Here is a 121,896-nt window from a genome sequence, read left to right on the forward strand (position 1 = left end):
GTTAATGAGATTCAGAACATCATTGGGTCCATGGGTCTTAGAATGATACTGAATGTGGCATCTGTCAGGGACAGCAAGAAAACTGCAGGACATCTTCAATCTCTGAGGAAGCAGAGTACCAAGAGCCTCCCTGAGGCCATGGGAGGGGAAATTCTGCAAGAGGGTAGCAGGCCAGGTTAGCTGGTTCTTAATGGTCAGACAGAGGAGACGTACTCACCTTAGCAGGGAACCAAGCCCAGAAAGAAGGGAGTGTTGCCCAATGTTATTCCTGTTGTAGTTTGCACTTGCAATGCTTCCAAAGGCTCATGTTGAAGGACTGGTCCCCAGTGCAATGTGTTCACAGTGATTGGATCATGAGGGCTATGACCTTATTAATGGACTAATCCATTCAGGGTCTATTGAATGTGGTGGAAACTGTAGCATGAAGCCTCCTTAAGGGAAGTAGGTCATAACAGGCATGCCCTTAAGGGTGTATTTTGTCCCTGGTCCCTTGCTCTCATCTCTCTGCTTCTCTGACCTCCATGAGGTGAGCAGCTGTCCTCCACCACAACCTTCCACCATGACATACTGCCTTACCACAAGCCCACAGTGACTATGGACTTCATGAAATCTCAGAAACCATGAGCCAAAAGAAGCCTTTCCTCCTTTAAGTTGATTTCCTCAGGTATTTTGTCACAGCAACAGAAAGCTGACAAACACACCCTACTAATAGTTCTTCACTATTGGTAAGTCAGAATAAATATCACTGAATACTTTGTGCCAGGCTGTGTACTAAGCAATTTATAGCTCACAAATTCTTCATGCCAACTTTGTTAGGTAGTCTATCAGTTAGAGTTTTGTTTGGCTGCATATATACAGTTTAACTTAATAGGGTTCTTCTTCTTCTTCTTCTTCTTCTTCTTCTTCTTCTTCTTCTTCTTCTTCTTCTTCTTCTTCTTCTTCTTCTTCTTCTTCTTGCTTTCCTCCTCTTCTTCCTCCTCCTTCTTTTCTCTCTCTCTCTCTCACTCTGTTATAACAAGGGACTCAGGGCTGATGGACAATGCCTTCTATGTGCAGCCACTCCAAGAATAATGCTTCTCAATCCTACCTGCATGTTGGCTCTACTGCTGGGACTGTATCTGATTCCAGGCAGGGAGGAAGCTGAAGAGCAAAAGCATGTGCCAGTGGAATCTGTCTCCAGTGGGACAGCCCTACCCAATGACATCTGCTTACAGTTCATTGGCCAGAGCTGGGTCACTTGCCACTCTATTGGAGTCTTGGAAATGAATGTCTCTGATGGAAATATTCCTGTGTTGAACAAAAGTACTGCTAGAAGGAAGAAAGACAGCACTGCTACTGGACAGAAAACTAGCAGCATTTTCAGAGGATGACATTAAGATTCCCATTTTAGGATGAGGAAATTGAGGCTGAGAGGCTAGCATAACTAGAAACTAGTGGAGGTGAGATTTGAACCCAGCCACCTGGCTCCAGGCTCTTTGTGCCCTATCACTACAGTAGGAGTTAGCTGTGGTGAGTGCTATGCCCTCATTATGTCACTGCCATTGGTAGTGACATTCTACATACCTGGAAATGGATATGAGAAGGATATTCTGCCCCCTCTTTTGCAAGACCAATAAAGAATGTTCTTCTACCAATTTCTGTCTTGTAGGTTAGTAAGCAAACTGAATGATACCATATATCCTAAGAAGTTGCATAAAAATTTACTGGAATAAGCATGGGCTTTGCTTACATATCATGCCATTTGCTTAACAAATGCCTAGTTTCCCCTGCCTCTGGAATTAGAAACAGGATTTCAACTATAGCTTGTGCACAAGACAACGCATATCATAGTTTCTAACCAGGCTGTGACAATAGCCTGAACTCTGGGTTTAGGACCAGGCCTCTGTGTTAACTACACACATCATGCGTGCTCTTTCGGTCCTGACGGGGGCTGTTTCCTAATACAGAGTAACACAATTTGTAGGCTTTCCAGCTAGTGTTTAAATATATGTGGTGGAATGAGTGAAAGAAAAAATACCAGCTCCATTTCCTTTCTTCTCAGAAAAGACATCAGAACTGAGATCCTATAAACTATCCTCTCAGTGAGAGCTCTGAGTTTCATGAGAGTAGATCAAAGTAGGCACCAAACCTGTTCCTCCAGTTTCCAGGGCCACTGAGTTGGCACAGGGACATCGTGGGCTCAATTCCAGTTCCTTGTCTTGATCTAAGACCATGCCTCCTTGGTGATAATAATGCCAAATCCACGTGTACTTTAAAAGTCACACATCTTTTGTCATCCCCAGACTCTAGGGGTGTGCAGGTGCCTCTGCTACTCTTTTTATTAAGACATCATGCAGGCTCAGGGTGCAGAGGTATTTGAAGATCGTGAATAAGCAGGTGTGGGTATGTAGTGTTCAAGAAAATACAAAAATTATCTTTTTTAATCAAAGAACTATTATGCTTTATAGATTCATGTAATTAGATAAGCATGAGTACAAATATAAGTGACTCTGAAGATAATTAACAAATTATCAGAAAATTCTAATCTCATTCTTTTTTGTTTTTTTTTTTTTTTGCTTCAGCTTACAATGTTGGTGTTTACAGTCCTCAAATTAGCCAAATAGGTAGAAAATTTCCATTAATATAGTTAGTGTCTGCTAAGTAGAAAAGTTAAAGTCAAATTTCCAGGTTTCCTTTCATCTTTTGAACAGGCTATATGGGAAAACTTTGCAGACACTTCTTGTCTCTGGTTTGGTTTGTTTGGATATTTTTGGCTAGAAACACTTGCATTTGTTTGTATGTTTACAGAGTACTTTAATTTCACCCTGAGTGAACTTGACATTTCACTTTTAATATAAATAAATTGCAAATAAAGCAGTAGTTGTTTAACACTGTGGCAACCAGAGTAGCTAGATACAAGAACAGAGCCTAGAAGCTTCCAAACGAGCCTGGTTTTGTTGGCATGACAACCTCCCAGTGGTAGAACAGAGCTCAAATGGTTTAAGTACAATGGTGTTTCATTACCCCATTCATTGCCTCAGTTGGGGTTCACAGAAATAGTAACCAAACCTTTTTGACATCTTGGCTTTGATAAATGAGTTCATGCTAGAAGCCCCAATGTTCTTGGTTCTGACCATTACTTGACAATGACTTTTGAGCCCTTCCCTTTCTCCTCCACTTCAGGACCTGTGAACATATTACCTGTGTACCTTTGTGAAAATAACTTTTTTGAGACTTTTTTCCTCATCTGTGAAACGTCGATACTATTTCTCTGGCAGAGCTGTTATGAAGAGAAAATGAGTTGTGAATGTGTTTTGCACAGTGACTAGAGTATAGCATATGCCCAATAAATGTGAATACCTTTCCCTGTGTTTTGTCCTTGCTCCAAGGTTGACATCATAGACATGTGACCTGTGGAAACAGAGTTTCATGCTTCAAAGGGATTAGCTTGTGGATTCATGCTCTGTTGTCGTTCCCTTGAAATTCTTAATATTTTTGGAACCAAGAGCTCACATTCTTATTTTGCACTGGGCCCTCTAATTTATGTAGTGATTCTACCTATCTTTCTTTCATTTACAAACTTTTTGGGTCAATTGAATGTTCTCTTGGGTGTCTAGATGAGTCCATCCAGTCAGTTGCCCACAAGGGATTCTGATTGTTGGAGTGGTCCCAGTGGCTGAACTCCATTTCCATAGCTTTTGATCTAGACCTTAAGAACTTCCTAATAATGTCATCACCATGCTTCTTCTGGCTAAGAAGCTCCTGAATTGGTCAAAAAGTACCTTTGAATAATTAAAACTTTTCTTAAAAGCACGATTGGCCACAACTTCCAGTTGGTCCACCACAGATGGTTTTTGCTTCCCTCTTTTCCCCACCAAGGAAAAAGTCAGGTTTTGTGAGATCTGAACCTAGATAATTTGAAAGCCCTTATTAAAAAAGAGGCACATTACAAACATACCACTAACTGAGGTTTTAAAGTCATGTGTTACTGTATTTTGTATTCAGGAAAAAAGTTCCAGCAGCTCCCAAGGCCCGACATTTCCAGTGTTATCTGTGGCACTCATTAGGTTAGGACCCACCATATCTAATAGGTGTCCAACAAATGCTCATTTATTTCATTAAATACAAGCTAGCACTTCTGAATATTTCTATCAGATGTAACTGTTTATATCCCCAACCAAATGATAAATTTTTCAACAGTAAAACCTTGGAAATACAACTGCTATTTCTCTAACTTCTCGTAGCATTATGCTATTTCTTTCACAGAGGCTCAGTAAATGGTAGTTGATATGTCTATACCATGCTCCCATGCTATGTGCCAGGACATAAAACCAGATAAGTTATTTTATTGAGGGTTGTCAAACTGATACTCTGCCTTCTTGTTAATTCCTAAATGGAAGGGAACTTACCTATCACTTGGTGACAGCTTCAACTTACTGACAAAGAAGCAGCCCAGAGAAGCTAAAATTTTATAAAGCAGAAAAGTGAAAAAAAAAAACTTTTTAAAGCAGTATTATATCTGGACTAGGATTCAGGATGCTCAAATTGGGGTCTAGTGGTTATTCTACTACAGAATGCTAAGTGTATAACTAAGGAATAAAAAAAAGAAATAAACAGATATTAGATATGACTTGCTTATGTTATAGAAAATTTAATGAGATTCTTGAGCTCTGAAAAGTATTCTTATTTCATCAGTAAAAGCAAGGTAATGATTCTAAGACTAATGCTAGATTAAGATTAATTTGCCTTGTAAAGATTCCATTGTGTTGAAATAGGGAGGCAATGTGCAGAATTAGAGTGGTCATATTTCATAGGTACAATGTTTGTGATTTATGATACTATCCCATTATTTTTCATAGGCCATAATTCATCTCAAAGTTTTAATTTAGGATTATGGTATCTTTCTAAAAGAAAAAGTCAGCATTTTTTCTAAGACCAAGAAGTAGTTAATATAGATTGCTTAATTATAAAGATGGCCTTTAATCTCTATTTATCCTTTTATCCTGATTTTGGTAAATATTAAAAATTCTGTATTATGAAAAATAAACCCCAGTTCAAGATATAGGAAGTCTCTTACAAAAAGCATCAAATACTCCATATTTGTGTAGATGACCCAGGCTGACTACACAGTTAAGAGAATTCCCTGCTACTGGGAGAATGGACACCCTAAAGGATGTGTAAATACTATTAAGGTCCTGGAAGAATAATGTCCCACAATTCTTTGGGAAGGTCTGTTCTCCCTGCTTACACTGAGCAGGTGGCCAAGCCAGGGGGTTATTAGCTCTGGCTGCACAGTAGTATTCTCATTTAAAAAAATATGTCACCCAGGTCCCATCCCAGGCCAATTCAGTATGAATTCTGAATATCTGTATTTTAAACGTCTTTAAAATAGTAAATGTCACATAGTTGTGAACCTGTAGCATGAGTGATTCTTCTACCAAGATGGAGCCTCTTGGTCCCCACCCCTGCCCCAGTGAGAGAAGAAGCGAGTGGTGCATGGGAAGGTGGTTCTACAAGGTCCTGCTTGTTGCCTCCAATACTGAGCTGAGATGTGGGGTAGAGAACAGAGGGTTTCAGGTGTGTGCCTGCAAGACAGACTAGGTTTTGTTCTGTTCTGTGTTTGTCTTCCTGCCAAAGATGTGGGAAGAGAATAAAGGCCTCTTCTATCTCCTGCAGCAGGGAGGCACTGCTGACACTGGGCTGGGTATTGTTTGTTGTGGGACTGTCCTGTGCATTGTAAGTCATTTAGCAGCATATCTGCCTTCTAACTCTTAGATTCCAGGAATACTCTTCAAGTTGTGACAACAACAAATGTGTCCAGACTTTGTCAAATGTCTCCTGGACCCAAGGTCAGGAGTTACCTGTGGATGAGAACCATTGTCATGGAAGTAAGAGAGTTCAGTGGTGACCAGGAGGCCATGGGTTTTGTGAGTGAAGAGGGCAAGGAGGCTGTGCTGGGGAGGATATGGTGGATTTGGGTCCAGGCAGAAGTCACAATTCTAAATGTAGTTGCTGTGCCTGTGACCCAGCAGAGGATGGTAGGCAAGACCTTAGCTGGCCAGTCTAGGGCTCTGGATGGAGAAGCCATACCAGGCAGCTGGGAGGCAGATAGCAGTTGTAGATCCTCCATGAAGAAGAAAGATGTGAACCACTTTGCCCAAGGCTGGCAGAGACTAACTTAGGAGGCAGTGAGAGGGTGGGGAGGACATCTGACTGCCATTTTTGAATGGTTAAAGATATGGGGAAGAGATGAGATGGTTCTAACCACCTGGACTGCTGAGGACAGCTAATGAGAGGTGCAGTTTAGTTTAAAGGGGTGGGATGTTAAGTCAATGGGAGGAAAGAAGAGCAGGCTTTTCTTCCCTCCAAGAGAAGATTTATTTAACACTATCATTAATGTTTCATTAGTCATAGGCAGTAAAGTGAGACCTTAAAAGTTGTACCTCACTTCCTTCCACTCTTATAATCTACTTTGTTTATCTATTACACTTTCCCTCCTTAGACAAGAGGAAAGGGAAGTGAGAAAGGACGAGAGGAGAATTTCCAAAGCCTGTGAGATTAGTCCTGACTCCACAATTTAAATTACATTATTCTATCTGTTAGGCCTGGAAAGGACCCATGTTTTACCTGGGCTTTTTCATGACATTCTCCCACAGAATGACACTGATTAGGTCTACAACAAAAAGTGAACAGATTTTGGCAAAACAATAGATTATACAGTATTTTAAAACCATATGCACAATAGATTCTTTTTTAAAATGCTGAAATACTTTCCAGAGTTGGTAACCATAATTCACTGCTTTTCCTTTCTTAAGAATCATAAACTTTAAAGCTGAGAGTGATGTCACATGTAATTTGATCCATCAAACATCTATCTTAATAAAAACTGTGAACTATGAGAATGTCGCATGACCCAATTCCAACTTTCAAAGTGAATCTGACTAATATGAAGAATATTAAATAGTGCTAAATCCTCAAAGCAAGAAAAATTCCATAGGCTTCCTGCTACCCCAGCTGACATGTGTCATTGCCATTGGGTCACTACTCTTACAGTAGACTAGGAAATGTACTGTTTACTCAGCATTGTTGAGTGTTTCAATGGAAATAACCAATTGCCACTTGGAAAATTTGTTGAAATGTGTTCACAGAACCCTACACCTAGGTTTAACTGGTGGTATTTCAGGTCTCATATGAGGTTACAGGCAGGCTGCTTTTAGAGCAGCTTGGCTTTCAAGTACCTTTTTTTTAAGGTCATGGAAGCCAAAGGTTGGAAAAGCAAACAGAAAAAAATTTTCTTCAGCTTAGAGATAAGCAGGAAACCTAAAGAACATGTTCTTAACAATGAGACCTCAGTAGTAATACTGAATAGAAATTCAACCAAGTGAAATTCAACAGAAGCCCAGGCAGACATCCAAGACACTCTGGGTGAGTGGCAATCTCTCTCTCTTTCTCTTTCCTCTCTCCTGCCTTCTTTCCCTCATCTGTGCATTGGGGATATGAGCAGTGAAGCTTATATCTCTATGAAAGTGTGATGTCATTTGCATGTATCTTTAAAAATATTTACAAATGCATAGATCTTTTCTGATAGAAGCATCATTCAGGAACTAGAGATATAATTAATGCATAGTCCCATATTTTGAGTGGTGGGCTGAAAAGTAGCATGTGTATCAACATAATCACCTCCAAATTGTGATTCCAAGTTTGTGATACCTGTCACAAATTACATAGGAATGTAATTCCTAATACATATGGTCCTATGTACTAAACCTTCAGACAATGCTGATTCTACCAGTGGCTTGAAATGAAATTTTAGGAAAGCTACTGATCCTCTCTTGAGATTGCATTCTTTATCTGTTGAGAGGAGAGGGGGAAGTAGGTCATTTTTTTTCCTGAGGCCTCTAGCTTACACATTTGATGGTCAACAGGAGTCAGCACACATGGCTGACTCCTCTCAAATAAGGCTCTCTATTCTGCTAGAAGTAAGAACATACAGGAAAAAAAACTTTCTATTGGGCCAGGAAAGGCTATGAGTGAGTGTGGGTATGTGAATATGTCTGTGTGAGGGGAGGTGACAAACTGAGACACAGATAAAGAAAGAAAGATACCAAGAGAAACAGAAAGTTGTGAGTAGAGGTGGGAGCTTAGGAAAACTAATAGTGAATGTCAAAGCCCCTGTTCCAAGAAGAATCCCTGGTTAGTTTAGGGGAAAAAATAGACCCCATAAAAATCCAGCCACCAGCCCTGCTCTGATCTGTGCAGGTCCAGATATACAGAGAGCATTGTGGACCCCATTCTTAGACAAGGATGTGAGGCACTTGGAGGCCATGAGCTCTGGTTTTCAGGTGGGACCCTGAAATGGAAGACCATCATTGCACTTTCATCAAAAATATCCCAGTAAGTGCACGGTTACTCAAAGAATGAGCATTTGAACTTAAAAATTTGGATAAATGGTAAATAATCAAAGGAAAGCACCAAAAAGTTCATAATATATGATCTCATGTCTATATATTTTATTTAAAAAGATGTTTGCCCATGTGCAGGTCATTTCTGAAATACTAAGAGTTTGGGAAGTATAATGGTGTGGATGAAAAAAGTGAAGGAAGAAAGACACTCTTTACTATAGCATGTGGGAAAAAAGTGTCACATGACACTGAGGATACTAATATATTCTCCAACATACATGAGCTGTGTGCTTTACATGGTCTGTGAACCACTTCCCAAACTCTAAGTCATGGGGATGCCCTGGGTTGTCTGTAAACCAGGCTTCCTCTGTGAGAGAAAGTGCCCCTTGATGCACTTGATTGGGGATGCAGTGGAACAGACATGATCTTAGAGCTTGGCCCATACCTGAAGAGCAGCACTGACCACAGAGAATGGCAACCTCCACAAAGCATGGAAATAATACCCACTTTGTAGCTTGCTTTGAGGATGAATCATATAATAGAAACTATAGCTTTTATTACTATTTTTAAATCATAGGAGCTGGCACTACATATAATTTTATTTGTGCCCCTATCCATTGTTTCATAATAGATCAACATAGAAACTAATATTGATTGATGGATTTCAAAACCACTTACATAGAGCTTCCACATGCCAGGCATTCTTCTAAATCCTACATAAACAGTGATCCATTTAGTTGTTTAAAAACCCTAGGAGGTGGGTACTATGGTTATCACTCCCATTTACAGATGAGAAATCTAAGGCATAGACAGGTCAAGTCATTTGCCCCGAGTCACAATGGCAGTAAAGGGTAAAGCCAGGATTCTGGTTCATGCATTGAGTGCAGTGCTTGCCTTAATCCCTATATGGGTGCTACCTCTGCAAAACTAGAAATATAACCCAATAGCTTTAAAACAGTCAGCTCTCTATAGGGGAATGTGTTAGATATCCAAGTTAGAAATCCTGCCTGCCCTGTCTCCTGTCTACAGGTCTAAAAGTTGAATAGAAACTAGTTTATTCACTTTTTTCTGGAAAGAAACAGTGAACACTCAGCTTCAGCAGCTACAGAAAAGACTTCTCAGGGTCTCTGAGCACAGAGCTCAGACTCTGGGTTCTCACATTCACATCTCTGCAGCCCCAAAGCAAATAGGAAGCGTTAAATTGTTCTTGTACTCGGTGAACGTGTTGAGTGCCCCACTATGTGCTCGATACTTCTATAGCCCAGGAGATAAGAGTGTACACGACTAGCACCTGTCCTCAGGAAGCCTGGAGTAGTGTGACTGGAGATCACGAGGACATCATCAGGAAGAGAGAAGCAGCAACAGGATCACAGGAGGGTGATGTCAAGTGAGAGATGTGATTCATCATGGGGCAGGCCAGTTCAAAGTCGAGTCTGACCACAGGACTGAAAAGAACATCCTGCAAGACTTAACAGTCTTTGTACAATAAACCTGAAGTTCGGTCCCTGCAGGTATTAGAATACCATGGAGTTTCCCTTCCGAGGTTCAGTCAGCCATTAGTCTATTGTGAACGATGGAGACCAATAGTGCCCCCACCCCTGTGCCTGAGTTAGCCTTCTCTGCGGTCACATATGGCCCTGGGCCTGGACACATCTCCACCTCTGCCTCTTGCACATGTGTTGCAGGAATCTGCATGACAATCTTTCTCTGCCCTAGGGTAGGGAGCTAGGCATCAAACCAGATCAAACAGGTTTCTGCTGCAAGACCTCCCTACACTGTGAATAGGCTACTTTCCCCAGACATATTTGACTATAGGTTCTCCTTTGAGAAATACCGTTCCATAACTCATAATTATTGAAATACCTTCCAATAACTCATAGAACTAGTATTCAAAGGAACACAGTTGTAGGAAGCACTGCTCTGGCTGCCAGGTGCCAAGGAGAGAGAAATCATGGACCCTACCCATGAGGAGTTCAGAATTCAGTGAAGAGATCAAAACCTAAATAAGGCATTCCAGTTGAGTCCATGAGTGCAAGGTGAGAGGTATGTACAAGGGTGTTTTGAAGGATTCATCCACCCAGATGAAGGGCAGTCAGGTGGTGGGCACACAGATACTGAGGCATGGAGTTATGACATGCTGTGGTCTGTTGTGGCGCTACCTGTTGGTTGTAGCTGAATCATAAGGCACTGCGAGAAAAGTTCTGCAAACAAGCCCAAGCAGAGGGGGAGGAAGACGAACCTAAAAGGAGGTTGTGTGTCAGCATTTTGTTTACATTGCATCTGTCTATAGGCAATAAGAAGTCAACGAACCATGGAGTGAGATCCTCAGCTTTCCACTTCAGAAAGACAATGCTAGAATAACATGGAGGACTGCCTGGGAGGCTGTAAAACTAGACATAAGGCCCTGGGTTCTTACATTCATATCTCTGCAGCCTCAAGGCAAATAGGACGCATCAAATTGTTCTTGTACTCAGTGAATGTGTTGAGTGCCCCACTATGTGCTCAGTACTTCTATAGCCCAGGAGGTAAGAGTGTACACGACTAGCACCTGTCCTCAGGAAGCCTGGAGTAGTGTGACTGGAGATCATGAGGACATCATCAGGAAGAGAGAAGCAGCAACAGGATCACAGGAGGGTGATGTCAAGTGAGTTGAGAGATGTGATTCATCATGGGGCAGGCCATGTGAGAGATGAGAGATAGCCAAGAAATTGGGAATGGAGAAGGAAGGGGTGAATAAATTCACAGATGATAAGAGGCAAAACTGACTTACAGAGGGAGGAAGCTAGATGATGCAGAGAAGACTCCGTGGTTTGGTTTCTGGTTTGGATGAGAAGATGGAAGATGTCATTATCCAGAAAAGAGAACACTGCAGGATGGAGTCAGTGTGGAAAAGAGCCTAGCTTTTGTTTGGGGCATGGTGACTTTTTCGTTCATGGGATCTGTAGATGCACTTACAGATCTGGAGTTCAGGCTGGGGATACAAATTTGGAAACTGTCAGCCTAAAAATAGCACCTCAAGACTAGGAAATGGATGTGACCAGCCAATAAAATGGAAAAGGAAGGGCAAAGAGTGAGTCAGGTGCAGAACCCTAGAGAACAAATCTCAACTGGACCCAGAGGAAGGAGCTCCACTGGAAGGATTTGGCAGAGCCCCAAAGAATTACAGCCTGGAAATCAGTGTATAGATATTGTCCCTAGCTCTATAAGAAGTGCACTGACCCAGGGAAGAATTGTGTTGTGGTCAGAACCAGGGGCCAGGAGAGAAATCTCTAAATGACAGCAGACATGCCTGCACCCAGCACCTCTCTTTCCTCTTGGTTCCAGTCCTTCACATCTGTGTTCTGCCTGGCTGGACCCTTGTCTTAGCTCAAGGTGCTCTAACGAAACACCAAAGGGAAGGGTATAGCTCAGTAGTAGAGTGCTTGCCTAACATGTGCTGGGCTCTGGATTTAATCCTCAGCACAGCATTAAAAAAAAAAAAGTCACCATTGTCTGGGTGGCTTAAACAACAAACATTTTATTCCTTACAGTTCTGGGGGCTGGAAGTCCAAGGTCAAGGCACTGGCAGACTGGTCTCTGGTGAGAGCTCCCTCTCATAGAGAGCAGTGTTCTTGCTGTGTCTCCACATGACAGAGAGAGGAAGCAAGCTCTCTCAGGATTCCCAAAGACACGAAACCCATTCATGTGGGCTCCTTCCTCAGGATCTCATCTAATCCTAGTATCCTCTCGAAGCCCCCTTCCCTTCCTTGGGCCATCATATTAGAGGCAGAGTTTCAACATAAGAATTGAGGGAGTGGGCAGAAGCATTCGGAGGTCAACTTCTCCCCTGTGTCCCCATTCTACCTCTGTTCTTGTCTATGCTACCAACTAATGCTTGCTTCTAGTATCAACCCAGGCTGCCAGCTACTTTGTTCAAGAGTAGCCTGACGCACAGCCAACCTCGCCAGTCCCAAAGAACCAGGAAAGACCTTGGGCTTAGGTCTGGGTTTGGACTAGAAGTGACCAAGTGATCATATATCAAGTGGTCAAGAGAAGTGGTAGAGTTCAAAACAATAGCACAACACAGACCTTAGAAGTAAAGGATGAGAAGGCAACAGGAAAGTTCTTTCCAGAAGTTCAATAATGGAAGACAATTAATACTTAATTAAAACGTGAAGCACTTCCTATATATATTTGTTTCCTAAATTGTCCCAAGCACCATGATGCCTATAATCTAATGGAGAGAAGCTACACATTATGTAGTAGCTGAAAATACACAGCACTATGGAATTGCTCAGCATTTTCCAACTCAATGTTTTTGTCTCTAATTTCATCCAGTTCCAAAGACCACCTATGGTCCTACCCACTAACGCTGACTTCCAAGCTGTGCCCCAAGTCTGGACCTGCCCTCCCAGCTCCAAACCCACAGTTCTACTTGCACACCAGGGGCTTCCATCTCAACAGTCACCAGACCCTGTGGATTCTGTAGCTGAGCCAGTGGCCCTTTTAATACTGGTGCCAGAAAACTTCCAGTCAAATGAGTGCCACCTTACCACAAATGCTGACTTTAGCTCTAGGTCTTTAAGACAATGGTTTCTGAACTGTGTTTCCTATCTATGCTTCTCCATAGCTGGGATTACAGACACAAACCACCAAGCCCAGCTTGTTTGTTGAGATGGAAGTGCCACTGGAGAAAGGGAGTGAATATCCATTCTAATCAAGGTCAATATTGCTTTGTTTTCACTATCATGTCCCTAGGGAGTCTTTTCAGACATTTTTTCTTAATTGTTCTCCCCATGAATTTTCTTTCTGCAGTGCTGGGAATGGAACCCAGGACCTCACAAATGATAGGCAAGGCTCTGTCACCAAGCTACCTCCTCAGCCCAGCCCCCCCCCTCATGAAATCCTAATACCATAGAAATGTGATCTATGGATTTATATACAGTTTCACTTTATACATAAAATAAATAAGGTTTTTCTCACTCCCATTGCCTCATCTAAGAACCAGTTTTTACCTTCAGGGAAGAGGGGGATGATGCGACAACATGGCAGCCCAATCTCTCCCCACCCCCCAAGTCCCCAGCTTGTCACACACCAGTGTCCTAACTGGATTCCCTCTCTATCCAAGTGTAGAGGGCTCTGCTATGGCACTCGGGTCAGAAGAGGTCTTTGTTGGGTGAGGCTTCCTGGGCACCACAGGACAGCAAGCAGCATCCCTGGTCTCTACCCTCCAACGCCAGCAGCACCTTCTCACCGAATCTCCAGATATCAGTAGGGTCCCCTGATAGGAGAACTGCTACTTTAGTCCTTTAGTCACTCATTTTACTCCTCCTACAAAGTCATATTTGCAATTCCAGCAACTCGGTTTTCATCCCAGGAGAGATGGAGCCTGTGCGCTGGAAGGAAGCTAGGAAGGGACAGCCCTTGACCCTGGCTTTGTAATCCTCTCACCCCTCAAGTGACTTCTGAGTCTACTCTTTATGCAACACTGAAGTCTCCATCCCCAGCCTCCTGGTCCTGAGTTGATAATCTCATTAGGACTAATCCTGTTTACAGCCATTCTCTTGGCAGAACAATCTTGTCAGGACCCGGGCTCTTTCCTCACTACCCACAGTTCTCCTTGCTCCATTGTTTCTGGGGACCTTGGCCTGGCAGCATCTAAGTTTTCATTGATAGGGTTTATCCTGTTTATGGGGAGTCTGCAGCAGGGCCTCATCCAATCCTTCCATCCCTTCCTTGAATCAATGACTCCCTTTGATCTGAGCAAGGCAAAATAGTGTTTATCAAAAGCCGGGCTTCCTCTAGCTGATGATGGGGACATCCTGTCCCAGAAAGCTCCCCAAAATAACACTTTCTAAATTTCAGAATATGTTCATAAGCATTTTGCTTGCACGGTATCTCTCACAGCAAGCAAAGGAAGGGGCTGGTTTTAGTTTTTGAAGCCCAAGGTAACACAACATTGTTACTGCCAAACAGAAAAGAAGGATAGGGTGATGATAATATAAACAATTGGAACCAGAACAATACACAAGATTAACGCTGGCCAGGTGAAATCCCCTTTGGTATTATCGATTTAAAACTAGAGTTATCTAACAAGGTGAATAAAAGGTCAGGGGCATTAGTCATCTGACTAACAGGGTGGTGGAAGCTACTTCAATTGTGTGGTTGAGTGAGAAGTGGGATTTTATACACCCTGAGTTCTCAAATTTGCCAGGTAAAGAGAAATTCTCTATGGCAAGTGCTTCTTATAGTGTGGTCCCTGCTTCAACAGCATCACCTGAGAATGTGTTAGAAATGTAAATTCTTAGGCCCCACCCTGTATATTGAACTGGAAATTTTGGAGGTGGGGCCTAGGAATCTGTGTGCTGAGGCACTCCACACCTTGAGAACCACTGATAGATAGGCAACCCTAATCTGCAAACCAACATACAGAAGCATTATTCAGGAACTAGGTTAAATACAGATTCTTAAGCCCCATCCTTTAAGGCACAGATTTGCTTGGTCTCTGTGGACCTGGGTGGACCTGGGGCAGCCTGCATGGTTAATAAGAATCCCAGGATGAATAGGATGCAGGTGGTCCAAGGACCAAGCTTAGGGAAGCACTGTTCTTTTCCAAAAGGAGTGGCAGAAATTTTCCACACTGCTTCAGGGCTTGTCTGGAGACTCCCTTCAGGCTGAGAATGAGCCAGTATCAGTATCACAGTTCAACTCCCTTCCCAGTTGTTCCATGAAGCAGGCTGCTAAGATTACCTATAGTGGCAGGTGGTTCTTTTCAGGATTACTCTAATACTAGAAGGTTAGTGTGGCCCCATGCATTCCTTTCACTCTGACATCTGAAGCACATTGCTAACTCCTGACCTGGGTTGGGCTCACACCACTGGCCTGGAAGCAAAGGCTCTTTATCCCATTACCAGTTCCTTGAACCACAATTCAAGATTCAGCTTGGTTTTCCCAGGAGTTTTGTTTTGCATAGCTGATGCATTCCAGTCATTGCTGGGATGTGTTTCCCTTCTCCTCTTTCCCTCCAGCCCCTGGACTGGCCTGTATATATAGCCTCCCAATGTGCACTTCCTCAAATCCTAGCCTTCTCTCCCAGAACCTGACTCCCCTGCAAGATCCCAGCGCCTCTCTGCACAGAACCACACTTGCCAAGACCACCAGCAACTCTGACCCCAGCTCAGACAGGGAGCTGCCACCCCACAGATATGGCCTTCTAGGTACAGTATTGCTGGGATTTGCTCCCTTCCTTCCTGGCTTGGTGACACGGTCAGTTTGGGCTTCTTTCTACCTTTACTGTAATGCCACTTCTGAGGGTATCTCAGGGCTCCCATCTTGGCTTTTTAGTCTTTGTCTTATAGAGCAGTATTCTTCATGTGGTGTACATATTCCAGCCAACTTTTCTCTACTTGGTCCCTGGTACCCTACAGAGATTGCCTCCTTGGCTTCCAAACATGATAACCACAACAGCTCTGGTTTGGAGACTCACAGTAGAAATGGATGGGGTCCCAGCAGGGCCCCTGTGTGCAGTAAAGGTAGGGGACAAGTAGGAAAGAAAATCCAGCATACACTCTGTTCACCAAGCTGACACTGTGCTGTGGACACCTGGCGAAAGGTACACTATGTATTTTTTTTTAATGAGAAATAGTTATATAAACACGTACAATTGTATTGTTATCAGCTGACATGAGATTATAGCATTTTGTTGTCATGTCATTGTTTGTACAAATTGAAAACTCTTAGAGGGCCTGAAAACATTTGATGGGAAATAGTTAAGCCAGTCTCCTTTTCATTTGTAATAACTGAATTTGGTTCTTAAAGTAGTTTTAGGAAACTGAGCAGAAGGTACAAAGAGGTCCATAAAGCCCTATCCACCCCTTCCTCCCCACCCCCAGGTTCCCTACTATTAACAACTGCATCACTGTTACGTGTTTGTTACAATGAATGAGTCAGTATGAATAGATTGTTAGAACTAATGACCACAGGACACATAAGGTTCACTCTGTGTGGTAACTTCTGTGAGTTTTGAAAAATGTGTGATGCTATATGTGCACCATTACTGTGTCATACAGAAGAGTTTCAGTGTCCTAATTCCCTTGCATTCCATCTACTCATCCCTTCCTCACTCCTGTCTCCTCCCTGGGCCCTGGCAACCATTGATCTTTCTACTGTCTCCATTGTTTTGTGGAAGTTACACTGTTTTTTGTGAAAAGGAATATCTACCATACAAAACCGCAAGGATGCTTTTGCCCAGAGAAGCAACAGTTTTCACAGTTTGCACAAAGATTATCCCAGCTAGCCAAGGTCTTGAGTCCAAGCTCCAACCCAATTCAAGATCTTGCTCTGACCACTCCAGTACTTCTTCTCTCTGTTGTTTCCCCTTGTCTGGTATAGCCTTTTCTGTCTAACTCTGTTGGGGCTGCTGCAACAAAAATATCATAGACTAGATGGCTTAAACAATAATTATTCATTTCTTACAGTTCTGGAGGTGAGGAAGTGTATGGTCAAAGTACCAGGAAATGTTTGGTAAAGGCGTGTTTCCTGATTCTTAGTGTCAGCTCATAGAAAAAAGGGAAAGGGAACTCCCTTGGGTCTCTTTTGCAGACACCAATCCGTTCATGAGGGCTCCCCCTTCATGACCTAACCACCTCCCAAAGCCCCACCTTCTAATCCCAGCACATAGCAGGTTAGGTATGATTTGGGGAGGACAAAAACATTCAGACCATAGCAATTGCCTTATGCTCCCCTCTGGTCTATAAACTGATGCCTCTTCTATATGAACTTTCTCCAGTGGTGAAAATGTGTCACTTTTGTGCAGTTCAGCACAGAAGTTCTATTTCGCTTTAATACCTTAAATTTAAATAGCCCCATGTGACAAGTGGTTATTATATTGGATAGCACAAGTTTAAGGTTTTTCCTATGCCAGATCCACCACTGTGATAGAATTCACAAACTCTCCCCCATCCTCATATTCGACAGCCTCCCCGACCCCTCAAATTTTCCCTGTTTGGATTCCTTCTGGCCCCGCTGCAGAAATAGTCACCTCACATTTATTACCATCAAATAGGCACATATGTGCCCGTTTCATATGTGTTAATGAGTCTTGTAAAATTTCTTTAATTATGAAGCTATTCAGTGTTGCTTGTCTAAACCTATTTATCTGCTTCTGTTGCAAGTTTTCTGTTCAAAACTCTATACTCCTAGCAAACCGAGTAGAGTTACATAATTAATGCTTTGTTTGGCAATAAGGGCAAGGTGAAGGTTAGTAGGCTGCTGCATGCCATTTTAGATCACTGGGGAACCACACTAAAGATAAAGAGTGGAGGAGAGAAGAAACAATATGATCCAAAGAAACTAACAGTTTAAATCCAAGATTCAGCATGGAACAGAGTGAAGGTGACTGGAGTTAGTTCTAAGCATATCTGTGCCACCAAAATATGGCCATGACATTGATCATGTCACTTAATTTCTCAGAGACACAGCACTCTACTTTATAGAATGCAAAGTTTTGACCAGATACACTAATTTTAAGTATCTTCTGAATTGAAATTCTCCTTGGGTCAAAGGTAGTCTTAGGAATAAATACCCAGGGAAGTTGAAATGCACTTTTGTCACACAGAATATTTCACATACACCCACACCCACTACACCCTTCCCCCACCTAGCAGTGTTTGTGATGAACACACCAACTTTCCTGAGAATCAGACCAAAACAGTATTTTAAGAAGCAACAACACTTGGTTTAGCGTGAGTCATTGCTCCTGACACTGGTGGCCACATGGACCACAAGTTTGTGAACAGTCTGTAGGGTGTCTTCAAAACATCAGCACAAACCTTTTATTTCCAGTGCTTAGAACAAAAATAAACATAGTTGGTAAGCCAAATTCTACATTCCACAAAGCAGAGGAAAAGTTAAAGCATAATCCCAGGGCTGGTGGAGTGGCTCAAGTGGTAGAGTGCCTGACTAGCAAGCAAAAGGCCCTGAGTTCAAACCCCAGTACCACACAAAAAAAAGCATAACCCCAGGTCCACAGCCCAAGTGTGGACTCTCCAGTCAGTAATCTCATGCCATCATACCCCTGAGTGGTCAGCCTGGCTCTGTTATATAAGCAACAGGAAATCTGGGCATATAAAAAAGTGTGAGTTGTGCTGAAGCAAAATTAGTGTTCTGGAACTCTTAATGTGCACATAATTGCCACTTAGGCTTCCAAGCTAAATGACTGCTAATGGCAACAAAAATGTTAATGCCCCAGAGTGAAATAATTGGTTCATAATTTGGGAGGGTCTGAGCAGATTGTCCTCAGCCAACTTCCTAAAAAAAGTTTTCCTCTCTCTCCCTAAAACTTGTTTCTGCTCTCTTTGTATAATATCAGAGCAGGGTTACTGTGATGATGAAATGGAACTCGGGCAGGTGCCAAATACTGTCACTGTGCTGCACACCTTCCTTCAGAGTCCTCGGCACCATTACAGTTAAACATCTGTTTCTGTCACCAGTGGCTACTGTCTCTTTTCGTGAAATTGCATGTTCCACAACGACAGGAACTGTGTCCATTTTGTTCAGCATCTCATGCCTTTGTCCTCACAGTGCCTGGAATGTGGTAGGGAGTCAACTAAACCCTTTTGAATGAAATATGTAAGCCATTTGGGGTCAAATCTCAGGGTTTGAATCCCATATAACTCTCCTGACTATGCCTTAGTTTCCTCTTCTGTAAAAGGATGATAGTAATGATATCTACCTGGTTGAATGCTTGTGAGAATTGAGATAAAGTTTGCAAAGAGCTTAGAACAGTGTCTGGTACATAGAGAAGGTTCAATAAATATCAATGAATTTTGATATGGTGGTAGTGGTATTGGTGGAGACACAGTAAACACTTCATAATGATAGTTCTCATTACTTACAATCATTATTGTAAAAGGTTTTGGCAAAGTATCAATTGTGTGGATATCCTCAGTCATGTTTAACAGGAGTACTACTTTACCTTTGTATAGTATGCAAGGCACAGAGAACAGACACTGCATGTCTAAGAAGATATCTAAATCATGTCCACACTGGTACATGGGTCCTTAGAGCCCAAGAAAAATTTACAAGCTATTTTTCTACCTCTCCATTTTCATTGTTTGTTACCTCCTAGTACTTCCCCTTCATGTCTCCGTGGTCTTCTGAATATTTGGCCAATTGACCCTGAAAGTCCCCAGCCTGCAAGTCATCCTCCGGGACAGGATCCCCTCTAGTTATCCTGGTCAAAGGATGCAATCTGCTCATGTATGCAAGTCATTTTTGATGCAAAGTGAATGGTTAAAGCCTATCTTTCTATTGGGGACAGGAAGAGGAAACAATAGAAAAAGACTTGAGGCAAATTCTGGATCCTGAATTTACTAAGACACCTCTGGTACATTACTTGATGAACTGCATCTCCAAAGCATGGTCAGTTAGAGGGGAAATCATCAGTGTAGGGCCTACCTTCTAGACCTGTGAGAAAGGACCTTATTCCAATTAAGAGAGTTTCTAAACTATGAAAAGTAAAGATTTTACCTCCAAAACTCTATACATTCCAGGTTTCCAAACTGTTATAGAAGATTTAGCTAAGGGATGAGTTATTTCTTGCCTGAAGATACAATGGAAAGAAGAAGGTCTCTCTCTCTCTCTCTCTCTCTCTCTCTCTCTCTCTCACACACACACACTTTCTTTTTTCTTTGACTTCTGACCTCTTCATAGTCCTACTCTCATTTGTGAATTAAATTTTAATAATGCTGTAATTCCATTTCAGTATTTTCCATATACTGTTATTTAATGGAATAAGGTTATTAAATCTTATCCTTAACCCCTGTCCATTTTTAAAAATTTAATGATACCAGATTTGAATTCTATAGTATTTGCCAGAATACATTTTTGCCTGTTGAGATTGAATAATTTGTCATTTATTCAAGAACCAACAATTATTGATTTTTTTATTTTGGTGGTACTGGGGTTTGAACTCAGGGCCTCATGATTGCCAGACAGGTGCTCTACCACTCAAGCCACTACACCAGCCCTAGGGTGAATTATTTTTAACAAGCAAAATTACTTTGATCCATGCAGTTCCTTTTTATAGTTAAGGAATACTTACTGTAATATTCATAGTTCTTTGAAGTATAATGCTGTGCATTACTATTTCTTGTTTAAACATGATCTAATGAGATTAATAGTTAACTTGTTAAAAAAAGTTAGCATGACACTTACAGAAGGCAGTAGCCCAAAAAACATAATTTCAAACAATGACATCAGTATCATAGAGTCTCAATGTTAAAGGAAAATATATGCATAATTTGCTTCATTCTATTCTACTGGGTAGAATGTATAAATACTTCACTGACTATAGATAGATAATATTGGGAAAAAAGAGTGAAGAGGTTAGAGAATTTCATAAAGCTTTCTAGAGCAAACCTCACTCTAAAGAAAAATTTTCAAATTTTCAAGTTGAGGTCTCAATATTCTACTTTTATCCTGCGGGAGCCATTTCTATCTTGAGCATTGAAAGGACAAGATCTGGGAGGTGTGTGCTTAATCTATGGGGATCTAAAACCTTTGTAAAAGGCAAGTATAGCTTCTGTATTTTGTAAATATTTTATGCCTTATTTGTTTGAGCAGAATTGAATATCCTAATAATAAATCAAACCAGATGTAGCATTTATCACAAAAAGGAAGAAAACTGGGATGTAATTAGAATTAAAAATGTATTTCCTTTCTCTGTAGCAATTTAAGAACACAGTGTTCTTAAATTAATCCCATTTCCTTCAAGCCCTTTGCCCTTCCTTTGTCCCCTTCTCCCTTTCCTCTTTCTAAGAGCCCACATCTGACTACAGTGAACCTGCTTAGCTGTGCCGCCCTGGTCCTAGCTCTAGGCTGGACTCTTGAAATGCCCACCTAACAGGGGTACAGGCACATGTGCTTTGGGATGGTCCTTTGAGGGATTGGCTAGTGAGAAGGTGCCTGACTGTAATGAAGCTGGTCAGATTAGCAGATGGTGGAGGTTTATGGAGTCAAGTTTGAGGGTTTCAAATTCCAGCCTGTAAGTGATTTAATTTCTCCAAATTTGGGTTTAAATCTATCATCCTTCTCCTTGTTTATCTCCACTCCACACACTTAGAGCCACCTCCATTTTAACAGCTTTGCATTGCCTTTAAGATAAAATCAAAGCAGAGTCCATGGGCTGTCCCCACCTATCACACCAGCCTTATCTCTCACTGGTTCTCTTAACTCCAACAATAGTGGACTTTTTTCCAGTCCCTCAGAAGAGCCACCTGATGCCTTGCTGTCTGGAAGCATCTTGTTCCTTTGCCTGCAACAGTTTTCACTGCCAGCACCAGTGCCACCTCCTCCTTGCCTTAACGACACTTATTCTAGGCTTAGCATTGTTTTCCCAGTGAGGTTTTTCCTCCCATCCCTGTCTAGGTTAGGGCAGTTATATGCTCCTTGGTTTCCCTTTGTTTCACACTCATAGCATTTCAATGTCTCTTCCCCCCATCAGACTCTGTGAGAAATCAGTGTCTGTGCAGAGGGCTGGACTGAAGGGCACGAGATATACTTTTTTTCATAAGTATATTCCCAGAATCTAGCCTCTGACTGCTCCTGAAACTCACTAAATGTTATGTGAGGGCCTCACTATTAGCAGACTAATAGCTAACCTCATAGTCTGGTGAAGACAAAAAGAGATGATATATGTACAGTGCTTAGTGCAACTGTTGGCCATAGTAAATATCTTAGTGAATGGTAGCTGCTGTTAGTAACACAAATATTTAAGTAATAAATTTATTTGAATTCTAAATTTTGGGAGGACACATTTTTAAGTGGGAGAGGTAATGGAAGGTGAACAAGCTAGTGTTTTGTACTATTGAATAATACTATTTGAATTTTGATGTAGAAGGAAATAAAACAATTCGGCAAGCCTGAAATTGGAGCTAAGATAGAGGAAGGCTTTCATGTGATGTATCTCGTATAATCTAATTGCACATTTGCAGGGACCTGGCTGGGGTCTGGCAATGCTCCAGGTATGCGTATCCAAACCAGGCCCATCAATCAAGATGTTACCAGTTTGGAAGATTTTTGTTGTTTCTCTTTTTAAACAGAAACATGAGCTATGACTATAGGAACCTGAATGTTAGCACTTGGAAAATGATGACAGTGAATATCATCTAAAAACAGTAAAGGATAATCATGGAATTCACATGAAAGTCTTCTGTCTGAGTGTTCTCCCTGAGTAATCAAGGTGAATGCTGTACCTACAGCTTGAATTCCAAAATAGGATTTTTATATTAAGAACCAGGTTATGCAAACTTTGGTGTAATAGAGTTATATCTTCTCTCATTAAAATATTCTAAATAAATATAAGATTCCCTTTTTAACTGAATTGGTCATTTAAATTACAAACTTTGCTGAAAAATCTAACATAGGCAGGGTAGTTGGTAATGATTTTTAGAACTGGAAGAAACTTCATGAATCAAAGGAATGAAATCATAGTGTTGATATGTCGTGTGTCAGGACAGATAGTTTAAAATGGAGGACTTGAATTCCATTTTCTGAAGTTGGCCCAAAATTGCATGAGAAGTGGAAAATGAGAGGACACTTGAAAAATGGCAGGAAAACATGAATGCTTTCTACCTCCTCCAAACTATTGTCCCTTTACCTCTAGTAGCTCAAGAATCTGGCTTTCCTCTGAGAATCCTTGATTCAGCTTTCATCAGCAGGTTTGGTATTTCAGTTAGGGATGTTTGGCTGCAAGTAACAGAAAACCCAAACAGCAGTGACTTCAGCAAATAGGGGATTATTTTTTACTCATTTCAGAAAGCAACAGTTAGGTGTTTGCTGGCATTGTTTATAGATCATGACACCATGAGGGACTTGGTTATTCTTTTTGCTGTGTACTCCAATGTGCCTGATGTTCCAAAATGTTTGCTTGTAGTTCCCATCTGCTTTGAAAGAAGGAAGAAAGAGGTAATCCCTACTTCTTTGAACAGGAAATCAAAAGCTTATACAGAACCCCCAGTCAATTATCTACTTAAGTTACAATGGCTGACAAAGCACATATTTGGCTAGATAAGGGTTTAGTGAGGAAAAGGGGAAGTGGATATTGGGTAGGTAGCTAACAGTGGTGCTAAGCCTGGCTTAGCTGCTTCCTACTGTTTTGACTGTAGGTGGAAAGTAGAGAAGGGGATTGACTTAGCTGGGGGAACTCAGTCATACTCTCTTGGTAGGAAGTAGATAAATAAGAAAAGATTTAACAGGCCATTTCTGGTAGTGTCCAAATCTGTCATACCCTAGCTAACAAGAGAACTCACTTATAATCTCTTGGTATTAACTTAGATTTTACAAATCATGATGCTATATTCAAATAATGTAGATAGACATTTTGAACCTAACTCAGTTAATTTCCACATGAAAGATGAGAGTGGACAACCATTCCCAATGGTTCAAATGTGTCTCTGTATGACTGTATCTTTATATTTTGGAATATCCAGGCCTTCCTGATGGCCAGGTTGGCATTAATCCTTTTTGCCAAGTTGGAAAGCGATGTGAAAATTCCCATCCCATTCCATTTACAGAAGCCACCACAGCATTTCTTCTGCCCATAATGGGAAGCACATGGAGATCACTGGACATTGGGAGTCCTTCTATGCTCAAATTATGCTTCTTAAGCAAGGGCTATGATAAAGCAACCTCCAAACATGACCCTGGCAAAAGACAGTAGCCTTGCTTATCCTGGCCCTGTTCCTGATGCAATCCAGGGCTCTGGGAAGATTTACTTTAATTACAACCTCTCTTGCCCTCTTTCTCTCTCTCTGACACTCCTGATCTCTTACATAACATGTAGTACAGTTACCAACTGAAAAATTCCTTCTTGAGCTAATTAAATGGATGCAATTTGCACTTGGTTTCTTTTCTTTTAGAAGATATGGTTAAATTAGCAGGTGGAACTGTTTTTAGGAAGCACTATAACAGATTCTCTTTGTTTAATTTTTGAATCTGAGTGAAGCTTTTAGTTTTTTGTAACAGTGATAATAAAAAGACTACAGTATCTTCTAATTTTTCTTTAGCCATACAATAATTTATGAAGAGTGTTTCTTTTTAAGGCATTTCTTCTTTTTTTAAAAATAAATTTTACTATGTACATTTGAGGTTTGAAACACGATGTTATGAGTTACATATAGATGGTAAAATGGCTACTACAGTGAAATTAACATATCCATCATGGCTACTTGTATGTGTGTATATGTGTGTGAGAGAGAGAGACAAACAGAAAGACAAAGAGTACCTCAAATCTACTTCTTCAACAAAAAACCATAATAAGATGTTATTCATTAACTATAATGCTCATGTATATGTTAGATCTCCAGACTTACTAATCCTACATATTTGCTACTTCGTTCCTTTTGACCTATCTTTCCCCCTTTCCTTCTTGCTTCTTCCCTACCCCATCCTTATTAATAACTATTTTATTCTCTGTATATTTGACTTTTCTCCCCCATCCCATTCCACATATATGGGAATAGTTTTCCTTCTTGTCTGGCCTATTTCACTTCGCATAATGTCCTCCAAGTCCATCAGTGTCAAGGTAAATGGCAGAATCTCCTTTTTTAAGGCTGAATAATGTTTATATATCGTATTTGCTGTATCCATGTGTCTACCAGTGGACATGTTGGTTGTTCCTATATGTTGACAACTGTGAATAATACTGCAGTGAACACAGGAGTGAAGATCTCTTCATAAGGTGGTGATACCATCTCTTTTAGGCATATGCCCAGAAGACAGATGGCTGGATGATATGATAGTTCTATTTTCATTTTATTTAGGAATCTCCATACTACTTCTCATAATGACAGTACCAATCAACATTGCCTATAACAGTGCACAACTGTTCCTTTCTTTCTTTCATACCATTGGCAGTATTTGTTATCACAAATGAATATGAGGTAATACGATGCTTTTAATTTGCATTTCCCTGATGATTAGTATAATATTGAACATCTTTTCACATACTTGATCATCTTCTTTGGAGAAATGTCTGCTCAGGTCATTTGCCCATAATTTTCTTTTTTTTTTTTGGTTGGACTGGGGTTTTAACTCAGGGTTTCATATTTGTCAAGCAGGCCCTCTACCACTTGAGCCACATCTCCAGTGCATTTTGCTCTGGTTATTTTGGAAATGGGGTCTTATGAACTATTAGCACAGGCTGGTCTAGAACCGTGATCCTCCGGATCTCAGCTTCCCCCAGAAGCTAAGATTACAGGCATGATCCATCGGAGCCCAGCTCCATTGCCCAACTTTTAATGGAGTTATTTGTTTTTCAGTTATTGTGTTGTGAGAGTTCTTTATAAATTTTGGATATTAACTCATCAGATATGCAAATATTCTGTTCATAGGTTGCCTTTTCATTTTTTTCCTTTGTTATGCACAAACTTTTTAGTTTAATATAATTCCATTTATTTGTTTTATAGCCTGAACTTTTGGTGTGAGCATTTTTTTTCCCTAAAAATTCTAATAAGTCTTCATGAAAATTGATTCAATTCCAAAATGTCTTCATAGAGCTTATATATGAAAGTTAAAATCCACAAATGGATTAATATTGTAAACACTCCATTCTCCATGAATCATGAAAATATTAGCATATATTAGACAATCAGATTAAAAAGGTTTAAATTATAACATATTACTGACCATGAAATTTATAAATTGTAAATTTTGCCTTCACTTCAATTGCAGCTCAATGTAACAAGCATTAATTGAGCACCTTACGTATGTATGAGGCAATCTTCTCTGAGTAAAAAGAGGGCTTAGATTCCAAAGTGCCTGATCTCAAAGGCACTTTCCATTGAGAGGAAACAGACACATAACAAATACAGGTGATCCTCTACTTACAATGGGGTTATGTCCTGATAAACCCAGAGTAAGCTGAAAATATTGCAGGTTGATATGCACTTACTAGATCTACCTCTCAGGCATCATAGCTTAGCAACATAGTACACTGCAGAGTGTCAGTTATTTACTTTTGTGATGGAGTGCCTAGCTGGAGTTGTGATTTCAGCTCACTGCCAACTGCCCTGCCTTGTGACAGAATCATACTGCATATCCCTTGTCTGGGAAAAAAGCAAAATTCAAAATTTAGAGTACGGTTTCTTTTTGACCATCTATCATTCTTGCACCATCATAAAGTTGAAAGATCATTAGTGAAACCATTGTAATTCTGGGATTGTCCTTAATCACAATGTGATACAATTAAACAAGATAAAAACGTTACAGGAGAGGATGCCACTTTGTGGAAGGGGCTGTCAGTGAGAGGTCAAAAGGAAGATGATTTTTTAAATTTTAAATTTAAAAAAAGAAGATGATGCCTGATAAAAAGCTTTTCTGGCTTGGAGGGCTGCTGAGGAAGCAGCAGGAGGGCATTCTGAGTAGAAGGAAAACAGTACAAGTTTCAGTAAAAAGGCAGGGAAGGAGTGATAAAAACCTGAATGAATACATTTCCAGGGAGGAGCTGCTGAAGATGAATTTACAACACCTTGAAGGTAAAACTCAACACCTGAGCAATTTGATTTAGTATTTTCCAAAAGGGTTTTCTAAGATGGGATTTACTGATAGTCCATCAAGATTGTTAGTCTTTTCATAAATCCCCTGACTTGAAGCAAAGTTTTAACAAACACTGTGTGGGCATAATCTACTTTCATTTGAATAGTATATCTATTTATAGCCCAAAGCTATATGCATAAACAATATCTTTCCATGGCATTTGCTCTTGGTACATAGCAACAGATTGAGGGCAAAATAAGAAAATGACATAAGTACTAGCTGTGTTTGGAGAATAAAAAAACTGGTTTCCTCACCAGTCCTCACATCTGCTTTCTGTTCAAATGGAGTTACTTGGTCACCTATTTCTGCTTATACAGAAAAGAGTTCCCAACTCTGCCTGACAAATGGCCAAGTAACAAGCTGCACTGCCTTATTCATTCATTCTGTCAACATGTTCTGAGATGCTTGGAATTGGAAAAGGGAACCAAGAAGTGATCCTTACCCACAAGGGAGATGTAAACAGATACTCTTAGTAGAGTGTGATAAGCACTTTATTAGAAGTGGGGCCAGAACTCTGAGCAAATGCAAAGAACAGAACTAACTCTGCTGGCAATAGGAAAACCTTTTAAAGGAGGTGATAACAAGGTTTTGGAAGTTTGAAGAATGGGGAGGAGGAACATGTGATGGCATTTCAAATATAGGGAACTGCAAAGGATTATATTATTGTTGCTACTTATTTGTTCCTATATAAACCTACTATTGATACGTTTATATTTTACTGCCCCATTTAAGATCAGGCTTGGACATGTGACTTGCTTAGGCCAATAAAGTGTTAATAGAAGTATTTTTTGTCACTTCTGAGAAAAATCTTTAAGATCTATAATGACATTCCAATGTTACTCTTTTCCCTTTGCCATGGGAGAAAACTATTTCCAGAAAGAAGCTATTCAGCTTTGCTCCCATAGTAAGATTCTTAGAGTAGAAAGAAGCCAACCTAAAGTTACTTGTAATGCAAGTAAGAAATGAGCCTGTGTTGTTGAAAACCACTAAGACACAGGGACAACTGTTATAGCAGCATATACCCGAGGGACACTGACTAACACAGATGTAGTAAATGAAAAGGCACAAAGCCAGGAGAGGGCAGAGTGTCTGAGGAATGAGGAGAAATTGTTTGTGGTCCAAAGGGTAGACTCAGGTTTAGAGAACAGACAGCCAGACGTAAGCCAGAAAAGTAGCTTGGGAACAGACTTTTGAAGGGTCTTAAGTATCCTGCTAAAAAACTGGAACTTTACTTTTTTAATGGTAGAAGCAGAAGCTAAGAAGTATGATAGGGTTTGTTTCTTTGGAAGATGATTCTAATGGGAGAGGAGAAAAAGTGCCAGCAAAATAGCTAAAAAGTTGTTTTAATATTAGTAAGTACCATTAATTGTACAAGGATTATGAGCCATGTACAGGCATTTCACATATTTATCAACAACAACAATATTTACCAATAACCCTATGAGGTTCCCGTTTTTTTTCTGGCAGTACTATGGTTTGAGCTCAGAGCCTTTGTTAGGCAAATGCTCTACCACTTGAGCCATACCTCCAGCTCTTTTAGATTTAGGTTATTTTTCAAATAAGATCTCACTCTTTGCCAGGGTCCAGCCTCATCTGGGGTCCTCCTACCTAAGGCAGGTCTCCAACATAACTGGGATCACAACATGCCACCATGCCTGGGTTATTGATTGAGATGGGGTCTTGTTAATGTGTTGCCTGGGGTGGTCTTGAACTATGTTCCTCCTGATCTCCACCTCCTGAGTAGCTAGGATTACAGATGTGAATCAACATACTTGGTCCCCATAATGGTTCCTTTTTTAATAGATGAGGAAAATGAGGCACAGAGAGGCTGACTAAACTGGCTAGGCCACAGCATAGGAAGAGGAAGAGGCAGAACTCCCAAGCAGACTGGGTACCAGAATTTGTACCTGTCACCACCACAATACATTTGGAACCCAAGCAAATTTTTATCAGCACCTGGACACAAGGGTGGGTAGAGATAGGGAAGAAAGTCACAGGTCTCATATTTCTGAAGTTACACAGGCTGAGTGTGGGCATGAGTCGGAACTTTAGGGGTTCTAGAAGTGGAGGACCCAAAGATAATGCTCCACTCTTTTACCTGTGCCTCAGAATAGGTGGTAAAACTGTTAATGGAAACAGAATGCTTGAAGAAGAGCATGATCAGGGAGGAAAATGAAGAGTTGTGTTTGGGAGACATTAATTTTGAGGGAGAGATGAGACACCTAGTGGAACCAGGTGTCTGAAGCTGGTCCTGAAGCTCAGAAGTAATGTAGGTGGAGACAGATCCAGGCAGGGAGGAAGGACTGAGAGTGGATTAATTCACTGTGGCAGATGTAGAGAATAACGTGAGTGTCAGGACTGAAATTGAAGAGACCCCATTATTTAAGGAGTAGATCTGGGATGAAAAGCTGGGGAGACTTTGACTGAGAGGAAATGATAAAGGAGAAGAAAGCATCAGAGAAGAGAGGATGGATTTTGAAGATCTTCCCTACTAGAGACTTGAAACTGGAAAAATCAGAAGGCAATCCCAGCCACTGTGTCAGCTCTAGTTAGAGTGACTCTGAGGGAAAAAAGCCTCCACCTACACTGCAGCAGAAATGCTGTCCATCATTAGCACCTAGTGTGTGTGTGTGGAGGGTGGGGGAGAGAAGGACACACTGGGTGGAGACAGAAGAAAGCAGAAAATGAGATTTTCCAATGATGTTGAGCACAGATGGGAGTACTCTGTGCCTATTTGTAACTATAGAACTGCTTATGATCTTTTAAAATCATAGGTTCCCATAAATGGGGAAAAAAAGGTGCATTGCTTTAATTTACAGGAAGTGCCTAATTCCAAACATGGTAATGAAAAGGATTTAAAAGTAAAATCTTTTCTGGAACACTCTCCTACCTGGAAGAACGAGCTTTTTAGATTTACCTTTTATGAGTGCTCCATTAACACTATTAAATTTCAACAGCCTGTAACTACTTAGAATAATATTAAAGATATTTGCATAGATTCCCCAGGCTTGTTAGGATACTTATTAGACTACTGGAATTTATTTTTACAAATCAATAGCTCAAAACTACACAGAGTTTATTATGAAATATCTTCCTGGGAACATCCCACATATATGCTTGATAGTAGGAGAAAATGTTATTTTGTCTATAACACATGTGACCTCTTGACTATGGCAACTCAAAATGTTGGAGTATGTTGAGATGGTATTTGAAAATATTCCATGGAAATGAATCTTGAAAACATGAGGTTAAACAATCTCAATTTTCTTTTCTCTATTGCAGGACTAAGAGCCTTTATGTTGGCTTCATAATAGCTCTAGAGATAGGAATAGTGGATACCACATTCTAAAGTTTTCTGACCATAGATTCCCCTCTTTTTTCAAGAACACTTGACCTACTTTATCAAATGTTTTATGTGGTCGATTATAATTCTGTTCAAAATGATTTCTGCTTCTCCCTGAAGTTTCTTTGTCAGTAGTTTTATTATACTTCCTACTCCACTGAACACAGGAGTGGTCATCTGCCCTGCTTTGGCCAATGTAACATGGCTGTAATTAACATGTCACTTGCAAGCAGACTCTTCAAGAGCCAGCTGTTGTCCATCTATTCTTTTTACCTTTCATTTTAAGTCTCATTATGTCCCAGAGGTTTTTTTTTTTCTGGTATCTGGAGTGTTCTATGATAAAAATGTAAATGCCTAAGAAATAAACAGGGCTGTAGGTGTGGCTCAAATGGTAGAGCACCTACCTAGTAAGCATGAGGCCCTTAGGTCAAACCCAAGTACTATCCCCCCCAAAAAAGATAAATAAAATAAATATTTGAAACCATAAGCCATTAATATTTTGAGTCAGTTGTTATCATAGCAAACTTAGCCAACACTGGCTAACACATAGCACTTCTAAATCACCTGAACCTTTACCACTCTTCACAGGTGCACTCATTCTGTTTCAATCTTCTAAATGATGAAATGTTCTTAGAATTTTCCTTTGGGTTAGGACAGTCACACTTGATGGTGAACTAAAAAAAGAGAAAGATATATGAAACATGATTTAAGTCAGTGATGCTTAAACTCTTATGTACCTAGAAGATACCTGGAATTTTGATAAACATGGATATTCCAAGACCCAATTCCCAGACTGTGATTCGATATATCTGGAGAGGGTCCAAGGTATGTGAATCTTCAACCAGGTATTACCAATCAATAGAGATACTACAAATGCAGGTGATCTATTAACCATACCTTAGGAAATGTTGCTTTAGAGCCACATATTTTATTAATAGTCATATAATAACATGCATCTAAATAAATGTCATTTCAATATAAGGAGGGTCCTCTTTTGAATCATCAGAGGCATGTATGAAATGAACTTCATTACATTTTTGTATTCAGTATTTTAGTGTAAAATATTTTATGTACAAAACGGTACTGCCATGCTTGAATGCCTAGCTTATAAAAAAAAAAGCCTGGCTTTAAGCGGTCTTTAGCTCTTTCCAAAAATCAGTCTGTTTTAAAAAAAGATTCTACTACTAATGAAGATCAAGGTCTACTCGGTGGCAAGAACCAAATGCAAACTTTTCCCTGTATCAACTGTTTACTTTTCAATCCGTATTTGTTTTGGTGCCAGAACTAAAATGTCCATGGTATTTAAGAAAATGAAGTTGAACTCCTGGATGATCGTTTGGGACAAATTAGGAGATAAGATCTACCTGTTGGAGGTGGATGGAATCTATAAGTAAGCAGGGCAAGAATGATGCAAGTTCTCATGGGAGAAACACCAGGCAGGCAGGGCACTCCCTGAAGAAGCTGGAGACAGTTAAAAAGGCAGTACAGGCAAGTGGTTTGTGCCAGGGAGACTTGACAAGGTGTGATCAGTGGAAATCCTGGCAACCAGGTAGGAAATGACCAACGGGATAGGGAGCAGGGTGGCAGGCAGAGTAAAGATTAGATTAGATACTCACAAGATGGCTTCAAGCATCTGCTTCTTTCCATCTTCTAGTTCTGCTTTCTTCCATGTTGGTTACATTCCTTGACAACTCTCCAATAAGGAGCGAATGGCGACCACTAATTTGGCAATCCCCAAACAGGGTCTTATTGGTCTGGCTTGGATCAAGAGTAATCTTGACCTAATCACTGGGGTCAGAGATGTTCTATTTGACCAGGTTTGGACCATGTGCCCTCTCTGGAGACAGAGATGTGAACTACAAAGGCTCCTCAAAAGGAAATTAAGGCACTATTGATAGCAGAAAGGGGATACCATGGTTTGGATGTGCCCTCCAAGAGTTCATGTGTTAGAAACTTAATCTCTAAATTCATATGTTAATGGTATATGGAGGTGAGGCCTTTGGGAATTACGATTTGATGAAGTCATGAAGATATGGCCATTGTTACTCATGGCTTTATAACAGAAGAGAGAGCCAAGCCAGCATGATTGCTCTGTCTCACTATGTGATTCATAATTCCTACATTATCATGTAGCAAGAATGTCCTCACTAGAAGTCAACCAAATGCTGGTGCCATGCTCTTGGATTTCCAGTCTCCTGAACTGCTCAACAAATAAACCTCGATTCTTTGTAAATTATCTGGTCATGGGTATTTTGTTACAGCAACAGAAAATGGACTAAGATAAGGGCTAACAGGGAAAAGTCACTCAGGTATCCCCATTGCTGACTTGACATTTTTTCTGCACTTGATCTTAGCCAAAAGGCCGAGAAGCGATTGACATTTTTTCTGGATCAGCAATCTGACATAGAAGAAAGCTCACATGAGGGATTTTTTTTTCTAAAGGAAATTTTCTCTAAAATCAATACAACAATTTTGTTCCAAAACATTCAAAGCAAGAAAATGATCTCTATTCCTTTTTGAGAAAATATCAGAGAGGAATTCAATTATTATAGACTGCAGTTAGGTCTAATTGCAGTCATAGCAACCCATATTTGCTACTTCAGGGTTGTTAATAAAATTTTTCCAACAGATTTGTTGAACCTACATACCTATTAACCTTGCTTTAAATCTGTAATTATTTGGTTTGTATGGAAGCCAGATTCTCTGTAGTTGCATAAAGGTTAAGGAGAAAAAAATACTGGCAAGTTCTTGTCCCTTTAAGCCAATTATTAAAGGTCAGCACCAGAGCCATTTGCTACCAAGAGTTCTCAAAACATCACTGAGAGGCAGCTCAGTCTTTATTGACTTGTGACTTTAAACCAAGATGCTCCACATCAAGTCTCTTTAGAGAAAAAGGTTTTTAATTCTGTGTGGCTGTCTATTTATAGTGCATATTTTACTTATTATCCTGGAACAATTTGGGGGTAAGAAAGTTTGTAAGTAAAGTTATTTCTCTGTTGACCAATTCCTTTTGTCTGAAGAAAACTTCCTCTGCTGGCTGACCTGGGTAGGATTAGTCTCCTAGTATTTTCACTTTGGTATGGTACCTTGTACACAGCAAGTTTTCAATAATTGTTCATTAATTAATGGGTCAGCACAGAATCAACATGTTTTGTATTATGCTATAATTCCCTGAAGCACTGTGGAGTCATTCCTGAGACAACTTAGAGCCCTGCCAAGACATAGATATTTGGGTACTTTACCAGCAACTTGGGAAATTCCAAAAATAATACTTCAAAAGTGGCTTCTTTTTTGAAAATGTTTTTACTTTTTAACAGACACATAATAACTGTAAAAAATAATGGGATAGTGTGATAATTCTATACATGTTTACAATGTCTTCTATTAAAAATGGACAAATTATCTGAGCAAACATTTCTCAAAAAGTTCAACAAGCATATGAAAAAGTCCTTGACATCAGTAATCATCAGAGAAATGCAGATAAAAACCACAGTAAGATATCATCTCACCCAGTTAGGATGGCTACCATCAAAAAACAAAAAATAATGTTGGTTAGAATGCAGAGAAAGGGGAACTCCTATCTACTATAATGGGAATAAATCAGTAGAGCCATGGAAACAGCGTCATTTCTTTTTTTTTTAATCAAAACATAGCTACTTTGTCAATGCTCAAACTATAGAGCATAACTGAAGTTAAGAAGATCATTAAACTCTATCTAGTTAGGTTTGGTTGACAGCTTTGGCACTGAAGTTTCAACATCTGACTGTCCAGAGAAATAACTCTGATGCATATGATCCATACACACCTTGCATGATTATGTCACTCCAGCAATCTCTGCCCGTTCTCATTTCACATTTCATCCTCTGCAGGTTTGATACGGTAACATGTACATTTATCATTGCAGATCATTGTAGAAAATGTTACAGAGCCAACCAGGAAGCCAGACCCTTCTTCTTGCCCCCTTTAGCCTAGTGGTCATCTAGAGGTGATAAATCACTGTCATCCTGCATAGCACTGAGGAAACTAAAGGTTCAAGGACACAGAGGGCCCATCTCTGTCAGCCTCTTTTTTTTGTTGTTAACTACTTCAAGTCCGAATTGGAAGAAAGAAAGAGGAGAGAGTTGGTTGGATACAATAGACAGATGCCTAGAAACTAAATCATAGTAATCTTTGCAACTGGTATCTTTGAATACCTTAGTCTTTTCATGATATTCTTATAATCTTGAATATCTGTTTATGTCATCAGCATCAGTTCAAATCACTGATTCCTCCGAGTCTGATAAAAGGTCTTCAGTTTTATCTCAAATACACCATGGTTTTAATAAATGGTTTTGCTTATGTGAGTACTTGGGGATTGTGTTTATAGATCTATTTCTAGTTAAAATTTTAATTTTCAGAGTATTTGCTTTACTAAATTTCACAAGTTTGTACTTTAGATGTATCTGAATTTTGGCCCAACACCTCCCACCCAATAGGCACCCAAGTAAACCTGAGGGAGAAATAGTTATGGAGTTGATTATTTGATCTTTTTTTCATCACAGGCAACTAACTATTGTATCCAGATAAGTCTCTGCCAATACTATTGTGGTAGTTGCCAAAGAAACTGTCTAATGTAACCTTAACACATTGAAAATGATGACCAACCTGGAATCCCAGCTTTCTTTCACTGGTGGCTCTTGCAGCATGTTGACTCCTGGCATTTACAGTTGTTTGCTTAGTGAATAGTCTCATGTTTCTATGGCTCTATGCTGGCTCACATGACAGTCAAGTGGAAGCAAGAAAATTCAAGTAAGCCTTTCAAGATACGCTTGCCACAATTTCAGGTTTCTTAGTAGATGAACAGATAAAAGGGAGATATAATCTCTCTTACTTTTTTCCCAAGGTTTTCAAGAAAGAAGCTGGGGAGGTGGGCAGGACATGTTAGAGCTGGAGACCAGGCTGGCTCCTGTCTTTGAGGAGGTGGTGGGTGGGTGATGGTACTTCTGGTAGGAAAGGAGGCATGAGGATGGTGTGCATCCCAGTGGGAGTGGGGAGAGGAAGCAGAGAATCATGGTGCTGGATAGTCTGGGACAGGGAAGTGGGATTCCAGACAGGCAGCATGCATGGGAAGATTAGACAAAGTATGAGCAGGTAAATGTCCTGGCAGATAGGTTGAGCATGTCCACAGAGTGGTGGAAAGGAGTAAGGTAGCCAGATTCAAGAGTGTAGTCACAGCTCATCTGGTACTAAGGAAAAGACCATTATCTTGTGGGTAGAGCTGACAAAGAGAGCACTAAGACAGAAGTAGCCCAGAGATGAAATCCTGAAACAATCCAATTACCACAGTGGGTTGGGTCATAGAGGAGAGAGGAAAGGGGCGCTAGTTTCATCAACTGCCTTCTGCATGCCTGCCAGACAATGAACCGGACTATAGAACTTATTCATTCATTTGTTCAACAAGTCTTCAATGAGCACTTGTTATGTGCCAGGCACTGTTCTTGGCACTGCAGATGCAGAAGGGAAAGAACAAAATCACTGCTCCCTATGATCTTGCATTCTCACAGGGGACCTGCACAACAAAATAAGTAAACTTTATACTAAATTAGAGGGCAGTTAAGAGTTCTTGAAAAAAACTAAGAACAGTAGATGGACAGGAAGTCTGGAGAATTAAAATGTTTAATAGGGCACCAAGGAAGGATTCACTAAGAAGGTGACAGTTAGGCAAATTCTTGAAGAGGTAAGGAAGGGAGCCATGCAGATATTGGAAGGATAAATTCTCAGGCAGAGGAAGTAGTAGGTGCAGAAGTGCCTGTGTGTGTATAAAGAATAGCAAGGAGGCAAGCACACCTGGATCTGAACAGGCAAAGGGTGGACTAAGAGATGAGAGAGGAAGCAGGTTAGGGATGGAGTGAAGAAATCATCTAAGCTCTCTTAGGCCAGTGGTTCTCAACAAGGACCCATTTGCTCCCAATGGGGACATTTGGCAATGTCTGGAGACATTTTTTGTAGTTACAATTAAGGCTGTTGGTGCTTCTGGCATCCAGTGGGTAGAGACCAGGAATGCACAAGACAGCACCATACAACCAAAACTTCTCCAGCTCCAGATGTCAACAGTGCCAAGATCTGAGAAACTCGAGTGGTTGAGAATTTTGTTCTTACCCAAGGAAAACTGAAAGGCATGGTTGGGTTTCAACTAAAGAAAGAAATCATCCAAGTTACAGTTTTAAACAAGATGGTTCTGGGTATTATTGCTCATACACTGCAGGGGAGCAAGGTGGGAACTGAGAGAAGTCAACAGATTATTGTAGTAATCGACAAGAGATGATGGTGAGTTAGACTAACAGGAGGGCCTTTGATGTTCCTGGTTTTAAATTTGGTTCTTTTATCCCTAACGTAGAGATGAGGAAAGAGACTCAGAGGGAATCTTAACCAGGTCACATAGTTGATCAAACCATGGCGTTAGGATGTGAACTCAGGTGTGTGACTTCAGAGGTGTACTCTTCCCATAGCTTACGATACCCTTCCCCCTTCACCTTCCTCTATGCCTCCCTGTCCATCAAAATGAAACAGTAACATAGATATAAACCCAGCCCAGAAAGATAAAAAGAATGGCCTTAACAAAGTTTCTTTTGAGACCTACCACTCTGAGTATCTGAGCTAAACTGACTTGAGATTAAACCTCCCCAAGTTATCCAAATCAATCTTTTAAATTTATCCTAAAGACAGGATTGACTCAGAATGTAGAACAAGGATAAGCCTGCTGGTTGAGGTCATAATATCCTGGAAAGAATAGAGAAGATCTGCAAGCAACATGGAGTCTGCCACATTTTCTGGATCAGTACACTGCAAAAATATATGTCTGCTAATGTGTGCCCCAAACCACAGCATACTTAGGTGGTTACCCATGGGCTGAGCAGAGCCAACAGAGGACCTCTGACAGTCCAAAAAGCCCTGTATCCCTTACATTTGTCATGCTTTAGAATTAAACAATTCTAAGTGGACTCTTAACTTGTATAGGAAACGTCCATTAGGACAAAGAGTAGATGGTCATCATATTGGACAATGAAGTTAGATTTCAAACTGATCTCTTTAGATGAAGTATAGTTGGCTTCCATGTCCATGGGTTCCACATCTCTGAATTTAATCAATTGCTGATAGAAAATTTTTTAATTGTGTCTGTACTGAATGTGTATAGACTTTTTTCTGGTCATTTTTCCCTAAACAATGCAGTACAACAACTACTTCCACACTCTTTACACTGTATTAGGTATTGTAAGCAATGTAGGGGTATATTTAAAGTATACAGGTTATATCCAAATTCGATGTCATTTTATATAAAAGATATGAGTTCTAAGACTTTAGTATCTTCAGGAGATCCTGGAACCAAGGCCTCTTGAGTACCAAGGAGTGACTTGATATCTATGAGTAGAATCCCTGGGCTGTCTTGACAGCATAAAAAGTAGCATATTGTTGCTAACAATGAAATAACAGGTATAGATATAATAGTGTAACTGGAGTCCTAGCCAGAGACCCAACTCTGGGGTTCCAACATATCAGATCTGCCCATTCTCCCCCATATACCAGTTAAAGAGAGGAGAAGTGGTAAAGGTTGAAGAAAAGAAACATTAAATGCACCAGCCACATATAGGAAGAGGGAGAGTAAGCATTTCAACCCATCTTCAGGATGCTAACATGAGGTTTAGGTTTAAGTAGAGAAAGAAAGGGCTGGTGGAGTGGTTCCAGTGATAAAGCGCCTCCCTTAGCAGGCACAAGGTCCCGAACTCAAACCATAGTATAGAAAGAGAAAAAAAAAGATAACTGAGGTGGGGAGCTGAGAGGTGTGTGCATAATGAGGCTGTCCCAGGTAAAATGTAACTTGGTTGACCATTATCTCAGTTCTGGTCTTGTAGGGGAGAAATTGCTTTCACTGCTATCACTGTCATCACTTGAGGGGAGCACTCTGGCCCCTGTGAGATGGCTACTCCTACTCCAGGGTACAGCCTCATCATTATAGGTAATCGTCCTCATTTGAGGGGTGATCTGTCCTGTGAGGCTCTGTTGTTCCTCAGGGGTAGTTTCCATCTCTTGTCATAAAGGTGTTATCTCTTATGGGCAGGTCAGTCTTGTTGTTCCAGGTATCCAAGATAACTGAAGGAGAAAGAGACTCAGAGCAGAAGAGACAGATGCAAAATGGAGGTAGAAATGTCAGGTTTTTATTTTGCTTTTAATTAACTTGTGGCCCAAATGAGGAGTCAGTGCCTTTTAGCAAAATCAGTTTCTAAGTACTTGTTATAATAGGGAAAGTTTGGATAGGTTCAAGAATAACAGAAAGAGTACAGAGCACTGGATAAAAAAAGGCCATGATTGTGAGGGCAAGTAGAGTTTAAGTGAAGGAGAACAACAGTGTGTGTAGACAGGTATGTAACTTGCAGAAACCAAGTTGACAGCTTTGGTGGGGGTAGTAAAAGGCTAAGAGCACTAAAAACTTGAGTTTGAATCTTGCAATGCCAAATATGACTATATGACTGGGATGTGTCACTTGACCACTCAAAGCCATGACTTTCCATTACAGGAAATACAGGTTGTTAAGCAGGTTAAATTCATTCATTCAACAACTATGGATGGAATACGTACCTATGTGCAGGGCACTGGGGATTCAGTGGTAAATAAAAAAGAAGGGTCCTTGTCCTCCTTGATTTGACTGACAAGGAACACAGTAAACAAGGATTATTTGATTACAAATACTGTAAGTGCAATGATAGAATCTAATCAGTCTGGGGGATCTGGGAGGATTCTCTAGAGCCAAGTAGATGCAAGCCAGGCCAAGAGCGGTGGGTAAGAAATTCCAGGCAAATGAAACAGTTTGAGGGAATTCTGAGGAGGGAAGGAGCTTGGAATGTGTGAGGAAAGAGACAGTAAGTGCGACTGAAATAGTGTGCAAAGGGAAGAGACCAGATGGCAGGGGTGGGCAGTGCCTCTAAATAATGGTTTTCCCTTAATTACTTTTTAAGCATTTTAAATTGGAGGGCTGAGGCATGTAGTGGAAATGGTGGCAAAAAATCAAGTAAGTGCAAAAATATTGTTTGATTTGTGAAATTCCATGTCAATATTCATCCATACTTTCATTCGCATTCATCCATTGTGGGTGGAGGGACAACCAAATGAGTCTGGTAATGTCTGAAATTATTTCCATGTCAATAACCACGGAATAGATAAAGGCATCAATAGTGTTTTACAAGCTTCATGCAACTTGGAAAAATCTCTGCTTAACCTTATTTAAATCCCTTCACTCCGATATTAGGATATAGCTCTTTAACCAGGTCTCTGTCCTAAGAATAGTAAAGTAGTATTTGTTAAGTGCTTACCATGCATCAAATTCTATTTTAAACAATTTGCGATGGGTGTATTCTCTTACGTAATCCTCATCACAGCAATCCAGGTAGATAGGGTTTATTATTCTCCCCATTTTATTGATGGGAAATAGGAACTGAAGAGCCTGCTGATGGCCTGGCTTTCCATCACCCAGTTTGTAAGCACAGAGTCAGAATCTGTACTCACACACTAATTCCAGATCACAAGCTCTTAGTGACTATTCTTCCAAAAAGAGGTCACAGTCAACAACACAAACATCTGGCTGGTTTGATTACTCCAGTTCTCATTTTAACTTAATAAATTGGCATTGTACGTTCCACATTAATCTCTTGCGAGTTGACTAGTATGACTCGATTCTCTAGGGCGCCATTCCCTTCTAGTGAACTCATAAGGTTGAGCTTCCAAACATGTGAATCCAGCTGTGGATCAAGGACTAGACTACAGGACAGTGACAGGAGTGGAGATTAGGAAGGGAGCAGAGGCCAAATCTTACAGGTCTTGTAGACTAGGTAAGTATTTTCAGATTGTTCCTTACTGCAGAGGAAAGGGATATAAACTCATTTCAGGCCTGCCTGGAAAGAGCAATATAGAGAGCTATTTTAATAGTGGTTTTCAAGTAAAGATTCTTTATATAGATGGTTTTGAGTCACTTTTCTCCATAATAATATAAAAAGGTAAGGTGGGATTAAACTACAGCAGGAAAAAAACCTGTATTAGATAAAAAGCAATACCTAAGTGAACTATAGAGACTTACAGAATTGACCTTGTTTCATGGGCAATGCTCTGAAAACAATGGGTTCTACAGGTAAGTTACTTTGACTTAGGTCAAATACCCTGTCTTCCTCTCAGAGATTCATAATGCCTATCAGTGTATTAAAGGCTCAGCAGAGGAAGCACAGGAACCTCTTTAGTGTTCTCTAAATCTAAAAATTTCCAAATTTATCTCACCATGGAACTTTTTTCCAATGAACATTTACTGACATCCACAGAAACATGATAACATTTACATTAATGTTATATTATAACATGATACTGGGCTACAAAATGTATCATGTTTGATCCTAGATTTTGTAGAACTCAGTTCATAGTGAAAAGGAGAGAAAGAGAAGGAGACTAAGCATATTATTTATTTTTAGAGACTTGTTCTGTATCGTGTAATTGCTTATGTATATAGTAACTTGGTTCTGAAACTGATCATTGATTTTGTGACAAACAGTAGTTAATCTTTACTTTTTGAAGATCAAATTCCTACCCTGAACTCATGTTCTCAAGTTGTTTGAACTTGGATAAGCCAGTAGATACACAATCTACAGATGTGCCATTCACAGAACAGTAGGGCTTATCCATTTAAAAAGTTTCTAATTTCTAGTTCAGTGCTTGATAAAAAAGACATCTCACAAATATCTTTTGAATAAATGAATAAATATATAACTGAATGAATAATTATAATAATTTGTCTTCATGAGAAAAGGTAATTATGAGAATAGTAGGTATTGTGCCAAATCTAAGATAATTTTTAAGTAAAACAGTAAGTCTTAGAAATAAACAAGATTTCTTTTTTTGTTGTTGTTCTGTGGAGATTTAGCAAGTTAGATCTATTTTTGTCTGAATTATACATACCAAAGAAAATCACATCTCTTGGCAAAAACTGGGTAATGTTATTGAGTAACTTTGTCCCTTAAGAACTTGGGTAAGTTTGTGTGAATTAGGCAAGCCACTTAATCTTGTTTTCTTGTCTCCTGGACTAAGTACTCTCTAAGGTTGCTTTCAGTTTGTAAGTGTCTGTGAATCTATTCATTTGTAAATATGATTCTTTGTGCTTTTAAAAAATTTTCCACATTGGAAAAGTGCATAATTTTCATTATAAAACCAGGTCTGTGTCCAAACTGAAAGTGCCCTAGGAAAGAACAGAATTCCAGAATATTTTGCAAGAATATCCTCACTCATTAAAGGAATGCTCCTGAGAGGAAAACAAGAGCTTTTTGAATAGATTCCCTACACAGCAGTTGAGAAAGAGCCCTTCATTGAGGATGTGACTCTCGGCAATAGCTGCACTCATGCTTATGACTATGGATCACTGTGGGCACTGATGACACAGGCAGTACCTTTAGTAATCTCTAGGGATTGTTATGAGCCAATACTTACATATGCTTGGCACTTACACATGCTCTACTTAGACTAATACATTTAATCCTGAGTACAACCCTATGAACTAGCTATTATTATCATCATTTTAGAGATGGGCAAGTTGAAGTATAATGTGTTTAATTTGCTCACGGTTGTGGATCTATTCTGCAGTCAGCCAAATATGAACCCAGATTGTTTGGGTCCAGAATTCTTCCTCTTAACCACTCTGCTATACTGTCACCTCAGGGTATCATCTGGTCTTTGGCAAAAGCTGTGATAGACCAAGGCAACCAACATATTGGGAGACTGCTATGCTAAATGCAGTTAGGGACTGAGAGAGATAAAATAACAAGAGCCTTATTGCTGCTCTTATCCACCTAACAATCTGCAAGTCACTCTGGGAAGAATGAAATAAGAGACTCCAGGAAAAGAGGATTTTTTTTTTTTCATTTTGAGGTAATGTCTCACTATATAGACCAGGCTGGGCTTGAACTTGCGATCCACCTGCCTCTGCCTCTTCAGTACTGGTGTTACTGGTATGTGCCACCATGCCTGGCTAAGAATAGGATTTTGATAGTTAAAGAAGGAAGAAAACATTTCAGGTTCAAGCAACAGTGTGAATTTTTGTGTGTGCTAAAAAGCCTTGTCTGCCCAGACTGTAAGACAGGCAGTAGAGACAGGATATTTGCCTAGTAGAAGTTTCTGAATGCTGTACAATAGTACAGAATTCTGTGATATTCTGTAGGCAATAAGGAGCCATTTGAGTTTTACTTTGGGACATAGCTCTAGAGATTGCACAGTGGGCTGTAGTCTAAGCAGAAGGAATAAGAAATTAAACCCAAATTCATTGACAAATGCAAAAACAGTGGTGTGGTAGATGTGATGATATGGTGCCCAGACCTCCCCTTCCAGAATAAAGGTCTTACTGTCCAAACCTCTGGGAATGCTGCCAACAGAGATCCCTCAGCCATCAGCTCCTCCACCCAAGGCCATGCCCTCTTCCTGGGAGAGTAACATCCAATGGGAGACCACTGTTGGGGGAATGAAGAGCTCCGCCTCTCATCACAGCCCATGACAACTCTAAAGGATCAGCTGTGGAACTCCCTCCCGTTGCAGGTGAACTCCCTTCTCTGCCCAGTCCTGCCTCTTTTCCTTTCTTTCCAGTGCTACATTTGGTGATTTCACCTTGATAGCTTGAAATTAGCCACACAGTAAGATTGTTTACACTATGGAAATTGGCAAATGTTACAGATCAAGGATATTTTCCTTTGGAGAACTGGTTGTTAAACATTTGCCAGCATATCACTGGTCACATGACCATGTCTATAGCCAGGGAATGGGAGACAGATCACCAGAGTTCAGGGACTAATAATATGAATGGGGTGGCTCTCAGGACCACCAGGATATTAAGAGAAGGGAAGTGGCTTCTCATGTATTATTATTTTACATTGTCATATAACATCATATTATACTATAATTGAAGATCCACTGTAAACTCAGGTTCTTAAAAGTTCACAACTTATAAAATGGTGTTTGGTTTAACTCAGTGTTACCCAGTCTTCTTTGATTAGGGAACCACTTTATCATAAAACTGTGATTAACTTCCGTGTACCTTTGGAAAAATAGTGAACCAGAATGTAGTGATAGGAAAGAAAGGAACTAAGGACATATAAACTATTAATATGCAGATTTCTTGCTACATAGCCATAGGGAAGACTTTCCTGTTTCCCTCTCCCTTGAGTAGCAATAAAAAAATACCTAGAATGAAGAGAATATTTATCTTAAACCAACTGATATGTCTGTAAATTTTACTTTAACTTTACCTATTGAAAAGGGTTTAAAATCAAAGGAACAATAAATTTACTGTATCTTTTAGGCTAAATATTATATGCTAATTTATAATACTTTTATGAGCTGTAATTAACCTTGGGTCATTGAGAAATCAAATGTTCCGGCATTAAGCATTTAAGTTTAAGAGTTTATTGCTGATAGGAACAAAAAATGAAAGACAGTGGCAGAAAACAGTAACTTTAAAGAATGTTCTTACTTTTTTCTTTCCTGGCAATTCAGGTTATAAAGTACTTTTTTTTTTCCAGCCTTGTAACTAAGCTGCTTTTATTTTAAAATTTTCTAGTATTACAAATTAATTGTACAAAGAAGTTTCGTTGTGATATTTACATCAATGCATATAATGTACTCTGATAAAATTCATCACATCTATATTTTTCTTTCTTAACTCCTCTTTAATAAAATACATTCTGCTCGTGGGTATTTGCGGTGCTGGGGATCGAAGCCAGGGCCCTGAGCAGGCTAGGAGAGCACTCTACCACTGAGCTATATCCAGCCCTGCTGACACTTTGAAAGGGTCTTGTAAGTTTCACAGGAGTCAGGCCTTTGTCTTGTTCACTGTTGTATCCTTAGCATTGTATATAGTAAGTACTCAATGAGGTTCTGAATACTGAATTTTAAAAATCTAATAATGATGGCAGAGGCGTACTAAAATCTCCTATGCGTCCTCATGTATGTCATTATTCATTATTATTATCATCGCCTGTCCATCACACCTTTCCTCGTGTAGGAACTGACCTTCCTGTCACAATTATGCATCCACTTGAGACCTTCTATTCCTTTGATCTATCCTTCCTCCCTTTTCTGTCAAAATTAGGGTTGCATTTCTATCACTTGCAGGAAAGGAATCCCCACTGAACAAGCTTCATTGATATGGCTATGGCATTGATATGAAACTATATACTAATACATACACAGATATGTTTTATTCTTTAACTGAAATTGTTTATTTTGAAAGATGAACAAAAGTATTGAAAATTCAGTAGTCACCATCTGAAAATAATTCTAGTAGAGGAATTCCAACAAATTCCTCTACTACTAAATTTCTCTGTGCAAAATAAAGATATTGTAAGGCATTAGCAAAAAGAACATGATCTAGATCTAGTGGAAGTGTCTGGGGGTGCTCCTGGCAGTTGGGAATTTTGAATATAAAGACACTTGCAATGTGAAGAAAAGAGGAACCCACCAGAGGTGAATGGCAGTGTGAGAACCCAATCATGGGTTTCAATGTAGAGGGGACAGCCTGGGGAAGGGCAGGAGGTGGGGCAGGCCCTACTGAAAAGCAATACAGAATTCAAATGTGTCACATTTGCATTAAATGAGTCATCTATTTCAATGAGCAATAAAATCTGAAACAGATACTACAATAGAGTTAGATTCATCTCACTAGAGACAAAAGCAAAGAGAAAATTGGACAGAGTATTTCCCCTTTAGGCTGTGAACATTTTCACACAGCACAGTCAAAACCCAACTATGTCAAAGCATCACTTGCAGAGGTAACTCACTGTAGGGAGAGCATGGTGAAACTACTTAAGCTGGAAGTGTGAGGAGAAAGGTAGTGGCCAGCCCTGACCATGAGACACAAGCATTAGAGGTGGGGGTTTGGGGGACAGAATGTGACAGCTTGAATGACACTGTTGTCAATGGCTGCATAGTCTTGGCAAGTTACTTAGGCTCTTTGCCTCATTTGTAAATGGAGATGATAACCCTGTCCAACAAATCATAGGGTTGTAGGGTGGGTGGGATGAGTTGGTACATAGTACCCAGCATGTTGTAAAGTACTCAAAAAATGTTCATTGTTGTTATCTAGTGACTGTACTCACTAAAAGTCTGAGCTCTACTTTTAGCTAATGTCTTTTAAGTTATTATAGGTTATAATGACTTTGGAGTTAGATTGGTGCATGTAAACCTTTGTAACTTTACTTCTTTGAGCTTTGGTCTCATTTTCTGTAAAAAGAGACTAGCATCTAGAACAAAAAAGAAACTGCCCATGTTAATAAACAATTAACATTCATCTCCCAACCTGAAGGTCATCTAAACAACTACGTTTTTCTTCAGATAGGGCCCGCCTGAGTGGGTAGAACGGGGCCCTCTGCTCACTCACGTTTTGATTGGATATTACTTTGATTTAGGTCATGTCAAGATCTTTGTCAGCAATTTAAGCATAAGTTTCTGTGATAAACAAAATATACCCACAGTTTCTTGGGCATATCACAGAAAAGAAATTCCAAGCTGCAGACTTTCCCTTTGAGAGCCATGTCTTCAGTTACCTTATGTTCCAGTGGGGAAACCAGCTACACAAATGTCCCTGTTTACCAGAGCTGTCATAGTGATGGCCACTTTTGTTTTCCGATAAGAGACCCAGGCTGTGTACCAGATTAGGTACCTGAAGGAAACCCTGGGGACATGACTGTTGTTTAAATTAATTACTTAACTCACTCCTTATTTTTCAGCTACTCAGTGTTTCAGGCACCTTGAATCATGCCTGTTGGCAAATGTGTATACAATGAAAATTCTTTTGTCAAAAACTAGAAACAAAAACCCACTCTCTGTAGTTTCAGGTTTTTAAAGTTTTGTACAGCGTACTGAAGACTGTGGATTAAGTGCATTAGTTAGAATAATATACTCAAAGATTTAAGGAATTTGGACCTGAATTTGAACTACCCCACTACCTCTGGCTGGACTTTAGCTCAATCCCATAATCTTTTGGCTTCTTGCTCCATCTGCATGAGATGCCTCTGGCAACACGCTGAGTGCAGTAGTTGTAGGAATAAATTAAATAATGGGTTTAGCATCACCATTAAGGATGGAGTAAATGGCTCTTTTGTGGGATCCATTAGCTCAATTGAGAATATGAGCACAGGATTCTGAGTCTGTGACAGAGGTAAGAAATAAGGTAGTATCCATTTTAATACTGTGCTTTGCACTGAAATGACTCAGGGCAACAGATAAAGAATATGAGGGAAAAAAGAGAAAATGGGCACAGAGGAGAGAACTTGGTAAGTCAAAAGGAAGATAGAAGAGGCACGTGGAGGGAAGACATAAGCTAAAAAGTAAGATGTGGTTGGAGACAGAGGCAGAAAAGAAGAAGGGAAGAGGCAAAAGAAGGTTCCTGAGTGAGAGGAACAGCGAGTATGAGAAATGAAGATTCCAATTAGAAAAGAACTCATCAGGACTGAGTGGGAAGTACTGGGAGCAGGGCAGATCAGAGGGGATGGAGGCAGAAAGTCAAGGTTCACTCCAGAAGGAGATAGTTTGTGAGAGCTGTCTCCTCCCTCCTTTTAGTGGCCGTCTCCATGCTTCTGGTCCTCCTGATGATCCCCAACCCTAGGCTTGTGGCCCAGGAAGTTTAGCTTTGACAGCTGGAGGCATTTAACCTTCCATGGGGTAAAAGAAATTTAAGGAAATTCTTGAAAGTGACAAGTCTCCAAGACCCAGGGGGTGACTGCAAACAATACAAAGAAAACAGAGGCTGTTTGATAGGTATCTCAGTGATACCCACTTTCCCCTTATAGTCCTCTAAGCTTTGATAGGTATCTCAGTGATACCCACTTTCCCCTTATAGTCCTCTAAGCTTTACCCTCCAGGGACAACTGAATGTCCTAACCACTTCACCCCCACCTCTGCCCCCAAGCTTTGAAAGACTTAGGAGTGGTAGTAGAAATCAAAACAATGATGACATTCATCGCAAATATTTACTGCTTACTTTGAGTCAGGCACATGTGCCAGGCATTCTTCCAAAAGGGATTTGAGTTAGTCTACAATAAAAGATGCTTCCAATAGGAGAAGGGAAAAAAATACACTTAAAAAATACACTTACACATCTTGGATGAGGAAAACTATACCAAAAGTGACATAGCAATAAGTAGTTTATAGAAATGAACTCATTTTATCTTCTCTACCCTCCTATGAGGTAGCATTTTTGCTAACTCCTCTTTTATTTTTTTAGAGAAGGAAACTGAGAAAACCAAGATTTGATATTACATTCTTGGATAACTTCAAAGACCAGTATATATAAAAACAAAACCGTAGGAGACTCATTGCTTACTTTCAACAATAGCAATTTCAAGGTTATTCAGCAGGGAAAAAAAACTGTATTACCTATGCTTGCTACAAAAGATGGTCCAAACTGTTGTACAGAGTCTCTCTTTGGACTTTTGGTCCTTATATCTCTCATATAAGGACCCTGTGACAATTCCTCATAGAGCCTGAGCCAGAAAAGACTTTCTCCTAAATGAAACTGTATGACTCCTTCCATCTGACAATGAGTTATGAAAAACCTCATTTCCTATTTCACAGCCATGAGGAAGCTCTGAGCTAAATTTTGTGCTCATAGATTATTGTTTGCCTCAGCCAGTTTTTTCAACTTTTTTTTTTTTTAATGTTTGTCTTTCATTGTAAACTACCTTAAGTCCTTTTTGGAAGAAGGTACAGTATAAACAAACAAAAGGCAAACAAAATGCAATCTATTGGGGCCATGCTAGGGATGAAATGAGTTACCAAAATATTTTACATAACACCCCTGAAATCATTTTATCTGAACAAGAATATTCTAAACAGAATTCTGGGCAGATACTTTCTTTCATGGTGTTTATCACATTTTTCATGCCCCTTAAATAACCTTCCAAACCACTTTGGGTAAAGAACATCAAATTTAGAGAAAATTAGCTGATTACTCTCGTATGTCTTCTTGTTATAAGGATCTAATTAAAGTTTTGAATCTTGTCCAAAACTGTGCTCCAAACTAAGCCAATTCAACTCTGCATTTGTCAGTCAGGCTTAAAATGAAGAACAATTTCACTTTTTTCAACTATTCACTAGTGAACCACTGTGCTTAATGTGTAAATTCTTGTTTGGTTCCAAAATGTCTTCTAGAAATACAGCCACACCTTGTCATGCTGATTGACAAACACTGTACAAATTAGATTATGCATCAAGAGAAGCTTGTTTAAGGGCTAAGATATCATAATTTAATAACACCCCCCCAAACAGCTCAAGCTTGCTGCTTTGGTAGGTGATTGTTCTTGGCGAAGAACAAAGCCTTTTATTCCCAGAACTTTCATTACAGGTATGATTGTGATTTTTTGTTTTATGTAAATATTATTTTATTTAAGAATTTCAGATAAAATCTTATTTACAAAGGAGGAGGAGGAAGAGAAGAAGAAAAGAGAAGAAGAAGAAGAAGAAGAAGAAGAAGAAGAAGAAGAAGAAGAAGAAGAAGAAGAAGAAGAAGAAATAATCAGAAAAGTAGGAAGAATAGCAAATAACAGGGCAGAAAAGCACAAATTTTGAACACAAAATAATTAAGAAGCCAATTCTGTTTATCTAGCAAGTATTTACACTTCAATATTTTGCTGCTTCATTTCTATTCAACTTTAGGTTGTTATGTATCCTACACTTTTACTTTTAATTATGTGACCTTTTCTATTTCATTATTTATTTGACAAACATTTATAGAAACCTACCATGTGTCAGGCTCTTTGTATATATAAGCATCAAACTAAAAGCATGCTGTTCTGATACTTATTTCACCACATCTATGAAACTTCAAGTAGTAAATATGATATAAAATACTGTTTATAAAATAGTCTAGTTATGGTAAATAAAAATGATGTCAATCCCTGGCACTTGAAATTGAGCTGAAATTCCTTTAAGAATCTATACTAGTTAATACAGATTTTTATACAACAGATAAAAATTTACTCGACACCACAGACAGCAGAATTTTATCATAACCCAGATACTGCTAATGTATCAGTAAAGCCCTTGCTTTATGGAAAATGAAATCCATTATTTCTCATGGAAAAGTGTGTAAATAACAGCTCTTCAAACCATTCCTCATTCCGGTGTGGGTTTTATGGTGTTCTTAAAAGGTGTGGCAAATTCCCAAGTTTCTTACCTGTAGATGGGTATACAGAGGAAGGTTTTGCGAAGCACAAGTTTCCAGGCATCTTTTTCAGGCCTGGTCCAAGGCTCTGGCAATACACTCACAAGGGCTTGTATTTTTGTACAATTTGCAAAAGTAAGATATTCCACCACCATCAGCTGAGATGAGGTCTCTTTCCAATTGGACTCCCCCTCTGTCATTTCCCCTTGTGTTGGGTGGTGCTGGAGCAGCTTGAGCATGCTATATTTGTTTTTTCCTTAATAGAGAAACAAGAGAATTGCATAAATTCCAGGCCCACAAAACCTGTATAAGCCCCTAGATGTGAGGACGGTGTCTAATTCATTGGTGTGTTTTAAGGATTAAAATACTAAATACATTTAGCGAAAACAAGGTCATAGAAATCAACATTTTATTTTTATTTTATTTTGCAGTACTGGGTTTTGAGTTCAGAGCCTCACACTTCCTGGACAGATGCTTTACTATGTAGGCCACAGCACCAGCCTAAAGTCAGTATTTTTTGTGCTGTGAAAATTATGATGCTATCTTGTTGCCTGGGTTGACATTTTTTCCATAGAAAGTCCCTAGGAAATGGGACTGCTTTACTTGGGCACTAGGCATTTTCAAGTCCTTTTCTCCATTAAAAAAAGAATTAAAAATTTTAAGTTTGCATGAATATAAAGACAACTGTAATAATAAATATTGAAACACTTTCTTAAATAATAGTGTTATTTTTTTCACTGATTTGAAAACAACTTAGAATTTTTTGTGGGCCTCTGAAAGTACTTTGGTCCATAGGTCTTGGGCCTAATAGAAAAGACAGTTACAAAATACTCCAATATGAGTAATGATAAATTTCCCAAACCATGAGGGAACTCAAGAACTGGGGAGAACAAAAAGCAATGTCATACAACTTAAATGGGGGCTCAAATACACACAATAGAAACATGTTTTCCAAACACAGTCTTATAGATAATAGGAAGCCTTTAGTTTTAGTGTTCAAAATACGCACATTAGTGGTGTTTATCACTAGGCCACCATTAGGGACCATGCTTTGCTGTGAAACATGTCTATGGAATGTTCTTTAAAAAATTTTTTTGCATTGTTGTGGTGGGGGTACATTGTGGCATTTACAAAAGTTTACAATATAACTATTTGACAGTTGAATTCACCCTCCATCATTCTTATCATCCCCCTCCCCCATCCACTTTTCAGTCAGTGTACTTGCAGGTATTTTGTTGCTCATTTTAGAGTTACATTATCAACAGAGAAAAGTTATTTTAGAAAATAAGCTTCATTTTGCCAGTTTACAAATTGCTTTTGGAATTTCATCCCAAGTTCTCTTTGGCCTTGCTGCTAGTGCATCAAATAAATCACAGATGAAACAAACAAGCCGCTTCCTATGAAAGGTGTGTCTACAGAGTCCTGTGACTGCGTGCCAGGAGCTCTATCTGGCACATTTCTGAACTTGGCAAAATTAATTGTGCCGATGAGAACACCATTAAACGCGTCCGGCTCAGAGCGTAAACATCTTCAAACCATGATTCTGCGCTATCAAACGCTCTCCAGCTAATTTCACGGAGGCCAAGTGAAACTGCGGAAATGGGAACAATGCACGGAGGAAAAATCTCACCCCATTAAGGGATCCGTTTCTTCTCCGCACAAATAAGCCCACCACGCCTTGGAGGCAAGACTAGATGGCTCCAGGATATTCTCAGAATGCCCCCGCGGGCCTCTCAGCCCGAGTGCGCCCTGCACCCAAAAGAAGGTGATGTGAGTGGCAGTGCCTTGGGGCAGGTGAAGTAACTCGTGAAACGTAAAACCTCAGCGGGCTCCCGCCCCCCCCGCCGGCCCAAGCGCAGCCACTGGTGTCCGCGTGAATTCACAGAGGTGGCCCCACTTTTTCTCCTCGGTGCAACGCTGGCAACGCGTGCGGTCTTGGAGCCACTCTTCTTCCCGCAGGGCCGCCGCAGCAACGCCGCTCTTTCCGGAGGATTTGCACCCGCCGGGCCGCTTCGCTCTCCCCGCTGTTCCATGACCTTCCGAGGTTGGCCTTGCGACCGGAGTCTCGCAAGAGGCGCCACCCCCGGCGCCGGGCCCCGCGCGCACCCGCGCTGCAGGGACTCTCGCTGCGTCTGCGCGAGCCGGCGCCGAGTGCGCGCGGCAGGGCCAGGGGGCAGTGGCGGCGGGGCCGCGCGTGGGGGCGGGGCCTGGGGCGGGGCCAGGGCGCAGCGCCCCCCGCCGAGCGGCGTGCAGTCACCGCCCCCGCGCGCCGCAGTCGGCGCTGGAGCGTCTCGGCAGTGGCCGTGGCCGTTATCGTTGATCCCGGCGGCTGTGCCGGCGGCTCCCAGGTTCGTCGGTGGCCACCTAGAACAGCCCAGCGCCGAGACCCGGGAGGGGAGACGGCGGCGGCTGGTGCCCGGCCCCCTTCTTGGCAGCTCCAGCCCCAGTGCGGCTGCGGACTCCGGGCTGCCCCGGGGCGGCGGCCGAGCAGACGGCCGGGGATGGCCGGATAGCGGCGCGGGAGTGCGGGTGAGTGGCGGGATCGCGTGGGCGCGGCGCGGGGAGCGGGGGCTGCGGAGCTCCGTGGGCGCGTTGTCGCGAGCGCGCGGGGGGCCGCGCTCCGGCTGGCCCTGGTCGGGGACGCGTCCCCAGTGAGTGACCCTGGGGAGCGCCGCTCGGGGTCGCGCCCTCTCTGCGGGCCCTTGGGTCACATGGGGTCCCGGTGGCACCAAGTCCTCCTCTAACTTGCCAGAGGTTACCTGGGGAATTGAAAGGAGCTTTAATTCTTCCCCACGTCGGAGATGTGACCTGCCGGATGACTTCGTGCCCCTTAAAGCAGTTCCTCGTCCTTTCTGTATTTATAGTGCGTTGGACTGACCTAGATTTTTATGTGCTTATATCCAAAAGCGCTATACTCATCAAACCCAGAGTCAAAGGGTTGGTGATCAAAGTTAGACTTCATGAAAGATGCCATTTCTAATGTGTCACCTAAAAGCACAAAGCTGAGGTGATGAATTCAGACTGACAGAAAACTGCACACCAAGTGTTGTGAAAGTACCTGAGGGCTTGAATAATGCAATTCTTCTCCCCACCTTAGCTACCAAAAAGATATGAGGTCTTTTATTTGCAGATGGGTATCTTTGTGTTCCTTTTTATATGTGTGTTTAATGCAGTCAGATACCCATGATATAACATGGGTAACATGGGTGCTGTTACTGACTGACGTTTATATGGTAATGAGTTCTTTGCGTTTTATTTTTGTGTTCTCTTAAGATACATTTTTTTCAACAAAAGTTTCTGCTTGAAGTTTGCCTTTCAGTTTGTTTGCCTTCGGTTTCATATTTGTTTTTAATTTTAAAAAGTATTTTCTTAGAGTCAAATTAACGTCACTTAGTATCAATTAGTCAGGGATCTGAAAATGGTGCCAAAATTAAATTTAAAGCAAGCCTTCCTTCCCCACAAATGAAAAATCAGAGCATTTATTTTATTGTTCAGTGCAAATGATGCTTTCCCCTACCCTGAAGTGATTATTTTGCCCACAAAACTGAAGTGATAGGGTCTTATTATCCGAGTGTTCCTTGTCTAAGTCTGGCAGAGGAAAGGAAACCTTAGTATAGTCTGTGCTTTTAAAAACACGAGATTGTTCTCTTGTTTCTTACCCAAACTTTCTTATAGCCAGGTGGAACTGTCTTCATTTGGAGGCTTTATTAGGGAATTATAAGCTCACTTTAAATATGAGGTATGTTTTCAAGGTGTACTGAGCAGCTGTTTCCTCTGCAAGAATGGAGTTGAGGTTGATTTGCTTTGTAATAGGTGAGATCACAGAGCAGCCTCTCTCATTTGTGGAGACTTGAATTCTCCTCTGGGAAGTGAGAATCAGGGACTGTGCTATGGAAGGGAATAAAACTTTTGTGAGTTTTTGAAAACTTTTGCTTCTGGTTTTCTAATTTTCTAATATTACTTGATGAATATGTTGGTAATAATGTAAGTTATTATGTTAAAATTTACTGTATCAATGTGTGGGGCAGCAGTCCATTCACACTGGACAAGAAAGTTCCTGAGTAGAAAGTATACCTCTCTCCCCGCTGTGGGCAGCACCCAGTTCCCCTCCCAGAAACCAGGTAGTGGGTCCTTGTATCTGTCTTTCCAGACTTAGCCTAATGTTCTATAAACATTTTGTATATATTTTTTTTTTTGTCTTTTCACCAGTGAGGATGCATTGTATGCTCTGATCTGTACCAGCTTCCCCTCCCCAACAGAGTATTAAATTCTGGCCATCTCTGTCAGTACCTAGGAGAGCTGTCTCATTCTCTAACAACAGCTGAGTACTCCATTAAGGATGTACCATAATTCATTTAACCTCCTCTTTGTTGAGAGATCTGTAGGTTGTTTCTAATATTTTGCTGTAAATTTATTGTAAAGCATTCATTTTTGAGGTTTTTAAGTGGATTCTAGTTATCCCCAAAGACAGCAGTAACTTGCTTCTTTACATCACATTCCAGGAAATCAATGCCTTTTCTCCCCAGCAGACACCATTGGCTTTTACATGACTCCAAAGTGATCTATAAGAATCTTTGGCATCTTTGCTGTGAAGTGTTAGTGAGCCATGATGCTAGTAACTAAAGTCATCATATTCCCCTAATAAGAGTGTAGCCCTTTGTTCCAACAAAAGAAAGGAACAAATATAAAAATTTTTTTAAAATCTATAAGGAAAAACTCTTGAGTTTATTCTTGGACATTTAGCAAAGGTTCATGCTTTAGATGAAATTAAAGATGAGGGCAGTTTTTGTTTCATAAGACTTGTTTGTCATTAGGCACTAAAATCCCTGTCTTCTGTACATGATCATCAGTGTCTCATATTTTAATGTTTATAATTTGATAACAAGTTTTACAGTTTGGGAGAGGGTTACTAAAAGCTCTGAAGGGAAATATTTTGTGAGGCCTAAAAATATTTGTTCTTGCTCCTTTTAAAGAAAGATTGGGGTCTCTATTAGAGTGCTTTTAAAAACACAATAAATTGTAGAAGTAACGATAGAACATGAGCCTAATGCATTCTACAGTTTGACCTTAGTCAATGTGGACATGAGTATTTTCATTATGCTTTTTTTTTTTTTGAGAACTGTAAAGCTGTGATGGTCTTGTTGATATTTTTATTTTTTTAAAGAGCTGATCAAATCTTTCAGTATTTAAGAGATTCATTCTCTCTCTGTCTCTCTCTCTCTCTCTCTTTCTTTCTCTCTCACTGGCAGTAGTGGGGATTGAACTCAGGACTTTGTGCTTGCTAAGCAGGCACTCTACCACTTGAGAGACATCTCTAACCCTTTTTGATTTAGTCATCTTTCAAGTAGGGTTTTGTTATCCACCATCGTCCTACTTATGCCTCCCATGGAGCTGGGATGACAAGAGTGTGCCTCCATGCCCAGCTTCTTTGTTGAGAAAGAGATTTTGTTAACTTTTTGCCTGGGCTAGACTTGAACCTTGATCCTCCCGATTTCTACCTCCTGAAGGTATTCTCTTTTTTCCTTTGTTGTTTAGTACCTGATTTTGAGGAACAAAACTGTTAATACTGTGTATATTTGTAATCCTTAAGTAGGTTTTTTATCAGATCTCTGTTAATATTCTGGGCAACTTTCTGGGGGCTAAGGTGGACAGGTCAGACAGACCTGGCTCTGATGAGCTCTGTATGAGTTGGAGAGATGGAAACAAAGCAAAAGAGCAATAAAGGAGGTAATACCAGATAGCAATATGTACTGGGAAAATAATAAAACAAGGTGAGCATGGTAGACAGGCCAGGGGGGGGACTGCTATTGTAGACTTGGTGGTCAGAGAGACTCTGGGGTAGGAAGTTTTGAGCTGAGACTTGAATGAGGGGGAAGAAGCCTCATTTTTGGAGAACTGGAGGAAGAGGGGCTCAGGCAGAGGGAATAGCAAGTGCAAAGGCTCTTAAGTAGAACTGAGCCTTACAGGCTTGAGGGCAGGAAGGTCACCTCTGTGGCCGGAGCTGATGGTGCAGGAGAAGGAAGCTATCAAGAGTGTGCTGGGCAATACCACTCTTGGGGATATACCCAAAAGACTGTTACTCCAGAGACACCTGCACATCCATGTTTATTGTGGCACTATTCACAATAGCCAAGATGCCCCAGCACTGATGAATGGATTAAGAAAATGTGGTATCTATACACAATGGAATTTTATGCAGCCATGAAGAAGAACGAAATGTTATCATTCGCTGGTAAATGGATGGAATTGGCGAACATCATTCTCAGGGAGGTTAGCCTGGCCCAAAAGACCAAAAATCGTGTGTTCTCCCTCATATGTGGACATTAGATCAAGGGCAAACACAACAAGGGGATTAGACTATGAGCACATGATAAAAGCGAGAGCACTCAAGGAAGGGGTGAGAATAGGTAAGACACCTAAAAAACTAGCTAGCATTTGTTTCCCTTAACGCAGAGAAACTAAAGCAGATACCTTAAAGCAACTGAGGCCAATAGGAAAAGGGGACCAGGAACTAGAGAAAAGGTGAGATCAAAAAGAATTAACCTAGAAGGTAACACCCACGCACAGGAAATCAATGTGAGTCAATGCCCTGTATAGCTATCCTTATCTCAACCAGCAAAAACCCTTGTTCCTTCCTATTATTGCTTATACTCTCTCTTCAACAAAATTAGAAATAAGGGCAAAATAGTTTCTGCTGGGTATTGAGCTGGGGGGGGGGAGTGGGTGGGGGGGCAGGGGGGGAGAAATGAACCAAGCCTTGTATGCACATATGAATAATAAAAAAAAATGAAAAAAAATAAAATAAAATATATTATTTAAAGAAAAAAAAAAAAAAAAAGAGTGTGCTGGGATTGATGCCCTGTGTGTTTTATGTCCAAACAGTGTTTACAAAAAGTGGAAGAGAGATGGAGGATGGTGGAGTTCCTCCATGGACTGGAGGCTCCAGAAGGGCGGGAACAGATCTGTGTATGCCCTGATGCATCTGCAGCACACTGTACCACCTCTGTCACACAGTGTGCTATGAGTAGATGTCAAATGCATAAAAAATTAGAGGGCTTAAGCAATAATGTTTCTTGGTTTCAGTCAAAACGCTTAAATTCAGGTGTCTTTTATCTGAGCCTTCCAACATGGCTCTGGCCCTTGACCTTACCAGAAGTGTTACAGGGTTAACACAGTTGTAAATTGTTGCTTTAAGTCAGTTGCACTTCATTTGTTTTCCATGAAATTCAAGTAAGAAACCTTAAAAACACACCTTTTTTTTCTGTAAATCATAGTGATGTCTATGTGACATCACTAAGTGACTTAGTCAGGATCTTCACCTTTTTTTCCAGTGGAGTAGCCATTTGCTTAAGTGTAAAATTTTCAGAGCTGCTGGTTTTTGTACATTGAATGTTTCAATTCTTTTGGACCATCTATCATGATAGATAATAGACCAATGAGTAGGTAAAATATATGTGCTTTATGGGGTGTTTTTATTCCCACAGGAGGGTTATGTACGTGCTTTTTTTTAGGAAATGTCAGGAACTTGTGGTATTTCCTCTTCCCAAATTTTAATCTGTTTGTCACTCTAAATATATGTTTCTTTATATTAATTGAAAAGCCTGGGAAATGAGTGTTACACCAAGCAATTGTTGCAGATGTCTAATGAGAATCCGTGTCTGTTCTTGACTGTGACTTTTGGCCTCCTGTTCCAAATCAGGAGTTTTGTGATCTTACAAAATATGAGTTTTAATTTTTTTATTTCCTGTTCTAATTGGTTGATACCTGAATGTGGTAAGTTGTTTCCATATGAGCTAATTTTATCTTCCTACTTTCTCTCCTGAGTTCTGTGCTAATCTATGCGAAGGTGGATTCCTCTGAGGCTTCAGTCTGAAGCCAGGTAGCCTTTGTCCTTTTGTCCTTTCCCCTTGCAGTGAAAGTTCTTCAGGCAAATAGCAGGAGCAGGGACTCTGTTCTGGTAAGCTTAGAGGCTTAGAAGCTTGAGTTGAAGTACTTTTACTCATTCCTTTACATTTCCTCTTCTGAACTATAAAAATTCAAAACTCCAGATTTGTCTAACACGATACCACATTCTTCCCAGTAGAATGTTGCTGCTGATGTTGCTCAGGTGAGCCAAGCTCATGTTTATTAGCTACTGCTTTTTGGTTTGATGTTGGAAGTCGAGGAAAAAGTTTGGATGAGTGATTTTTTTCATGTGTTCTTCCACAGAGGTGAGAAAATCTTGGCTGCTATTCATTTCTCTGGTTTCATAAGGCAGATGCAGAGAACAAATTGGAATAAGCATATACGCCTAGAGTTGAGCACACTTAGCTGTGTTAGTAAGAAGCAGTATTGTGAAGGGCCCCATGGAGATGTATTACTTCCCAAAGGTGTGTGTACAGGCTTGGGTACCTGGAGATACTGAGGCCCCTTGCTGTGTCTTCCTCTAACTGTTCCCCAAGGTGGCTTCTCCAAGGAATCCCTGGATCCAAGGACAATTGAAATGCTGGTAGCAGGAACATCTGGTGGAAAATAACAAGTGGTGACAGAAGTACTACTTCCCGTTTCTAACATTAGAAATGCTAAGGGGGCAGTGAGTTGTGTAGCCATTCTATGGACAGAATCTTGTGGGCTTGTTGGGTTGGGGTAGGGCAAGCTGGAGTGAGGTCAGAATTCTCCATCAGGGCTTCAGTGTTGTATCCCATGGGGGCATCTGGGTGCCACTGTAAACACTAAGGATGGGGTGCCAGCTGTTTCAACACAGCAAGCCTGGAAACCCACTGCCACACCATGCTTCATGCCTTTGCGCTTATAGTGCAGTGCGAAAGGGGAGGAGACAAGAACATTTGAGAAACCCCTCCAAAGAAGCCAAGTTGGGAGCATTCAGTCTTCTAGCTGAACTTTATTCTGTGTTTATTCCTTGAAGGTGCCTGGGTCACAAAACATAAAATTGTTTTAGTGGGAGAGCTTGGTGCCGATTTCTTGGAAGAACTAGATAGAACTTAAAATGCAAAGCTCTTGTGACTAATAGAAAGTTAAGCATTTAAAGAAATGTGTAACAAAGAAAGAGAGTTTGCGAGCCAGAAGGGCCCCAATCAGATCATCTGGCCAGCTTTTTAGGTTTGCTGATAAAGAACCAGACCTGGAGGTGTTAGAATTTGCCTGAGAGCCCTGTAGTTGCTGACTGACACGGTAACCATGGCTCTTACCTGCAGGGTCTGAGCACCACCGGAACAACAGCTTCTCTCAAGAGGTTCACTTGTGACCGTGTGTGGCGGGGGCAGGGGAAGAGTACACCCCTGAACGTGTGGGGGGGGGGTTAACCCTTGTTGTGGGGGAGTGTCAACACTGTGTCCCAAGCATTAGAACAGTGCCCAGCCCACAGCAGAACGCAGATATTTATTGAATAAAAAAGTATCAGAAGAATTTCAAGAATTTTGGATTTTACATAAGTTGTGAAATAGTGCTTATAAAATTTGAGGGAATATACAATTTCATGAATTTCTTGTTAAAAATACAAAGCATGATGCTGTTAAACCCAAACTGAAGCCTAGTATTAGCCCAAGAGGCAGTGTAGGTTCAGGGTGTCACTTACTAGCTTGGCACCTTTTGGGGCATCATTTCCTTCCAGTTTCTTTTCTTTTCTTTTCTTTTTTTTTTTAATTGAAATGACCCAAACATGGTATGCACATAAGATCCTTCAAGTTTCTGATAGTCATCCTGTTAAGTTCTGTCTACTGGTGTCTAGTGTAATTAAAGTTTTATATTTCCCATTTGAAAATGTGTGTATATTAATATTGAGCATTTGTTACCTGAATCGTTTGCTGTTTTTCTAGATGTGTTTTATTGATAGTTTCACTGTATAAGAACTTGGTTGTTTTAAAACCAATCTAGCCAACCCTGGAGGGCTTTGAAAATTGTCACTTTCAGATGCTGCTGGTGGGTGTTTCAATTGTAGTAATTTTCCAGGAGGGCAATTTTGTATTACTCATCAAAAGCCTCAAAAATGTAGCCTGTCCCTTAGTCAAGCATTCCTACCCCTAGGAATTTAAACTAAGGGGGGAAAAAGCATGTATACAGAAAACAACTTATAGCAGTGGTTCTCGCCTACATAGTTCGTGTTCTATACTCCTGTTGGAAGCTTTTTCCTTCCCTTCCCACAGTGATTCTTAACATGGTGGGAAGTCCACTTAGTGGGTTCTATCAGCCTTCAGAGGGGAGTTCTGTGAAGATTGGGGAAAAAATAAAAATAAAAAACAGCTTGCCTCCAGATGCTGATGACCTCCACAAAAATGTACACACCAAAATAATACCTATAATTTGCAAAAATGATTTTTGTACTTTGTTTATACTAGTTACAAACTGGAAGCAACTTAGTAAGCAGGAGCTTGATTAAATGAGTTTTGCTGTATACAGTTGGTGCAATACTCTATTCATTGGGAGTAATGTAGGGAGTGTGTAATATAGTATGTGGTAAGATTCTCAAAATTTGCAAATTGTGAAAAGAAGATTTCAAAGCAGAGGTGTAAGTTGATCCAAGGGTTTTTTTTCTTCTTTTTTTTTTGGTCTATCTTTCTTTGTTTTTGGAGGGTATGTATTTACATTTTTCTGCATATTACGTAGGAAACTTCTCATATATGCCAAATGTCAGGTGAGATTATTTCTGTGAATTGGAAATGTGGCTGACTGTTACTCTTTTTACTTTCCTATATTTCCAATACGTAAAGCATGTTGTGTAATAAAGGGCCATCTGCTAGTGTGAACCTAGGCAAGTTCTCTGCTTCCTTCTCTGTAAAATGGAGATGGGATATGCAGCTCTTGGTGCAAGTAGTAAATATTGGAATATGTTTGTTACCTTGACCTCTCTGACCTGATATGACTGCTGAAGCCATTATTACACTCCTAACACAGAATTTCTAAGCAGAATAATTTTGCTCCATAAGTCATTTCAAACTATTCTGGAAAGCCTTCCAGGGCATTCTGACAAAGTATCTCATTGTTTCTGGTCACTGGGAATAATTTGATGAGTTTTTATTTATTTTAAAACAGAAACGCTTTCTGTTGCCAATGCATTTATTTTCAATTGAAGGCTTTTTTCTTCTTCTTCTTCTTTTGTGGTTCTCTTTAATAGTCCTACATAAGTTATTGAAGGTCAGGATGGGACCTTCCTTTCCTTTTATAGAGATATCAGAATGACAGGTGATTTACTCAGTCACTGTTGAGTGCCTCTGCTTTGCCAGGCACTGGGTAGGCAGCAGTGGCCTGGACAGACTTGGCCCTGAATGACAAATAGGAGTGACCAGTACAGTTCAGAGCCAGGAGGCCCACTCAGTAAGTGGTAGGTACCATAATTAACAAGCAAGTAATCCTCACTTCCTCTTCTGTAGTTTTAAAAGAAATTTTGTTCTGATGTTACTTTCCAATGAATGCAAACACTTCCTCCTGCTTATTCAACCAGATGAGCAACAGCTAGATTATTCACCTTGTTGACATTTACGGATGACTTACTGGTGACTTATATTAAACCTGTGTGAGACTGTCCCAGGCTAATAGGTTGAAAATTGCTACTCTGTCTTCTGTGAAGGAACTGTCTTTCATGACCTCAGGGGAAGGCCTCATGCTTTTTTGAGATTATCTTTTGTGAAATTAATGAAAATGAGTTCTTAATAAATCTAGGATGCATGGAATTCATGAATATCCTATCTGAGAAATTCCAGCATATGATCAATCTTACTGAGAGACAAGGGCAATGAATCATGGAATTCAAATAATGTTTGTGTTTAACAGTATGTAAAACTACATTCATTAGTTCTATATAGAGACAAAATTTTTAAAGTCGCCACAAATATGTGCATCTGTAACATGAATGTATACAAGTTGTAATGAAAAAGGTAGACCCTTGGTAGTCAGGAAAGACATGTCTTGGAACCTTCACAGCAAATATGACCTTGCATATTGTATCCCCAAACAGAGTCATGAAATTGTTCCTGTGTAGAACTCATAGAAGGTTAAATCATGTCACAGATTGGGGTCACCAGCAAGGTCATCAATGTATCTTTATCACATGTCACTTATAAATACCTATACCATTGCCCACTTCACTCCCCCTTCCTCCTCTGACTTCTTTTGTTGGGTTGGGATTACGTCTCACAAGGAACACTTAATCTTAGTGAGATAAGTGGGTATGTGATAGCACATGAAGAGCACCACACTGTTGGGGTGCAGACATGGGCTGCTGGCTAGAGGTAGGACCCTTTTCTGAAAGCCAGCCTCAGTAGAATGAGTGACTCTGTTTTAGAATTTTAATTCACTTATAATTAGTCAAAGCTATGAGATCTGTACTCAGGCATGCCGTGGACTGTACTGTCAGGATCCAAAACTCAAATGCTTATAGGGTAGTGGAGGCCAGGTAAATTCCTCAAGTGGATCTGATCTGCCTTTTATCTTTATGCTTTTGATAGAAACCATCAAAAATACTTCATGTTCTTCTTGACGCTACAATAGGACAGATAGCAGTGATACTCTAGACAATAAGTGGCAACTGCAACTTGTCTCATTTTGGGGGACCACTATAATTTGGAGGTTGAATGCCCCCCAAAGGCCTGTGAGTTAAAGGCTTAAAATCTGGGATGCTGCTGTTGGGAATGGGTGGAACCTTTAAGAGGTGAGGCCTAGTGGGAGGTCTTTAGGTTCTTGAGGGCTTGCCTTTGGAGGGGATTGTGTAACCCTAGCATGCTTTCTTACTGTCTTGCTGCATGGTCATGAGGTGAGTTGTTTTGCTCTGCTCCATGCTCCCACCATGATGTGCTGCCTTGTATAGGCCCAAAGCTACAGGACCGTTTGTGAACTCAAGCTTCCAGAACTATGGTCCAAAATAAACCTTTTCTCTTTATAAGTTTGTTGTCTGAGGTATTTTGTTACAGTAAAAGAGTGCTGACTAATACAGGAACCAATAAGGGAGAGATGAAAGCTGTGGAAAACTCTAGAGAACTAAAGTTGTTAATAGTTGCCTTGTGGGATGTAGGGTGTGTATTTCAGGGCTTCTGCATTTTGACTTTTAAATGCTCTATTTTGGAATATTGGCAGATAAGTCAACTTTTTGTTTGAAAAACAAAACACATCTAAAGGCATGGCCTGCAAATTACCAGCTTTCAACTGTAGTGTATAGCATTTCCTTGCCCAAATTTTCCTTCCCTTTTTCTTTTCACATAGTTGAGGTCATGCTGGATTGTCAGTTTTGTTCTCCATTTTGCCACTTAACATTTTATAAAATGTTTCCTATGTGACTAAAAGTTCTTTAGTATTGATTGCTATATAAGATTCCATTCTGTGAATGAGCTATAATTTGAGCATTTACATTCTTTTCAACTTTTCTAATTCATAATTAAAGTCAGTCTTTGGGCATAAAATTTCCAGTTTATTAGCCAGCCTTTTATCACTATAACCATACACCCAAACCATGCTACTTAAAAAGAAGAAGTTTATTTAGCTCGTGGTTTTGCAGGTTCAAGGGCATGGTGCTGGCATGGACTCAGTGAGGGCCCTGTCTGCTACATTACGTTGTGGTAGAGGTGGCATAGGTGAAAGAGCTTATATTAACTAATAGGAAGTTAGAAAGACTGGAATCCCACAGTCCCTTCTGAGGGCGCACCCCCAGTGACCTGCAGGCCTCCCATTAGGCCCCACCTCTTAAAGGTTTCACCTTTCAATACCGCCACCCAGCAAAAAAGCCTCCAATCACAGTGGACCCTTGGGGGACACAAACAATAGGTGAACATTTTATAGCTTCCAGTAAGTTTCAAATTCTTTGCTTAAAATTGGTTTGCTGAGTCAACACATGAAATAATTTTAAGATTTCTGGTATAGTTTTTATCCTTTTGTTCTACATATATTTGAATATTAAGGACAATTTTTTGATTTGGAACTTTTCTGTGTTTTTTTCTTTTTTCTTCAGTACTAAGGTTTGAGCTCAGATCTTCATGCTTGCTAGGTAGGCACTCTACCACTGGAGCCACTCTACCAGCCCAAATTAGAACTGGAGATATCCTTTTAAAACTTATAAAAATTACAGCTACTCAGGAGATAAGAGATTGGGAGGATTATGATTTGAGGCCAGTTCAGGCAAAAAATTAGCAAGACCTTATCTCAACCAATAAGCTGGGACATGGTATTTCACATGTATAATCTAAGCTATGCAGGAGGTGTAGGTAGGAAGATCACGGGCTGGAGCTGGCCCAGGCAAAAAGCATACAATCCTATCTGAAAAATAACTAAAGCAAAAAAGGTCTAGGGACATGGTTCAAGTGATAAAGCTCCTGCCTAGCAATTATGATGCCCTGAGTTCAAACCCCAGTACCACCAAAAATTATAAGTAAGTAAATAATAGAAGTAAAAATGTGTATCTTATAAAAATTAAGTTTGAAGAATGTAAGTTAAAAAGCTCAGTCTTAGCACTGAGAGGTAACTCCAGATGACATTCTGTTGTATATTCTTTTAATTTCTGTACATATTACACATATATTTAATATCCATACCTCTAAGTATATTAAATCATGATTGTAGTGTATATACATAGCTTTTGTAACATAGTTTTAAAATTTTAAGTTAATCTTCCATGATATATAATTATACATGATATTTCATTTATGAATTCGTCCAGTTGTTCAATTTATTCAGCAAATATTCCCTGCACACATTTTGTGCTCCTGTCTAATTTTCTAGCTCTTGGGAGCTTACCTGCTACTTGGGGAGGGGTAGACAGTACACAGGAATCACATGTGCAGAGATGACTGCAGATGGTGAAGGGAAGGACCCTCGGGTGAAGGACGCACTGTGTGGCCTGTGTTGTGGCACTGAGGGAGAGGTGGTTCTTCTTCCCTGGGTGATGAGAAGAGGCCTTGCTAAGAAAGTGAGTTCTCATTAAGACTTGAATGATGCAATGGACCTGCCTTGGGGAGAGCCAGGGAAGGAGATCCATGTGGTAGGAATGACAAGTGTAAAGGCACTATGGGGACCAGGCTTGGTAGGTGTGAGGAGTGGAAGGAGTCCACAGAAGCTGGAAGGCAGAGATGGAAGCAGAGACATATGTATAGAAGGGGGAGCAGGGCTGATGGGCATGGAAGAGCCAGTAGAGTGTGTCTATAAGGAGAAGCCACCACAGTTTAAGTGACACCATCCAGTGGATATTTTTGGAGTCACTCTGGTGCTCTGTGCAGAATGGATGCTAGGGGAGCAAGGATGAAGGCAAGAGCACCACTACAGAGGCTGTGACAGCAGCTCAGGCAAGAGAAGTGAATACAAGTTAATTTGGGGGGTAGTGAGAAGGATGAGGAGGGGCAGTGTAGGACGTACTCAGGACTGTAACTTACAGGACTTGGGGAGGAGGCAGAGGATGCTGGTGAGGAAAGGGGATGAGCCAAAGATGACTGCTAGGGTTTTTGCTTAAGTGATAGGGTAAAGACTAGGAAAGGACAAGTTGAGAGCTTATGATTCAAGGATTTGCTTTGGCTGTAGGTTCAAAATGCCTAAAAGATGTGCAGGTGGCCAGCTTTATGTACTTCTGGAGAGAGGGCAGGTAGAAAGTTGTGCATGCATCTAGGGAGAAGTCAGTCATTACTTGTAGATTTTATTTGAAAGTAACGTGATTGAGAAATTAGGAGTAGTACAGGAAGAAAAGTGGGCTAGAATGCATATGAAGGTCCAACCTTTAATAGTCCTAAAATGATGGACTCCAGTTGCTTCTTTTCCTTTACATTACAGATTGCATTCTGTAAACATCTTCTTTAGAATTTTGTCTGTGTCCTGCAGAAATTTTCCTAGAAGTAGATGAAAAATTGCATGTGAAATACGTGGCAAATGGTGAGCTCTCAATCAGTTTTTACAACATTGGTTTCTTATCATTGCCATTATTATTAAGTCAAAGGCTTTTGATTAGAAACACATCATAAAATAATGGCTCAGAACTCAGACCCCAGAGTCAACCATCACAAGCCCAAATTCACATGCTGGCTTTGCTCTACACAAGCTATGAGACTTTGGGTAAATCACCTTGTCCCTCTGTTTCCTCATGTATAACTCTTGAAAGATACCAGACCTTCTTGGAGGATGCTTTGCACAGCTACAGAATGAAGAATGAGGGTACCATACAGCTACAGTGTGAATTCCACTGACTGCACATTCTCCTGAGTACTACATCTCATCTTGCTTATTACCCTTTTTCAGTCCATAGTGGAAATGTGGCTTCATGTTTTTGTGGTTGTTGCTCATTTGTGTTAATTGCATATTTTTATTTCTGTTGAAAGTATCCATCTGCTTTAGCATATTTTGCCCATTTCTATGTATAGTATATTAAAACTGTCATATTTGTTGCATGTATTTTTCCTCAAGAAAAAACCCCTTCATTGTACTCAGTTTGTTGAATGGGATGGTTCTATAAACCATTGGTATCTGACACTTAATAGCAGTTGCATATGTACTATGCTGTGAAGAACGCTAGGGAGGGTTGAATCTAGAGGTTGTGAGCAGAAATTTGACTGACAAATTGATACTTGTTAAAGGGATAGGGAAGAGTGGAATTGGAAGGACATCTGGGAGAAGAATGGTGCTGAAGAAGACAAAGCCTGGCACATTTGGTAGGATTTGTGCATGGGGCAGTAAAAGGAGGTGGACAGACATGGGGTAGTGAGTTAGGCTAGGCTGGCGTGGAACTGTAAAGAGCCTTGTGCCGTGTTCAAGTTCAAGTTGAGGCCTTTTTCTAAAAGCCAAGGAAAGCTGTGGAAGCTTTCAGGGATGTGAGGCCACCATGTGCTGCAAGGGATTGGCATCCCGAGTCCAACTGGGAGCATTTTAATAAGTGCAAGCCAAGGGGAAGAGGCCCAGCCAGGCTTGACTCTGGAGGTTTGTCTTATTTCTCTAGAAAAGTCTAGGCAGTGACATAGACAGTAATAATGACCTAAAAATCCCTTGTACTTATTCCACCATGTCCTTTTTATAAAGCTTCTGATTAAACTTGAATAGTGAGAAAGCATTCAGCATGTGCTCTCATGGATTTATTGACCTTACCTTCAAGTTGCTACATGTCCAGGCAATCCTAAGTGGGGTGAGATTGTAAGTAGGGAGTAGCTTGCACCTATGGAGAGGCAGGATAAGAGTACTTAGAGTCAGGTTTATATTGAAGCAAGAATTTGTAGTAATTTGGGCAATGGTAAATCCAACAGTAATGTTATATATTTCATATTAATAATGCCTTAATGGTAGATTATCTGTTAATTTTTCAGACTAAAAAAATGACTCCTTCAATTTTCATGTCCCAAGAAGACAGAGTTTTAGACACTGTTTATCTGATAAATTGAGAAGGCAAAGAGTTTGTTCCTGTTATGATTTTGACAGCTACATTATAATTTTGGCTCATTTTATTAAATTTTTTGGTTATTTTCCCACATGTTGCTACTAAGTATATCCCTCCCAACCTATATCTGTTCATTTTCTCTGTGTTACTATTATTGCTATCATTTTATTTTGGATCCTGAAGTTACCTATGGTAACTGAATTTTATTGGATTAATTTATTGGATTAGTTTGATAGCATCCTCTTTATTACATACATTGTATTTGCTATTTTGCCCATTTCTTTTCATCCACAGATTTGATTAAGTGATTCTTTTATCTTCATCTAACTCATTAATGAAAATGTCAAGAAGAGCAGAACTCTCTCACATCTGTCTATATCTCTTTTGTCCCCATTGACTTCATCCATTAAATGACACTCTTTGGGTAAGGTTGATCACATGGTGAAAGTGGCCCCTTCACTCTCTGTTTACACAGCCTGAGTTTTTTCATCTTTTGAGTATTACAGAAGATCTCATTCGAACCAGGACACATGTTATATATTTTCCAAGTTCAGTAGCTTGTTAAGTAAGGAGTAGGTTGGGCTTCAGGATACTGGTCTGTGATCCTCTTCTGGGATCTTTTCTTAGTACATTCCATAATCTTATCTAGGGTCCATGGGAGGCTTGCAGAATCTGCTTTGTTGACAAGAATGCCCCTCTTTTTAAATAATTTTGCCAAATACTAATTATTATTGCTTCTCTGATGTTCTCCCTTCCCTGTTCTACTCTTACTTAGAAGACTCAGGGATCCCAACAGAAAATACTGTGCTTCGACTTACTTCAGAGACATCATAGACCATGGCTGAAGCTGAAGGTGTTACAGGGGTGGTAGTAGTAATCGTAACCAAAGCAGTAGTAGAAGCAACAGCAGTCATCATCACAGTTGTTGTTCGTCCTCCTCTTCCTTTTTTTGAGAGATATTTATAGTCTAAAATGATGCCTAGGATTTTGAGGTCTAGCATTAAAGAAAAAAATCTGAGTTCTTTTGAAATGGACGGTTTTCAGATTCTGACCTCAAAGAATGTTAAGACATTTAGGCACATTTTGGTCAATATCTGCACTGAAGTATAAATCTTAAAACAACTTATGTTTTTTAATGTCAGTGCATTTTGAGGGAGGCTATTAAGTGCTGCCCTAAAAACTGTATTTGGCTTGCAAATGTGTTTGCCTCATATAGTGGAATTATTTTTAAAAAATGAGTTAGTTGCTAGCACTTAAAAATAAGGAGATTTCATATTAAGAAACAAGAAAACTCTCCTTATACATAGACTCTTACGGGAGGGGAGGAAGCCTACACTTATCTCCAGTACCTGAATGTGAGGGTTTCTACCCACGGACTGGAACACGGCCTTCCATTTCTCTTCTGTGTATGCACAGTCACCTACCCGCCTCCCACCACAAAAAGCAGCATCCTGGATTTTTTAGAAACTGGGAGATCTGTGGTTGTCCTGTACCCTACTCCTCTGTGGTGTAAAATAGCCTCTTCAGTCAAGATAAGGCTGCCTGTCATTGCACTTCCTGTGGCCAGTTGTACTTACTTCATCCACTGGCTCTTAGAATATGTTTGAGTTTGCACCTGCTGAGTTAAGAGCTTAACCAGTTGAAAGTACACTTAGAGTTAGAAGGAGAACAGTAAGACACAGTTATTTTCCATTTGGTTCCTCAGCATAGACAGTCTGATCTTTTACTTGATGTGATCATATTATTGGCAGTGCTTACTAAAGCAGGTGGCATTTTCCCTAGTAACAACATTAACCTGGGCAGGGTGTGGAGAGAGGGCATTCCACAGCTGCTCATAGCTACAAGGTGACAAAGAAGGTACCCAAAAGCAAAATAACTATAAGGATTTTTATGGACATGTAAAAACAAAATCAGGCCCTAGGTCATATTAGTTGTCTTTTAATTTGTAAATTTTTCTATAGCAAACAAGTGTATTTAAAAGCATGCTGCTTATCTTATTCTTCAGGAGTAACAACTCCTAAACAACTTGGAACCACCGAGATATTTTAAGTCCTCAACAAGAACTCCATTTAGATGTATTTGGTCAGGTCCCCAGATCTTGAATATATAGTGGTTATAAAAGATCCTTAGATGCAAGAATGTTGTAAAGATAAAGCTCTGCTTTTAGAGAGTGCATAGCTAATGGGAAAGAGAATGGAAGGAAGGGAAAAAATAATCTATATAATAACTGATGTATATTTCCCAGGTGGAAATTAACACATTGGTTGTGCATTAACTGAGTTCCTGTCCCACAGTTGTAATGTTAGCCTGACAGCCAAGAGACAGAAATGCCCCACAGAAAGGAGGAGAGGGGGGCAGAAGAGGATTGTGGGGTAGAAGTTTGATTTTGAATTTGGATGTGTCTAAGCTGCTGGTGGGATAGTCTCCTCCCATTGGGCCTGGAGCTTGAAGGAATGCTAAGGGTCAGAGATGCAGGTGCTGTTAAAGTCATATCCCTCACTGTGTAAGGGTAGATTGTATGGGGCCCTTGTGGTGGCATCAGATGAAGTAAGTGGTGATTTAAATTCCCTGTGCCAAAAGCAATAGGGGCCTGACCTAGAGCAGTGGCAATGGGAATGGAGTAGAGGACAGGAGAGAATCAAAGCGTGTTTTGTTTTGTTTTTATTTTTATTTTTTATTATTCATATGTGCATACAAGGCTTGGGTCATTTCTCCCCATTGCCCCCACCCCCCCTTACCACCCACTCCGCCCCCTCCCTCTCCCCCCAACCCCCTCAATACCCAGCAGAAACTATTTTGCCCTTATTTCTAATTTTGTTGTAGAGAGAGTATAAGCCATAATAGGAAGGAACAAGGGTTTTTGCTGGTTGAGATAAGGATAGCTATACAGGGAGTTGACTCACATTAATTTCCTGTGCGTGTGTGTTACCTTCTAGGTTAATTCTTTTTGCTCTAACCTTTTCTGTAGTTCCTGGTCCCCTTTTCCTATTGGCCTCAGTTGCTTTTAAGGTATCTGCTTTAGTTTCTCTGCGTTAAGGGCAACAAATGCTAACTAATTTTTTAGGTGTCATACCTATCCTCACCCCTCCCTTGTGTGCTAAAGCTTTTATCATATTGATCTACCATTTGATCCAGCAATACCACTCTTGGGGATATACCCAAAAGACTGTGACACAGGTTACTCCAGAGGCACCTGCACACCCATGTTTATTGCGGCACTTTTCACAATAGCCAAGTTATGGAAACAGCCAAGATGCCCCACCACCGACGAATGGATTAAGAAAATGTGGTATCTATACTCAAAGCATGTTTTGGAGGTAAAATTGCTGAGCAGGTGGGAGGAGTGGGGGAAGGAGGAGTCAAGGGTGACTCTGCCTTGGGTGACCCAGAGAGACTAGTGTCATGAATTGGACCTGGGGCCCAACAGCAGATTTGGAGAGGAACATGACTTTACATGTGATTGTGTGGTGTTGAGGAATCTGACATATCCAGGTGGATTTGTAGCATGAAAATATTTTATTATTCTTGAGGGGACCTAACTTTGGTTGAGTTGCGTAGATAAGCATGCACTTGTCTGATGAATGGTTAGTGTAAACTGGGGAGAGGCCAATTCTGGGAAGACAGATTGGAAGTTATTAGTGTTTGAATGGTGGTTAAAGCCACAAGAGGAGATAATATTGTTCAGTGAAGGAATAAAGGGTGAATAGAGACGTGGGCTTTGGGGAGTTCCACTGAGCAAGCTGGGAAGGCTATCTGGAGCCAGTGAGGGAAGGAATGCATTATCTAATAAATGTGGTTGGCATAGGTGGTAACCATTGGGGAGCAGTAAGAGCTGAGTCCCTGACTCATGCTGTACAGAAAAATTAATTTCATGTAGATTAAAGCTTAAAGTGCTGAAAACCTTACATATATTTGAAGGCAAAATGGGTGCCAATTTGTATGATCTTGGGATGAGAAAGACCTTTGTTCAGAAATCATAAAGGACAAAATTGAAAAATCTGATTTAATAAAAGTCAAACAAAAGCCTCACAAGAAAGTAAGAAAGCAACTGGGAAATATATTGGTAAGGTAAAAACAGAGTTTATATTCTTGTTATGATATTTCCTTCCTATCAAGCAGTGGGAAAAGATTAATGCTCAATTAGAGAAATATATAATAAGCAGTTTGTAAGTATTGCAGATTATCAATGAACATATGGAAAAATATTTTGACTACGTAATTAAGGATTTACTCCTTATGACCCAACAGCTATAAGATTTTTAAAAAGGCAATCTTTGCGTTAGTGAGGGTATAGAGAAGTCAGTACAGGATGAGCATCCCGAGTCTAAAATTCAGAAACCCGAATGCTTTGTGTCAGAATGATACAAGTGAGAATTCAACCCCTGACCTCATGTGACGGGTCACACTCAAAACAGACCCACAGGGCAGGGTGCTTTAAGTGGCCCTTGAAACAAGTTTGTGATAGCAGGATGTAAGGACACACTCCTGTCACATTTCCTCCCTCTTCCAACTGCTCCACCAAAAAAGTTGAAAGAAAAATGGACTAAAAATACATTGGGATATAGTTTCTGGCTTTAGCTTTACTTTTCTCAGCTCATTTTTCTAATCAGCCTCAGCAGAAAGGTCCAAAACCTCATTTATACTGGAGCCAGACTTCTCAAGGCTGAGGAAAAGCAAAGCCCAGTACACACATGAATGCTCGTTTTTACAGGAGACTCGGGGCTCAGGGTCATGTTGTTGACAGGGCAGCTCTGCCTTCGGGGGCAGGTTAGGCTCTGCCCAGGTTTATGATGCCTGAAGTTGAGACCAGCCTGTATGTAAAGAAACAAAAATAGATATTCTTCTTTCCAGCTAGCAGTCTTATGGATTGATTCTGTATGATCGCTTTACTGAAACAGAAGGGTTTATTGACAGTTTTGAATCCTATAAAATAATCATATTATATTTAGGAAACAATCTGGTGTCCCTTAGGCAAGGTATACCCAAGCTGTATTTTGTTGGGCCTTTAAGAATGCTTACAAATATGAATAAGTTCCTTACCTTTGCAAATTTGAGTATTGTGTAAGACACCCCAGATTTCTACCCTATCTTGAAAAATTAGAGAATTTAGCAAAAAGTGCCGGCAGCAGCCATCTGTACACCAACAAGTATAAAGTGTGCACCTGCCTGTATATACTCTTTTGCCTCTCTTGATTTAAATCAAGATCTAGGTATCCCAGAGTTGAAAGTCTGCTCCTGAGGAGATACGTTCTCTAAAGAATAACACATTGTGTATGTGTTCGGCAGGGTGGATGGGGGGAAGAGGAGGAGGAGCACAAAGTAAATTCGAACAGTTTCTATGAGAAGTGAGTAGAGAAAAGTTTTATAAGCATCCTTTCCTTTTCCCCCCTGAAAATACACTCAGAGGTTCTGTTCATGTATCTATCATCCTGACCCTCAGGTAGGTCTGTTTGAAAGTTTGACTGGAAGGGAAGTCGGATGTATTTTAAGCATAACACTATATTGCCCAAATGACTTGCTTAAAATTTTCTAAGGAAGTGTTATGACAAAAGAAAGTCCTCTTTATTCTCCTGCCATTTTACATCGAGCAGGCTTTGGTAACACTGCTGCTGATCCTACTATTCCTGAGCACCCCCTTCTGATGCTCATTGACTCCCTGAGTCTGTGGTAGGTGTCTGTTGCTAGACTAGGTTTGTGGGAGCTAGCTACTGTCTGCATGCTTGTTCCCTGCCAACACAGGTGGAGCATTACAGCTCGACTTTGGAAGTCTTCTATAGGAGCCCACGTAGAGCTTGAGTCTGCTGCAGTGGTGGAGGCTGAAGCTGAGGGGGATGAAGTGACTTACCCTCAGTCATCCTGCTAGTGAGCATTGGAGCAAGATAGAGTTGCAGTCCGGCAACATCTGACTCTTCCTCCGCTGCTTCCTTCACCCTCATTGCCACTTTTTCTGGCATTTCAGTAATCTTTCTAGAACAACTGAAAACTTGTAAGGATTGTTCCATTTTGATAATGTCTAGCCAGTCAGTACGTACAGTTTGTAATTATTTCGGTCAGGGTTTGTGCTTGGGGGTCATGTTTGTTCTCCTTTATTCCTGTGCAGCTTTGTAACTCTATGACTTTGGTAAGTCATTCCATGAATACATTTTAATTCTAATTAAGTAAGCTTGGTGACACTGGAATTGACTAGAAAGTTATCCATTCACCCAGAACATAACTGAACACTTTAAAAATGTGTGCTTATGCCTTGTTTGTGTTTTGGTAATACTTATTTAAGCTATTTGAGATTCATTTTCTGGAGTTTTGACAGTAATTAACAATAACCAAGAGAAAGAATTCCATTTGCTTTCACTATGTAGTATATTTTTAAAATTCTCTCACGGGACTCCAGTTATTGAGATGTTGGATCCTTTTCTTTTATGAAGTCTGTTTCTCATCTGTCTTCTCACATTTTCTATTTTTGTCCTTTGTTTTTTTCTACAAGATTGTTCAGTATTTTTAAATCTTAATATCAGCCAACGTATTTAGCTGCTAAGAGCTATTTTTATTTCTTACTATTCATTTTTATTGCATACTCTTCTTGTTTTTATGACTATGTGATGTTTGCTCTGAGGATACTATCTAGAGGATTTGGGTTTTTGTTTTCCTTTTTTTGAGTTTTTCCACATTATCTGTTGCCTTGGGGAGTGATTTTTATTTTCCTTTTGGCTATCCCACTTATCCTGAGTTTCTCTTTAATATTTTAGGCTTTGCTTATATGCTTGGTGATCCCTGGTTTTCTATGTAAACATAAAAATTGCACACTATTAAGAGGTTTCAGTGTACTGGAAGAATTGTTGGCTGTCAGATTTTACTCCAGGAAGGGTAGATAGCACTTACTCTATGGAATCCCTAAATGTTCAAGGTGGGACTCAACCATGTCTGTGTTAGCTGCCCTTGTTTTCCTTAGACAGTTTAAATTTTGTAAGGAAGATGCCTCCAGCTCTAGTGGGGCGTGACAGCAGCATATCAGTGGTGATTTCTGGAAACAGAACTTTGAATCCTTTGCATCAGCCTTGTATTTCACCCAGTGAAGGTTTAATGGCACCATCCATTCATCCATCTGTCCATTATTGTTTAGCCACCAAATCTAGTAGTCATCCTTACTTCATCCTTCTCTTCTCTTTTTTTTTAAATTCATTATTCACATGTGCATACATTGTTTGGGTCATTTCTCCCCCCTGCGCCCCACCCCTACCCTTTTCCCCTCCACCCCCCTCGCTTCCAGGCAGGTCCTGTTCTGCCCTTATCTCTAATTTTGTTGAAGAAAAGACATAAGCATAATAAGGAAGACAAAGCATTTTTGCCAGTTGAGTTAAGGACAGCTATACAGACAGATTCCTAGCATTGCTTCCATGTACAAATGTGTTACAACCCAAGTTGATTCATCTCTAACTGATCTTTACACTGTTTCCTGATCCCCTTCTCATGTTGACCTCTGTCACTTCAAGGTTTCTGTATCAGTTCCTCTGCAGTGGGGATAGCAAATGCTTTCATGTTTTGGGTTTCCTACCTATCCCCATACCTCCTGTATGTGCTCTCCCCTTAGCATGTGACCCAAGTCCAACCACATTGCTGTATTTGCCCTAGATCTAAAGTCCACCTATGAGGGAGAACATATGATTTTTGGTCTTCTGAGCCTGACTAACCTTGCTTAGGATGATGTTCTCCAGTTCCATCCATTTACTTGCAAATGATAAGATTTCATTCTTCTTCATGGCTGAGTAAAATTCCATTGTGTATAAATACCACATTTTCTTAATCTATTCATCAGTAGTAGGGCATCTTGGTTGTTTCCATAACTTGGCTATTGTGAGTAGTGCTGCAATAAACATGGGTGTGCACATGCCTCTGGAGTAACCTGTGTTGCATGCCTTTGGATATATCCCCAGGAGTGGGTTTGCTGGATCATATGGCATATCTATGTTTAGATTTTTAAGAAGCCTCCAAATTTTTTTCCAGAGTGGTTGCACTAGCTTGCATTCCCACCAGCAGTGTACGAGGGTTCCTTTTTCCCCATATCCTCGCCAACACCCGTTGTTGGTGTTGTTTTAGATGATGGCTAGTCTAACAGGGGTGAGGTGGAATCTTAGTGTGGTTTTGATTTGCATTTCCTTTCATCTCTTCTCTTGATACCTCCCATAATACACTAAATAACATATATATCTGACCACATACTTGGAACTATTTCAGGTACTTTACACATGTTTAATCACTTGATTCCCTTACGAGCTTATGAGGAAAATATGGTTGCCACTCTGACTTTTGGATGAGGAAACTGAGGCACAAAGAGGATAGGGCCATGTGATAAGTAGCTTAGAATGTATCTTGGGTCCTGCAGGAAGTGGCATATCTGGGATTCAAACCCAGTCTGTGCTGATACGTACTAATTAAGGTTAAGATTAGAAATACCAATGCATGTATCATTTAAAATTGTCAAAACTTCAACTTTATGAGCTGTTTTTCTCTAGTATACTGGGGTGGAGAGTTGGTAAACGTGCTCAGTTATAATCTTGAACTAGGAACCCATTGTTTGTCCATTGAGCCTGTGCCAAACACCTGAAGCAGCATCTGTGTCCAGTTATGTTGCCTAAAGCCAGGACATCTGAGTTAGTCTGGGATAGTCAGTTAGGAATGTGCAACATGCTTCAGCACCTTGTCAGTGCCCTTGAAATGTTGGGTATGCACTGTAAGGTGTACCTTCAGATAAATTTGAACACTATTTGAACTCCTCCCCAACCCAGGACTGACTGCACTGATAGACGATGGATATTCACTTGTGCTGGAGACAACCATCCTGGATGGTAGGCAACAAAAGAATGAGGTCAACTTCAAATTTCCAGTGGCTCTTATCAACATTTATTCTTCTGTTTCTGATGATTCAAGTAAATAGCCAGAAAAGGGGTAAGTACATCAGACTTACAGAGAATGAGCAAGCCTCAGTTTTATTTTCATTTTGTCTATAAAGCAATCTTGTTTCTTTGTTGACCTCTTCAGGTTTTTACTGGTTAAAATCCATTTCTCTGTAATCTTTTATGTACTTTTAGTTTCTTTTTAAAAGGTCCTTAAAGGTAGATCAAAATATCCTTTTATCACTTAAAAAGAATAGAGTATGATTTATATACAATATTCTTTTAAGATACAGATCTGTGAGTTTTGACAATGCATGTAGTCATTAACCACCCCCATCAAGATAGGGCATGGACCCAGCATGCAAAAATTCTCCATGCTCCTCTGTTTTCTGCCCTTTCCAGCTTCATCCCAGCCAACATTGTTCTGTTTTCTGTCTCTAATTTTATCTTTTTAGAATGTTATATAAATATTACTTTATTTAAATACATTAGATAGGTATTATCTAGCTTATTTCCATGAAGAATATTATCATCCTGCTATCCTGTGGCTTCATTTTTATATCATTTCCATAATTAAACAGATCTCTTTACCCCAGTTATTAATTAAATAACTTTATTATTATGATTATTACTGATTTTTAATGTGAGCACTTCTAATATATCTCTGATTTTTGTCTTATATAAATAGCTTTATAATTTATTACTACAGTGAATATCATGCCCACTATATACAAAAAGAAGAAAACACTTTTTTTTTTTTTTTTTGGTGGTACTGGGGTTTGAACTTAGGGCTTCATGCTTGCTAGGCAGGCACAAGAAAAACTTTTCATAAACATTTGTAGTCTGAGGTAGATACCTTTTTTACACTGGCTTTCCTCTCCTTCCCACCTTCCCTTCTTTCCTTCCTTCCTTTCTCTTTCCCTCTCTCTTATACCTTCCTCCTTTCTTTTCATTTTCTTTTCAGGGTAACTTTTTAAATTGCATAGTGCCCATGTATTCCAAGATGTAATGTTATTGTATAGATGTAAATATGTATTAATAGGATTGTAATCTGAGTTGTTACTTTTCAGTTGTGTAAGCCAGCACAGAAAAATATTTTTTCTACAAAGGTGAACTCATAACTGTTTAAGTGTAACATACCTCATAACAGTCTAAAGACTGATTATGGGGCCATAGAGGGTGACAGTCTGAAAGTAAGTGTTGGAGCACTGATGGCTAGGCATGTTTACAAGTTGTGTTTGTAGATTTAAGGGGTACTAGAATTCCCACAGCCCCTTTCTTGGTGTCGTCATTGAATCTATAGTCAGTCACTTCTTCATTTTCTTATAGTTGCCTGGAGTGAAATCTTTCCTAGCATTCTAACCCCAAAGTGCTCTAGTGTTGGTGCACTTTCATCTTTTTACCCTTTAGCTTTTTTTTTTTTTTTTTAAAAACAAAGCTTCAAAAAGCAACATGAAGCCAGTGCCCTCTCAGTCTGTGCCTGCAGGATCTTTCTTTTTACAGAGAACACATGCTTTTGCAGACCCATGTCCACCATTGAAAATGGTTTGACTGTTGTTCTTCATCGTGCATCCAGGTTATTAACAGTGTTCTGTGTTATATGTACGTGTGCAGTTATTTCTTCTTCCCCAGGGATACTTCGTGATTTGAAATGTACAACGAACAATTTACAAGTGTGGGACTGTTCTTGGAAAGCACCCCCTGGAGCAGGCCATGCTACTGTTAATGAAGTTTGCATTAAAGACAGGTAACGGAAAGCCTTTGATTACTTTACAGATACAACCTAAAGGTTCTTTGTTTTTCATTTTAGATTATTCCAGTTTCATTCTGAGATTTTTTACATTTTAATCCTTAATTCTGTTCATTAAAAATTCTAAATATTACATCAATCAATGTAGAAACAAACCCTTTTCCTCGCCAAAGGTTTGATTCTTTTGTGACACAAGTAGGGGAATATGGAGCACACCTGCAGTATGCTGATCTCAATGGAAAGTTTTACTGGTCTACCCTGAACCAGAGTCTACCTATATTGGGTTGAATCTGGTTGTGTCTGGTAGAAAATGTTGGTAACAGTGGCGCAGCACACAGACATTTGCTTCCTTGGGAAAGTCTTGGAGTTGGGCAGTTCAGGATTAGCATGGTTGTTGATGGCCAGAGACCCAGTCCCTCTCATCAAGCTTTGCCATCTTTAGCTTGGGATCTCATAGTTCAAGGAACAACCGTCAGTAGATAGTTTCAGAAGGGCGATTTTCTTTAAGTAGATTTGTAAGAAGTCCTACCAAACACCTTTGACTAGAACATAGTCAGGAGGCTAAACCTGGGTCTATAAGAAGTAAATTCTTCTAGGTGGCTGGCAACATACCCGGCAAACAGTGCATCCATGTTATTAAGGAAGAGAGACATGGACATTGAGAGGCAGGTGGCAGGCTCTGCCATATCCCCTTTACACTCTCAAGTAATCTTAGGGTAGGCTAGAAACTATTCTGCTCACAGTGGAGAGCTGTGGGCCACCTGCTCACCTGAACAATTTGTATTGCTTTCCCTAACCCCAGCAGGATGAGTTTCTCAGCAGTGCCAGAGGCAATCTCAGTGAGCTTTCCCCAGTCTGTTTGCTCTGAGTGGTCCTAATGTAAACTGACATAATGTGTATTTAAATACAACCATATTTTCCCCATTCAGTGTATGTTTTTTCAGCACTGTTCTAAGCATTGAGGTAATTTATCAGTCAGGACAAACCAGGTTATACTGCTGACACAGCCCCCAAATACTAATTCCTTATGTCTTGCCTGTGAAAATAAAAGGTTATTTCTCCCTTGTGTTCTGGTGTCAGCTTAGAATCTCTACCCTGTTTTTTCCCAAGTGCCCAGGTGTTAGGAGCTTGGTGGAAGGAGAATGAGAGTGGACACAGCTTGTACTGGCTCCTACAGCTTCCTTCCTGAACTAATACATGCGGCTTTCACTCAGAGTTCTCAGGCCAGAGGAGGACAGACGCACAAGCGTGCAGAGGAGGACAGGCGTACAAGAGTGCAGAGGAGGACAGATGTACAAGGGTGCAGAGGAGGACAGATGTACAAGCGTGCAGAGGAGGACAGATGTACAAGTGTGCAGAGGAAGATCGTGAAAATTTTGGTCAATAGCATGAATGCTGGCTGTAGGCCATCCTGACAGAAAGTTAGTTCTGGCTTCCCTGGAGTTCATAGTAAACAAATAGTAACTTTCTCTCTGTGTGGAACCAGAGAGGAGAGTATCATTTGTCAGCAAGATAATTAGATGGGGACTAGTAGCATTTTTGAAAGCAAAATGATGAGGAAGTTTTATTAAAATAAACTTTGGGCCAAGGCAGAGCAGGGGTCAAGTTGAGGGCATGTGTAAAAGGGCCACAAATGGCCAACTTTACTTCTTTCCTGGGTGTCCATTGAGCTCCATCTTAGTATAGGCATTGTGTGGTGGCCTGCAGGTGCTGGGTGCTGAAGGGGGATAGAGGTGAGGCTCATAGGGAAGGTTGATACAGGATTTGAATGGTATGCTGAAGCCCCAGCTTTCTTGGATGAATCGTCTCTGCTAACTCATACGTTATGGCACAGTCTAGTTATTTTTCTACCATCAAACTGATAAAATACCATTAATCTTTCCTTTTTTTAGTCTTAAAATGCAGTACAAGTCAGTTTGTTTTTGCATACAAAAGAGCATAAGGTATTTTCCAGTGTGTTTTGTGTTAATCGAGTTTCTATGAAAATGGAACTATTTTTATCTGCTAATTAAAATTCTGTTTCTTTCATTGTAGGACCCATTCATGTCACCGATTAGAGAAAACAAATATTAAAATCCCAGCTCTTTCACCTGGTGATCATGAAATGACAATAAGGTCTCTACATGATTTTGAAAGTTCTTCAAGTAAATTCATACTAACTGAAAAAAATGTCTGTGAGTATTTGAAAATTTATTATTATTATTATTAAGTTTTCTAAAACAGTCTCACTATGTAGCCCACACTAGCCTTGAATTATACAGTCTTCCTGCTTTAGCTACCCAACTCTATGATTATAGGTATTCTCCACCATACCAGCTGAAAAATGATTTTAAAACAGGACAGTGTCATTGTCAGTATATGGTGTGTATTAGTTTCTTTTGCATAACTGTGCCAAAATACCCAAAAGAACAACTTAAAGGAGGAAAGAATTATTTTGACTCACAGTTTCAGAGGGTTTAATCCATGGTCACTTGGTCCCAGGCACTTGGGCAGAACATTGTGGCAGAGGAGGGCTTGTTACTTCATGGCAGACAAGAAACATAGAGCAAAACAGGAAGGGGCCAGTGACTAGATACCCAAGGACCTGTCCCCAGTGACCTACTTTATTCAACTTGGTTCTACCTCTTAAACTTCCCAGAATCTCTCAAAATAATGCCACCAGCATGGGACCAAGCCCTCGATACATGAGCCCTTTGGGGTAGGGCACTTCATATCCAGACCATAACATTCTGGTCCAAAGGGCTCATGTCCATCTCATAATGCAAAATGCATTCAGTTCATTTCCATGAGTCTAACATACTCTTAAAAGTTCCAACTTTCAGAAGTCCAAATTCAAAGTCTCTTCTGGACTCAAGGCATACTCTTAGTTCTAAGTGAGCCCTGTAAGATTCCAAGATGCAGTGGCACAGAGTAAATACTCCCATTCCTACAGGGAGGAATGGGGACATAGAAAGGAGGAATGAAATGAAAGCAAGATAAAAACCCAGCAGGGTGAATGTTAAATCCTATAGTTCCTTGTTATCAGAGATGTGTGGTATCATGGTCTGAGCTCCAAAGGACTTGGACAGCCTGCCCCTGTGGCCTTGCTCTTTGGAGCCCACATGGCCTCTCTCTTGAACTGGCTCCACTCATTGATTGCAGCTTTCCTTGGCATGTGTTCTATGTTCCCTAACATCCTGAGGTCTCCATTCCAGCTAAGGCTTTACCTTCAGAGCTCCACACATAACTCTCAGAACTTGCCTGCCAGGAACCTGACCCTGCCACAAGTGCTTAGCCTCATAAGTCTTCCTTTGAAATCTCAGTGGAAGCCCCCACGACTTCACAAGTCTTACATTCATCATGTGGACTACACGAAGGTCTGCCACCAGTTTGAGCAGTATCTAGGCCCTCTTGGCCCACAGCTGCAATGGCTTCTCAGTGCTTGAGCAGCCGAACTCTGGAAAACAGAGGGCTCTGTATGAGCAGGATATCCTGGAGGCTCTCCCTTCTCAGAGAAAGTCTTTCAAATGAGCTTACCATTTTATACCCCAGAGTCTGTAGAGCATGGGGTCTAACCAATTTCTGTGATGCCCTCAGGGCATCTTTTCTATTGTTCCAGTGCAAAGTTCTTGGCTTTTTTTTTTTTAAATGGTGCTAATCTGTTTAACAAGCACACTCTTACTATCTGTCTTTGACTACCCTAGAAGAGACCCCATTCATTTCTTCACATATCCTTGGGCAAACTGTGCTTCTCTGTGGCATTTCTCCTAGTTGAATTAATAGCCCATTGTATAGTTAGGTATTTGCAATATGTCTCCTCCTCAAGGAAATGGCTTACCTGAAGTAGAGACTTTCACTTCTGCACTGAGACCCAGCACAGTGTTTTGTGGATAGCAGGTATTTGTCACAGGCTTACTCAGTGAATGTCTAGGACCTAGGCTACAAATAGGTTGGATACACAAAGTAAACTTGGGCTGTCAGAGATGGAAATTTTACTATGCAACAAACCTTTAAAAACCTGAGTCTTGTCTGTCAGGGATGGCAAGTAGGTTTATTAGTTCCTTACCACTGCATGGGACAGCATCAAAGTGATGTTGTGATAATTTTATAAGGTGACTGACTTCGAAGCAAGAGAGAGGAAATACAATTAGTTTGGTAATTTATTCAATTTTCTGGACAGATGTGTGTTTGCAATGATCTGTGTCAGACAGCAGAGATTTTTTTTAAGAATGATAATAAGTATGCTGTCCAGCAACATATTCTTTCCTATTTTCTGGCTGAAGCATTGTCTCAGGGTAGTAGAGGTGAGCCATGTTAATTATTTTCTTTCTATTCTTGTTGTTACTTTCTTTCACTTCCTTGTGAAAGTATTTTATATATATCAGCCATGACCCCAGCACTCACAGAAATATTGTTAACACTTAAATTTTCTGTGTGTGAAGTTCATACTGTTTTATAGTCAGCTTAATAGAAAGCATGTTATAGATGGGTTTTCAAGTTATTATCACTTATAAACCCATATTATTCCTAATTCCTGCACAGTATTTGATCACATGGAGGTATCATAATCACTTGAGCTCTACTAATATATTTTTATTTCTAGTTTGTTAGTATCATAACAGTGTTTTAATGAACATCTTTTGCTGTCATGTTTAGGTCTTTCGCCATTTGGAATTATTTTGTAGTAAAGTGTGAGAAATGTAAATAAATTTTATTCTAAATCTTTAAAATCCTCAGGAATCTGTAAGAAAGCCAGTTTGTATATCTGATTATTTTAAGTAGGGAGTAGGGCATCCAAAGTTCTCACCTGGGAAGTTACTTGATGATAGTAATGTTAGAAAGAAAGAATTAGCAAAGCAAATCAAGACAGACTAGGTGATTCATTTGGTCAGTGGTTCATTATTTCTTACATATAATATAAATGTATTGGTAGCATTTTTAATAACAATGGGCTCAATGATGATTAGAATGATGGCACTGGAATAAAAAAAATTGAAAAGGGGGGTGACTATAAGCTAGAAGAGATCAACAATGCATGTCTTGGTCCATTTGGGCTGCTATAACAAAGTACCTTAGGCTAGGTAATGTATAAACAACAGAAATTTTTATCTTGTGGATTTGAAGATGGGAAGTCTAAGATGAAGGCACCAGCAGATTTCTTGTCTGGTGAGGACCTGTTCCTCATAGGTGGTACCTTCTATGTGTCCTCACCTGGTAGAAGGAACATACTCTACATACTCCCTCAGGCCTCTTTTTATAAGGGCACAGATCCTATTTGTGAGTGTAGATTCCCCATTGCTGGATCACCTTCCACAGGTCCCACCTCATTATCACCGAGGGGGTTAAGTTCCAACATGAGTTTGGGGGACACAAATATTCAGGGTGTTGCAGTATATCATTAAATCTGAGTGCCTTGTATGGAAGAGAAACTGCACTCTGAAGTGGGTATCACTGTGCATTAGATCTGGGCTCAGTGGTAATTTCCTACCAAATAAAAGTATGAGAAATTAAGTTTTTCCAGATCTGAAGATGGTTTCAAAAATCTTTTATACTTACAAAGCAAACAAGATTTATACATATACAATTTTGTACTTACCAAGGGAAAGGCTGTCTCTCTTTCTCATCCTTTCTATCTTTCTCTCTCTCTCTCTCTCTTTCACACACACACACACACACACACACACACACACACCACACAAAGTCCTTGTTAAGACTTTTAGCATCTCAGTTTTTTAAAATAATGTTAAAATCTGGAGGCAGAATAAATAACATGAATCTCCTGATTTTCTAAGGAAGAAAGAGCAAGTAGGTTATGAGCAAGCTGTCCTAGCATTCACTAAAATAAATAAGCAAGACTTCCATTAAATTCCATCCCATCTGAAAAGTTCTGAGTTTCTAGAAAGCAAGTTAAAATTGTCCTTAGATGTCTTATTTTAGCTCAAAAGAAGAACAGATGACAGCTCATGGGAGACTTCTGTGCTTACTATGAAGAAAAGGAAGGGAATAGTGTAGTTTTAGTGTTTTCATTTGTAATTATGGCTTTTATCTTTAGCTTGAAATGTTGGCTACAACTTGTGCTTTTAAGAGTTTCATACCCCACTCAAATGCAAAGTATAAATTATGTGGTCTTTGCAGGAAGGGAAGCATTTCAGTGGGTTAATGTTGCCTCAGTTAAATATTCCCGGGTTTTATAATGCTGAAGGTTCTTCATCATGACATTGAATCATTTGAAGAAGAACCATACCTTTGGTAGCCTCTCATTCTTTTCTGGCTACACTGGCTCCTGAACTTTCCCCTCCTGGCACCAAATCAACTGTGTGCTGTTCATCCACACTTCTCCTTTTTCACAAGCAGCTTCCACTGAAAACTTCTACTGAGCATCCTCCACTGTCCCTGAGTAGTTGTCTAACAGTCGGCTTTGTCATATAGTTTAGGCTTTAGATCTACATGTTCTAGTCTATGAACAGCCCTAAACATTCTGCAAAAGTCCACTGTAGAACACTGTCCAGCAAATAATTTTAAAACTTATTTTCAGGTTCCAGGACTGGCTAATTTATAGTGATCTTGTTTTTGTAATATTTGGCACATTCAGCTGCCCTATCCCATACACTCCTGCAGTTTCTTTCACACTTACCATGACTTTTTAAATTGGCCCATGGGCTCTATATATAGAATAACTAGAAGTTAGGAAAGAAAGGCTGCATCCCTGGATTTCTTCTCACATGTCTTCATGTGTGTCATCTGAGTAGGATTCATGCAAGGGAGTTCAAGTCTCTGCTCCTCATACCAGAGAGCCTAGGTTGTATAGGATGGATCACACTCATACCTTGTTTTCTGTGGTTCCAGAATTTTCTGCAACTTACTCACCCCTTGCTAGCAGGGAGACATGAAGCTTTTCAAGAATTTGGTACTCTTTCTGTAACTTCTTTTCAGTGCTGGTTCCACCCCCATACACTCCCAAATTCTTGTGTGTGGTTTGTCTTACTTCCTTCTTAGAATTCAGCTTTAAAGGCCACGGCCTTCCAGACTTCTGTCACAGATGTCAGTAAGTGTCTGTCACTGGTGCTCCTCAGTGAGCTGTGTTTTATTTGGCCCAGATGACAACCAGTTTCTTTTTAGCTCAGTGATCCTGGATTTTACTCCATTTTCCTTCTCCTTCTAGATCATTCCCTCTCTGGATTTTTCTGGTGTGTCTGGTTCTTTTAAGGTGTAATTGTGTCTCAGCGGCCTGTAAAATGAACTCTGTCTATTTTGTCTGTCTATTCTCATTTCTTCTGCTTCACTCAGTGAGTTCCTCTGGAGTCCTTGCTGTCCTTGCTGAGCTAGCTGAAGAACACTCCAGTCCTTGTCTCTTCTTTCCTGACACCTAGTCACCCACAGCCAGCTTCTGCATCTCTGTGTGGTGATTCCTGATGCTCCTGCCTCTCTTGCAGCTTTTTGAGGTGGAACCCTCTTAAGAAATCTTGATTGTTTCTCTTTCTCACTAGAGTGAATCCTTCATTTCTCCAATGCAATAATTTCTTTGAAATGTCCAACAGGTTTCTGTCCTTTCTTTCTCATGTTTAGTCTTATAATCCGTAGCATTGTTACTCCAGCTAGGACTTTTCCATGGTCTCTTATCTAGTTGATCACCTTATCTCCTGGTCAGTCCCTTGCAGGTTGTGTTGCAAACCACTGCTACACTAACCTTTCTGAAGTGTTTCTTGTGTCCCGCACTTCCTCACAGTAACTCACTGACTTCCTAACTCAATGCCTTGGTCAGTAGGGCAGTGTTGCTACTACTAATGATGTCCACAACTGGGAATAGGGCAGAGAATTCCTTAAGTAGGTGGCATATGCTAGTATGAGGGGCTCTGACACTGGGAGACAAGTGAGAAGGCAGTAAGAAAATCCACAGAAACTTGTCCAAAGCAGCTTTCTGTATTCTGCCGTTTTCTTAGGCCTGACATACTACCATACAAAGGAAGCTTGCTCTTTGCCTACTTGTTTATAGGCCCCAGACCAGATGCCATTAGAATATTTCAGGACCACTTGTTGCTATTTGTATTAGAAAATGAATTGTGAGCCTGGCACCAGCAGCTCACACCTGTAATTCTAGCTACTTGAGAGGTTGAGATCAGGAGGCTGGTGGACCTAGGCCAGCACCGACAAATAGTTCTTCGGACCCAATCTCCAAAATAACCTGAGCAAAATGGACTGGAGGTGTGATAGAGAGCCTGCTTTGCAAGTATTGGAGCCCTGAGTTCAAACTCCAGCCCCACCAGAGAGAGAGAGAGAGAGAGAGAGAGAGCAAGAGAGAAAGAGAAAGAGAGAGAGAACGTATATGGATTTGAAACAAGCACCTTTTCTTGTTTGCTTAATTAATCATTGGGAGCTGCCTATACAAACACTTATGTATACTTATTTATTTATAATACTTATTTTTTATATTCTCTTTTTCTGAATTTGTTTTTATTCTTGATTATTTATTTTTACCCAGAAGAATAGTGTAAAAATAGTTGATTAATGGCAGTATAATATGAGAAATTACTATTTGGCTAATTTTCTCTTTTGTTTCCTTTTTGTTTTAAGCCTTAATTCCAGACACTCCAGAGATCTTGAATTTATCTGCTGATTTCCCGACCTCTACATTACACCTAAAGTGGAATGACAAGGGCTCTGTTTTTCCACATCACTCACATGTCATCTGGGAAATTAAAATTCTACGTACAGAGAGTATGAAGCTCATAAAATTTGTAAGTTGGAACAAAAATAGATTTTCCCTCTATGACATAAAGAAACTGAACAATTTTTAAAAATGCTTTTAGAGGATATCACTGAATTTTGGGATTACTAAGGAGATCAAATATTTTCAGGGTTCATTAAAAACCACTGTTATAGGAACTTGAGGAAATTAAAGGAGGAATACTCCCTGACTCTACCACTTGTACTTTTAATTTAGTTTATTATTTTACTTTTATCTAATATTATATATAACATAAAGGTTTTAAACATATTTAGCCGTAATAATTGTTGGGAAATAAATAAATTTGAATTTATCAGAATCTGAAATAAAATTCTAATATTTATTATGCTTTTTTTCCTCTTATGTTTGAAACCCTTTTTATGAATTTAGTTTGTTCTTGACTTAATGAGAATAGTTATGACATTTTAACAGGTGGTATGTGGATACTAAAATAGGAGGAATACTGTTTGAAGGTAAAGGAATTATTATAAACTATGTAACTCATTTATACAAGACATATAATAAGTCCGCAATGGTAAGGTAGTAGTTCCCTAGCTTGGGAGAAATCTTTATATAGAAAGTAAGAGCAAAAGAAAAGAAAAGAAAGTAAGATCAACAGCCAACGAAAATGGAGAAAGAACAAATTAATTTAAAACAGTAAAAAAAGAGGTAAATTGTGACTTTTTTTTGGTGGTGGTACAGGGGTTTGAACTCAGGACCTTAATACTTGCTAGGCAGGCACTCTACCACTTAATCCACTCTTCTAACCCAAAATGTGACATGTTTACTATGTTATTAACATTATTATTTAAGCCAGAAGTGTTACTATGAAATGATCACATCACAAGCTATAACAACATGAATGCTATCGTTTTGTTATAGCTTAATCATCAAAAATACTAGGCATTAGTGTTTTATTTAAGGCATTGTCTGTCCAAGTCTCTGTGTTCAGCCATGGAAGCTGTGCCCCACACAGGGCACAGAACGGGATGTGCAGAAGGCCCCGGAGCTGTCCAGCACCTCCCTCCCCAACACTGCTAGATGTTTTTCCCTAGGAACATATTAGTTCAACTCTTTCAGCTGTCTCTTTCATTATTTATCTTCATTTACCCAAATAACATGCTTGTGCTACTATTTTTTTTTATTATTTATTTATTTATTTTTAGTTTTGAGCAATGTTTTATTAACTTCCACAGTGGAAGATGAGAATTTAGTCATCCTTCACCTCCCAGTTTACTCATGCTCTCATCTCCCTCCTTCCTGCTCTCTCGTTACCCTCCCTCCAATTTCCTGCTTCTCCAATATAGTTCTTACAGTTTTTGGTACAGCAGTATCATTATCTTATGGTTATGTAAATACTGCTCACAACTTTTCCTTTTTTGTCCTTTGTAAAGTTTTATTTCTCTGATGAATTCAATCATAAATTACATAAATTTATTTTTAAATTTTCAAGTGTATTACGTATTTTGCCAGTTTATCTTTGCACATAAATCTCTCTGAAGGACCTCTGGCTGGCTGCCCAACCTTTCTCACCTAAGGGCTTGTGTGTACGCTGCCAGTGTTGGTATAGCACAGTGTGGTGGCTAGCTGAGGCCGCTGGTGGCCAGAGGTGTCACAGGGGCTCCAGCAGCTTCAGCTCCTACACGCCACCCTAGGTTTGAAAGGATTAGTACATGGGTACGCCTGTAGCCCACTCAAGACAGATGACAGTGTCTGTCAGCTCACTTGCTGGGAAGCTGTTGAGGGATCAACATCATCATCCACGGTACTCCTTACAGCTTTTTCTTGTAACAGAACCTCTCTTTCCTAAATCTCCTGTCTTCCTCTTATTTCTGCATTTTGGTGAAAACAGCTCTCTGCTACCTATAATAGCTAGGTGGCAAATGTAATTTATTTTTTAAATGTATTGTCAAAAAATTTAAGTCTGTCAACTACTATTGAGAATATGAAGAATAATTAGAACTTTCATACATCACCATTGGGAATATAAAACGCTACCAGATGAAAACATGAGACAGCATCTTTTAAAATCTCTTTTTATGTACTCACGTGTGATTACTAGCTTAACCGGACACAGAACTTCAGGTTGGAAACATTGATCAAGATGTCCCATTGTTTCTTCTTGTGAGATATATCTGTCTTTATTCTGCCAGACACATTGGGCCTCTTTTAGTCTAATCTGTCACCTCGGGTGCTTTCCTTGTTTTATTTCTTTGATTTCCTCCTCTCTGTTTTCTCCTTTTCTTTTAGAACTTCTGTTCTTTAGAAGTTGGACCTTCCAGACTGGTCTTTTAATTTCTTATCTTTCCTGTTTTTCATCTGCCTTTTACTCTATTTTCTGAGAAACTTTTCCTAAACCTTGTCTTACAGTCCTGCTATTAAATTTCTATTAATGTATTTTTTTAATTTTTAAGAGATATTTTAAAAAAGAATCTGGTTTTTTTTAGTGAATTCTGTTCTTGTTTCATGCATGCAGTATCTTATCTCTGAAAATATAATATATATATATATATATATTTTTTTTTTCCTTTCTACCTACCCTGTTTCTTCATCTTAATCTTTTTTCTTTATTTTGGATTTTGGCTTTCATATCAGATTTTTTTTCTATGTTTCCTGGTTGCCCTGGTTGCTGCTCATATTTAAGTGAGAAGCTCTTAAGACAAAATCTGATTAGAACTTCGGTCTGCTTGGAGGGGCAGGTTGCCTGCAGGCTTCCTTATTGGATCACTAGCATGGGCTGTCTTGTTGGCAAACTCCTTGTTGGAGTTATTTTAAGTATTTTGTCTTGATCTGTTCATAAGCCCCAGGCATGTTCTTTAGACTTCTGCCTGGTGGGTATAAATCTGGCCACCAGTATCCTGAGAACAGTCTAGGGGAAGAGGATCCAGTTTAGCACTCCCTATTTTTGGTGTGGTATTTCCCATTCTTAACTCTTCCCTGAGTTCCCTCAACCCAGAAGTATTCTGTTTTATTTTTCCAGAACACAAATCTGTATTCTGCTAGAAGACTAGTCCTGCGGTAGCGGAGTGTGTGGCAGGTGATCTGGCATCTAATATTGTCTTGAAACAACCTTTTAGCCATCTTCTTGTTTTGAGCCCACTTTCTCCCTGCATTTCCAAGGGAAGGTGGTGAAGCACTCCCTGAGCCCTTTGGCAGTTCTATGATAGAAGCCAGGTAGTTGCCTGGTTTTTTTACCGGAGGCTTAAGATGCAGTTTTCTTAGGTGTTATAAGTCAATTGTTATCATCCATCAGCTTTCCAACTTCCAAAATTTTAGTAGTGTTTTTTGTTTGTTTGTTTTGCTTTGTCCTTGTATATCACTGTCTTTAAAAAGTTTTGTTTAAGACTAGTGGAGGGGTTCATATGATAGAGTGCCTGCCTAGCAAGCATGAGGCCCTGAGTTCAAACTCCAGTACCACCAATCCACAAAATCTTTTTCCTCTTGTTTTAGAAGGATTTCAAGAGTAAGAGAAAAGGAAATACATTTATTTATTGTCTTTTAACTGGAACTCCCAAGATATTTTTCAGTAGATCATAAAAATTTGATTGAAATTCCTCAAAGTTGAGATTATTAATACTCTATAGTACTATTAGGTTTCATTTAAATTAAACTTAAGTAAATACTTTCTTTTTAAAAGAAAATGTGTAATATAGAATGTTTATATTAAAAATGTACATAGGTAGTAATGAACTCAAATGTAATCTAAAAATATTTATTTTGATGAAATGCTACCCCTCTCCTTTAACTTCACCTCTGAGAGACACAAACCCAGTATTTTTTGTCTAAATGGAGATCATTTAGACAGCAGTATATTTTCTTAGGTATTATATTGGATTTTTTGATGACTGTCTGCATCTTATTTAGTAATACAGTAGGGCCTAATGTTGATAGATGAACATAATTGAATAATGATCATTCTCACTCTGCTTTTTCTGTTAGGCTTTTTAGAAAACCAAGGTACTTTTACAAAAAGTTTCAGCCATTTACTTAGTGGATAATTACGTGCAGTCTATTGTACTTTTCTTTTTATCTTAAAGGAAAGCAGAACATGTCACTACTTGGAAATAAGTTTTGTGTTTATTTTTAGGTGACATACAACACAACTCTGAATGGTAAAGATACAGTACATCACTGGAGTTGGGCCTCAGACATGCCCTTGGAGTGTGCCACTCACTATGTGGGGATTAGGTGCTACATTGAGTACCTTCATTTCTCTGGTCACAGAGAGTGGAGTGACTGGAGCCCAATGAAGAACATTTCTTGTAAGCTTATATTTAAAGAATTTTTGTTTTGAATGAATTACATTGCTTAAGAGTGAGGTTTAAACTAGATAAATAAAACTCACTATAATAGCCATTGAAGAATAAGTATAAGTTGTATGTTGGTGGAAATGTGACCAAATCTCTATATATTTTTAAGTGGCTTCCCGTTTCTGGAGGCTGCATAGTTACTTCACAGAATACAGGGATCTGCAAGCATGCCACAAGTCAGCTATCCATTAACTAAAACTCAAGTGCAGGTAGCATGTTGGCAGGGTGATGAGGCTAAGAAATTGTTGACTATAAAATGAGGTCCTGAAAATATCTGGTAATCATTGTAGGTAGACACTCTAGTAACAGTATGGAGAACTAGATCAGAGCAAGGAAGGGCTGGAAACAGGTAGAAAATAAGGAGAATCTGTGGCAGTTGAGCAAAACACTATGGAAACATAATCTGGGGACTTGGGTTTAGACCTGAAAGGGGGGAAAGGTATGAAAACACTGGAGAGGCAGAATTAGAATTGGTGACTGGGTGCCTTTGGTAAGAGAGACACAGCGTCAAAGAGCTTGTTAGTTTGGGCAGATGGGTGGCTGGGGATCAGAGACAAAATGTGTGAACAAGGTAGGTAGGAAAGAAAAATTTCATTTTTAACATGTTGAGCTTGAGGCAGTGAACTGTCTGAGTAGCAGGGCACCCCCAAGGCAGTAGGAAATATCAGTTTAGCACCCAGGTAAATAGTTACAGCTAGAGATACCTGTTGGTGAATCATCAATATATATGTAATGTGAAGTAGTTAAATGCTGAAGGTCAGCATGACTTAGGGAAAAGGAATAGGGACCAAAGACACGTCCCTTAAATGCTCATGTATCTAAGGGTAGGACTGAAGGAAGGTCAGTAGCCTTAGAACTAATGGTACCCAGGAAAGGAGGAGGAAGTTGAAAAGGAGGACTTTAGTCAACATATCAGATGCTGTGGAAATCAAAGAGAGAGATTACTGAATTTTTGAGCATGAGGCCAGTGAGCTGTTTTAGTAGAATGGGGTTAAAGTCAGACAGCATTGAAGAATAGGGGGATAGAAACTATTTGAGGGTATGGGGTAAGTTATGGCTTTAGTCTGCAGAGTTGGGATTAAGGAAAGATTGCTTTTTAATCTTACTTTCTATATATTTAGGCTATGGAAAGTAAGAAATCTGCCCTAAATACATAGAATAATTTCAAAGGAATGGAGTTATTTAATGACTGGTGTATTTGGTGTGCATTTATATACAAACCCGCTGAATTTCAGCCTTTAGGCTTCTTTTTGTTTTTTTGAAGCATGGTCTCTCTGTGTAACCCAAAACTGATCTCGAACTCATGATTCTCCTACCTCTGCCTCCTGAGTGCTAGGATTACAGGTGTGCACCACCATGTGCCTTTAGAATACTTAAACATAAATCTGTGACCTTAGATATTGGCCTCTGATCCAGTTCCATCCCCCACCATAGCTCTTTCCTAAGTACACGAAACCACACACAGTTTTATTTCTGAAGTGTGACTTGCTCTTTTGAAACCTCATATGCATACTTTATTTATATTTGGGTCAGCATTATTCCAAAAACCTAACAATATGTTTTGGTTCTACTGAGCTATTTTAAAAATCATGTTAGGAAAACATCTTATTATGGAGACTGCTTTATGAAAAGTTTTTTAAAGTGTTTATAATTCCTTTTGTTCTTTCTAGGGAATCCTGGTACTCAGACCAAGGCTTTTCCTCAGGATAAAGTGATACTTGCAGGCTCAGACATAACATTTTGCTGTGTAAGTCGAGACAAAGTGATACTAGCACAGATTGGCAGAACAGTTTGTCCCCTTATCCACCTCGATGGGGAAAACGTTGCAATCAAGATCCAGAATATTTCTGTTTCTGAAAACAGTGGAACAAACGTGGTTTTCACGACAGATGATAACGTGTATGGGACAGTCGTTTTTGCAGGATGTAAGTATACAGGGTTAAGAGAGAACCTCTCTGAACCTGGTTATCCTTGAAAGCCTAGATTCTTTTCTTCAGGTGATTCTGTTTCTTATTTCTGTGTTGTTTAATACCACTGATACACAAAGGCCCTAGAATTCTTGTGTGTTTCAAAATGAGTGCTAAGCTTCTTTCCTAGTTTCCTCTGTCTGTATGACTTGTAGGTTTTATAATTAGATTGAGACATCTACTGGCTGATAATGTAGTTTAAATTCTTAGTTAACAGCTTCATTGATTCAAGGGTCTGTAGTATATAATATTTCTTAATTCTGCATTGCTTAGGAGTTACATAATTTCCCACATAATTATACCCTCTTTAAGTACCTAAATTTACCTATCATGACTTTTACACAAAAATCTTTCTATAGCATAATACATCTTCTCTGACTTTAAATAACTTGAGGAGCACAGGAGGGCATAGGTGAGAGGTCTCACACTATGTAACTTGTGCTCTACCATTCATAGGCACCTCTATTAACTGACCACTCCTGCAGCCTAACATTCCACGTTTCTAAGAGTTGTGGTGGACCACCCTGCTAGTACAGCTTGTTTTGATGTAAACACGTAAACAATTACGTGTTTAGAGTTGTTAGTTTTGATTTTAGTTTTCCTGCCTCCTCTCATGGGTTCATCCAGCCAGGCTTCCTTTCTCCCTGCATTCTGGATTCAAAGGCTCTGAGTTTGTTCTAAGGGTTTCATGCATAAAGTGTGGAAAATGAGTGGATTTTGTGGTATTTCTTTGGATTGCTTGCTTAGTGGTTTTTCTTTTACTCTTTTATGGTTCTTGTGATGAATCACATTCTGATGCTGATACACTCCCAAGGGAATGACCAGGAGTAGGTGCACTTCTTGGCTTGATAGCTGTAACATTATTCTCTTTTTCTCTTCCTTGTAATTCATTTGGGAATTCAAGTGAAAGTTACGTTAAGTACAAATACAAGGCTTAGAAAATTATATTTTCTTTCCTAATGGAATCTTATTCGTTTGCCACATTTGTCACAAATGATCCTGGGGTGGAAGTGAGTGCCAGCGGTGTATGCAGAGAAGTTGCATGCTGTGTGCTGAGGAGCATGAAAGAAAGTGAACACTTAAAAAATGAGAATTTCTGTTATTTCAGACAGCGCTCTAATCTTTTATTATAGCACTAGATTGAGTCTTTAATTCATAATTTTACCTTCATTTATAGCATATGGAAGTTGAAATGTCATTTGGTATTTGTCAGTTCAGGACAGCAGTGGCATTTCTCTTCAGAAGGAGCTCTTCAGGGGCCTGGTATTGATTGCTCACCCCTGTTATCCTAGTGACTCAGGAGGCAGCAATCAGGAGGATTGTGGTTCAAAGGCAGCCAGGGCAAATGGTTCACGAGACCCTTTCTCGAAAACACCCATCACCAAAAAAGAGCTGGTGGAGTGGCTCAAGGTGCAGGCCCTGAGTTCAAGCCCCAGTACCACAAAAAAAAAAAAAAGGAGCTCTTGAGAAACTTCCAAGAGCAGCTTTTGATGTGAACTAAGAATTGAGATTCAGTTCTTTTTTCTTTATGGATATCTAATTACCCCATCAATTATTGAAAAGAATTTTAGAATCATCTTGTCAGTTTCCTCCTAAACTCACATACACAATCAGAACCCCTGCAGTTTTCATTAGGATTACATTAACTCTGTAGGTGAACTGAGGAAATTCCACTCTTTCACCATTGTGTCTTGCAAGCCATGAATATGGTAGCCCTCCATTTAGTCAGTTATTTTAATGAGGTGAGGTCTTGTATATCTTTTGATGAATTTATTCCCAAGTGCTTATTGTTTTCTGGTTTTTAAAATTTTTTAAACTTTGTTTTTAAATTTGCATTTTCTATTTGCTGGTGTATAAAAACACAGATGATATGTTTCTAGCTTTTACCTAACTTACTTATCTAGTAAGTTAATTTTGAAAAAAAAAATCAGTACATTTCAAATGTCCTCTCATAATTTTTCCTCTTCCATCACTCCTGTTTCTTTTGGTTTATTATTATTATTTGGATTCTAAGTATCTTAATCCTAAAATAATCATTATTATAACTATATTCTAAATTTTTGGTACGTACTTTTAATAAAATGTTGGAATTAAGCCACAGGTTTAAAACAGTTTTTGAAATAAGTATGTCAATGTTCCTTTAATTATCCGACTGTTAAGCTTTGATAAAAACCCTCATTCATTCTCAAATATTACCTAAAATGTCATTGAAGAATGATGTTTTGTTATTTTTATCTCTGGAGAGGGCATGTAAAATTTCCTATTTTGGTTAATAAACTAAGTAGTGTTTTAAAAATTCAGCTTTTTTGAAAAAAGTTATTTTAGAATATTTTTAAGTCTACAGCCATACCACCCTGAACACATCTGATCTTGACTGATCTCAAAAGTAAGGAGGGTCGGGCCTGTTAAGTGCTTGGATGGGAGAACATTTTTAAAAAGTATGTAATCGTTTTTTAAAAAAATACTTCTACCTGAAGTGAAAGATATTGAAGTGAAAGATGTTTGGATAAGTGTAAACACTGGGAAACACCAGTTTCTGTATGTTTGGTTAAATGTGACTATACAAAAATCAGTCTTTGTAATAATCAGTGTCAGATTGCAGCATTTTCATTTATCACAGTAACGGTTTCACACACACACACCAACCTTTTTTTTTTTTTTTTGAGCCCTGCCCAAACAAAGACAGAACAGTTTTCATTTTTAATATGTTTGGCACTTTTTTTTTTCAAATCACAATGTATAGATGAGAATACTTTTACCTGTAGCAGTTTTCTTTGAGAGATTTGGTAAACTCTGAAATAGAGTTTAAGAAAAATGATAATTGATTTGCCAGACTGCTCTTGGGAATTTCCAAATAAGCAGAGAGTCCCTTTTCTGTATATGCTAACCCATCATTTCTAATGTGATATGAACTCTGGTAAAACGTGCTATAGAAAGAATAATTCTACATTGGTCAAAAGTAAAGTGAAAATAGTAAATCATTTCTTTTTAAGAAAATTATACAAAACATTATCAATGTTTTATAAAGCTACATCTTTCAGATGTAGTTTTATAAATAACCACATTTTTTCTGTTTTCCATTAGATCCACCTGATATTCCCCAAAAACTGAATTGTGAGACACGCGATTTAAAGGAAATTGTGTGTACGTGGAATCCAGGAAGGCCAACAGGATTGGTGGGTCCACGAAACACAAATTACACTTTATTTGAAAGGTAATGGCTACTAGGAAAGAATGTCAAATGTGAATACTTTGGAAGGACGTGCTAAATGACTTAGAGAAATGTTCTGTTTCATTCCTGTTATTGACTCCACATGGAACTGGATATGCTGCAGAAAGTTGTATATTCTTTAAAAACTTCAGCTTCTGGTAAATCCAATGTCATTCGTGTCTCCTCTTTTAAAAACGAGGGGAATGAACCCTCACATGGGAACACTCTGTTTCTGGGTGGTGGCTTGTTATTTTCTGTAGCATATATGTTTTCTTCTCTGATAATCTAATATGTCTGCAATGAGAAATACAAACTTTTTATAAAGATCAATTGTTGTGGTAGAGTGCTTGCTTAGCAAGGAGAGGCCTTGGGTTCAATCTTCAGTACCAAACACATAAAAATAATTATTAGAAATTTGCCCATTTTCCTGCAATGTGTATCCTTGCTATTTTGAAATTATTTGTCTTTGATTCACAGTTTTTCAAGGAAGTACGTTACATTTAAAAGACTTGAAACATTTGCAAATGAAAGCTACCAGTTACTCTTCCAAATTCTTCCAAGTCAAGACATTTACAATTTTACCCTGAATGCTCGAAATCCTCTGGGGCAATCAGAGTCAACAGTGTCCATCAATGTGACCGAGAGAGGTGAGCTGTGGGGTCCCCGATGTCTTTAAAAGAACCATGGAAGTGTGACGTGCCTTGTGGTTCATCAAGAGTGCTTCTGTGAAGTAGTGTTTGCTGCCCTAAATAATTTCGAGTTTTACCATTTAACTGAATTTAAGCAAAAATTTGAATGAGTTATTTAGATAAAATATCAGTGTCTTTATCTAATGGTTCTTGATTTCTGAAGAATGTTTTGCCCAGTTCTTAAAAACTTCTATTTATTTATTGGGCAATTTTTTACTATATTATTGTTGTTGTACTGAAGTTCATTGTAGCATTTACAAAATTTCTTACAATATGTCATAGTTGAATTCACTCCCTCCTTCATTCTCCTTTATTCCCCCTCCCCATTCCTAGAATAGTTTCAACAAGTGTCATTCATTTTTTTAAAATTTTTACCCACAGGTTGTTGCAAAAATAATGAATTACAGTTTTGCAAACACTTCTGGCTTTCCACCTTACACAATTATACAACATCACAACCAGGAAATTGACACTGGTATAATACCGTTAGCTCACTACTGAGCTAACTGAACTAGACTACTCATCTTGGTCAGTTTCATGTGCATTTGTTTGTGTGTGTGTTTCTATGCAATTTATCCATATGAAGATTCAGGGAACCACCATCCCAATCAAGATACGGAACTGCTGACACTACAGAAGAGCTTCCTCCTGTTGCTTTTTCAGTCTCTCTCTGTCACATCCCTGTCCCATAGCAACAGCTAACTGTTCTTCATCTTGTCATATTGAGAGTGTTAGATAAATGAAATCATACAGTGTGTAACACTTTGAGGTTGACATTTGGAACTATATCCTGGAGAGCCATCCAAATTTTCATTTTTTTTAATACTGATGATTTCTGAATTTTTACTAACCTTATTAATTGATAGCTCAAAGTAGAAATGAAATACAACGGATCTGTTTGGTATTTTTTCCCATGGTTGGTACATATCCATTAACTCCATGCTAGGCTCAGTGAGTAGTGATTAATGGCACAGAGACGTTATCTTAGAGACCCATAGTTAGGGGAGAGAGAGCTTAAACCAGGTATGTTATCATTCTGCCTGGCAAGTGAGTGGCTTATGGTCCTGTTGCCTTATTTGTTTGTTTATTGATTGATTGATTGATTGATTGATTATACAAGGCTTTGAACCCAGGGCCTTATACGTACTAGGCAAGCATTCTGTCAAGTGAACCATATCTCTCACTCTTTTTGTTTTAGTTATTTTTCAGCTAGGGTCTCACATTTTTGCCTGGCCCAGCCTGGGACCATGATCTTCCTACCTTTATCTCCTATGTAGCTGTGATTACAGGTGTATAACACCACACCTGGCTTGTTTGTTGAGATGGAGTCTTACTTTGCCCAGGCTGGTCTAATACTGGACCTTCTTGATCTTTGCCTCCTGAGTAGCTGGGATACAGTGTGTACCACTGTGCCCGGCCCTGTTGCCGTATTTGCAATGTCACTTTTATCCATTATTCCTTCCTGTCATCTTTATTTTCTGATTTCTCCTAGGGTCAAAGGGGAGAGGGGATAAAGGAGAATGATGGAGAATGATGGAGGGGGTGAACTTAAGTATGATATACTCAATATATTGTAAGAACTCTTGTAAATACCACAATGTACCCCCATACAGCACAACAAAAAAAAGAAAGGCTACATTTTATAGTTGAGCGGCAGTGCTCACACTTGTCTTCACCCCATTCTTGTAGTGTTCCCTCCATTCAAATGGATCAGCTGTGTGACAGGCAGTGCCCTACACTGTACCTTTCTTTGTTCTTACCACAGCCCCACCCTGATCTCCTCTTCTACATCTTTTTGGCCAGTCTTAGTCTGACTCTTGCATTGAAGCCTGTCTTCACTTCCAGCTCCACTAAAGACTTCCCTTAGCTGCCACACTTAGATCCTGTGGCAGCTGACATCTGTGCTAGAATCTAGCACATGGGCTCCTCTCCGCTGTCACTCCCATGTAAGTTAGGAGTCCCTTAAAGATAGAGGCTGTGATGTCACCACCGTTTGCTGTTCCCAACACCAGATGAAGAACCTTCTGTGCGATTGATTCTTAAAAATTGTTGTCATGCTGTCAGCAGCAAAAGTGAGCTTTGTGGATTCCACATATCCGGGGCAGAACATTCTTTATCACATTAATGAAATGGTATCATCTCCTGTTTGTTTCTAATTCACATCTGTCATATTAGGAGACAGCTTTTCACCTTTAAATAAGTGTTTAAAGGAAGTAATCTTTATAATTCTGCTTACAGTTTCTCCCCATACTCCTACTTCATTGAAAGTGAAGGACATTAATTCATCAGCCATTGCTCTTTCTTGGCATTTGCCAGGCGATTTTGCAAAGATTAATCTTGTGTGTCAAATTGAAATTATTAAAGCTAATTCAAAACAAGAATTGGTAAGTAAAATTTTTCTATAAACCTATTGATTATTTGGGATAAAATGCTTAGTTTGGGGGAAAAATTAAGTAAATTGATATGTGTAAGCTTTCAAGTAATTAATTACAGAGATTACTAAGAAGCAACAAAGGCATTCCCTATCACTGTGTCTAGCATTTGAGCGCAGTTACAAAGGTGGATGCTATAGCATGTGAGTTCAACGGTTGAGATTCAGGATGTGCCAGACCTAGTTTATGGCATCTGGCGCATAGCTGGTGCTCAGTGGGTCTGTGATGGAAGATCGTTTCTCCTGTAAACTTTAGCATCAGCTAATGCACTAATTGGCACCAGTAGCAGAAGTGATTTTGTAAATTACAAAGTGCAACAGTAGAAGTAAGTTTTAATTGGTAATTGTAAGTCAGAACATGAGTTAGTAATACATTTTAAATATTTAGGTAGATATATACACATCATCTTATAATTTATAGTAAGGTTAAAATAATATTGAATTTAAATATTTATTTGGAATTTACTGATTTCTAATCAGTCAAAAGTGCAAAATGTAACCTGAAAAAGTTCTTCATAAAAAGCATTTGGTGGGGGGGCATGTGTTGGGCACAGTGGCCCATGCTTCTAATCCCAGCTATTCAGGAGGTGGAAAAGATCACAGTTTGAGTTCAGCTTGGAAAGTTAGCATGATCTCATCTTAATAAACATGTCAGTCATAGCAATGCATATCTATAATTCCAGCTATGCAGAAGACATAGATAGAAGGATCACAGTCCCAGGCTGTCCTGGACAAAAATAGGAGACCCTATCAAAAAAAGTAACACAAAAAATAGACTGGAATGTGGCTTAAGTGGTAGGCACTAAGTTCAGACATCAATATCACACACACACACACACACACACAAAGCAGCAGCAGCAGTTGGGAGCTCAGAGCCTTTCCTGAGACAGATTTAAAGTTGTTTCATTTTAGTGTTATTCATTTTAATGTTTAGTTATTTGTGGGCTACTTATTACATGCGTAGCACCACACTAGAGGTTCCAAGTGACATAGTAACAAAGATGCACAAAAACAGTAGGTGCCTCTGGGAAGATTCTATTTGAGTAACACACTTACTCCTCAAGGTCATCTCCAGTAACCAAGTTACGTTAAAGTTTATTACATAATCACTAGCCATTGGCTGATTATCAAAAGTGTATCATCCTCTGCATAATTTGGCCCTTACTAATTAAAACCACTACTTCTTACTTGGATTAAAAACACATCCCAGTATTATATTGCTATTCCAAAGTATAATTGCATTGACTTGGCACTTGCGTAAGAATTAAAATACAGTAGTGGATGAGCTCTGGTATCATAAATGCGAACTCACATGGGCACTTGGCTGACTTTAGTTACAATTATAGGAGGGTTTCTTACAAGAACTGGGGGGAGGGCGCACATACGTGTTCACGTACACATGGCTTCTACACATACATACGCTTACAACTTGAAAAGAGGTATCGGAATGCAGTTGTATTTTAAAGGTAAAAATGTGGGTGATATTTGCTTGTGTTCTTTCAATTCTTGTATTTTTTTTCCTATTTACATTTATTTTATTTTCCAAATAGCGGAATGCCACAATCAAAGGCGTAGAAAATTCAAGTTATCTCGTTGCTGTGGACAAATTAAATCCATATACTGTATATACTTTTAGGATTCGTTGTTCCACTGAACCTTCCTGGAAATGGAGCAAATGGAGCAATAAAAAGCCACATCTGACCACAGAAGCCAGTAAGCCAGCCAGTGTTTGTGGCCTGTCATTACTAGTGAGAGATGGGAGGTGTTGGACAGAAGTCCCAAGGATACTCACGGGTGGCTTTGAGAGTCATTTCCACCTCCTTTCTGGGGCCTTGTGTTTTGTTTATACAAAGCTTAGCTTTTCTGTTGCTTCATTTTCTAAATGGAAGCCAGTGCACTGCTTCACATTTTACTGAGAGTCCAAATTCCAAGCGCCACCCTCTCAGTATTCTATCACTAATATACAGTGTGCCTCCTCAGACTCTAACTTGTAAATCTCCTTCCTAGTTCCTTCAAAAGGACCAGATACATGGAGAGAGTGGAGTTCTGATGGAAAAAATTTAATAATCTATTGGAAGGTAAGTACCTGATTTTTCCTTAGATATTTAAATGACTTTATTACACTCAAGTGCTTCACATACACGTGGTGTTTGGTTATCACAGGGCCAAGCCATCCCAGACTGGCTAAGTCTTGAGTATTGCTGAGAACCTAATCTGGCTCCTAAACCCCAGTTTCCTCATCACTCCTCTCACCACAGTCACTGTAGCAAAAATCTCTTGTCTCAGCTTTCAGACTCTTTTCTTGGAATTTATGAGTAAAGAGTAAAGTCCTAAGGACTAGAAGGTTTCATGAATTCCCTCTCCCTCACTTTCATAAGAAACTGGGATTCTACACGTTAGAATCTCAAGTGTTGGCAACATTTTTCTTCTATGAATGGATCAAGTCTCACACAGCACCATATAAATTGGGGCAGCTGTTTTGAAAAGGAGTTTTACTGTATACACAAAAAAGTTTGGCAGTTCAAAATTCTTTCATATAGTAAGTTCACTTTTTGGAATTGATGTTAAAGAATTAATCCTAACTGAAAAAGACAAAAATGTGGCACATTAATGTTTGCCAAAATATTATTTTAGTATTGTGAAAAAGTCTGAGTAACTTAATTTTCATTTGTTTAAGGAATAATCAAGTTTACTGATAAAATGCATCATGAAATATAAAGCTACTAAATCCTATATAATTGTGTTAACACGATTAGGTATATGTCTTGAAAAACGAAGTCATGTTGGTGCCATTAATTAAAAAACAAAAAAAACCTGCACCTAGAAAAACAACTTGAAAGAGACATCAAAATGCAAAAGTATTTTTAAAAATACGGGAGAGTTTTGCTTGTTTCCTTTCAATTTGTGTATTTTCTAATTTTTTTGTGTGATGGGCATGTATTACTTGAAAGTGAGAAAACAGTACATGATTTTTTTTTTAAAAAAAGCAGTGCAGTAATTTTTAATATTTTCTTTTGCTTATTGGTAAGTAGAGCAATGCTTTTAACCACTTCTTAAAATTTTGTTTCTAGAAATTGTGACGATAGATACTGGTATACACTTAATTTTGTTGTTGTTTTTTGCAGTAATGGGGCTTGGACTGACAGCCTGCACCTCGAGCCACTCCACCAGCCCTTGGTTTCTTGTGTGTGTGTGTGTGTGTGTGTGTGTGTGTGTGTGTGTGTGTGTGTGTGTGTGTGTTTGTTTGTTTGTGATGGGCTCTTTCAAGATTGGGTCTTGTGAACCGTTTGCTTCAAATCTCGATCTTCCTAATCTGTGCTTTGTGAGGAGCTAGGATTACAGGAAATAGCCACTGCCACCTGGCTAATTTTTTAATTTCTGTCTACTTATTCTTAATATTTAACAGCAAGTTTTCTTCAGTATCTCTTTTGTGATCTGTCCATGTCTCAGTGGATTTCAATTCTGTATTTCAGATTGTTGACAGCTTCACCTTTTCTGATGTTAATTTGTTATTGTGAACAAAGCCTCCAGTTTAGATTTATGACCTTGCCTAGTCATAGTTACTTTTTGCAAGTTTTTTTTTTTTTTTCATTTTTCTTTTATTATTCATATGTGCATACAAGGCTTGGTTTATTTCTCCCCCCTGCTTTTTGCAAGTTTTTAATAGCAGAATTTGTTTTTCTGTTTTTTCATAGCCTTTACCCATTAATGAAGCTAATGGAAAAATACTTTCCTATAATGTATCCTGTTCATCAGATGAAGAAACACAGTCCCTTTCTGAGATCTTTGATCCTCAACACAAAGCAGAGATACAACTTGATAAAAATGACTACATTATCAGTGTGGTGGCGAAAAATTCAGTTGGCTCATCACCACCTTCTAAAATAGCTAGTATGGAAATCCCAAATGGTGAGTACTTAAGACAACTTAGAATATACACTAATAAAAGAAAGAAAGAAGGAAGGAGGAAAAAAACAATCGTATGTATGGATGGGCAGTTAAAGTAAAAACTGTTGATGTTATGTTACATTATGTATAGTGAGAGGAATGAGCACATTAATGTCTACTAGTCATTGAGAGAGAGCAGGCATTAGGATTGACTTGAAGCATGTGCACTGATAAAGTAATTGCCTTATCCAATTACTCTGTTACATAATGGTTATGGTTGATTATTGTTGAGGACAGTACCACTAGGAAGAAATATTTTAACTGTTTAGTCAAATACTATTTTCAGATATCACCCCAAGACTATTAAAGTTTATGCTGTCAGGTAGGCTATTTTGCAAACAGGCAGAAAATAGTACTTGTTTTAGTTGGCAGGCTTTTTAAAATAAGAAATTCTTAAATAATAAAGTCTTCATAAAGTCTAAATTAGACCTTTAATATGGGCTTTGGGAAAAAAACTGGTATAATTTAAAAACTATTAGTGCTTTCCGTTAAATTTTACCTATTGCTAGTGACTATTGCATTCCTTTTTAGCTTCTACCACAGCTTTTTATTAGCATCTGTTAATTGTACAATATAACAGGTTTCATTTTCATAGTGCATATAACATTCTTTGATCACATTTTATCCTCTATTACCTCCCCTTGCCCTCCTCCCAGTCTTCCCGGTCTTTTTCCCTAATAGCTGGACTAGTTTTTGAGTCGTGCATTTTAAATGGCCACTTCTACTTCTTCCAGTTAACTCTTCTTCTTAGTCATTTCCTGTCCCTTCTTATGCTGTCCAGCTGTAATGTGTGAGCACCTTCTTACACATTCACTCTTAAAGAGGAAGAAAAGTGGTTTAGTTAGGATCCTCTCAGTGTCTTCTCAGCTTTTGCTCGGGACAGGTTCTTAATTTCTTATTACTGAACTGTTTTTTTTATTGTTGTTGCTGTTGTTGTTCTGTCAAGGAAGTGGCCATGGGAGAATTAAGAAGAAGGAATGGGAAAGACACAATCGGTTTCACAGAACACTAGCATGAGCCCAGATAGCAGTGCAAGGACCCAGGGCTGTGGTGTGGCAGATGTAGGGAATATGCAGGCTGATGGCTCTTCGTTTGGGCTGGCCAAGAAAAGAAAGATGTGTGAGCCTGCTGTCACAAAGGACTAGGGTCCTTTTACTCAAGGACCCTAGTTCTGCCTGTTCTACCTGTCATTAAGAAGGAGGTGATTTACAGAGCTAACCTTACTCTGGTTATGGTGCTCAAACAGTGACTACAGCCCCAGAACACTCATAGCTTGGGAATTTCCCAAGTTGGAGGCTCTGCAGCCTCTGCTTAGGTTTACATTGTGGGTTTGTAATCACACTGAGCCAAAAAGCTGTTTTATGTCCAAAGTATTCTAAGCCAGACTGTTGCCTTGTGTTCAGTAGTAGCTGCCTTATTAATGCAGATTTGCTCAGAAACTGTTTCTGTGGTTTTTACTGAACCCTTAAGTATAAATCAGTCTTAGAAATTACTCTTTTCTCCTGTTACCGTGGGAAACATCTCTCTTTCTTTGGACCACACTGCCCTGCCCCAGGCCGATTCCTCATGCCATTTCAGCCCCATCCCCCCCTTTCTCACCTAGGCCCAGATCTGAAAGGATAGGAAACCAAACTTTCACAGCCCATTCCTGCCTCCAGCCCTGGACTTTGTCCCTGCTCCTCAGTATCTCATGGGTCTCTGTGGATCTGACCCTTCTGCCCATACTAGCCTTCCTACCTCACAGCTTCCCTGCAGATTCCCCCTGGTCATCACAGTGATAGAGTAGCAGGCTTCCTGGAAGGAAAAAGGGGCTACTCATCTGTTCTGTCCTCATATTTGTTGTGTGCCCATTCTGCACACTCTGTGCAGGCTAGCCTGCTCTCATAGAGTTTGTGTTCAGAGTGGATGGTGAGAGGAAGAGCTGAGACTGTCCCCTGTGTTGTTTACTAGCCTCCTTCCTTCCTCTGTTCCTCACCCCACAGGGCCATGCTTTTTCCGTCAGCCCCATTTTTTCTGGCTCTTGATCTCCCTCTGCCAGTCCCAATACCTGATCCTAGATGCTTTTCCTTTGTATTTTGAGCTGCTTTGTAAATTTCTGGGTCCATATAAATGCTATTATAGTTGTTCCAATAAAAATAAGCAGAGCAACACTTCTAATCTTTGCTACACATTTATGTACCTTTTTGATCACTGTTTTATAATTGGTATGTATTAAAGTAATTTTTATAACTCCTGTTCATTTTCTTGAATCTTGTGCCTTAGACTACTGTTTCTAATGCCAATAACATATCCCCCTTTCCTGTTAAAGATGACCTCAAAGTAGAGCAGGCTGTTGGAATGGGAAAGAAGATCCTCCTCACCTGGCATCATGATCCCAACATGACTTGTGACTATGTGATTAAGTGGTGTAACTCATCTCGGCCTAAGCCCTGCCTCATGGACTGGAAAAAAGTCCCTTCAGACAGCACTGAGACTATAATAGAATCTGGTAAGATGAACTTGTTGCTCTCAGGGTTCTTAAGAAATATTTTCTAAAGGCAACACAAGTGTGGCTGGCTGCAGCAGAGTGATCATTCTCTTTTAGCACTGGTCAGGTATGAATTGGTTTAACTTTTCTGGAGGGTTCTTTGTGACAGTATATACATGAAAAGATTCAAATCCTTTAATCTGGGAATTTCTTGTCGAGGAATATATTCTGAGACGTAATCAGAGAGCAACATGGATTACATCTAAGAATGCATGTTCAACATTATTGGTAATTGTGAAGAACTGAAAACTTGAGGGTCTTCCTGAGCGCCATACAGTTCTAGTCCCTTCGGTCTTACCCAGGCTTTCAGAATAATCAGGCTTTTAAAAAGTTATTATTTTTCAGAATAATAATGAAAATCAGTAGCATGGAGCATGTGGATGCAGATAGAATATCTGGGAGGACTAGACTTACAGGGTAGGGAAGAGCCAGCTGTGGTAACTGCCTATGTCAATGTGCATGGGCAGAGGCCCTACAGTGGTTGTGGAGATGAGGGCTCAGAGAGCCTAGGCAACATGCCTGAGACCACAAGGTTAGTAGGTAATGACATCAGGATTCAAATGCAAGGTCACTCGAACTTTCAAGAGACTGGGAAGTGTGTCTGTTTACTGCTGAGCTTCTGAAATAGCACAGCGTGCAGTGGGTGCTTCTCTTACTCATTTCTCATCCAGCCATCTTCTTTTATGACCTCAGCACATGTTCCTAATGCTCTCACCCACTCAGGTGCTTTTATTTTAAGTGGCAAAACCCTATAGAATGTTGAAAACACATAATTTTAACATAAAATGAAAGTGCAGATTTACTAATGGAAAATCAAATCATAACCTCATGCATGCCTTTCCCCAAAGAAAAAAGTTACAAAGCGAAACAAATTTGGCTGAGTTGAGTTTTCCATTAATATTTTTACCTAGTATTTGCCAGCATACAGACAGCACCTAGGGAAAAATGCTTCATTTGAGATGAGCCAATTCACTTTCTCTTTGGGTTATATGATTTTTAGAGGTTTTGAGCCTTTGAACCACTGTCATTCTATGGACACACAATTGGAGAACTAATGTATTAACCACACTAGAAAAATTGCATTCTGCACATGAAATGCCATTTTCCCCTTAAGCACTGTCTTCTCCTGGACCATTCCTGATGAGCTCCCAGTTGACTCTTCAACTCCCTTTTCAAAGCCCACGTAGGTATCTTTTTCTGATCCTCTCAGATGCCTGTGGACTATCATTTAAGGTCTTATAGCATCTGAAATGCACCTCTAGTACAGTATAACACACTGTGTTATAGTTCGCATTGTTTGTGTGTCTTCCCACAAGTCTGCCAACTTTTCCATGTCAGAGACATTGGTACATTTCTGTTTCCCTCACATTTTGCACATTGCAAAGGCGTTTAAGGCATTTACAAGTTGAAGTTAAGATACTTGCATGTCTTTTGGAGGTGACTTACTTAGGGACACTTAGTGACAGTGTTGTAAAGAGGAACAGACTTGAAGGCCCAGTTCCTTCAACATTGAAGCTTCAAGGTAGAGTGGAGCTCTTAGTATTCTTCTTCTTGGGGCAGGGGGAGACAAGGCTTCTTTCCAACACCATCTAGGGAAGAAAAAGGGTTTAGAGAGGCATGATGTGGACCTGGTGTGGGTTAGTGAACTAACTGATGGAATCGAGAAAGAAGTCATCATTGCTTGATTTTATGCAACAAAACACAAGCCTTGGTCACCATTTTCTCTTCAAAGCAATGTCATAATGCTAAACTTCTCATTATGATAGAAGTGAAAGTTCAATCTTTGGTCAGTTTTCACTCTAAATACTTAGCAATTTTGAAATGTATTTTTGTAATAAGAAAACATCTGTTCAAAATTAGCTTTGGAAATTTCAAAATAAGCTATAAATTTTAAATTTCTAAAGTAGATATTCTTAGTTTTATGTATATAAAATTTAGTAATTTGTTCTTCCTATAGATCAGTTTCGACCTGGTGTAAGATACAATTTTTTCCTGTATGGGTGCAGAAATCAAGGCTATCAATTACTGCGTTCCATAATTGGATATGTAGAAGAACTGGGTAAGTTAAATGGGTAAAAATTTTTTTAGAGTTTGAGTAACAGGAAAAAGTGTAAATTGACAAACAGTAGATTGAATTTTGAAAATAGAGTGAATTATGATGTTTATTTCAAGGAAGATAAACTAATTGGCTTGGTAAACTTAAAATTATTTGATTAATCTAGTTCTTTTACAGTTTAATTATTGTCATTGAGAAAATTTAATCTTAACTAGGATGTCAAAAATCTTTGCTTTTGCATTTATACAGTTTAAAAAACTTAAGACTAGTAATAAAGACGAGAAATAAAAAGGAAGTCCACTTGAATAAGTCTTTTCTTAAAGATTTTGCCCAGTTTTTGTGTGTACAAGTTTGTGTTTGTGTAAAGTTATGTTGGAAGTTCTACCTTACCTTCTGAAATACTTCTCTCTAAGGTTGTTAGTATATAAGCATTGTGATACTATCGCTGAGTGTTTATAACTAAATGGAGAGTACAGAGTTAATTCCAGGTTTAGCTTTTCTCAAGCCAGAGATCTCACAAGCCATTACTGTCTTGCTCTGTATTGGTAAACTTAGCTTTGTTAATTGACTTCTTCTTTTTACAGCTCCAATTGTTGCACCAAATTTTACTGTTGAAGACACATCTGCAGATTCAATATTAGTAAAATGGGAAGATATTCCTGTAGAAGAGCTCAGAGGCTTTTTAAGAGGGTATTTATTTTACTTTCAGAAAGGAGAGAGAGACACAACTAAGATGCAGGGTTTAGACTCAGGTGAGTAAATCCTAGCATGAGTACAGTGTTGTCTATACTCTCTCTACAACAAAATTAGAAATAAGGGCAAAATAGTTTCTGCTGGGTATTAAGGGGGTGGGGGGGAGAGGGAGGGGGCGGAGTGGGTGGTAAGGGAGGGGGTGGGGGCAAGGGGGAGAAATGACCCAAGCCTTGTATGCACATATGAATAATAAAAATAAATAAATAAATAAATAAAGCTCTCATTACCCACAGCATAAAAAAGAAGAAAATGCTGCGGAGTCATTTAATACTGGTTTCTAAAACTGTCTGAAAAGTAGGGAAATGAAAATGTGGTCATTTTATAAATATGAGATTTTTAAGATTTTTTTTCAGAAATTATTTGTCATTTATTTTGAAGCCTTTGATTTTAAGTCCCATAGAGTAATAGCAATCTTTTAGGTCTATTACACAGAATATTACAAAATTTACCTTTTAAAAAAAAGTTCTTTAGTATTTATAATGAAGAGAAAAACCCAAGAATCCAATGGATGGCTTCAAAATCATTCTAATCTGACAAAAAGCCAACAGCGTGGTCAGTGTCATCCTTAGCCATGGCCATAATGAGCTAGGGAACTTAATTGGTTTGAGCGGGATATGATTATTCATTAAATTTAAAAAAGTACAGTCAGTCCTCATCAGTTGTTGAGTATATTACTAAAGACCTTAGAGAATTCTCCAATTTACAGAAATATTTGGGGAGATTTCTGAGTTTTCCACAAATTTTATTTCTGTTGGGAATCAGATGTTTCTTGATGGTAGACATTTGACACAAGTGGATCATCTTTTCACTTGGAGGGTTTTCGTTTCCATTGGTGACCTCTCTTTGGAAAGAAGCCGTTTTAATTATTTAATGCCTGTCTGATGAATAAAGAAAAACAATGCTTACTGAGCATTGTTCAAGTGGCTTCTGAGAGCATTGCATGGACTTTGAGCTTCCTCGGGTTGCCGACTTCTGCAGTTTCCAAACCTTCAGGGTTGCCTGTGGAAGAGGGAAATCCTAAATACCAAATTCTGCAGAATTTAGTATAATTTTCCTCAAATGCTGAGCAATTTTGCACTTGAACCGATTAAAATTCTAGCATCTGGATTTCCAGTTAGACGTGATGGATTAGTAACCCAAGTTGGAAAAAAAAAAATTCATAACGCCACAAGGAGAAGGAGAACGCAAGAGGCAAGACAATACCCAAAAAAATAATTCAGAACTTTTGAGATGGACATAGGTTAATGACTCAGCAGAGTAGGGGAAAGATGAAATCTTAAGTGAGCAGGTGGGTATCACTGAAAAGTAGTTCTATTCATCTTACAAGATCAGATGTTGGAGACCAGTGGCCTCCAGCATGGTGAATCTGGGTTGGATGGAGGGGGCTTATTGAAAGAAATGTCCCAGAACAGAGGGACCTGGGTAAATGGATCTATTAGGTGCACAGTAAAATAACTAGAAAAAGATCTATGCTAAGGTTTGCCATCATGAATTTTCATATACCTAATATATAAGAAACAATCTGAGAAAAAGTGGTCACATGCAAGAGATCAGGAGGAAGCATAGTGAAAGACTTCCCTGCAATACTTGGATATTAGAAGATACCCCAACAGTGACTTCAAAATAGTGAGGAAAGATTTTTGGACCTAAAATTTTGCACTCTGTCAGTCTACCAACCAGTATGAGAGTAGAATGGAGAAATTTCTAGACATGGAAGGCTGCAAGTGTTTGCTTCCTTGGAGCCATGCTGCCTTTCTCAGTAAGCTGCTGAAAGAGTACCTCGAAATGAGGGAAGTAGTGGGGAAGACCCAGGAAGCAGCAGGAGAGAAAGGAGCAATGGGACCTCCAGGGCAGCAGCCTGAACAGGTTCCTGATGAGTGCAGGAGGCAGGGAAGGAGGCCACCACAGGGAGGTACCTGGACAGGTACAGAACTAGGATTTCCTTCTGTTTGACCACATAGAAAATTGTGCTAAGTATTCATTGGAGGATGTGGGAAGAATTAGGAATTGGTTCATAGAAAATCAAGCAAATGGGTGATAAAACAATTATAACAAGAAGAAAAAAGGGATGGGGGGTATACAAAGCACTTTTTCTTACCACTAACACATATTTACGTGATCCTAATGTGAACACTGAGTTCACCAGTGTTGTGATGTTTCTATATAAGCAGTATGGCGAGGGCTTTAAAAGAGCTAAGTCTTCACCTAGCCTTTTTAGACATCAGTAGATAATGTCTAAAATTGGAAAGCTGAAAACCAGCAGTCCAAGTTTGTTATTTCAAAATACGGAGATAGAACTTCCCAGCCTCCAGAGTCATAAGCCAAATAAGCTTCCATTTTTTTTAATTAAAAAATTAAAAAATATGGAGGAAAACACCCAAAGAATTTGATAACATAACTTTGAAGTAGTTGTAGGGGGTGAGGGAGGGGCTGGTAGGGAACTACTACATTCTGTTACTAGCCAATTAATACTATTCTTTAAACTATTACCTTGCATTATTTGGGTTGAGAGTTTTTTTTTAATTAAACAATTCTTCACACTTCTTTTTAAAGTGATTCAAAGACTCCCCTGTTGTCTCTCATTTGAGATCTCCATAACACAGATCCTTTTGCTAAGCGGTTTTGAAGTCTTCATATTGATTTGCACTCTTGCCCCATCCAGCCTTTGCTTCCAACTCATAGGTAGCATCTACCCAAATGCATTTGGGTTGCTCTTAATTATAGATAGGGAAGTGATTTTTATTAATCAGTAAAATAAAATCTTCTGTATGCCAGGCATTACTCTTCAGGATGTGTTTGAAATTTTCACATAGCACTAGGAAGCAAGTGTGATATTCTCTTTCAGAGTTAGAGAAACTGGAGTTCTGGGTAGTTTAAACATAGCTCCTGACTGGCAGAGGTAGAACTTGAACATGGCTCTGACTGGCTCCAGATCTTTGGTTTGGGGCTGATCAGAAGCCAGACTCACTTAAAAGGGCAGTTGGTATGATAGGCAGGTATGTATAGCCATGTGTTTAAAAGGCTGTCAAGATGAGTTAGGATATTCTTCATTTTAAAACTAGGTCGTTCTGACATCAAGGTAAAGAATATTACTGACGTATCCCAGAAGACACTGAGAATTGCTGATCTTCAAGGTAAAACAAGTTACCATTTGGTCCTGAGAGCTTATACAGATGGTGGCCTGGGCCCAGAGAAGAGCATGTTTGTGGTGACAAAAGAAAACTGTAAGTTTGTTACTGCTGTTGAGATGCTTCCACACTTACATGCATTGTGTTTCTTGTGACTTTTAGTTTATTTAGGAACCCTTCCCTCCTTTTAAAAAAATTTTTACATTCTGTTGCATTTTTATGTCAGATAGAGGGCAGTGCTAAAAGACCATGAGATGGTTTCATGTTTGTTCTTGTCTGTTATTTGAAACTATTTCCAAATGAGTGCCTAAGAAGTTAATGACTGAGGGGTACACCCAAAATATAAAGGTCTAAATGCATGGCGAATTTTTCTAAATTCATTTTACAGCTGTTCTGTAATTTATACTATGTCTAGGGGAAAGTGAAAGAAGTTATCGTTTTAAATATTTTGTAAAGCGTAACATTTATAAATTTGAAATGGAAGTAGAGAATAATATGGCCTAAACTATCTTTCAGCATCTAAGAACCTTTGTTTAAATTACTGGCTTATCCTCTCCTTGGGAGTTGGAGTTCATGTATAGCTCTGAAGTATACAACCATGAGGATGATTTTGCCCCCTCCGAGACATTGACAATGTCTAGTGACAACTTTGAGTGGCAGAATTGTGGGATGCTGCTGGAATCTAATTGTTACAGGCCAGGGGTGCTGCTAAACGTCTGTAATGCACAGGATGCCCCCCTCCACACACACACTCAATCCATGTACACACTCACGCTACACACACACACTCACTCCACACACACACACTCCACACACACTCGACACGCTCACACACACTCACACTCAAACACACACACCACACACATAATCACACTCACACACTCCTCCCACTCATACACACTACACATACTCTCTCACACACAGAGAGACAGCTGGCCTATCTGTGAGTCATGGCAAGATTGAGGATCTATGAAGAATTTAAGTATTAGAATAAAATTATTACGCTACTTTGATGGTTATGTTTTTAATAGTTTTTTAGTGTCCCTGGAGTAGTTAGATGTTTTTCTTCAAATAATGACTTAAATATCTTCTAATCTAAGTTTATTCTATACATAATACTAAAATGATGATTTTTAGTATTGGGCACATTCTCTTTTCAGCTGTGGGGTTGATTATTGCCATCCTTATCCCAGTGGCTGCAGCTGTCATTGCTGGAGTGGTGACAAGTATCCTTTGCTATCGGAAGCGAGAATGGTAATGACACCAGTGTGTACTGCATGGTTTTGTTTTTTGGGCTTGATTATTTAGTTATGTGTTGGGAAGTAAGTTTGTCTTTTCAGTTGTACAAGTTAGTAAATATATATATAGATGTTGACTTTAATATTAGGCAAGGGTATGTATTTTATTTAAAGTCTTTAAAGCTAATAAGGAGTAGAAGTAAACATTTTCCTTCACTATTTTACTAATAATTTGAAGTAATGGCAGTTGTAATAGATACATGTGTGTATAGATATATATATCCACACATACATACACATACATAAGCAAAAATATGACAATAGATATCTACAAGATTACGTGTAATTAGATGATTAAGATCTCACTTGTCCAGGTGACTGGTTTAGAAAATCTGGTCTTTTTAGTTTTTTACTCATTTATCCATCAAGTTTGAATGCCCCCTTCCACATGAAGGCAGTTATAATGGCAAGCAAAAGCAAAGGTGGTCCTTTCAGACTTACAGCACAGTAGGTGAGGACAAGGAATAGTAAACCAGAAGCATCTGGTAAGCATGTGCCTGCCAAAGGATGGGTGAGTACCAGGAAGGAGGGGAACCGAACCTGTGCCATGAGGAAGATAACAGGAAGGCTGCTCTGTGAGAGTCCCAAAGGGTGAGGAAAGGGGAAAGAACATTCCAGACAGAGAGAATGGCTTCTGTGTCTCTGAAATTGAAGGAGTTGTGTGGCCGAGTGAAGTGGGGGAGAGGATCAGGAGTTAAGGTGAAGCAAGGTTGTCTGTCAGGGGCTCAGAGAAGAGAGCACTGTGCACTTAGCTGTAGTGTGCTGCCCTGGGCTGGGTGTGGGTCAAATGGCTTCGTTCATGCACAAGAAAGGGCCTCACTTTCTTAAATGTGCCATTGTTCATGACAGAGGAGAATGAATTCCAGCAATTCTGGCTTCTAAGTCAAGGCAGTAATAGTTGTAGAATTACAGCATAACCGATTTGGTAACCATAACTCCGTTTACCAGAAATGGAGTTATTTTTTAAAAGGACATTTAAAAGTTACACATGGTAGACTCACATTAACAAAGTTAACTCTTAATTTCACAGGATTTTTAAATAATAAAATTATTATTAATAGCTCTAAGTATAAAAATATGACACTGAACAGATAGGTCTCATTTTTGTGTTTAGTTTTTGCTCAAGGTTGATAGTCTTTCTTTTTCTTAACAAGCAACATCCTTGCAACACATGACTGTCACCTTTAAGCACCTTTGCTGTTTTTCCTCACTGTGGTAAAGCACATACACAGCACCACAGCTGTTTTCTAACCCAGACTCTGTGGTGAGCAGGAGAGAACTATATATGCAAACATGTTCCCATGTTTCCTAAGTAATTGGTCCTGCTTAATCCAGTTTGCAGTCTGAAAACTTTGGTTGTATAAACAATGTCTGTATTTTATGTGGGATATGATAGCACAGTCACCACTGTAATTACTGCTTTCCTTTTCATGAGGTGAATAAGTTATTGTAGCTCTAGAAATAGAATTACTGTTTTCAAATTGGAACCTGGTATAGAAAACTCTAGTGAATGAGCACACGCTAAAGGTACTCTATTTTTATCTCTGATGTTCATTAAAATATTTATATGAACATAAATCAAAATAAACCAGATGGCTTACTAGCTTTGTTATCTGGTTAATAACAGCTATTAAACTTACTTAATCATTCTTTATTTAAAGGATTAAAGAAACTTTCTACCCAGATATCCCAAATCCAGAAAATTGTAAAGCATTACAATTTCAGAAGAATGTCTGTGAGGTAATCTTTTATTTTCTTTCATTTGTCTTTAAAGTACTGGTTTCTTTCATTTTTTGTGAAGTTTGTAACATGCAGCTGTTACCCTAAGAAAAAAGTATTAGGAAAATAGCATGCTTTACTATCTGCTGTATTTCAAAAGTTATTAATCTTAAATTGTTTATACCGTGTTCTTTTTTCCACTACTATTAATAGCAAGGAAAATATTGATGTGGAGAGAAAAAAGTGACTTTGCTCTGGTGTTCATTACAGAATAACAAAGATAAATGTTTATAAGCAGATGTGAAAAAAATAAGTAAACTATGACCTTTTGGTAGGAGGAACATTGCAGTAGCATTTAGTGCTATATTGACCATTATTTCTAAATTTTTTTCTAGGGAAGCAATGCTCTTAAAACATTGGAAATGAATCCTTGTACCCCAAATAATGTTGAGGTTCTGGAAACTCGAACAGTTCCTAAAATAGAAGATACAGAGATAATCTCCCCAGTAGCCGAGCGCCCTGAAGATAGCACTGATGCAGAACCTGAGAACCATGTGGTTGTTTCCTATTGCCCACCGATCATTGAGGAAGAAATACCAAACCCCGTAGTGGATGAAGCAGGAGGGACTTCACAAGTCATTTACATTGATGTTCAGTCCATGTATCAGCCTCAGGCCAAACCAGAGGAAGAACAAGACATTGACCCTGTTGTGGGGGCAGGCTATAAGCCACAAATGCACCTCCCCATTAACTCTACTTTAGAAGAGACAGCTACAGAAGATGACACAGATAAAACTGCAGGTTACAGACCTCAGGCCAATGTAAATACTTGGAATTTGGTCTCTCCAGACTCCCCTAGATCCACAGACAGCAACAGTGAAACTGTGTCGTTTGGAAGTCCTTGCTCCATCAATTCCCGGCAGTTTTTGATTCCTCCCAAAGATGAAGACTCTCCTAAGTCTAGCGGAGGAGGGTGGTCCTTTACAAACTTTTTTCAGAACAAACCGAACGATTAGCAGTGTCACTCTTGTCACTTCAGTGTGCCATCTCAGTAAGCTCTCATTGCTGGTATTGCTGCACAGCCTGGGGCATTCCTGGAGAGACCTGTGAAGTACTGGTGGCCAGGAAACTTCACAACATGTGAGTTACGCTGCAAGTGTTAATGTGCTTTTAATGTAGTCGAAAAGCCAAAGTACAGTGACTCAGAATCCTCAGCACTCAAAACTCAAGATTTGGAGCTGTTCGTGATCAAGCCAAAGAATTCTCCTTCAAGAAGCATTTTAAGGCTAATTCTGTCTACATGTGTGCAAACAAATTCCATAACTGTTTTCTGTTGTTAATGGTTTTCTCATGTGTATACATTAGAGGATTACAAGCAGATTTGCAGGCAAGGAAAAAAAAATGTCAAGTCATACAATGTTTATTTGCCTGCCTTTACTCCAGTCTAGGGGAAAACCAAGCACAGATTTGCAAACTTTGAAGATGATTCTTCTCAATCCTCAGCAGTTTACAAGAGTTAATATAATTGTTAAAGTAGCAGCAGTTGTTTAGTGTTCTGTTTGATAAAGTATGCAGATTTCTGTGCCTACTGTATAATGGTTATCAAACATTTGTCTCAGGGGTGCAAACTTGGACAGTGAGCATGACACTGACCAGCCCAAATCAGAATCACACTTGCTCGCATTGCTAGGTTTTTCAAACCTTTTCATTATTTTTTAGCTTTTATGCTAGCTTCCCTCATTGCAGTTGGTTGCCCTAATATTTGAAATTTAAATTTCTAGAACTACAGATTGAAGGTTCTTTTAATCCATTTTATTTTGTGATACAGTGTCAGCTTTATGTGAGCAAATTCAATGGTGTTCATAAGGATATAAATCCAGTGATTTACTATGTGAGATGACTACTAAGCAACATCGAGCAGCATTAGCTGGTTATGTAGCCTTGTTGCCTTTAGTTCTGCCTGAGAAGACTGTGCCATCAAACCCAGTCACCAACTGGTGATGATCCTTGATGCCTCCTGGCAGGTTTTCCTCCTGCTCATGAGTCATAGTACTTTCTCCCTCTTAAGTGATCTTTTGTCCAGACTCAGATACAGTACTCAAATTCTAAGCATAAAACTAAAATGAGAATGCTTTTTCAGTAACAGTTACTTAAGGGCTATTTCATATTAGAGTTCTTAAAACCGAGTCGAGTCAAATCATTGGACATACTTGTATGTGGTTGGAGATGATCTGTGCAGAGCCACACATCCTCAGCACAGCGCCCTGCACCCGCCCCAGCTTCTCTTCCTGGATGTCTGAAGTGAATGTGGTCCTTGGAAAAGCAGAATGAAAACCTAAAAAATGTGTTGTGTATTTTTCCTGCCCTCAGGTTGTCTATATATTTTGTCTTGATAGTTAAAACAAAAGTACTTGAAATTTTGAAACATCTGATAAGATAGACTTGTTTGATTATTTTTGAGCTCATAATGTATCTTTTTAAAGACCATGTTATGGGGGAAAAAAAACATGACAAGGGACAAAATCTATTAGGTACTCAGTGTATGAATCCTGATTTTTAACTGCTAGGATTCAAGTAACTCTGAACTTCATGATATGATACAGATATATTGAATTAAATATAATTAACAATGCACATAAATAGTATATTAAACTATATAATAGCTCATAGAAATGTTCAGTAATGAAAAATATATCATACCAGACCAATCCCTAAACAGAGTTTTCTCTTGTCTTCCTCTGTATCCTCTTTGGCTCCTTCCCTCAGCCCCTTTCCAACCCCAAACACTGACCTGGGGCTGTCTCCTGTTCCTGTCACAATTTGTCATTACCATGTTCCCCCTGAAACTTACTGATCCTGTATTTCATCTCTTTAGGTCATGGCAAGCACTGGCTAAAGTAATAGCATACTAGTTTAAACTACTAAACCTGAGAACACAGGAAGAGATCAGAAGAAACTGTCTGATCCCTGTCATCATCTCCACTGTGCCCTTTCTAGCCTATGTAATGATGTGTTTGGGTAGTGATAAATATCCCTGGGGCTCCTGACTCCAGGATTTCAATGTGTGAAGCAGGTTCCTAGCTCTGCTCACCTCCCCTACCCTCTGAGGTACCCAAGGTTCGCTGGGTTAGTGAGAAGCAGAGTAACCCTCTATTAGTCTGGGCAAGCTCGTTGTAACTTGCTCTGAGACCAGAGCAGTTTCCTTGTTTTTCCTCATTGAATTGAAGACAGCCAGACCCTTTGCAGGGTTGTTACCCCACCATCCCCCCTCCACCTGTGGATATAGAGGGAACTTTAAAACAGGACAAGGAGCGGGAAGGAAAAGGGAGAGAACACCCTTCGTTACATACCCTGTTGTGTGGGAATTCCGTAAGTGTCCACTGTTTTGTCAATGCAGGGGCTGTGCCCATGTGTGCAAGATGGTCTGACAGTGGTCATGGTCTGTCCAGTCAGCATAGCTGCTTCTCCTGGGAGGGTTAATATTAGTTAGAGGGAGAGACGGCATGTGTTCCCTCTAGCCCTTCCTAACTGGGAAAAAAATGGGAAATACCTCTTTCCTGACAAAAGCCTAATCATTGGTTAAAAAATTCTAAATGTCTAGACAAGAATTATATTCTGTTATGTCAATTAAATAGAATTATATTGTCACCTCTTTTGTAAGCCAATTTCAAGTCAAGCTTCCCTTATGAGCAATGGAAATTCCTAGGGTCATTATAACATTTGTGAGTTTCTTTTGTGAAATACAAAACATTCTTAACTACATAACTAGGCTTTGACATTTGCTAGACCTTGTGAATTATGTACTGCATGGATTAGTTAGCACAAGTATGCAGTCCCTGTCATCAGTCCAGTTAACCTGTGGAGCCCTGGAGTTGAGACTCTGGCCCTGAGTATCTGGAGAGTTGGGTGTGTGTTTCTTTGCCATGTGATAGAGGTACTTTGTCCTTGGAGCTGGAAACAGAAGCAGCCATTCACTGAAAAGCTTGAGAGAGGAAGTGTAAGCCTCGTTTTCCATACCAGCATTACTTTCACGGCTCATGGAGCTGAAGGATTGCATTTAGAACATCTAGTGCTAGTGCACTCAGAAACGTAAAAAGTCACATTCTCAAAACTTCATGCAAACTCTTATTGAAAATCAGTCCAGTGATTTCTTAATTGTCTTTATACTGTCCATATTTTAAGAATGTTACACTTCTTTCTACTTCTGGATAATTAAATGTACTTTAGTGGAAGGGATTAGAGAATATTTTCTCCCAAAGGGAATTTGAAATCAATTTTATGGTATTTTAAAATTGCAGTACCCCTTAATGTGTCAATATTAAAAAAATGTTATCTCAAAGTTTTCTACCACTCAGATACATAATCTCATAAAACTGTTTTGTTTGTCTGCATTAAGGTAATTTTTGCTGTTTTCTGTTTTGAACTATGTTAAAATTTGTATACCTTTTTTTAAGTGCCTTTTTTTCTAATTTTGAAATTGTAAAATTGGGCATCTTAAGTAAAATGGGGTGGGAGGACCATTCACTACCAAGACCTGGCACATAGTGAAAGTCCAGTAACTGATTTCGTATTGACTGAGTCCTTTCTCATTCTGTTGCAAATTAACAGGATTTTCCTGACTGGTGGTATGATTCAAATCTACTGTAGAAGTGGCTTCACATGTAAACATAGAAAAGACTCACGCATACATGTCACTAGATGTCTTCATAATTTTCACTATGATTTGTTTTTATTTGATGCATACTCAGTTTTGGGACCTGTTTGTACCAAACCAGCATATGTTCTGGCAAACAATACTGTATGTGTGAACCTAATTGATTAATATTAGAACTCATCCTCTTGATAAAATATTTCTTTAGAGTATTTCTTTTGAACTGATGTTTTCTGCTGAAAGAGTTTCATAGTGTCATACCCACCTTAACTTTTGTATCCAGAAGAAAAGTACTGGTGGCCAAACTTACAGGACATTCCATCTTTTAGACATAGCCTTAAATATCATTGAAATTCACTTGGTTTAAATTTGGCTTACTCATATCTTCATGAATTATGTTCCAGGACTACAAATAACATTTAAGCCTCTTATTTCATTAGGATGGTTAGATTTTTCACTATTACATGATCATGCTAACTATTATACAGATGAACTATTTTTAAATGCCCATATAGAGGATTGAGAATAACAGTTAATTGACTAACGTCAGGCTTTATTGAACATAGTAGAGTTTCAGGGGTTATCATTTGGTCTAAAATATATCCACAGGCTTATAACTATGAGACTGGATTATGGCAGGATTCTGTTATAACAATGAATAATGCTTGTTTCTCTCATACTAGGAATGTTAATATTTTGAATTGTAAGTGTGCAAGTTATAAATAGAATTTAAGCAAGTCAAATTCTAATTGTGCTACACTTTTATAAAAATTAAAAGCAATGTTTTAAGAGGGAAACCCTCTGGATATTTTTATGTGTAAGTGCCTAGCTGGAGTACCCTAGAAACCATAAATCTAAATAAATCCACTAGCATTTACAGAAGTAAACCATAACTGATTGAACACTAACCAAATACAAAGCAGTAATAACTGACATTACTTTTAGTTGCTGTAACTGAGTATTTTAAAAGATGTGAAAGAGAAAAAAAAGTCTTAATTGATAAGGAAATTGATTATTATTGCATATGTCTTCTAAGATTGCCTTTGCAGTAGCCAATCAGATCTTTAAAAAAAAAAAAAGGCCTTTATGCTGCACTTAAGCTTAAAATACCTTGTATACCTGATTTAATGGCTCACTTAAATTTATTGAATTTTCTTACCCATTTAAAATGTACTTTCCTTTAGAATTATTCCATTTTAAATGGACAGTTTTCAACATCTGAACTTATTTTCCTAAGCATTCCAGTGGTATATTATGAAAGATCAAAAGGTTTCTAAGTGGTAATACAATTTTCATTAAATCATGGACAAGTTAGCCATTAGGTTTAACATTAGTTAGTTATTTTGCAATTAATCATAGAAAATAATACATAAATTTGTTTTCTAATGTTTTCCCCCATTTTTTTCTAACATGTCATAAGATAGTTGCTTCTGCTCTTTAATTTTTCCTCCAACATAGTATTTAGGAAAAATCTGAATAGCATTGTTGAATAGTTGAAGATGAAACCTTACTCAATCCATTATTGCCATAATGTGATAGCATGGGATTTATTTTACTCTATTACATTCTTTAAAAGGAGCATGACTTTTTCTTAAATACATTTCAACTCAATTGCTTGAAGATTGTTCTGGACACACATTCTAAATTTGAGATATTACTACCTTAAAGATATGTTCAAAGGTAAAATAAGTCATTTAAAAATACTTCCATTCCTAGTAAAATTTTTTCTTAACCATTTCTTTCATCAGCTGTTCATAAGTCACCATCCTTATTACACTAAGAAATTACCATTTTTTTACTTTCAAAATTGCATTATAGTGAATTACTGTTTACAAAATACACATACTGTGAGCAGATACAAGTTTTTGTCTTTTATAAGGTTTGTATACTGGGTGTTTTTTTTTTTTAAGGTGGTGTTGCGTTGCATATTTTTAGTTTTTTTAATAAATCCTAGTGACTGTTACTAACTCTTGTTGGTCAGGTATGTTGTGTAAATGTAGCTGAAAGAAGATAAGGAGAAACTACAGATCCCAAACCATACCCCTTTTTCATTTCTTCAAATGTTACCACTACAAGCATTTTTTTGTTAACAGGAATGATCAGTTATGATGTACTATACCTAAAACCATGTTTAATCATACTAGGAATCATTTAAATATGCACATACAGGAAGTGAAGTGTTGATTGAAGTGTATCTGTGTTATTCACAGTATTCTGAGTTCAGTGTGGAATAAAACAACTCCACTTACAGAGATGACAACTGAAGTATTCTTGCCTTGTGAAAGTTTGGATATTATGTTTCTGTTAGAATGGAAAATGTTTATATCCTATATAATTTCAGAATTTAGTTTCCATATCTTTTGGAAAATGTGACAAAGAACATAGAATATAAGTAACCTATTACTAAGACACCGTAAATATAAAACTAGTATGCTTGGCTGTTAACTCTAAAGATGTTACTTATGTCTGTTTTTAAAACATGCATGTATTTAACAATTTTATCATAGTATTGTCATGAAAAAAAATAAATATATTTTCTTACATCTTACCTGACAGATTTGGGCATGATTAGTTTGGGGGTTTTTGATGTTGTTCTTGTTTTAAATACTTAGGAAAAGCAATTTCTGCTTTGTCAATGCATTTTTTTTATTCTATCCCATAAGAATTATAGTGGTTCTAAAGCAGTCACCTAGCATAACAGCTGCTAGGCTATTTCAGTATTTAGTAAAACCTTCCCTCTGCTCTGTTAAATTGGCATTCTGTTTACTAGGGGAGTTGGCATAACAATATTTGAGTAGTGGAAATCCAACAAAACGCTAGCAAATAAATAATGAATTCTGGTCCTTTAAAGTATGGTTTTTAATTTATTTTCCCCAAAGAGAGCCTAAACATTTCTGGAGTTTCTGGGAATATGTCAAACTTTCACTTCAGAGTATTGAATTTGGAAATATGGTAATTGATTTAGCAAAGGCTCATTTTAAAGCATAAAATGATCTTAAATAGTTCATAGAGGGAGAAATGAAGTCC

The 121,896-nt window shown here is 39.2% G+C and overlaps 1 protein-coding gene across 3 annotated transcripts; it reads left to right on the top strand.

Annotated features, from left to right (window-relative positions):
- Positions 1-15,424: 15,424 nt before the first annotated feature.
- On the top strand, positions 15,425-121,417 carry Lifr (LIF receptor subunit alpha). 3 transcript variants are annotated; one of them, XM_074077573.1, is made up of 20 exons: positions 15,425-15,577; positions 75,620-75,779; positions 77,342-77,474; positions 79,512-79,651; positions 86,028-86,191; positions 90,269-90,443; positions 92,162-92,416; positions 95,543-95,672; positions 96,147-96,316; positions 98,597-98,742; positions 100,340-100,502; positions 100,797-100,867; positions 102,485-102,698; positions 105,046-105,225; positions 107,222-107,323; positions 107,905-108,072; positions 111,136-111,297; positions 112,362-112,455; positions 114,161-114,239; positions 114,614-121,417. In XM_074077573.1, the coding sequence occupies exons 2-20, from the start codon at positions 75,641-75,643 to the stop codon at positions 115,232-115,234; spliced, it is 3,306 nt and encodes a 1,101-aa protein (XP_073933674.1). In that variant the 5' UTR covers positions 15,425-15,577; positions 75,620-75,640; the 3' UTR covers positions 115,235-121,417. The 3 variants fall into 3 exon arrangements, with proteins under 3 accessions (XP_073933674.1, XP_073933676.1, XP_073933675.1); XM_074077575.1 differs by having other exon boundaries at positions 77,360-77,474; XM_074077574.1 differs by lacking the exon at positions 15,425-15,577 and adding an exon at positions 51,778-52,042.
- The last annotated feature ends 479 nt before the right edge of the window (positions 121,418-121,896 follow it).

The sequence above is a fragment of the Castor canadensis genome, chromosome 6 (genome assembly GCF_047511655.1).
Source record: "Castor canadensis chromosome 6, mCasCan1.hap1v2, whole genome shotgun sequence".
NCBI lineage: Eukaryota > Metazoa > Chordata > Mammalia > Rodentia > Castoridae > Castor > Castor canadensis.

Coding starts and splice junctions, on each gene's coding strand:
- Lifr (XM_074077573.1), top strand. CDS start 75,641: ATGGATATTCACTTGTGCTGGAGACAACCATCCTGGATGGTAGGCAAC. Junction 108,073..111,135: donor GATGCAGGGTTTAGACTCAG/GTGAGTAAATCC, acceptor TTTTAAAACTAG/GTCGTTCTGACATCAAGGTA. Junction 112,456..114,160: donor TGCTATCGGAAGCGAGAATG/GTAATGACACCA, acceptor CTTTATTTAAAG/GATTAAAGAAACTTTCTACC.